Source organism: Solanum dulcamara, chromosome 8, assembly GCF_947179165.1.
Source record: "Solanum dulcamara chromosome 8, daSolDulc1.2, whole genome shotgun sequence".
In the NCBI taxonomy this organism is placed as follows: Eukaryota; Viridiplantae; Streptophyta; class Magnoliopsida; order Solanales; family Solanaceae; genus Solanum; species Solanum dulcamara.
The window spans coordinates 70527510-70671688 of NC_077244.1; the positions used below are offsets into that span (position 1 = coordinate 70527510).

At 32.7% G+C, this 144179-nt stretch overlaps 12 protein-coding genes, 1 long non-coding RNA gene and 1 pseudogene across 16 annotated transcripts; 6 read left to right on the forward strand and 8 right to left on the reverse strand.

The window, feature by feature from the left end:
• Positions 1–1448: 1448 nt before the first annotated feature.
• Positions 1449–2887, reverse strand: LOC129900336 (NAC domain-containing protein 87). The gene is made up of 3 exons (XM_055975298.1): positions 2606–2887; positions 2245–2513; positions 1449–2147 (listed from the first exon to the last, which is right to left on the reverse strand). The coding sequence occupies exons 1-3, from the start codon at positions 2781–2783 to the stop codon at positions 1608–1610; spliced, it is 987 nt and encodes a 328-aa protein (XP_055831273.1). The 5' UTR covers positions 2784–2887; the 3' UTR covers positions 1449–1607.
• Positions 2888–10107: 7220 nt separating this feature from the next.
• On the reverse strand, positions 10108–11078 carry LOC129901488 (non-specific lipid transfer protein GPI-anchored 14-like). The gene is made up of 2 exons (XM_055976684.1): positions 10740–11078; positions 10108–10440 (listed from the first exon to the last, which is right to left on the reverse strand). The coding sequence occupies exons 1-2, from the start codon at positions 11053–11055 to the stop codon at positions 10214–10216; spliced, it is 543 nt and encodes a 180-aa protein (XP_055832659.1). The 5' UTR covers positions 11056–11078; the 3' UTR covers positions 10108–10213.
• Positions 11079–14758: 3680 nt separating this feature from the next.
• On the forward strand, positions 14759–17382 carry LOC129900138 (uncharacterized). Its single transcript, XM_055975085.1, has 5 exons — positions 14759–14782; positions 15614–15716; positions 15870–16089; positions 16201–16267; positions 16643–17382. Exons 1-5 carry the CDS (start codon positions 14759–14761, stop codon positions 16940–16942), a joined length of 714 nt encoding a protein of 237 aa, XP_055831060.1. The 3' UTR covers positions 16943–17382.
• A 2755-nt stretch (positions 17383–20137) lies between these two features.
• On the reverse strand, positions 20138–29152 carry LOC129901411 (kinesin-like protein KIN-14C). The gene is made up of 23 exons (XM_055976569.1): positions 28917–29152; positions 27840–27979; positions 27583–27740; positions 27384–27494; positions 26941–27169; positions 26432–26559; positions 26250–26333; positions 26069–26146; positions 25823–25915; positions 25690–25719; positions 24940–25281; positions 24775–24856; positions 24563–24658; positions 24297–24476; positions 24079–24185; positions 23817–23995; positions 23431–23595; positions 23074–23327; positions 22412–22575; positions 21576–21700; positions 21186–21320; positions 20641–20711; positions 20138–20564 (listed from the first exon to the last, which is right to left on the reverse strand). Exons 2-23 carry the CDS (start codon positions 27940–27942, stop codon positions 20503–20505), a joined length of 2976 nt encoding a protein of 991 aa, XP_055832544.1. The 5' UTR covers positions 27943–27979; positions 28917–29152; the 3' UTR covers positions 20138–20502.
• Positions 29153–29859: 707 nt separating this feature from the next.
• LOC129900139 (ribosomal RNA small subunit methyltransferase NEP1-like) lies at positions 29860–34645 on the reverse strand (annotated as a pseudogene).
• An 11055-nt stretch (positions 34646–45700) lies between these two features.
• LOC129900670 (uncharacterized) lies at positions 45701–46797 on the forward strand. Its single transcript, XM_055975685.1, has one exon. The coding sequence runs from the start codon at positions 45794–45796 to the stop codon at positions 46529–46531; it is 738 nt and encodes a 245-aa protein (XP_055831660.1). The 5' UTR covers positions 45701–45793; the 3' UTR covers positions 46532–46797.
• Positions 46798–50570: 3773 nt separating this feature from the next.
• LOC129900468 (uncharacterized) lies at positions 50571–52884 on the forward strand. Its single transcript, XM_055975451.1, has 2 exons — positions 50571–51034; positions 52432–52884. The coding sequence occupies exons 1-2, from the start codon at positions 50651–50653 to the stop codon at positions 52603–52605; spliced, it is 558 nt and encodes a 185-aa protein (XP_055831426.1). The 5' UTR covers positions 50571–50650; the 3' UTR covers positions 52606–52884.
• Positions 52885–54490: 1606 nt separating this feature from the next.
• Positions 54491–62642, forward strand: LOC129900779 (serine/threonine-protein phosphatase 2A 65 kDa regulatory subunit A beta isoform-like). Its single transcript, XM_055975823.1, has 13 exons — positions 54491–54623; positions 55251–55666; positions 56270–56516; positions 57658–57770; positions 58436–58515; positions 58792–58933; positions 59109–59189; positions 59634–59738; positions 59882–60064; positions 60781–60873; positions 61203–61342; positions 61421–61487; positions 62316–62642. Exons 2-13 carry the CDS (start codon positions 55274–55276, stop codon positions 62415–62417), a joined length of 1746 nt encoding a protein of 581 aa, XP_055831798.1. The 5' UTR covers positions 54491–54623; positions 55251–55273; the 3' UTR covers positions 62418–62642.
• Positions 62643–63692: 1050 nt separating this feature from the next.
• LOC129900780 (aspartyl protease APCB1) lies at positions 63693–68307 on the reverse strand. The gene is made up of 9 exons (XM_055975824.1): positions 67559–68307; positions 66768–66885; positions 65823–66052; positions 65510–65746; positions 64936–65083; positions 64754–64839; positions 64328–64442; positions 64151–64223; positions 63693–63947 (listed from the first exon to the last, which is right to left on the reverse strand). The coding sequence occupies exons 1-9, from the start codon at positions 68143–68145 to the stop codon at positions 63835–63837; spliced, it is 1707 nt and encodes a 568-aa protein (XP_055831799.1). The 5' UTR covers positions 68146–68307; the 3' UTR covers positions 63693–63834.
• A 2771-nt stretch (positions 68308–71078) lies between these two features.
• On the forward strand, positions 71079–87032 carry LOC129898845 (protein CASP). Of its 2 annotated transcripts, none has more exons than XM_055973546.1 (19): positions 71079–71359; positions 72915–73025; positions 73132–73310; positions 74516–74665; positions 75777–75865; positions 77640–77749; positions 77981–78075; positions 78330–78385; positions 78965–79130; positions 80372–80464; positions 80784–80912; positions 81308–81427; positions 81700–81780; positions 84317–84424; positions 84553–84696; positions 84777–84878; positions 85224–85378; positions 86504–86596; positions 86714–87032. In XM_055973546.1, the coding sequence occupies exons 1-19, from the start codon at positions 71269–71271 to the stop codon at positions 86769–86771; spliced, it is 2130 nt and encodes a 709-aa protein (XP_055829521.1). In that variant the 5' UTR covers positions 71079–71268; the 3' UTR covers positions 86772–87032. The 2 variants fall into 2 exon arrangements, with proteins under 2 accessions (XP_055829521.1, XP_055829522.1); XM_055973547.1 differs by having other exon boundaries at positions 71082–71359; positions 85299–85378.
• A 1627-nt stretch (positions 87033–88659) lies between these two features.
• LOC129899583 (protein ASPARTIC PROTEASE IN GUARD CELL 1-like) lies at positions 88660–90291 on the reverse strand. The gene has a single exon (XM_055974588.1). The coding sequence runs from the start codon at positions 90256–90258 to the stop codon at positions 88762–88764; it is 1497 nt and encodes a 498-aa protein (XP_055830563.1). The 5' UTR covers positions 90259–90291; the 3' UTR covers positions 88660–88761.
• Positions 90292–92365: 2074 nt separating this feature from the next.
• On the reverse strand, positions 92366–101542 carry LOC129900602 (DNA mismatch repair protein MSH2). 2 transcript variants are annotated; one of them, XM_055975612.1, is made up of 13 exons: positions 101415–101542; positions 101150–101199; positions 100981–101013; positions 99058–100131; positions 98339–98893; positions 98141–98251; positions 97960–98049; positions 97804–97875; positions 97410–97520; positions 96172–96298; positions 94098–94294; positions 93336–93485; positions 92366–92780 (listed from the first exon to the last, which is right to left on the reverse strand). In XM_055975612.1, exons 1-13 carry the CDS (start codon positions 101461–101463, stop codon positions 92568–92570), a joined length of 2832 nt encoding a protein of 943 aa, XP_055831587.1. In that variant the 5' UTR covers positions 101464–101542; the 3' UTR covers positions 92366–92567. The 2 variants fall into 2 exon arrangements, with proteins under 2 accessions (XP_055831587.1, XP_055831588.1); XM_055975613.1 differs by having other exon boundaries at positions 92643–92780; positions 93336–93439.
• A 13122-nt stretch (positions 101543–114664) lies between these two features.
• LOC129899690 (transcription factor CYCLOIDEA-like) lies at positions 114665–116754 on the forward strand. Its single transcript, XM_055974717.1, has 3 exons — positions 114665–115019; positions 115135–116339; positions 116491–116754. The coding sequence occupies exons 2-3, from the start codon at positions 115248–115250 to the stop codon at positions 116539–116541; spliced, it is 1143 nt and encodes a 380-aa protein (XP_055830692.1). The 5' UTR covers positions 114665–115019; positions 115135–115247; the 3' UTR covers positions 116542–116754.
• Positions 116755–136199: 19445 nt separating this feature from the next.
• On the reverse strand, positions 136200–138808 carry LOC129900436 (uncharacterized). 2 transcript variants are annotated; one of them, XR_008769612.1, is made up of 6 exons: positions 138635–138808; positions 138370–138419; positions 138201–138233; positions 137847–138014; positions 137076–137225; positions 136200–136617 (listed from the first exon to the last, which is right to left on the reverse strand). It is a non-coding gene; the product is annotated as an uncharacterized LOC129900436 (long non-coding RNA). The 2 variants fall into 2 exon arrangements; XR_008769611.1 differs by lacking the exon at positions 137076–137225.
• Between the last annotated feature and the right edge of the window lie 5371 nt (positions 138809–144179).

Genomic DNA, 144179 nt, shown 5'->3' on the forward strand with positions numbered 1-144179 from the left:
AATGAAAATCTTATAAGAAATGTTAGACGTCTAAAATTTTGAAAGTTATTGTAGATGTTAGTCTAATTACTTTTTAGTAAATAATTACTGATTTTAGTAATACTTTTTATTTATTATATAGCAATACTATGATAAATCTGCACTTATATTAAAAGTGAATTATAAGTGTATTAAAGTGTGTAATAAATGTATTATCTATCAATAAAACTTGTAGTAAATGTGTTTTATAAATTGTTCATGTAATATTTATTATAAATGTATTATAAGTGATAAGTAAATATTTTCTTAATTTAATTGGAAAAATTACGCGAATAAACAAATATATACTAGTTAATTAGTTAACATAGTTATAGTTTAGCTAATTTACATTTCGCCACTAACATTTAACGTTAATTACGGTTCGAGTTTGTATAATTCAAAATTTTATAATATAATTTGTATAACTTTTGTATAATGTAACTTTGTATAATATAATTTGTATAACTGTATAAAGTTCAGATATTTGTATTTGTATAAATTTATTATTTCGAGTTTATACAAAAATAACTCAATTACCGCGAATGATACTAACCCACGAATTATACAAATAAGGCATCTTAAACTATAACTACAGCCCGTAAATACGTAAACTTTAGCTAAAAAGCCTAATTAAATTTATTATAGTAGTTATTTGCGAAATTTAACATATCTTAAGTTCCCAAAAGAGTATTAGCGGAAATCAGGCCAGCTTTGAGCCTTTGATAGGGCCTCTATGACTCAAAACTAAGGAACTAGAGAAATCATTATACATTTGAACGGTTTCTCCATGTTATATCAACTTAGAAGAAGATTTGTATTCCAATTAGTTGCTACGGGATATAAAAAGTTTAGTCACGACTTTACTAACCAAACACTCATTTCAATTATACGTTTGCGACTATTGGTCAACCATAAATATGTTTAAATGTGTTAAGTCGAGTACCCATAAAAAATACTTATAATCTTTAGCAGACAAATGGTAGTCAATATTAGTTCTTATGCATGTTTATGTTAAACTCCCTCCGTTTCATTTTGGTTGTCATGATTTTCTTTTTGAGAGTCAAACTATATGAACTTTGACTAACATTTTAAGATATATTTTTTTATCATATTGTTATGAAAAAAATGTAAGTTATAGTACTTTTCGTATAGTTTTTGAATATCTAATTTTTTACTTTATAATATTGAGTTAATTAAAGTAATATAATTTAACTTTGAAAATTAGTCAAATTGACTTTCGAAAAACGCAACATGACAACTAAAATGGGACGGAGGGAGTATATACTAGTTCATAATTGTAATCATGATTAACACTTAGTTTATCAATTATATATAAAAGTCATAAAGGATTTTAGCAAAAGTAGCTAATCTTTTTGGGTATCTGTCCAAGTTAAATAATCAACATATATGTTTAAAAGAACAAAAGCATGTGACCGAAGTTAGTTATTATTTCATACAAATGCAAATGTGGAGCTAACTTGAATAAATGATACGTACAATAGACTAGGGATTTTCCCAGGTCAATCGATCATTATATAAGAAATGTAACATTTTTGTATGACAGAAGATTGTTGTGTGTAATCTGAAACTTACTCCCAAATATTAGAGTTCAATTTGTATGATTGCTCCGCCTGAGGCTGAAGAGGATCAAACACCATAGAGGAAGAAGGCGCCTCCAGTGGATTAACATCAATTCCAAAATGAGACTGAATATTAAAGGGGTAATTAGAATTAGCAATTGTGGTAGGTTGATCATCTCTTGACTGATGATTATAATAATTGCCCCCAAGTTGCAATGCCCTAAAAAGCACATTGTTATTGATTGAGCTTAGCAAGCTAGAAGACCAATGAGCTGCTGGCAATAATGGAAGAGTACTAGTGCTTGCCAAGTTCATGATGTTCTCATGACTATTGGTGTAATTTTGTAAAGAAATATTGGCAAATGTGTCGCTGTCAATTGATGGAGTGGCTAGGTTGAAATTTGGTAGGTCAATATCCCCAAACTCATTTGTACTTAATGTATTATAAGTGTCACAAAGAGACTCATCGGATTGTTGGGATGAAGTTGTTGGCTGTGATTTCTTTGCGGTTGAGTTCTTATGAAACACCCTACAAACTACCCATTCCTCCTGCAAAGAAGAAAAAACATACTATATTAATGCCTCAACAATCTTTACATTACTTAAATCCTTGGTATTTAATTTCCTAAAAATGAATATTAATTACCTTAGAGGCTTTGAAACCAAACTTGGTTTCTAGCCTATATTCATGCATAACCCAATTAGTTTTTTGACCCTTAGGAGCTCTCCCTCTGTAGAAAACAAGTGTTTTCTTCATCCCGACAAGCTGGACTCCACCGCGAAAAATCTCCTTATCCTTCCCTGTTGTTTTCCAATAGCCAGCTTCTGTAGCTCTGTTACTGCGAAGCCCCGTTGGGTACTTGCGATCTTTTACGCTAAAGAAGTACCATTCCTTTTCTCCCATTGACGCTTTCGCTGCAACACAATATTATTATTCATTATCTTCATATATATATATATATATATATAGAATACCATATAATAAAATTAGGCATATATAGGGTTACCAGGGAGGTCCCAAGGCTCAGACTTGTTAAGATCAACATCAGCAATGGCTCTAGCTGTAAAGCTGGAATCAGAAACTTTGTTAGTCAGATAATATGTTATAAGTTCTTCATCACTTGGATGGAACCTAAACCCTGGAGGCAGATTTTTTTCATCCATTATATATATTGGTCTAATCATTTTTGTGGAGGGCCAGCCTATATATATATAAAGGTGCGGTATTTTCTATGCACATATCAAAACTTCAGAAAGAAGCAGCCATTCTTAATTTTTGTCTTCATTTTCACAGCTACCATATTGACATTGATAGATGCATCTATCCACATTTTAGATTTTCTTATGTCACTATTTTTATTATTATTATAATGCCACTATGACATGACTTACTATGTTATTTGACATTTATATGTATGTACTTTTTATGTCATTATTTTCAGCATTCTACTCAACTACACATATATAATTTATGAATTTAGGTTCTAAGCAATTATGCATGAACAAATTTACATACAGACCCTCTTTTGGTGTGTGGAAAATGATCTTAATAAGATGAAAATTGAAGTGAACTCCATGCTACTGGTGAATTGGTTATATAATAAGAAAAAAAATTAGGATATATACTAGTTATTAAATGTGTATAGATTAAATTGCATAGTTTTAAAAATATTTAATTGAATTATGATTTACGATTTGTCTCCATTTGGAACAAACCTGTACTTCTCAAAAGAGTAGAATAAGGTTTAAAACTACTTTATGCTCTCTAACATATTGTGTGTAATATATACTATAAATAATTAAATTAAAATAAATAAATTATTAGAGATATTCTTTAATAACCAGTAGTATGTCCAACTACCTTCACCCATTTCTACCCACCCTATGAATTAGTCTAAATCCTCAAACTGGTCCGGTCCAATCAGAAATTAAACTCCCTAATTATATATCTTCAATACTCTATTAATTATTACTCCCTCCTTGCACTCACTTTTACTTTATTACTTTAGACTTTATACATTTTTAAAGAAATAATAATTGACATAAGTATTTTATCATAATAATCATATTAATTCATTGATTTTTTAGTATTAAGTTTTGAAAAATATTTTGAAAAATAAGTAATTCACGTTAAGGGTAAAACATGAAAAAAAAATCTTGTTCTTGATATGTTAAAAGTGATAAGTAAGGTGAAGATCTCTTTTTGAAATAGTGGATAAGTAAAAATGAATGAAGAGAGTAAATAAATAAATACGATATAAGTTTTGGACGTTTTATACACTTATTGTATAAGTATGTATTCATGGTATTAATATTTAGTTTAAATTTTAACCTAATATAGCCTGCTATTTTACAACTATTAAATAAAAGGCAGAATCCATTGATGACCCCCTAAAGTTGACATTACCTTTTACTTAGACACTTTAACTAAGCTTTGTTCATTTTAGACACTTTATATCGGATCCTGCTGTGTCATTTTGACACTTTTTGCTTATATGGCATAGTGAGAGTAATAAACTCGTTGACCGTGCGTGAAAGACCTATTTAATCCATTTTTAAATTTTTTTCCCTTCTTCTTCCCCATTTTCAACCACCATTTTTGCTAACTTAAATTCCTTCAATGGTAAATGAAGTAGGAACAGCAAAATGATGGAAATTAATGAAAAATATCTTAGAATTTTAGAAATAGATCCATTTCAAAATTTAAATATTCATGAAATTCTTTCTTGAAAGAATCATCTACCTACAGGAGGAGAAAATATTTTTGATGAATTCTAAAGCTGCATATTAGGCTAAAAGAAAACAAGAAACTGATATTGAATATATTGTAAACAAAAGAAAACATTATGTGTGCGCGCAGATATTTATGCCAAAAGGATAGGATATTTGGAGAAGACAATTAGAAAGGCGGGGATGGGGTGCCGGGGTGTGGGTAGGGATATTTGGATTTTGGAGAAGACAAGGAGGGGGGCCGAGGGGTGCATTTTTTTATAGGTTTAAATCTTTCTTTTTTTTTTTCAAAAAATATCATGTGTTATTTATTCATTGGTTACTTTTTATTTTTACTCAAAATTCATTATTTAAGAATTATTTTTGACACAAATAACAAATATCATTTAATTCGTCAATTTACACCTTATTCATGAGTGTAACACACACACCATAAATTTTGACTGATTGTAAAAAAAGTGTCAAAATGACGCAGCAAAATCCGACCTGAAGTGTCTAAAATGAACAAAGTTTAGTTGAGTTGTCTAAATGAAAGTTAATGTCAACTTTAAAGGTCCACCAATGGATTCGGCCCAAATAAAATTACGAATGATGGATCATCTTTTGAATGATCACAATACTAATTACACTGTTAATGCATATATTTAAAGTCATCTCTAAATAAATGAAAAACCCTTTAATTAGCCCAGGACGTCTTATATGTGCTTTGGAGGATATATATGGTGAACGTAACAATATATATATAATAGGAGCAGTAATAGCTCTTCCTATAATATATTAATATATATAATCATTAGTTAACGAACTAAGAGTGGATAATATAAATCTATTGAGATAGTTAAGAATTGAGATAAATGCCAGCCTTCATGTCTTTTCCTATAGTTTTTAGGCAAGAAAATGTCACTTTGGGTTTAACCAGGTATGAATTTATTGATTTGGACAAATGATTACTTGCCTAATTAGTGGTTAAATTGATCACCAACCACAAGACTCCACATCTAGCTAGCTCCTTTATTCCGAGTCTTTCATGGTTTTGAACTCGGTGTTTGGTATCCAAAATTGAAAATCGATTGAATTCGAATTTATAAATTGCAGGGCTTTTTTGAGGAACGCATTTTCAATAAGATTTTTTTTTCATTCTTATGGACTAGAACCCAAAATTAAGGATATAGAAATCTCAACCATCCTATCAGTGGCGTAGTCACAAGTAACAAAAAGTGACCAATTAAACACCCTTCGTCGAAAAGTTATAATATGTATATCTAAAATAATAGAAAGTATATAAATCAAAATTTATTTTTCATGCATATATATATATTAAATCTTAAACATTTTAAACAAAATTTCTAAATTAGCCTCTGCGTCCAACCACAATGCATAGATTAAAATTTACACTGTTGGAGCTGCCATTTTTTCAATCCTAACACAGAAGTTTTTGTACTTGACTCTAGAATTAAAGGCACCCGCAATCCTGTAATGCTACCACACGTGCTCATCAAAAGCACACAGAATTAAAAATTCTTTAAAACCAAATTAAAACCTCCTTTGGGGATTTATACTCCCTCCATTTTTATTTACTTGTCAAAAAAATTTTAATTTAATTTCTCTTTTTACTTGTCAATTTGGACAAATCAAGAAATGATAATTTTTTCTTTCTATTATACCCTCAGTTTATTAACATTGAGTTAATGTCTTTGAAAAATGTAATGAGTAAATATGTTTAAAACTCTATCAATTAAAAGGATAAAATGGTAAACTCACTATACCAATCATTGTTTTCTTAATAGGTATGTCAAAATTAAAATTTGAGAAATAAAAAGAAACGGAGGGAGTATGTATTACTATCAACTGATATCTCTTACCTACTAGTAATTAATTAAATATCATACTCCAGTATTAGTAGTTATGACCCTTTATGCAGGTGCCTAATTATTAACATTATATTATAATTTATATCCATCTAAATTGATAAATTTCCCTTTTGCCCAAAAAATGGGCTCTGTGCGTGTGTGTCTGCCTTTGGATGGACTTGTAAATGATTTGCCAATACTCAATAGTGACTTCATGGTCCGATTTTTCTTCAAACTATTATACCCATTATTATTATTATATATATATAGCCAATTTGATTATTTTAATTTGTTCTGTCTGATTTTATTTTGGCATAGAATTTAAAAAATTAAAGAAGAATATTGAATTTTATGGTCTTGAATATAACTAAAGATATGTAAAAATTTTAATTTTATGATTTTAAATATGTTAGTTGAAGAATTAGAATTAAAAAGAATTACGTTTAAACAAAATAAAAAATAAATAAGACAAACTGATTGAGAAAGGGGGACCGCGAATACTGCTTAATATACAGAATCCATGGAATTACGTGGGTAGCTAGAAAGCTTATATCACAAAATCCATATATAGCTTCACCCACCCCTACCCACTCCTCTCCCCAAACCAAGGGGTCAAATGTGTCGGCAGTAATACAAGCAGTAAGCCTTTTTTTGTGTGTGTGTTTGAATTTCGAGTAATTCAGATTCGCATTGTGTAGAGCTCATTCTAGGGATGAGTTTTCTATCAAAGACTTTTTTATACGAGAACCCAAAATTCAGAGCTTGATTAAGAGAGAAACAACTCTATTCATTACACCATATTTCTTAATGTTTAAATATTAATTAATCTATAACCCTCTTAGATGCAATGTAGTATCTAGAATAAATTATAATTAGAGATACATGTATCTATTCCCTCAGATACATGTAAGTAGAACAATATTTTTCTGGCAAGAAATATTATTTAGAAAACTATTGTTTCAACATAATTAGCACCTATAATATAATAATGTGAATTAGAAACGAGGCTATTCGGGACAAGGTAGGAATGGCCTCGGTGGAAGACAAGATGCGAAAAATGCGACTGAGATGTTTTGGGCATGTGAAGAGGAGAGACACAGATGCCCCATTGCGGAGGTGTGAGAAGTTGGCCATGGATGGTTTCAGAAGAGGTAGGGTTAGGCCGAAGAAATATTGGGGAGAGGTGATTAGACAGGACATGGCGCAGCTACAACTTACCGAGAACATGACCTTAGATAGGAGGGTGTGGAGGACTCACATTAGGGTAGAAGGCTAGTACATAGTCTCGGTATTCTCCCTTATTAGTAGGCGCATTAGCGCACTATAATTTCTTGTGCTCTGATTTCTGTTATTATCTATTACTTTCTGTACTTTGATTACTCTATTTTATCTGTGTCGCTCTCATTATTTGCTTTCCCATATCGCTTTGAACTTCTTAGCCTTATCTAACCTCTTTTTATGCTTTTATTGAGCCGATGGTCTTTCGGAAACAACCGTCCTACTTTGGTAGGAGTAAGGTCTGCTACATTTTACCCTTTTCAGACACCACATTGTGAAATTTCACTGGGTTGTTGTTGTTGTGTTGTTTCCTCAATTTGAATTCTGTTGATTTAGTTGTATTAAACAGTTTTGTCAACATATTTATTTATTTTTAAGAGAAAATGACAAATTAGCAAATATATATTAGTTTATTAATATACATAGCTATAGTTTAAGTTAATTCTCACTCGCAATAAAACCTTTTCCATTAATTAATATACATAGTTATAGTTATCTAGAATTTGTATAATTAAGCTCCCAATTGTATAAATTCAGAATTTTCTAATTGAATAAATCTAGATTTTGTATATGCTTACCCTATCATGTATATAATTATATTATTGATACATTTGATTTGTATAAGTTTCAAAAAAAATCTAAAATATGTAAATACAAAATTTGTATATACTTACCCTGTTTGTATATTGCCAGCAACTTATACAAACGAATTTGTATATTCACAACGAATTATACAAACGGGTATACGAATTATACAAATAACTATTATAGTTATAATTACAGAATGTAATTACCTAAACTGTAGCTATTTTGGCTATTAAAATTTTTATAATAGTTATTTGAAAAATTTTCAGTTTTTTTTAAAAGGGGGAAAGGTCCAAGACCTCAAAAGGCTAGTTGGTCTTATTTCACAATTGATATAGTAAGCCCAATACAACTTAAGACAACCCATGTCTTTAAATTTTGGGTCAAATATAGGAGTGACAAAATCAAATTCAATTCAACCTAATCCGTTTAAGTTTGGGTTGGTTATTGACCCGCTTATTTATTAGCTCAATCCATTTCAACCAAACTCATTTCAAGCTATTAAAAATTGGGTTGATATGTAACTCAAATTGGCTAATGAGAAATCTTGTTAAAATATTTTTAAAAATCTTTTTTTTTTCAATTTGATATGTTATATATAGCCATAATAAAGAAATTTTTTTTTTATTAAGTACTAAAGTAGTTTAAAAGAACAAATAAAATAATTAAGCATAGTAAAAATTGGGTTGAATTGAGTTTTGACCCGTTACATAACTCATTACCTAACCCATTTTGAACCAAACTAATTTGAATTGAGTTGGATTAGGTCTTGACCCAATTATTGTTTCAACCCATTATGATCCGCCCAAACTTGACTAACCCGCTCAATTGCCATCCCTAGTCACATGCGATCCCAAATCTTGTTAAATGACTTGAAGATTTTCCCATATCTTTCTTAGTCATAAATAAGAGATTCATACATTTATGAGCTGAATTAATCGATTTAATTTAAAGTCTAAACGATATGAACAAAAAAATTTTCAAGAAATAACCACTCCTTTGCAAAACTGACTTAAATTATAAGTTAATTTGTGAGTTGAATTAGTGTAATCATTTTAAGGGCTAAATGAACAAAACCACTTTCAAAACTATCATTTTTCACAAACAATTAGTTATACCTCTTTTAGCCAAAAAATGTTCAAATCCATTGGTAATCACATTTGCAGATTTCCTTGGGGAATCATCAGAACCCTTATTCTTTCTATGGTTTTCAAAATAAGGATAATTTGATACCTTTCAAATATGGTTTCCTAATTCCGCAATAAAATTACATAACAGCTCCATAATTTACACAAATAGCCAAGTAATGGAACATTTTTAACTAAAGTTTGAAAATAGATCGTAACAATTATTCGTGGATATATTCTACACATTCAAAAGATCTTTCCAAAGTAGTAATTGATTTGTAAAACATTGTTTTGCGCATGACCAACTTCAAAGTTAATTTTGGTAAACATAGTTTGAGAATTCTTTTCTTTAAAGAATTCTGATTTGATTCGTGATTTCCTTACTTGCCAAGACCTTCGAATTAATTGATTTTCTTTTTTTTATGAAATTACTAATATGGAGATAGAGATGTTGTTTTGGAAAGATCCCCGATTTAAGTAATACACATCAAAGCAATTAAAAGAAAGGCATAATACATAAATATGTTTTTTAACTTGATTTCAACTGACATCCATGTCCTCTAATTTTGGATGTGCTCTGAACAAGTAGACACACATGTCTTATGTGACACAACACACGTAAGCCGCCACATAGGACACAAAATTTCCATGTAGGACGAATGTGTCTATTTATTCAAGTTTTGGATAATTAAAGTGTTTGTTTGTGCACTAGTAAAATTAGAGGTAATAGTTACCAACTGAAGCAAATTAAGGATATTATGCCTAAAAGAAAATACAAAATAAAAAGAACATAACAAATAGAGTAATAGAGAAAGCAAAACACAACATTGGATAAAAATTAGCATTCAGAGAAGAAGAGCAATAACAAAATTTATTAACTTTCATTGGATAAAAATCAAGCAGTAGCCCAAGAAATAGCTGATATTTTATTATTTTTATTTGGGACCTAAGAGGGAAACAAGTTAAAACAACAAACCAAACTAACAATAGAAGTAGTGATGATCCCTAGTTAAGTTGCCACAAATAATTAGCCTTTAGTCAAATTCTAAATGAAGATCAGTGCAATTGCTGTGAGTGCCATAGTTAGTATGATGTTGGTGCTCTGCTTTGCAACCCCACTGGTGCTTGTAGGAGTAGTACTCTTGGTATCAGAAGTAGTACTCTTTGTGTCTGAACTAGTAGAAGCAGGGGATGATGAGCTTGTGCTAGAAGCTGAATCAGCTATTTTAAAAATCTTTGCATCTGGTGAATCTGCTGGGATCTTCAGTAATGCTGCAATTAAAACACAAATTACATATTTCAGTTTGCTTTAAAACAGAAAACTGAAGCTTCCAAAGGTGCTTATTTTCTTTAAAAAGTATATATTATTTAGGACTCATGACTTATAAGCGTTAGTCATAAGTTATAAGTTTATCCAAATAAACTCTTGTAGAAACATTTTTCAAAAGCTTGGCCAACAATATTAATTGTTTCTCAAATGTATTTTAAAATTTAACGACTAAACACAAACTGCTTCTTACTAAAAGAATGCAATGCATGCTTTTGTTGGAAAAAGAAAGAAGATTAATTACATGGGCAATCAGAGACTTTGGCATCAATTTTGCAAGCAGAGGGCATTTGAAGAGCCAAAGTAGTGTTGATAGGTAGGCCTAAGGATGGATCAGTGCTCTCTTTAATGAGAACACAAAGGCATTTAGGCTTAGCAGCTTTTAATTTCTGAGTGTCCTCACAGCATTCAGGTGTAGGCATTTTTGCTGTGCCACTCACAAATGGTATGCATGCTGCCAAATCCCCAAGTTGATCTGCACAATCTTTTACATCATCTTCCATACTACCCATTCCTAATGTCACCAACACTAACATGCACAACACTAATAACTTGTTCATCTTCACTAATATTTTCTACTCTTTTGCTAATTAATTTTGTGTTTTCTAAAAGGTGTAGTGAATTGTTTTGCTTATAGCCCAGTGGTTTATATAGTGTTATTCTAAGATTAAAGGTATTTATTTATTTATTTCTTGCTTGCTTCCCATTGATAGCAAAATTTATGAGGCTTGGAGAAATGTAATTCCGCTTTCCAAGAAAAGACATATTTGAACTTAAATGTCATGGGATTTGGATTCCCAAGAATTCACCATTTAATCCTCAGGGTTAATTGGTCTCTCTGCAAGTTCATGTTCAAGTGTTGGATAATCAAATGCTCTTTAATGTCCCTGCATTCCGCACTCCCATGATAATAAGAAAGGAAAATTTTGCAAATAACCAATATAATAATAGTTTGCATATTTATGGGTTGTAGTTATAGTTTAAGTTTATTTGTTTATAATTTAAAAGTTTATATAATTCGGAGATAATTGAGCTATTTTTGTATAAACTCGAAATAACAAATTTATAGAAACACAAACATCTAAACTTTAAACAATTATACAAATTATATTATATAAAATTACATTAAACAGAAGTTATACAAATTATATTATACAAATTTTGAATTATACAAACATATGAATTATACAAACTCGAACTGTAATTAACGCTAAATATTAGTGGCGAATTGTAAATTAATTAAAATATTGCTATATTAACTAATTAACTAATATATGTTTCGCCCAATTTTCTCTAATAGTGGAGAACCAAGGTAAAGTAGATAAGAGTGGTTCCTAGGCTGATCATAGATAATCTGTGGAGTATTATTTTTACTTACTCAGTATATTAAAATTGATGTTCATGTTTATTTATTTTAGTTTTAGAAATTACTATTCAAAAACGACTATAGTTAATAATAAGAATAAATTAGGAAATATATGATCAATTTTGTTTTGATTTTCCAAACGAAATAAGTAAACATGAACATCTATTTTTAGTATAGTGAATAAGTAAAAGTGGACAAAAGGAGTACTTTCCAAAATAAGTGTCGCCACTTTAAGAATTCACGATAAAAAATTGTGTAATTATTTCTAATTATATTCTTATAATATCAAAGAATTATTTCTTCTTAATAGTGTTTAATTTTTTTAGAAAAACATGTAGCTCCTCTGTTTACTTTTTCTTGTCCAATATTTCACAAATACTTATATGATTTTTTATTTTCAAAGTTTGAAGAATTTACATTTGAATTCACCCTAAAAAATTAAGTTGGTTCCACAAACTGAGAAGCTGAAAGCTATTTAACTATAAGAAGTGAAGTTTCAATTCTTAAAATTTGAAAATCATAATGCGCTATTGCACGTGCTAAAAAATGTGTAGAATGAAGTCAAATAAAATAAAGTTGAGGGAAAAATAACTTAGGAAGGTTGAACCATTAAACTACGGTAGATGGCTAAGCGCGTCTCATTAACCTTTTTTTATTCCTGTCGGAACCCGAATTTCGATGAAGAATTGTAAAAATATAAAGAAATTAAATAGCGTAGAAATCAAGAAGTGTCAATATTATATATATATATATATATTTATCTAGCTATACAGGTTAATTTTCTAACGAAAGGACACCCTTCAAATATAGTGGCTTCGCCCCTGGCTATGAAAGAAGCAAGTATGCTTTTTTATATATATATAAATATATGGTCATGAAATTGCAATTATTTTTATTTTTTAGGTTTCTATCTTGTACTAATATTAATATCCGATTAAATATAAATTTACATTAAAAAACTCATATTAGAGCCGTAAAGCACTAAAATTGGAGCCGAATAAATTATAATTGTTAATTAACTCTATATTTGATAATGTTTCACTGATACGGAGCTTTTTGTTCTAATTTGCGGTGACGTATATCATCTTAGCTAATGATAGATGAAATATAAAAGTGGTGTCATAAATTTAGTTTAATAAGGAAAACACACATCAAATTTAAGTTTCAAATAATTTAGTTTCTTGAACTAATTAAAGTTGAAAAAGTGCATAAAGTATATTTTTTATCAAATATTTTTAAAACGTCTTAAAACGACTACAGGTCATATAAACTGGAACAAAAGAAATAATTATAATGCGGACTAATTTCTGCTTAGCAAAAAAGGGACCCAATTTTCCTATTCATGTAGTGTATATATCCACCGTTTAAATTTATGTGATATTTTTTTTGTTTTTAAGGAGTCAATTTATTTAATTTTTAAAGATAAATAAAATTATATGTACTCAATATTTTAAAATTAAAATATTAAAAATTTATATAAAAAATGTTATACGTTACAATTCTTTCATGTTAATATAATGATGAAATACATTTTAAACTAATGGTCAAAGATTACATAATTTAAATCTCAATAAATAAAAAGTATTATATTAATTGTGACAGAAAGAAATATTAATTATCACCCTAATGAATAATGTTGACACTTTGCATTAGCCAATATTTCCTGTTATATCGTCTGTTGAATCTTCGTAAATTTGAACACTAGCTTTGACTATACTAGATTACTAGAACTTTTGACTGAAAATAATTGTCTTCTTCTGTGTTTTTCTAATCACCTTTCAATTATGTTGTTTCATTTGTTAATTAGTAGTAATATTTTCATATCTTATTCTTGTCGCATCTGTATAATCAGATAAATATGATTGACAATCTTTTACCATATCTTATTTTTGTTGCATCTATATAATCTGTTTTATCAAATTTCTCAAATTAACTTATTTTAAAAAATAATTTTAATGAAAAGCAATTGGTATCTGACCAATAAATTCAATGAATATTTTTGAGCATTAATTAATAATTTTAAATGTACTTTTCTCAATTATTTTTTTTATAAAAAGTGCTTTTAGAAAAAATCTATATTTTCTAGTTTCTGAAAAATAATTTTTGCTTACTCCCAGTAAACAATTATTTTATCTTCAAAAATTCAGTCAAACATCTTCTTTTTTTTTTTTTAAAATACTTTTAGAAGCCGTTTGTATTGACTTATAAGCTTTTTTTGAGTGTTTGATTGATCAACTTAAAATCATTTTGTGCTTAAAATAAGCCTCAATAAATAATTGAGTTTATTTGGATGAACTTATTTTAAACAGTTTATAAGTTGAAAACAGCTTATAAGTCAAAAAAAAAGTTGGTCTGCACCTATTTTATTTTTTAAACTTATAAATAATTTTAAACTTATAAGCTACTTAAAAATAAATCAATCCAAACAGGCTATTAGACTTTCATCAAAAGCTTGGCCAAGGCTATTAGTTGTTTCATTATTTATTTATACTTAAAGTAAATATACTATTCTCAACATTTGATAATAAAAAAGAAACCTCTATGTATGAGGGAGAGCTAGGCTTTAAATTTTGAATTTTATATCAAATACATAACATATACAATTTTTATATTATTAAACGACTATAATATTACAAGTACTTTGGTGACTCTCTAATGAAAAAAATAGAGTAAGAATTAAAATGATTCGTATGAAATGATATATCTTTAGATTTAGGTACGCGCCTATGGAATCGTTTCAAATTATTTTCAAAATGAAAATTTAAGTGAGAATTTCAGATTAATAAACTTTAATATGTAAAGGGTACCGAATAAAACATCCAAAAATTAAAATAAAGTTTGTGTACAGCACACGTGTTATGCATACTGATATACCTACATGGAGTGAGTGTGAGTAAATGCACCAACAACTTGTTTGGATGGTATGTATTGGTCATTATTTTAAATATAATATTTTTTTTATAATATCATTAAATTTATCATTACACAATGATATGAAAAATTTATTTTATGTAGCAGTTGGGTTGGTCTAATCGCTTGTTACTTATTTTTTTTCTTCTCCTTTTATTTTTGTTTGTAATGACTCAATCCTATAGTTTACTATTTCGGTTTTAGATTTGTCGTTTAAATTATTATTGAGTAATATTACATAATGACAAAAAATAATATAATTTATTTAAATATTATATTTATCGAAATAATATAGTAATAGCCATAATATTAATATAATATATTATAAAATGATCCGTAACAATCATTCATACAAAGTGTAAAAAATATAATTCATAAATATGTCTTTTAATTTGGTTTTAGTTGATAATTATGTCCTCCAATTTTGAGTATACACAAATATACAGTTAAACTTTTACAAAATTGAATAAATAGACACACATATCATAAATGATATTTCACAGGAGATTTATGTATCAATACATAAATATCAACCAAAAAATATAAAATAATCCCTCCGTTCTTTTTTTGTTATTAGAATTTTCTTTTTTAAGTCAAATGATATGAATCTTGACTAATATTTTAAGATGTATTTTATATTATATTAATATAAAAAAAATATAATTTATATTATTTTTCATATAATTTTTAATTATCTAAATTTTTATGTTAAAATATCAAATTAATATAATTTAATTAATTTTAAAAATTAATTAAATTAATTCCCGAAAACCATAACATCAAAACAAAAAGAAAAGAAGTAAGAGAGTAATTAGTTTCTCTCTCTTCTCTCCTATGAATAGTCTGCCCCAATCCCAAATCTCTTCTCTCTTTTCTCTCCGCCTCACTCTCCCCACAAATCTCTCTCTCTCGCCTCCCACAGGCATCCATTTGTTAACCCACCAGGTACCCCCACCCCTATCCTTCTTCCTCCTCTGTCCATCTCTTTTTCTTCTATGTTTATATATAGTAATTTCAATTTTATCTATATTTGTATATAAATTTGTGGATATGGAGGTAGAGATCTTAAAGTTTTGTAAACATTTTCTTGATTTTCAGGCTTTGGATCTGTTGTGAACGTTTTAAAAAAGAAGATAAATATGTATGCTTATCAACAGAAGGCCTTGGTGGGTTGTGTTGGAGTTGGAGAAACAGGGAGAGCAGACATTTCTGTGTCTAACGGCGTCGTTTGTCCCAAGCCCCGTAAGCTTGGGTTCTTCAATTCTTCCTCTGTTAACGTTGAAGAACCCATCAGACCTTATCCATTGCTGCAAATTAGGTATGCCCTTTTCTTCTCAACATTCAATTTATCTCATTTTTTTGTTGCTTTTTCTTCTCTCTATTCTCTTGTTTCTTATTTGGTGTTTTTTTTTTCCTTTTGGGTTTTTAGAAATCAAGAAATGGAGGCTTGTGAGTTGAAAGCCGGAGCTGAGCTGCTGGATATCATCCTCACCAAGGTGACTTTTTTTTATCATTAAAAAGAAAAATCTAACCTTTTTCCTCCTTTTGGAAGTGGGATTTAAGTAGATCTGCTTAATTTTAACTCATTTGGCTGAAAAAGAGGTATCATGTAGGTGGTCACTGAATCCCTCTTTGTTGTTGCACCTTTTCTTTTGTGGGAATTTCTAGTTAGTAAACAGTGTTGCACAGACTCTTCACTTTTGATGGGACACGTTTGGAGAATCCCACCCACACCGGTTGACATTTTCGAAGAGAACGAGCAAGATAGATTAAAAAAAAAAACTTAGTTGATTTGTTTCTGGATGATCTAGTTTGTTAACAACTTATTCACTTACTGGTAGCTGACAAGTTCTGATTTTTTCTGTTAACAGGGGAATTATGAAGTTGATAGAGCCAATTTTGAGGTGGATTCATCTCCACCGTTCTTTTATGGATCTCCGCCCACTAGGGCTGGGAATCCCCTGATCCAAGATGCCCAATTTGGCAACCACAATTTTGTTCCCATACTGTCAATCCCAGAAAGAGTAGCGGTACCCTCACCACCGCCACCCTCCTCCACCATCATGAGCGGAGGAGGCTGTGTTCGAGTGAAGTTTGGGAACAAGCCAGCTCCTGTGAGGATTGAAGGCTTCAATTGTCGCGGCAACTGCAGCATCTCAGCTGTAGCTTAGGTAAATCCATTGACACAGAGATGTTGAAAAACCAACATCATAAAAGAATAGATAAAAAGAAGAGATTTTTGGGGAAAGAGGCAAGAAAACCTACACCAAATTCGTTTAGCATTGTATATATAGAGTGACAGAAAGAAGGTTTATTCCAATTTGCTGATGAGTTTTGTTCTCTAATCATTCAAATCCAGTAATGTGTATATTGTGAGACAAGGTGATGAATGAGTGTTTTATGTCCAAAAGAATAAAACTGTAATAGTAGCCCCAAAGAAAGAGATAAGATAAAAGTTTGCTATCTTTTCTTTGGGAGTGACTAGGTTTCCTTTATAGCATTTAGAACAAGATATGAGTTGAGAGTAGTACTTATTGTAGCATGAAGACTCAAAGAGGGAGTTCTTCCTTCATTGTAATATTAATCTGAAGGAAAAAGGTGTTCTTACAAATTCATTTGTCCTGTATTCTACTAAGTACTAATTTTCTATTCTTGGCCTGCTACTGCTTTGTCAATGAAAGCTGCAGTACCGATGGGGCGAAGCACGTATTAAGGAGTATTTTCAACTTTGATAATGAATCATGTGATTATTCAATGTTCAGTAGCATGATTATCGCCACTACTATGTGATTATGTTCACAGATTTTTGGTGTTAAAAATAGTTAGGAAGGGAATATTTTGTGATGGGGAAACGTTGGAAACTACGTGGATTGATTTGTTTTCTTATAATATATGGTTATTTGATCTAGTTGGTTGAGTTGTCCAATTGATCCTCCTTGAGATTTAACGAAGAAAATTAGAGGCGTGAGGTGCTATGTTTAGCAATTTGTCACGTGCATTTAAAGAAAAAGTTTGATTGCTGACTAGGTTGGCTCTGCTGATTGTTGCCCACCTCTTTGCTATACAACACAATAAAACATGCCAAGTTATCTCTTTTTTATTTCTTCAGCGGCTCCTCTACTTCCCAAGTAGAGTTTCACTCTTGACTAGAAATGCATCTTATAGTAGTCCTGTGTTTGGTCAATTTGCGATTATTTCTCAATACATAGAATATATGAGAAAAAATGACCCTTTTTTGTTGCTTGTGTTGAGGTTTCAACCTGATCTTTTATGTTTTTTTAATCAATTTTATTGACTGTAGGAATGGCAAGGGGTGGGGCGAGTTGAGCTCAACTAACAAATTTTGTAAACTACCCCTCCCCATATAGACCTGCCCCTCATAAATTTTTATGTTTTTTTCTTTTTTAATTGAGTTTAATATGAAAAATAAAATTCATAATTTTTTTTTCATTTTTCGCTAATTAACATTTCAATTACTAATTAATTGTTTTTAGTTAACATTTCAATAATTGTTTCTTAATCTCTAATTAGCATTTGTGTAGTTTAAATTTTTTTAATAAGAAGTTAAAACTAAAGTCAAAGTTCAATATAAAAAGTTTATATCTTTGATTTTTACTAATTACAAAGATTTAATTTTCTTCGGGTTTTTATTTGATACTTTAAATCCGTATAAATCTGCAACAATCCGCAACCTGCCTTGCCCCACATTAATTTTGATAACAATTATTTCAATCCACATCGCATAACTCTAAACCCGCCCCACCCCATCCAATTGCCGTCCCTAATTGACCAGAAAACGACACCTCTGCCTGTTAATCTGTTTGGTATGTGTTTGGTGCTTTGTGGTTGTGGATGATTATTTATTTTAAAAAGAAGAAGATGCTCTTAACTTAGGTACAAGTCTTATCGTTGTCACGATGGCCCCCATGTCTATACAACATGGAGAACCAATCCAACTTGTGAATGATATCTCAGACTTTAATTTTTTGGTCCCCCATTATGTTATACCTTTTGTTTACAAGTATCTTTTTGGTGGATATGGCAGAATAGAGCCTGCTTTGCTTTTCACTTTTGAGTTTTGTTTATACATAGTCTCTACATGGATTGAACAACTTTTTTTTTCCAATTTTTTTATTCCTTTTGCAAATATTAACATATACGTACTAAAATAATAAAAAAACTAATAATGGTCCAATGTAGTTCCCAAAAAGAAGCGCCTCATTGTTACTTTGCTTATAGGGACGAATGCTTCAAAAGGCAAAATTAATAAGACTCGGATTGAGTAGTCTCTTTATGCCCTAAGACTACTATAGGAGGCTAAAGTCTCAGAGTAAAAAGAGTTAAAATCGAATCAGAATTTGAATTTTATGGGTTTTAAATTTACAATAATGATTTTAATTGTTAGTAATTGAATGCTTGACAAACAAGAAGATTTTTGATGAGCAGAGAGCGGTGAAGTAAAAAGTTGGAAGATGAAGCCAGACACGTAACTACAAGACACGTAGCTAAAGTGGAGCACTAAAAAGACTAAAACACCCTCAAATTTGAATTAAAAGACACGAAACAGACATGTTGAAACAAGCCTTTTCTAATATAGTAGAAAAAATATCCTTAGTTAAAACGAAAAAAAAATAAAAAAAATCTACCTTTTCTTTGGGATGTTTCTTCTTGGTAAGGAATTGGTGGGATTAAATACACCATACACCAAATGGATATTTTTCTTTAAATTGAATGTAGAATTAGATGGTGAAACTTACGAAAATTCACTAATCAAACACAGGATATATGCATCGCCAGACATTTTTCCATTTACAAGATTTGCTTTTCCTATGTAAGCAGTTCTTCACCAAAAGTCAACTTCTACTTATTTTTTAAAAATCAACCAGAAGTTAATAAGTTGATTCAACCTGGAGATTTTTTTGTTACAAAAAATATTTTGGCGACTTTGGTTCAAGAAAGTAAAAGTTTAATCATCATTCGTGAAATAGAACCTTTGCTTATATGCATCATCTTCATTGAAAATGTTGAAAGACTAAGCGAGAAGTCGAGAACGGTAAAGAGTGCACAGACAAAGAATGTAGTTCTGTGCCTTGATGCTCACATATAACTCATTCAATTCTTGAACAACATATCTGCATAAAAACACTTTTTTCCTTCAAAAGAAAAAAGAATATATCACACTTTCTCTCTTGGTTCTTTTCTATCCAAAGGAAAGAAAGCCTCTTTGATTGTGACATGTGAATTTTTCCAAACTAAGATAGTCCTCTTTCAAGTTTCTGGAATAACATGGTACATTTTATGTGTTTCAAACTGAATTGCACTCGAAAGGCTGCTAGAGGTATCTCCATCAAAACAAGATGCAGAAGTATATGCAGAATAAGAGTAACAAAATAAATTGATGATAAAACCAACACTTGTATGTTACAGCTCAACAGACTTTATACAAGCGTTACTCATCTGAATTCCTTATAAAAAAAAATGAAACCTAAGAAAAAGAATTGAGTGTAGTATATCACAACTCGGCCCTCCCCCCCTGCATTTACATATAAAAAGAGAGAAAAAAAATAGCAAAAGGTCATGTATAGTCCTAGACTCTAAAAGGGACTGCCTGGTCAATGAAAAGAATCTGTACAGTTAAGAAGAGTAGGGAAAACTTCATGCAAGTGCAAAAGCCGATCAAGGGGCTACACAAGAAAGAAGGAATTTCGATATGCACAGCTGCTACATCATATTACTGCCACCTTTTGGTAGATTTAGCCAACATATTGGCTGCACTGGTCGACTTTCGCAGACCTGAAACATATTGAAGAAGTTCCAATTACACCACTTATCTTTAGCCAAGGGGTATTTCTTTGAACATGTAACATACCATTTGAGGCTTTTGGAGAATCCCTCTCTGATTTTTGTGGAGGTCTAGGAATCTTATATGCAGTTTTGTATCTGCAAAAGGCCGTGTAGGATGATAGTTAAGCAATTAGGTAAAGTTAAGCAGCAAAAACTCACTTGTTGAATACTCTTGGTCCGGATGTTGGAATAACTTAACTCAGAGGAGTGATGTTAAGTCTACGAACTTCCTGGATCTTTTAGTTTCATCATAAGCAGCAAGTATTATTTAAATTCTTGATCAACGTGCTTTATTTTTTCCCATATCCTAGTTAGTAACAACATTTTCAGTGACTGTTAAGTCCCTATATGAACTCTTGACCTACTTGTTTTACCTTTTCAATGTAGTTAATAACAACATTTCAGATGGCAGCTTAGTTTCTATATAAAATTTCTACATTAACCAATTAGGGTACCTGGATTTACTTGAATAAAAAATAATAAAGTTCTAGGATCTTTATTTTCTTATGTTCCATAAAGAAATTAACGTTCTGTAGACAGCACAAGCATGCCGAGATGATGTTTACTTACTTATTTGTGTTCTCTGGTGGTTTATATCCTTCAGGGAAAGGATTGGCGCTTTCAGCACATCCATCAGTTTCTGTGCCCACAGAAAGACCACTATCAGATAGCATATCACTTAGTGTTTCCTCATTATCTGCATTGCTGAACACAAATATATCAGCATCTGCAGAAATATTCTGACTTAAATCTGAGACTGCTGGAGATACCTTTTCGTCTCCAAACTCATCAGTCATCACTATAATTCTTGAAACTAGCTAAATAATTCTGATCACTAATCTTTGAGCCCTTACCAGATGCTGCTTTCTCACTAAGTCTGGAGTCTCACCTACCAGAGAATTTCAAGCTACATGCTAAGTCCCACGAAATAAATGTTTGACTGGAGATGATGAGCCATACCTGAATGAGTTTGGACCACTCTTCTCACCACTGGCTTCTGGAGAAACATTCTTTTGAACTTTAAGTAGCTGTAGTTGCTCAATCTCCTCATCTTTCTTAGCTATTGTATCCTTGAGAGATGCGACCTGGAAGATTAAAAGTTAACAATGGACAATATTTCACAAGCTTCAGCAGGAAATTGGAAGTCAGGCAGCAATATCATCTATCAAAGAAAAAGGAAAAACACCAGCGAGATAATAGAATGAAGCTGAATTAATGGAAAAAGCCCTTTCTGAAGAAATCCAGGTTATAGAAACCCAGCAGTCAAACTACACTTCTCCTATGATATTTATTAGTCTCTAATCAAGATTATGTGCTCTAACCTCAATGGAAAATGTAACCTATTTCCTTTTATTCTGAAGAAAGGAACAAGAAAAGAAAAGTCAAATCAAATAGATAAAGTCAGGTTAAAAATACATATCTAGATTGAGAAAAAGAAAAAAGAACTCAGTTGATCATGAGTAGTTCTACTGGTATCCTGCCTAAAACTCTTACCAAACTTGTAGCATTAGATTTTGGTGTTATAAATATGTAGGTATAGCTTTGAACATCTTGTTTATGATCCCCTTTAACCGATCGCCAACTAATATCATTGCCAAGACCATAGGGTCACCTTATCATTGGCCAACTTGAACAACTAAATCCTCTTCTTTGCTCCATTAGTTATTTACTTGAGAGGGATAAATCAGGCCAACGTTTACAAGTAATTGGACTATCGAAAAAGATATTGCGTCATCAACGCTGGTACAGAAATTACGAAGTTCTAAGCTAGTAGAATTAGAAAGTTGATAGAGCACCTGCTCCATCAATTCTCTGATATCCCTGCCATCTTTGCTACTTCGAGCAGCACCTAGCTCTACTCCAGATGCTCTTTCAGCAAACTTTAATGTGCTCATGGTTTCTGAATATGAAGCAATTTCAGGGTTAAGCTGCACAAACATAAGTGTCTTTGCGTGACCACCTGTACAACAAAATAGAATTATAAATTACAGCAAAAGACCACCTATTAATGAGAAAAGAGATTAATAAAAGTTTATTGGGGCATCGTGATGCTATGGTTGTTTCCATAAGCAAGTAGAAAACAAATAAAATGTAATACCTATAGGATTAAAATAAGAATGGCTGGTGCTACCACCTATCAAATTACATATATACGTGCTCAAAACTATACACTTCGTTAATCAGTCTAATAAATACTCAGTTCTCCAGAAAATCCATGTCATGAATAATAAATCATCCAAAATGGCACCTAAGATGTAGGAGATAACATTGCAGATAAGAAGCAAGCTCCTGACACATTCAATTCTTTTAATAACACCGAAGCTACAAATGATCTCAACCATGTCAATCATTTGTTTTCATTAGAAACCTCGCATAATTGCTTATACGACATAAGTATTAGGTCTACCGTTGGACAAGGAACTGAAAGTAAAACCTTTTTGTATAGAAAGAGAATCACCTAATGAAGCCTGAAGGACTTGAGTGAGCTTGCTGTTTCTGTATGGAATGTGAGCATTCTTTTGTGCCAAAGCAGATATGACATCTCCTAAAGAGGACAATGACTTATTTATATGTTGTGCCTCTTTTAATCTATCTCCTGTCACCTCGGAGCGATCTACCCTTTCACTTCCAGCAAGATCCACCAAATGAAGACTACTATGCATTGATGAGCCACTCTTTATATCCTTCCCTTGGACATGGATAGTTACAATACTGGACATATATTGCAATATGTTTATTTATCTAACCTATCAAATTTAAAAGGAAAAACAGGTATTTTAAATATTGAAATTCAGAGATGAATAGTTGTTTGAACCTGTGTGATCGACTACTCCTTTCATTCATGGCAGTGGAACCTTTTGCTCGATTTCTCAATCCCGTATCCATTAAATCTAATACATCAGCGGTTCCATTGACAGGGAACATACTTGCTTCTGGGACCGCTAAACCATTGGGTTGAGAGGTAGATAGAATCCCAAGTGTGTGCAAATCAAGGAAAACAGCCGCAGATGCATGATATATATTGCAAACATAATATTGATCTTTTTTTATTCTTTGAAATTGTAGGAAATGCAGCATGGGAGAAAAAGGAAGGGACAACTAAAAATTTTGGTACTCTATTTTTGAATCGACAATTTATTTAATGTAGAAAATGGAGATAATTCCAAGAAAGGTAAAAAGATTGAAATTTAGAAAGGATATCTTTTTTGAGAACCATCACTTGACAATAAGTCACGAACTTGTTCATTATATATTTCCATCATTTGAACTTTGATTTCATACTTGAAAGTGCTCTCTCTCATTTGGGAAATTCTGAAAAGATCATTCAAAGCTCGATAATTGACTCCCCAATCCTCCTCGCTCGCTCCATCGGGACCAGTCTGGAGGTTAATTTAACTTGCTTCAGCAATGTTAAACAGTGTGTAAACATATTTAACAAATTTATATAGGATGGCATTCTTACCATGGTGTACGTTTTCCCTGAGCCAGTTTGACCATAGGCAAATATACATACATTATAACCATCCAGCACAGACTGTACCAAGGGCTGAATATCTGAATACACTTGAGCTGCAGAGATTGAAATTGCGAAATTCCTTTTATTATTTATTGCATGAACTTAAATTTACAGAATATGCATAGAATAATTTTATCTGGCATGGTTCGGAGGAATCTGAAAACCTTGTGCTGAAGCTGGACTGTAGACCGTATTGAACTTGAAAGATCTACGACCTTCTTTCCCTTGTTTGGAAGGATTTACAACAACTAGCTCCCCATTTTCTCCGATATACTCTATCACTGTCTGTTTCTCCTTTTGTCCACGAAGGAATGGCCTTATCCGACAATACACTCTAATATTTCCTAATTTGAAAAAGATTCATAAGCAACAGTAAAAGGAGAGAAATCTTCCATCCTCTTGATGCTAAAATTTCGTAATATAACAACACCTTTTAACTCCTGGACCTCATTGTGTAGTTTGCGATTCTCAGCAAGAACGACAGAGTAGTTTGCAGCTGCATGGTCTAGTGCTCCAAATTTTGCACCTGTCATAGAAATTTAACTTCGTTAGAAAAATCCAACACAATTACTTAACAGTAAAATCTATTTTGACATCTTCCGCCTATATGCTTCTAGCAACTGTTATTCATACAGCACTAACCTAATTGATTGAATTCCTCAGCATAGCTCCTTTGTGTTTTCACTACTTGTTGCTTTATTGACTGAGAAGCAAACTTCAGTTCCTGAAGTTTATGGAGATCCAGATCAGATGTGATAAATAACGAAATACACTAGAACAAATTAAGAGAATAAGATCAAAGCATACACGTAGTGCACCAAGCTGGAATTCTGTGAATATTTGGTACACATTCTCCTTCTTGCTCCACTTCAGTGATTTTGATTCAGAAAATGTCTCGAGTTCTTTTGCTCTGTATTTTGATTCTTTTAAAAGGCTCTCAACGTCTTTCAACCTCTCCTCAAGCTTTTGTTGAGTATTTCTGGCGTCTTTTTCCATTTCTAGGCAGCATTCTTCATGTGCTTTCTTAGCTTTTTCTAGTTCTTGCTTCAAAGCTGCAATCTCTTGACTATAGTCATCCTTCTCTTTCATCAACCTAACCACATCCTGATCCTCATTTCTCTTTTCCGCATCCATTTTGATTTTTACACTCTGTAATATGATTTCAATTCAAAAAGCGATACTAAACTTTTAAAATTGTGGGGAAGAATCATAATCAGCTTGAAATATTCTTGCAGAAACGAGTCTCATCGGATCCTTTTCAATCAATAGCAAATTTCATTTAACTACGCAGAATAGATGCAAAACACTAGAGAAGATGATGTTTGATGTAAATATGTAATGATTGCTGCACTCGTAGTGCTCACTTCAAGCGAGCAAAACCCTCAGATGGGAGAAAGTAGAGGTAACTTATCTTCAAGATATCAGATAGATAAATCACATATTAAGTGTTAATACATACAAAATTACAGAAAATGAAACTATAGAATGCATATGTACCACTAAATACACTGATAATTGCCCTAACAATGTGGCAGAGGAAGAGAGGTGGTGAACTACCTTAATCTGCTGAAGCTGGTTCATGACAATCTGAAATAAAAGATTATGTGGGTAAAGGATGCATAAACCCTTGAAGAAGTAAGATTTTCCAGACTTCAAAAACTTTTTCACAGAAAGCGCAGTTCTACACTACCTGTGTCTCTTCACTAGTCCCAGTTGCAAGGGCTTCCAGGACTCGGATCCGTGACTGGTATTTCTCCTCACGAGTCTTGAATAGATTGTTTTGCTACAGACAGAGTAAATTTCATGAGCAAGGTTCATTATCAAGAGAAAAGGCAGCTCGGTGCACTAAAGCTCCCGCTATGCGCGGGGTCCAGGGAAGGGCCTGAAGGTTCATTATCAAGAGAATTTGGGAGAAAACATCTAAGGTGTATTATACCGTTCTAAGATGTTCAGCTTGAGTAGAGATTCGCCTCTCAATTTCTTGCACTACTTTTCTCAACAAGCATGCTACACGCTGACAGAGTTAAACAACTAAATGATGTTAGGCCATGATTTTTTTGATTTATTCGTGTAGAAAAGAACATAATCATGAATATATTTATCTCTTATGTGCGCACATGAGGTATCTCTCCATTCTTCCGCTCAATGCTTTCATCAAGAATCTCATTCACAACACTTAAAAGTGACTGCGTTGGGGCAATCTGGGTGCAAAATAAATCAGTTGGAATAAGTATGAAATCAATATTTCAGATGTAAAATTTAGTCAAGCTTCATTGACAAAAAAGGACATGTTACTAACATCCAAGCTGTTAGATTTCATCATTTCAGAAATCTTTGAGGGGGTAAGATCAGCATAGCCCCCTTGTTTAAGCTGAAATACTTCATGGAATTTATGTCCAACGTGATGTAGTAACGCAGCTGATGGCTCTATATAAAGTTCAAAAGACAGAAGTCAACAATCTAAGAAAAACGAAATCATGAGTGAAGTTTGGGAAAGTAGTTAGAACATAAAGATCTAAAACTATTTCACCAATAGTTTAATTCTTCAGCTAAAAAGACCAGAAGAAGATTGACAGTTCCAATACAAATGTGAAATAGAACTCTAGATGAATAATGACATTGAAGGGAGGCCTTGCCATGTTACACCTATTGCATTTTCTGTTAGTGAATCTTTCAAATAAAACAATTCATGAGAGGAACCCAAATCTCCATCTTTCCCACATGGAAAAGAATCCTGGGCTTAACTTTTTTCTTTCTTTGGGATTGGGGAGGGACGTGGGTCAAGGGATGTGATCTAAAAAATCGGACCTGCCATCACGGGACTTCTCAAAGCACGCTGGAATTTTGAATCTGATCCTATCTTTCGTCTCCCTTCAGCTGAGGATGGGGAAGAATGGGTACTTGACAGTTCCTGTCTGTGAACTACATCAGCACCAGATTTGCGAGATAATGGTGTGGTAGAACCATATCCTCCAATATCCGGCATAAATTCTGCTCGAAGTGTCAAAAGGCACTCTAAAACAATTTTCATGGATCCCTGGATAATGTATCAGAGTGAATATATCAAAAGCAGAAAAATGGCGTGTAATTGTATCTAAAGGAACAGAAAGTTACACTTCTCTGCATATTATAACATATACAACTCAATGGCCTATGAATGAACATATTCAACCATTTATATAATGATAAGGAGACATAAAATGATGAACATATATCAGAACACAAGAGGACAACTTTATATTCGTGCTAACCTTTTCTAAATCTGATGCTTGAAACCTGGGCAAGCCTATTTTGTCCATAGCTGACAAAAACCGTTTTACATTTTCTGAGCCTAACGACAAAGAATGACCTGAACCACCAAACTAGAATGAAACATGTAGTAAGTCAGAACATCAAAACAAAACCACCCCTAGCTTCTGATTACTGTAAAATCCGATATATTACTACTACCTCTGGTATAAAACCTGGTTTCAACTTGTTCAACAATTGACACAAGATAGTACCATCAACCAAGTATGCTCGTAACTCCTCATCAGAAGCATTTACTGGCAAACTTAAGGAAGGAAGAAGACCGTTTATCCACTCTACCAAAGTTGTCCGTTGCTTAGCTGCAGACATAATAAAGTGCAGTCCAAGAGAAAATCAGTCCAAGCAAGAGTTTGTTCAGCAAATACATGGTATTAAATGTTTTGCACCTTCAGCCTCACCATTACTACTTGACGAAGGCTCAAAGATGTCCCCATTAGTGGATGGACTTGAGCTATTCCGTCTACCACAGTCTTTAGCTACACGATTCAGGATTGAATCCATGATGGAACTAGAGTATGGGCTTCAATTCAGAGAACATCTGAATCACATAGAAAACAGATATTATGAAATCAATATATCCTTGACCTCCATAAATCATAAAAAGGGCAAAACATTTCATCCAAAAGGCTGTCTCAACAACGGAAGCAGTTTGCAAGTTCACTATACACAATTATCTGACAGTTTGCGAGTTCACTATACACAATTATCAGACATTTTGCGAGTTACACTACACAGAATTATCAGACGCTTTTCAGGTTCACTACACGCAATTATCAGACAGTTTGCAGGTTCACTATACACAATTATCTGACAGTTTCCAAGTCAATATACAATTATCAGACAGCTTATCTCTTGGTTATTCAAACCAGCTCAACCATAATCTAACGAATTCCAAATTCATCATAAGAACTCAAAAAAGAGTTGTCATTCATTTTTTTTTCATATGCACTCCAAACTACATGCAACATTGAAGTTGCATCGTATACTAATACGGTCTCTGGTCCTAAAAGTTACTATTAGCTTCAATCTACAACATAAATTGATCAAAACAATGTATAAAGCATTACATAATTTCAAAGATAGAAAAAGGATATGAGAAAAATAACAAAATAAAAATTATAAGAAGCAACTACATGGAAAAGCAACGTAATCAATAATGAAATATAATCACCAAATTAAGAATATGAAATGCACACGCTACAGAGTAAGGTGGCAATTAATTAAGCATGCAAATGTCATAATCAACAATTCTAATACAACATCAGAGAAGAATTTGCCAAAAATTTCATGAAAAAACAAAGAACCCTTTGTTCAATTTTTCAAGCTCTAAAATTAACCAAGACTCGATCTTGAAATCAAGAAATCAACTCTAATAATGATCACATGCAAATGAAAATCCAAGAACAGAGAAACCCAGAATACATTAAACACCATAATGAAGAATACATTTTTAAAAAAGGGAGAGAGACACATACCCATTGACGACAAAATTTTGGTCAAAAAGAAAAAAGGACTGAATTTTTGAAGGGATGTTGAAAAAGAAGAGAAAGAACATAGATATGGAAAGGCATGAATATGCACGTTCTCTAGAGAAGACCAAAGGCAATGATTAATTAATAATTTGTCATTATTATCAACAATGAATATGGAAAGTTTTTTTCTATGTCTCTCAAGGAATTTGGGTATTCGGTTGGTCTCCCATTTTCCGTGTATCGTTAGTCTCCTGAGGCAGGTTGATAACCTGACCGCCTACCGTTAATTTAGGACAACTCTTTTAGCTCACCTTTTCTATTTTCTCTTTCTATATTTGCATTGAAAAATAAAAAATAAAAAAATTCCAAAGTCTTTGGAAAAACTTCCCTATTCTTTTTCTATTATATATAATTGTATATTGTTTACCATTTAGAAAGAGAATTTAGGTGGAGCTAGAATTTTAGAAAAAATAGAATGTATTATTTACATTTAGTAAGTAGTTTTTTTTAATACAATAAAAAAAATTATGCCATAATTATTGAGTTCCGTCGAATTTAGTAGAACAACAACTCTACTTTTGAGAATGAATGTTTATCATTTTCTTGTACTGCTTGATTGACCAACAAGAAAGAACCTCCTAAGATTTGAAAAACAGATCATTGATTGATAAGAAAAAGTTTCATAGGAATCGAAATAGTACTTTTGCAAGTATAGTAACCCTTTTCTCTACTGGTATATGGGTGAACAAAAAGTAAGTCAAATATTTTTGTTTGATTACATATTTGAAATATTTCTGAATTATTCTTTTGTCATGGAAATTTGATTAGGGAATTTATAGTACCTTTTTGTAGTTTTTAAAGATGGTTTAATTTTTTTTTAAATTGACATGTAAATTCACACCATAGATAATAATAATAATAAGAAGAAGAATATTTGAATGTGTTTGAAGAATTACTTTTAAATTAAGATGTACAAATCGTTTTCCAGATCAAGATATTTGTCAGTCATTCGAAACTTCTAATACTTGGAATGTGTCAACCTTATTTTTCCCAATTAAAAAAAAGTGCAAATCATTCTACTTGTTTTCATACACCTAGTATAATGCTGCAACCTTTGAAAATGACCAGCCAATTGAAAGAAGAGTCAAATATCACGTTCTTAATCTTTCAAGAAAAGGACAACTCCACTAAATTATTGACCGGAGAAAGTTGGATTACCAACTAATCCCTCATTGCATTGATATGAAATTTAATGACTTAAGAAAAAAGGCAGAAACAAGATAACGAGTAAGAGGACAACATTCTAGAAATTAAATGTAGCAACAAAAAACCAGGGTAAGGAACAAGTCTACAAAATTTTACATTTGCGCTCCACAGCATTCGTGATCATGGATATGCAGTAGGCAGCACTCAATGGGTAATCGGAAACTTCAACATACATTAGATGATTAATTAGACAAGGTTCAACTCCAGAAAAGATGCAAAACTTCCATGATGATGGTACTCCTTTAGAGACAATAGCATGGACCTAGTTTAGCATTTAGTAGAATATGCATGCGTAGCTCGCCTCTAAAAGAAGTTATAATCGTATTAAAGAGGATAGAAATAAGGTTCCTAGACTAGAACTCGTCAAAACTTATCAGTAAAAGCGGGCTATGGTATATGGCAATTGAAATTGGCGGTCAGAAGCATCATGTTAAGGTGCAGTGTGGAACCCCTAATGTTACTGAATACTGAACCAAACAACACATAGAGAGAAGAATCTCTAACGTGTTTAAGATTCGAATTTTCTAACCTATTTGCCAGTCATAAATGGCACTTAATTAGTACTTCTAGCATTCAACAAGATCAATAATATCCGTGTCACCAATTGAACATACGAAGACACAAGTCACAGATGTTGACATTCCTAAGCATTAAAGACCAGACATGTACAGTTTTTTATAACAGTAAAATTCCCGAGGCCAATGGCACAGGGTTCGAAACTCAGCGTATAATGGGCCAGTCCCTCTACCTTTCTCCACTTTAATACTAGACAAAAGTCTGCAGCATGGTTTGAACCCCTAACAGTGTGCCTAACCCACATATCAATTGTCGCAATCTTACAACTAGACCAAAGCCCAGCCATGTAAATTGAAGACAATGGAATAGAAAACAAACTATAGAACTCTAATTAATATTCGACAAAAAATTAGCTTGCTTGATAGATAATCGTCGACATAATCTTTATCAATTTTCCCATGGGCCATTGCCCCAACCTGCATATGTCAGATATCAACTTATCAAGTAAGCTATAACTTCCCACAAATCGAAGTTGTCCATAAAAAATTACACTAGAACCGTTGAACATACCACAAAAACAAGGTTCATGTCATTGCTAATTCCATTAACATAGTCCTGAATATCCACCAGTTTCTCAGAACTATGAGAAAAGCCTGAAGCTTAAGAGAAGTGAATGTATTAGTCAATCGCCAAGGACATCCAATTAGAGAAGGGAGGTACTAAAATAGAAATTCACCTATCTTCCGGCAGTCAATGAGTAGGTACTGTGAAACAGGGTTTTTTTATAGCACAACAGTTTTTCTCGTTTACCAACAGCAGTTATGCTCAGCTTTTGTAGCAGCTGCACTGAATTTGAAGCAACATCAGAAAACAGCAGAATTTGACAAAACAAAGAGGGAATGAAAGCATGAAAACAGATGGGGAAGAAAAGAATTTCAAGGTAATAACTTACACATGATACCAGAGAATCGCTTAAATGTCCTAGGGATACGAACATGAGGTTTTACTTCAAAGAGGACACCTTTCTCAGTCTTCACATACAATGCTTTTAATCGCCCAGCTTTGTTTACTCGGCTATCTAAAATGGTAAGCATTGCCTATGGAAGGAAAGAAGAAATCATAAATTGAGAAATGGGAAGTGTATTATAATATGGCATCAAGGAGGTGATATCAAAAACATTACAAGTTACCAACAGAATATCCTTCCTATTCTCAAAGGGATTCTACGAGTTCTATCACTGCTTCAGAATCATTTACAAAATTCTATTTACACCAAAAATGAAACAAAAGTAAATAGTTCATCTTAATCTTGTGAATCGAGTTTTCTTTATGTTCAAAACACCTAGCGCTTCACTCCCTCCAAACTGAACACCATATACAATATGGAATGGTTGACCACCCAATTCCTTTCATAGGAATTTTTGCCTATGATGCTCCAGCATTTCAGTAGCTCACAAGTACACCCTGGCATGCTCCATTTTAGTCCCACCATATTAAGAAAGAGTTCCATAGGTGGTCCGTAAGATGATAGTGCAAAAATAAATGATAACATCTCCAAAGATTCCTTTGCTGCCCACCAGAATTCAGCTGAAGTAACATGACTTTACCGTGAAGTTGCCCTTACTATGAATCTTCCAAATAAGCTTGTAAAAGTTGTTATTGTCCTGACCTTGAAAAGACTCTAATAAACCCAAAAATTCAGCAAGCCTTCCCAATTCCCAGTCATTATAGAGTCTTGGCCAATCATCAATTAGGGAGTGACATGTGGCAAAAAATAATCAAGTCCTAAATTTTGCAAAGAAGGTGCAGGCTACAACTAAAAGAAAAAAAGAGAAAGAAGCTTTTATAGACATTATTTAATTCCATTTCCAAGAAAGGTGCTTGCACTTGCCATTTTGGGAAAGCACCATACACAACTAATGTACGAAAGGACACAATTATTATTCTTAACGAGGATGCTTTGGTCATATCCTACAAGCCCCGAGATAGGATCAAGAAAATAAGCTGCATATGCTCTTCTTCTTGCTTTCTCCCTTCCGCTAGAAGAAGGATCAACTATGAGTTGATGAGTGGCAAAAAGAATATCTGTTCCTATTTTCTATTAAATTTTTAGAAACTGTCGGAATCAAGCTTTAGTCATATTGGTATGTTTCTTTGGGTCCAATGTGCTGTATGAGCCTTTTAGACTTGCGAGAGATTTATATGCTAGTAGAAGTGTAAAATACTTCTAGTGCTAGAAAATTTTCTTTATAGATATTGGATGGATGAAGGTTTAAATGGAGCGACATGGATAGTGAGGATTCACTTAGTCAAACCCCACTAGACTGGGACCAAGGGGTAGCTGTTGCTTATAGGTTTTCTCTTCTTTTCGGGAAGGAGATGGGAGGGGAGGAGAGAATTTTGCACAGAACGGGAGGGTGGTGGATGGAGAATGTATCTGACTTTTCATATTAGTTTCTCTTTTTCTTATTTGGCCCGTGGGACACTTAATCGTTGAATGTAGGTTGAACAACTAAGTGGAGAAAAAAAACTAGCGATTAATCTGAAATAGCCCCACTATAAAATTGAATGTATTATCGTAATTAAATAAATATTTAACAAAAGAGTTGAGAAGATGACTACTTGGTGATTTCATGGCCAACTACCAGATATCTCTATCCCTAACATCTCTCTTTCTTGGCAATTCCAATAATGAATAATCCCAGTTACTCAGACTCTACTTGAACTTGGATCAACATGAATCATTTGAGATGACTTTAATACTCTTCCAATCCCAATTTGTTTGACACTACTCCCTTTCTTTTCTGTCCAAAAAGATTGTCACCTTTATATATTTTAAAACGAATTTTTACACTCCCATTCCCTTTTTCCTACATCTTTTACTATTCCGTTCGTCCCATTGACATGATTTTTTATGAGTCCACTAGACACATAAACAGATACTTTTATACCAAGGAAAGGCTTGGTACTTTATACATATTTAGCTTATGTCTCAAAACTCTACCTTTCTTTTTAAATCCTGTCCAGTCAAATACCATCAAATTGAACAGAGGAAGTATGTTTAGTATCAACAAATTGAGCTCCAGGAAAATTCATGCACATTCAGTACAAAGCTAAATTGTGTTCCAGCCTGCTTGTTTTAGCTTTGGCAGGCCACTCTACCAGACGTCTCCACAAAAAAGTTTACAAAACATTGGACATCAACTTTTGCTGGTTACCATTACGAAGCGTCACAACCTATGGCCCACATCTAATATTGCCTCAAAGAACAAAGTTTAATCTGAACTCTACAGGACAGTCATAGTGTTTAAACTATGATGAGTATTAAAGAACAAAATTGGGCCAATAAATTCGAAGTCTACTAACCTGATGAGCAATATCAGTCCGATAATCAGAAGGATTCCGATTATTATTCTTCAGAAAGTTGGAATGTTAATCTGAGTTCAGAAGTTGGTATGTCTGCATGCCCAAGAGGTGATATCATTAAACCTCGGCTAACTTCCTCTATTGAGCAGTATACGTGATACTAAAAACAATTTAAAAGATGATCTCATGAGCAGTTGGGTAAAAAACCATAAAGCAGTGAATAAGCTAAGCAATTCTTTTAAAGAAGACATACAAAAGACAATCGAAGAAACAATATGTGAATGAAAATTGAAAAATGGCATTGCACAAACAGACCTTTCCAATTTTAGCAATTTCCAGGGAAGCTCTCTCGATGATGAAATAACACCAGGTTTACTGTTTTGATTGGTAGAAACAACCGGTATGCCAGCTAGCAAATCTACAAATCTTTCAGCTGCCTCAGTGTCTGAGGCAGTGTATTCTGTTTTCACTCTTTTTGCTGATCCTGTTGACTTGTCGTCCAGAGATTCCTCTATTTCTTCTTTATCATGATTCTCTTCTTTCTTTTTTATCTTTTCCCCTTTTACTTTATAAGGCCGCACCATTTGTTCTCACTACTAAAAGTAGCTCAGTACTTCAATGAAGGAATAAGATTGTCAAACATACATATTCACACATAATCTGCTATACATATGTTGTTGCATTATGCGTGGATAGCAGAGACAAAACCAAGTACAGTTCCACGTTTTCTTATTTTTCCTACTTGTCAAAATCCAATTGTGAATGCGGAAAAAATAGAAAGGTAAAGCTTTGTTATAGCACCAGAGAGGGAAGGAAAAGACATACTTACGTATGGAAGAGGGTCGCCCACTCTGAGTCGCTGACGCCGTCACTGAGAGCCGTCGTCCGTCGCCGGACGAAGTTCACGTAACACAAAAAGGCTGCCGGTAGTTTTTTGACGGGTGAGTTTTTTAAGCCTTGATTTTATTTATTTTCACGAACAATATAGATTTCTCTAGTTTATAGTTTATAGTTTAATTATACTAGGGGTCGTTTAGTTTAGGTACAAGTTATGCTGGAATAATTTTTAAAAATAAGTTGTTTGTTTATAAAAATACCCTCCGTCTTATTTAACTAATTTTTTTTTATATTTTCGTTGCAAACTTTAGTTATTCACTCCTAAAAATAAAATTTCATCTAATTTAACTTAAATATTTTAATTTATGCATTTCCATAACTGTGCCACATGTTTTGAAAATTAAACTTTCATTTTATTTAACTTAAAAATAAAACTTTTATCTTATTTAGCTTTAAATAAAATTCTCCTTCTTATTTAACTTAAATATAAAACTTTCCTCTTATTTAGCTTAAAAATAAAATTTATCTGTTTAGCTTAAAAATAAAACTTTCATTTTAAGTTTATTAAAGTAAAAGAAATTTTGTTATTAAAATTATCTATATTTTAAAGTTATCTACATTTTAATTTATATATAAAATATAATTTTTAAGATAATAATAAACTATTTAATTAAAAATATGTAATTTAATAGTGGAGTGAACATTTTAAGAGAAATTAAAATATAAGAATTATACAAATAAATTCAACTTATAATATATTCATAAATAGAAATTGTATTTATAAAATATAATTTTTTAATAGAAAAATATATTATCATAAAAACAATAATTAATTAAAGTTATGAATGTTATTATAAATGTATTTAAATATTATATAAATATACATGAATGTAAAAGTGATGTATAAAAGAGAGTTTAAGAGGATATTTTTGTTATTTTACATCTTTATCCCAGGATAAGTTATCCTGGGATTAGTATTCCACCCAGGGAGGGATAACTTATTCCAGCACTAATTGTTAATCCTGGGATAAATTATCCCGGCCTTTGCAACCAAGCAAGGGATTAAAGGCCACTTAAAAATTATCCCAAAATTAATTTCTCTTATCCATCTCATCAAACGACCCATTTGTTTATAGTTTAAGTATTATTATTTTGTTTTGTATGTTATTGAAACCGAAAGGGGCTGAATACACTACTATAATATTAGAAACCAGTGAATATGTCCACGCTTAACGCGATTAAAAAGAAAAATCAAAATATTATTAAAAATTTCTATTACATGATATGGTGACCGTAACATTCTTTTTCTCTTAACGATGTAAGTTGATCGGTAATAATAATATAACTAATTAAGAAATTTAATCAATAAAAGTTCAAATTTTAAATTCCTAATCTTAAAATAGCACATACAATGAAAATTGCTAAAAATGCAATACACATGAATTTAGAACTCGTGTGATATAAGTATACTTGATATTACAATTTTTAGATAGCATTTTAAAAATTCATTGTAAAAGTACAACTTCTTAATAATTTAAAAATAAGAAAAATTAATTTACATTAATTCCTATAAAGAAAATTGAATATATATATCCAACATTTTCTCTCTCGCTCCTATAAATAAAACGGAAAAGGGTCTAAAATGTCATCGAACTATTGAAAATGGTACAAAAATGCCCCTCATCCATCTATTGGGCCTAAAATGCCCTTAACATCCACCTTTAGGGCAAAAAATGACCTTTTCTTTAACGGAAAAGGGCATGAGGGACATTTTTGTACCATTTCCAATAGTTCAAGGGCATTTTAGGCCATTTTCTGTAATTAAAATTAAGTTAAAAAAATTGATTTATAATTAATTTTAAATAATTAAATTGTAACCAATAGATGGCCGTCGCGTGTTTAAAAAAATTATTCAAATTATTTAATTAAAATTATGTTGAAGAAATTTTGATTTATAATTAATCTTAAATAATTAAATTGTAACCAATAGATGACCGCCACGTGTTTAAAAAAATCATTCAAATTATTTAATTAAAATTATGTTAAAGAAATTTTGATTTATAATTAATCTTAAATAATTAAATTGTAACCAATAGATGACCGCCACGTGTTTAAAAAAATTATTCAAATTATTTAATTAAAATTATGTTAAAGAAAAGTTTTGAACCGAGGGTCTCTCGGAAACAACTGTCCTACCTTGGTAGGAGTAAGGTCTGCGTACATTTTACCCTCCCTAGACTCCATGTTGTGGAATTTCACTGGGTTGTTGTATGTTAAAGAAAATGTTATTTATGGAACTAAAAGTGGATGATTATCATATAAAATTATGAAAATTAATGCCTTTGCTATCCACCTTTAGGTCCAAAAATGACATTTTCTTTAAAATAATTTTAATTAAATAATTTGAATAATTTTTTTAAACACGTAACGGTCATCTATTAGTTACAATTTAATTATTTAAAATTAATTATAAATCAAAATTTATTTAATAGAATTATAATTAAATAATTTTAATATTTTTTAAGCAAGAGGCAGTTATCTATTGGTTACAATTTAATTATTTAAAATTAATTATAAATAAAAATTTATTTAACATAATTTTAATTACGAAAAAGGGCCTAAAATATCTTCGAACTATTGTAATGGTACAAAAATGCCTTTCATGCCCTTTTCCGTTTAAAAAAATGTCATTTTTGAACCTAAAGGTGGATATCAAGGGCATTTTAGACCCAATAAATGGATAAGGGCATTTTTATACCATTTCCAATAATTCGAAGGTATTTTAGACCTTTTTCCGTAAATAAAATAAAGGAATAAAGGATACTGAGAAAAAAAATAAAAACTAAAAAAGGTTCATACTTATTTGTTAAATAAATAGGAGTCTACGGTGCAAAGTCAAACGTCATTTCGGTAAGAAGTATATTAATTTAAACTTCTAAAAAATAATTAATTTAGCAAGATATATTTATATAAAATATGAGGCGGAAATTTAAAAAATTAAATGACATTGATTTAGGTCATTGATAATACAACATAGACACTTTTAACTTTTATCTCTTTTTGTCATCTTATCTTTTTAGTTTTTCTAAACTCAAAAAATAATTATCACATAATAGTCAAACGGGAACTTAATAAAATTGATCAATATGAAAAGACAAAATAAGATAATATAGAACAAAACATTAAAAAGGTATAGCAAGTTAGAATACTTGTAAAAGATGAAAATTTAAGTCAACGGTTCTCTGACTTTTTAATTTTAAGGATTTGTTTGGTTATGAAAATTGTGAAATTTGTAAAAAGTATTTTCTTTTTTTTTTTAAAACTGAAAAAATAATATTTGAAATTTGAAGTTATGTTTGATCATGAATACAAATTGATGTTATTTTTTGATTTTTTGTGAATTTTGATTTGGAGTGAAAAAGATTAAAATTAATTTTTTGAATTTGCAAATTACAGAAATTTTCAAAATTTTACCAAAATGATTTTTTGAATTCAACTCCAAAAAAAAATATTGATGGTTAAACAACCATTAATGTATAATCTCTTGAATAAATCAATAAAAATTATAATGATCTTCATATAAAGTCTATACTTTCGATGCCTGGAAAAATATTTGGTATTATGAAAATTCCAAATTTTTATTTTTTTCGGATCATATGGAAAATTTAATCATTTTCTTTGTTTCAAAGAACGAAAACCATAAAGATATAAAAATAAAAAGCACCTTAACTCATGGAGCTTTTTGTTTTTAAACACAATCTTTGCAATGCCGAGAAATGAAGCTTTGTCTTTCGTCTTTCGTTTTCATAGGGATGGATAGTCTTCAGTCTTTATAGGAATGAATAGCCGAAAAACTTGAAAAAAGCGACTTCATCTGTCTTGTAAATAATCCTCTACGTAAACGATTGGCTCAATATTATTACAAAATATTGATATATAATTTAACATCTTCAAATACTTAAAATATAATAACTCAAATTCAAGGAATTCAACACACCAGCCAATTGACTAACAACGACAAACCTTAAATATTCTAAGTATTTCTAGTTGAAAAAGATCTCAAATGCATGTCAAAAATACAAAATCTACCCAAAATAAAGAAAGCAAGAAAAGAAAGAATGCAGAACGTTAATCATTTAGAAGCAAATTGGAATGATTTAAGAAAAAAGAGGAAGGGAATATCCATAACATTACTGGAAGAGGAGAAGGCATTACTCTTAATAGAGGATTTATTGGATTTGAAGGATTAATATGTGTCCGTTATAAAGGACATTTAAGTGTAATTATTTATGAATTTATGAGATGAATAATTAAAAGAATGTAATTGAGTTTTTTTTTAAAAATAATTTCTAATATGTTACATAAGAAAAAATTAAGAAAAATATCAAAAATTTGAGAAAAAAGATAAATGTCATTCTTGGCTTTAGAGGCATGCCACATCACCTCCTCTACATCTAGCTTTATTATATATATAGATGGTTTAATTATACTTTGAGTTAGATATACCTTTTCTATTATACTTTGACACATATATATCCTTATAATTACTACAGTGACAAGTGAAGGACTAGGATTAAACTCCACTAGTTCTTGCTTGAAAGGAAACTTGAGAGATAAAAAACTTGATTTCGGGACTTGTGTGTGTAAGAGAGGGTTTAGGTCTCTAAGAATCTCCTAAACCCACATAAAATAGTTCAAAACAACGTAATATAGAAATGACTTCTAAGGTTTGATTTACGAGTCCCAATTACGATCCGTAAAATTATCTATGATCCATAAACACAGTTCATCCTATTCAGATGAAAAATCAATTTTTTGAAGATAATCTACGACTCATAAAAGAGTTTACGAGCCGTAAATCCAACTCATAAATCTCAAACTTAAATTCTTGTTTTTGAGGTCTCATCTAAGGATCCCTACTTACGGCTCGTAGTTTCATTTATGATCCATAGATAGGGTTTGTAAAATTCAAATTCTGCATACTTCAGCTTTTCTGAATTGTTTAAGACCTAATCCGTACTTAGAGATTTCTGAGGTATTACAATATATATAGTATATTAAGCTACTTTCTTCACTTTAAAATAGATTTGAATAATTTGAATTCGTATGAAAATATTTTAATTTTTTATTTAGTGATAAAAAATTGAGATCACTAGATGATGAAAATTTTTAAAAATATTATCTTAATCAACTTGTTTGAAAATATATTAGTTATTCTGATATTGATGGTTTAGATTTATTTTTTGAATTGAAATTATGAAAAGAAATAATATAAGTAGAAGATAATGGTCTAAGGGAAATACTCAATCAAATAAAAAAAAAAAAAAATTTAAATACAGATTTTGCTTATAGAATAATGTTAAAAGTTCATATAACTATTGTCTAGATCAAAAAAGAAGCTTTTCAAAACTAAAATTAATAAAATCTTATCTAAGATCAATGATATCTCAAAGAGATTGAATAAATTAGCTAGATTATCAATTGAAAAGAAATATTAAAACCAATCGCTATAAACAGTAATTAATGAGTTCGCATATAAAAAAGCTAAACAAATAATTTTTAATTAAGAATGTATATGACAATCTTTTCTGAAATAAATAAATATAAAGGCCTCTTTTAAAATTTTGATTTTAAGCCACAAATTTAATTAAGTTGTTTTCAGTCATATCGTATCATGCACATAAATTTAAGTTTTTTGTTGACAAGTCTCCTAAATAAACAAAATTAAAATTTCAACAAAAAAAACTCATTGACCTAAAAGTATGTCCCATTAAATAGAAAAAAAAAATCGTTTGTCGATATGGTATCAAAATAATTTCATATATTTTTTGATAATTAATGGAACTTACTTCCAAGTTGATGAGTTTTTGATTGATCACGAGTTGAACGAATATCTAATTTTTGTTGTCATATTTGTATCATAACTTGCCATCAATCTGAGCTCGTACACTCAGTGTTCAATCTTTAATCGATTTTTAGGACCTAAAACTTTTTCTATGTATATAATTAGCCATTCATTTATGTATATATTTCATATTTTTTAAATATAAAAAGTCATTATATTTTATTATATAATGAGAAAAATTCTTTCAAATTAATAAATGATGCCCATTTGTTGTAATACAGTACATTGATTCGTGCTTTTAAAAATCTTATTGATACATAATAATTTTTAAATAATTCAATTTAAAGTACTAAAATATCAAACAAAGTTTTATTATCACTCAACTAAAAAATTAAAATTTTAATAAAAAAATTACTTCGTTTTTAATGTTATGCCTTTATAAGTAAGTAATGAGTTGTTTTAAATATTGATTGTAATACATATATAGTAGTATCATTTAGTGGTTATAATAAGATTTTTGTTGAAAAGATTACAATTGTATTTTTCTAGTGATTATAAGAAGACTTTGTTGAAAAAAATAAAAACTAATTGCAATTTGATATATTGAAGTTAAAAGTTGATCATACGAAAAAAAAAAAGAAGATTACATGCATTCTTATTTCACCATACACTAAAGTTATAAAATTTATACTAAAAAGTGTAGGAAGTAATATTTGATTGTATATAATTTCTTCAATTATCATTTTTAAAAGATTTTTCAAAATTTTAATTTGAGTTGTTCAAATAAGTGAGCAAACTAAGTTATTATCTTTCAGCTTTCTCTATTCATTTTAATTGTCACTTTATTTTCATGCATTAAAATACAATTATCACCTTTCATCTCTCTGTTCTTTTAAAACATAAATCAATAAAAAGAGATCGCTATTTCCCAACTCAGCATTAGACCAGGCATATGCTGGCGTGGGCTAATGCTAACTAGCTGGTATGTTTAAATACACTAAATTAATTCATATATATTGTATCTAAATTAGTTTAGATATATTATCCAAAAATAATTGGATACATACTATTTATAATTTTTATATATATTATTTCGTATCGACTTAGAAAAAAATAGAAAATAAATCTTTATCTCTCTCTATATATATATAAAGTTAACATCGTAGCACATTTATATAAATTATGACATGAACTTGTAGCATAAGAAATACATAACTAACAAATACATACACATATACATGGAAGAATCAGCAAATATATGAACATATATACATAACAGGTACATCGCATGTACGAATACATGAAGTGTATTAGATATATAAAATGTGTATTAATTTTATAAACTATGACATGAATTTGTATCGTAACACATACATTATTGTCAAGATACATAATAGATATATATGGCATAATCAACAAATACATGAGCTTAGGTACATAACAGATACACCACACGCACAAATACATGAAAAGAGTATGAAATCAAATACATGACTTAACGGATAAAATCAAAATAGTATATAACCGACTTTGTATGATATATAAGTATGTATCAAAATGTATATTTATTCATATACATTATTTATACATTATAACAGTTTATTTTTCTTAACTAGTTGATTTTATTTTTTTCAAATTTCGATCAACTCAAATTTATTCAAAACAATTCAAAATTTTAGATATGAACTTCTCTTGTATTTCGAATCTAAAACTATTTATGTTTGTAACAGGTAAAAATGTCATATAACTTCTTTTTTTGTTGTTGATATTTTGTAATTCCATTTTTAATTTTTGAAGGTTCCCATTTTAGTTATATTATAGTATAGAATAAATATAGATTATCCAATGCAGTAACACTTTCAGAAATCATTGATGAAATACAATTATATAATAAATATTACATTATTGTGTTTAATTACCAAAGAAATATTATATATAATGTAATATATATATATATCGCGTACGAAATTTACTATCCCTATTTCATTTTAAACGATTTTTTTAAAAAAAGAAATAGAAAAATTATTAATTTGGAATGAAAGTAGTATACTTATCAATAATATTTTTTAGATGGTGTATTACATTAGAAAATAATTATAAATATTATAGACTCATTTAATAGTCTTGTATAATATAAATAGTATTAAAAGAATTTTAAATTACATATTTAAAGTGACAATTTTTTTATTAAAAAAATAAAATAGAAAAATTATTAATTCAGAATGAAAATAATATATTTGTCAATAATATATTTTTAAATGTTATATTACATTTAGAAAATAACTAAAAATAGTAAATATATAATTAATAAATTTACATAATAGAAATAATATTAAAATAATTAAAAAGTGAAATAGAGAGTATGAATAATAATTCTTCAAATTTAGAGAACTATTATTCACCTCTCTATAAATAAAAAATAGAAAGTGAAATGAAAAGGAATTGAAGAGCCTATTTTTTTATTTTATTCTCTAAATATAAAAAATAGAAATTAAAATAGAAATGGATTGAAGATAGACTAAATGCAATGCCCGTTTCGATTATCAATGAAGAACATCGAAAAGGTGCGGGCGGATCAGTTCTATGGGCGGCGGCTCTTGTGTAGGCTACGCTACGTGGTGATATGTGCGTAGACGTGGCGTCGTGCATGGACGCAAATGCTCACCTGATTCCACACCTCCTTTTTTCTTATTCCTCATTCTTATATTCTATTTATATATCGTTATTACTAAAAATAAACGATTCTTAAAACTTTTTTGTTTATTTTTATTTATCAAATTTTAACTTTAATATATTTATTAAAAAATAATAATTGATATATATAAATTTATCATTTTACATCTATTAATTAATAGAATCTTAAACATATTTATTTACTATATTTTTTAAAGACATTAACTCTATATTAATAAATTGATGAGATAATAAAAAGAAAAAAATTGTCTTTCATTGATTTGTCAAAAATGATAAGTAAAAAGGGAAATTAAATTATAAAATATTTGATAAGTAAATAGAAATGTAGGAAGTATTTGTCATTTTATAAAATTAATAAATAAATGACACTATTTTTTCTATTTTACCTTGTGAGTTATTAGTCTTGAAAAATATATATTTGACTAACATAGAAAAATTAAGTAAATAATTTATATCTATTAGTTATATTAATTAATCAAAATAATTAATTTATATTTATTAACTGAAAATTTGACTTCAAAATAATATCATATAACAATAGAATAGTAAACTTAATTTCTTAATACACGTTAAATCTATAATAGTGACATACAAATAGGAAAGGAGAGAACAATAAAAAATTTCTAGAACGCCATGCCGCCCACGAATTCGGCTGAATTGTTTCATCACACCGTCCGAGAGTCAGCCCATACTTTGACAAACTAAATTAAACCGAAGTATGGAATGGAGAAATGAAAAAGAGATTATAAAATGGAGAATTGATTTTTCGCTACGTGAAATTTTAAATAGTTAATTAATTGAGGTATTAATTTTTTTTTCAATTTTAAGTATTTGACATTTGAAACAAAAATTTTCAAAATAAAAAAGATAGTTGAAGTTATCTTGCTTTAGTTAATAAATTGTTAGTTAAATACTCCTTTTATTTTAATTTAAATATCTTAATTTAATTATACACAAAACTTTAAAATTGTTCTAGTAAAATATTACGTACTTAAATTAAAGATACATGTAATAATCAAATATCCTATTAATTTTACGATTTAAATATATTATGTAAAAATATATAAATTAGAAATTTTAATTTACTAAGAGTCTGTTTGAATTGACTCATTTTAAGTGTTTTTAAGCAAAGATAATTTTTAAGTAGGAGTGTGTATCGGTTGGTTTGGTTCGATTTTAAGTATTATCGGTTTGGTTTATCGGTTTTCGATTTCTAAATACGCTAAATCGATAAACAAACTAATAAGATATTTGTTATTGATTTTTGGTTTATCGGTTTTTGGTATTTAACAGTTCAATTTTTGATTTAACTAATAAGAAAATACTTTTAAAACGAATATATAATTTCTGAAGCCACTGTCACAGCAACTTTTAAACCCTTGCTATCGAACCTAAGGCGGTAATGTCTAAAGGGTAAATACTAAAATACTAAATACTAAATAGTATGCTATAGTGATTAACTGATTATATATTTATATTAATATTTTTTGCTTGATATTTGTGTATGAATAAAAAACTAAATTAAATTAGTAAATTATTATAGTTTTAATGGATTATCGGTTTACCCAATAACCCAATATTATAAAATTAATACCGAACAAACAACCCAATAATTATTTTTTATAAAATCAATAAATAACCATTAATCCAATAAGCCAATAACAATAAACCAATAATACTTTTTCGATTCAACTTATCGATCCGTTCGATTTCTTGCACACCTCTATTTTTAAGCACTTTTAAAATATTTGAATAAATTTTAAAAATACTTATAAATATTTAATTTTAAAATAAAATATTAAAAATAAGCTAAAAGTCGTTAGAATTTCCAACAAAAGTTATAAGTGAACAACAAAAGTCAATCTAAACCGGCTCCAAATATAATAAAAACCGGAGATTTTTAAGCGGGCGGCCCTTGTTTGAGAATCCATTCACCCATCAAAAAATATGAAGGGGAAATATCAATGATGAAGCTATTGTGAACCACTATAATCCAAGATTTGACATCAGGGCCCACCTCTTGAAACGGCATCCAATCGAGAAAAAGGTAAGGATAGACAATACAATAGGACAATTGAAAACGTCATTGTAGAGGGAAGCATTCAAGTTGAACCACCCAAATACAGTCCCCCTCACATCCTCCTAATTTCCCGCCCATCATTTCCTCTTAAAATATCATCACCGAAATAATCCCCCTATTCACTTTCTCTCCATTATATAAATTCTGAAACTCATCCCTTTCCTCCATCAAACATCCCAACTTTTTACTCTCTACACTTTATAATATTTATCCTCAACTAATTCATCTTCATTCCTAACGCACACACAAACAAAAGACCTTTTGATCTATTAGACAATGGAAGAGTACATACCTGGAAAAAACGCTAACAAGCGATCCCGAGAGAACTCGGGTTTGGACTCAGGTGAGTCGAAGCGTGTCCACATTGAGACAAATGCAGGTTCCAGTTTGGTTCAGTTGAATCGAGTTGAACTGGAATTAGCGATGAATAATCATCATGACTCGTCCGAGTCGAATCAGTATGGTCATGTCACCTCGTCGGAGCTTGATGCATATGATGAAGACGTGGACGTAGACTCGCCGGAGGCTAAGCAGATTAGAGAAGACATTCTGGACATACTTGATGAGCCAGAAACAGTGACAGATGGTGTTACTGAAACTCAGGACCTTGACTCTGTAATCAAGAGTTTTGAAGAAGAGATTCTTCATCCTTCAACTCTGCCACCTCGCCAGACCTTCATTGACCTAACGTTATCAGATTCCGGCAAATCCCAATCGGACCTCGGCTACCTTCTAGAAGCTTCGGACGATGAGCTTGGCCTCCCGCCAACCGTTTCTCCTGAAAACCATATTGATGCCGAATCGCGATTGGGAAATACGATTGGATTTGAAAACGAGTTACTAAGATATGACTCATTCGACTTAGGGATGCTTGCCGGAATCATGCACGGAGATGATTACGGCGGTGAAAATAATGGCGGTGATTTTGTGACGGTCGGTGGATTATTCGATTATCCAGATCCGTCAAATTTTTCGGAGTTGTCACGTCTGCCGGAATTTCTACCGGCTTTGTAAACATATAAGTGTCTTTTAGGTGGCCTGTTTCACCGGTCCGGTCGAAATCTAATAGCTTAGGAGTAGTAGATTGCTGTTTGTACATCTTAAAAAGATTGAAAAAGAAAAAACGGAGGCTAAAAACTAGCATGTAGAGTTCCCCCTTTCTTTTTCAATACAAAGTCATTACACGACGTTGTTTGTGCTAGATCAAATATCGATGAATATAATAGATTTCTAAAGCGAGAAGAAAGCTTTTGGAAACTCAAATGAGAGTTTCAACGGTTAAATGAGGAACATATAGAGTCCGTTTGGATTGATTTTAAGTTGGTCAAAATTAACTTAAATCTTTTTTTAGCTTTTGGACGTGTTTGTCTAATGCTAATTTTAAGCCATAAAGTTCTTAAAATTAGTTAAAAATGAAAAGTTAGGATTTCTAACTCTTTTTTTCTAAATGCTTAAAGCCATTTTGTTTGACCATGAAAATTATTTTTATATTCCTTATATTTTAACTAAATTTCCAAACTATCTTTTTTATTCTTTTAACCCTAAAATTCAAACACTTATTTTCAACATAAGCACTTTTATTCAAACACTCAACTGCTTATTTACAAAAATAACTTTTAGCACTTCAAAATTCCAAAAGCACTTCATACATAAAAGTTATTTTTTTTAAGTCCATCCAAACGGGCTCATAATTAATACAAAACAAATCACATAACAATCATAAATTGTAGAAAGAAAATAAAATTGTTAGCTTAAAAGATTATGTAAGCAACTGAATTCATGAACAGGGATCAACCGATTGTATATATCTTTTTCCTTCTTCGAAAATTTCTATACTAAACAACATTGAACAATAACAATAAAGTTGTGACTTTTCGAAAGGTTGTGACTTTTCCAAAAAAATAAAATAATTATGATTTTTTTGAAGAGTTGCGACTTTTCTGAAACATCGTGACTTTAGTGAAGGGTTGTAACTTTTTCGATAAGCCACAATAAGCACTTATTCACACTACCTTTGTTGTCTATAAATAGAGGATTTTCCTCTTATTTTTAAATATTGACTTTCTCCCTTTTCTGCATATATTTTCTTACAAACAAAATTGAGTCTTTGTGTGATTTTGTTGATGGCTTTTGAGTTTTGCTGAAATTATTGAAGTTTGAGGTACCACTACTTCTTTAGTAATTTATCCGTTTTATCTTAGGAGGAAATAATCCATAACCTCGGGTACAGCGAGGGGATTAAATTCCTTAAGGACACACAGTGAATTTTGTGGATTCGAATACTATTTTTTTTATTTTCATTTTTATAGTTTATGGTTTACTAATCTTAATACATGAGGATTAACATTAACATGCTCAACTTAGTTTTACGGGCGAATATTTGAGAGGGTAGAGTATATATAGATTTTATTTTTACTTTATAAATATAGAGAGACTATTTTTGAAAGACTCTTGATTTAAGTAATGCATATCAAAGCTAGTAGAAAAGAAAAATATATAATCAAAGAGGACATTGTAAATAATAAGGAAAGCATAACAAGCACTTAGAGAAAGAAATAGTAACAACAATCAAATAACGCGACAATCAAAGCACAAGAAATAATAGATAGAAACATAAATCAGAGGACATTGAACTATGAGAATAATGCTACTTTCTACCGGTAAGAAAGGAGAAACGTGTATAGTGTACCAAACGTCTAATGGCAGGAAGCGAGACAACGTGCAATTACTTATTAAGTTTTTACCCTAATCTTCTCATAAGCCGAAGATTCACTATGTCATGTCTAATCAAATTTCTCTAATATTTCTTATACGGAAAAGAGCATAAAATGTCCTCGAACTATTGAAAATAGTACAAAAATGGCTCTCATCCATCTATTGGGCTTAAAATGCCCTTGACATCTAGCTTTAGATCAAAAAATGTCCTTTTATTTAACGGAAAAAGGACATTTTAGGCTCAATATATGAATGAGGAGCATTTTTATACCATTTTTAATAGTTCAAGGGCATTTTAGGTTATTTTCTGTAATTAAAATTTTGTTAAATAAATTTTGATATATAATTAATTTTAAATAATTAAATTATAACCAATAGATGATCGCTACGTGTTCAAAACAATTATTCAAATTATTTAATTAAAATTATATTAAATAAATTTTAATTTATAATTAATTTTAAATAATTAAATTGTAACCAATAGATGTCCGCCACATATTTTTAAAAAAATTATTCAATTTATTTAATTAAAATTTTGTTAAATAAATTTTGATTTATAATTAATTTTAAATAATTAAATTATAACCAATAGATGGCCGCCACGTGTTTGAATAATTTTTTTAAACACGTGGCGACCATCTATTGGTTATAATTTAATTATTTAAAATTAATTATAAATTCAAAATTTATTTAACAGAATTTTAATTACGGAAAAAGGGCCTAAAATGCCTTCGAACTATTGGAAATGGTACAAAAATGTCCCTCATCCTTATATTGGGCCTAAAATGCCCTTATTCATTAAAGAAAGGACCTAAAGGTGGATGTCAAGGGCATTTTAGGGCCAATAGATGGATGAGAGACATTTTTGTATCATTTTCAATAGTTCGAGGACATTTTAGGCCCTTTTCCGTTTCTTATATTTACCTAGTTAGCTCTACCTCTCCCTGCACATCCATAGTCATCCTCTCTCACCACCTCACTGATACATTTGCGCATCTCTTCTTTATATGTTCGAACCATCTCAGCCTAACTTCTTTCATCTCGTCAACAATGAAGGAGACTCTCACTTTCTTCAAGATATATATCTTCATTCCTAGTATTATCTCTTCTAATATACCAACACATCTACTTCAGTATAGCTCAAAAGGATTATATGATATGGATTTGACAAATACTAGTATGATTAGTCTTGGTGAACATTCCAACTTGATTGTCAGGTTACAATGTTTCTATTGTTCCCCTTATAATATGAACAAACATATTCTAAAGAAATAATCAATACGTTGCAATATGGAAACGATTATTACTCCCATTTGACTAATGGTTGCAATTTGCAAGTGCTTGTTGCAAAAGCTGAGCCAACCTTCACTAACACATTCGTTCAAGAAGCACATACAGTGGTGGATGGCCTTAGCATGGATTTTTATGAAAAGTTAATGCTATATCATGTTGTAAAGTCTTCTTTTGTTGTTTATATTTTTATATCAATAATTGCATGAGGTCTGATTGTATCATAGTTCTGATTGTGTCAAAGTATAAGAAAAATCAAAATATATAAGTATATCTAGTTCACCCCTAGGGAAAAAAATAGAAATGCTTCACGAATCTCCTATTAGCCCCCCACTGGCCTGTAATCAAACTAATGGACCCAATATGAGTGATAAGTCCAGCCCATGTTTGAGCTTCTTCGCTTATTCAATGGGCCAATAGCAAAATAACACAAATTTCACTAGTTTAGTGCTTAATTACATGCCTTTTCATAATTTTTTGAAATTATCATTCGTGCTAGATTTTGCGATACATGTATCTGCTTATCTGGTGCGTCTAGATACATGAGGTCAAAATTAAATGTAATTTATTCTCAAACACTGTATCCAAGTGAACTCACGTGTATCTGACTCTTTTGCTCGCCTATCTCTTTATATATATGTATTTTAGAATGTATATGATATCCCAGTTACATGTATTCAGCGTGATTCACATTTATCTGGGATGCACTGACTTTCTCGCTCGCCTTCCTCCGTATGTATCTGTATTTCAGAGTGCATATGACAACAAAAATACATGTATTTAAGTGTATTTGACTTGAAATTCTGATATGAAATTATTAATTAGTGAAACAATATGTAATTGTTTCGAACTATAACAAGAATTAGTAAATATGATAGAAATATTTGTGTAATTAGGTAGTTTTTCATTTAATACTACTATTTGTTACAAAGTTGTTGAAAAGTTAATACTTTAGTATATTATACCTAATTATCTTTAGGTGATTTCAAACTCAAATATTACAGAAAAATGAACAGAAATATCCTATCTGAATCGGATCTTAACGACCAGTGAACCGGATCGCATTTTCGGATCCGAAAGTAGTTTATCATCCGAGTCTCGTCCACACACTTCTTATCAGCCACAACAATGGCTCTCACAGGAAATCGAATCCTCTGCAACAGCTCATCAACAAAAATACCGTTTACTCAATTCCCTCTTCGCCGTCCCTTCTTACTTCCGTCTCAGGGGAGAAGAAGTCAATTCACTGTATTAGCTGCAAAGAAGTTCATTTCAGGGAAGAACAAGAGAAGTTCAATTTCAACGAAAGTGCCAGTAAAAGAAGAGGAAGAAGAATTTCAGAAGATCAATATTAGCATTGGTAGTGAAAACGGGGGTGCAACTACAACAATTGGTGATGGTTTTGTGATGCCGAAGCTTCCTGGAGAGGAAACTGACTTTTGGGAAGGACCTCAATGGGATGGATTTGGATTCTTTGTTCAGTATATGTGGGCTTTTGGCGTTCTTTTTTCGGTACTTCCTCAACCCTTTTGCTAATTTATTTTAGTATAGATTTATTTGTGTTGAATACGTGTGAATTAGGTGGAGCCAGGTTTTGAAGTTAGCTAATACATGTTTAATGAATTTCCTAATACAAATACACGTCTAAGCAAAAGCTATTGTGTTCATTCGAACACATACCAAATAAACTCTAGCTCCGCCGTGTGTGTGAGATAGGTATTTGATTTGTACTCTTCACAACATATAGGATATGAGACCTGGCCTAACTCAATCCAAAAGCTATATGAGCCTAACTCAACCCAAAAACTAGCTCAAAGAGGGGAGGATTATCCAATCAATATGAGACTTTTTACCCACCCTAACACCCTTTTCACACCCAGGCTGAATTGGAGCATGGATCGGGAGCTTAAACAGGGATGGACTTGACTCTGATATCATATAAAGATACGACACCTGAGCCTATCTCAATCCTAAAAGCTAGCTCATGAGGGAGGATTACCCGAGTCCATATAAGGAAACCACAAGTCCACTCTAACAGTTTGTATTCTTCATAACATACTGGAAATTAGAGAAAATATTATAGTCGAGTTCATGTGAATAGCTTATAACAGAGCAAATGACTATAATGAACAACTTTTCATGTTCAAAATTTCTTTCCCCACATTTCGGTATTCAGATGTTCCAAAATATTGTTTACACTCACTACCAACAGTGCATAAGATACCAGTCACCGGACCTAGGATGCTTTGTGCACTGGGCTGCCATTTTAACTTTTATGAAAGGCTAGGATTAAGACTAAATGGTCTTCTTTCTATTGTCATATATGCAAAAAAATGATATTTTCCTTACACTTCTCAAGATGGACAATATTATGAGATGAAAGGGAATAATTGAAAGCTGAAAAATTACATTGACCATGTGAAACTACCATTGGTTGATTCTTGATTGCGTAGTTACCTTATACAACTTTATTGGGGGTATTTAATGATTGGTGCACTACCCATAATGACTTGGTGTTGTCCATGAAAGTTATGAATAAGTCTGTTGTTTCTTCTTGGGGCTACTTTTGACTTGTTTGGATTACCAGCAACAGTTGTTTCTCTCTGTCAAAAGAAGAAAATCAAAATTCCGAGCCATGTCAGAAATTAGGATGGATTTTGGTAGTAATCTCATCTAGAGGATGCCTATGCCTGTTTTCCATAATGGTTATGTTTGGGTATCATAACCAGGGAAATGGGAAAATGGAACAACTCGAGACACCTTTAGCAGTATGTTATGTATCGAGAAGTAATGCAATTTAAGATTGAGGGAAAACTTAGTATTTGTTTTCTATGTGTGCGTCCTTCATTTTATCTAATGTGGTCTTTTAAATATCCTCGAGATGGTTCTTACTAGTTTGAGTTTGGCAGCTAATTGCATGTGGTATTGCTGTGGCCACATATAATGATGGAGCTACAGATTTCAAGGCTACTCCTGTGTATAAGGAAGCAATTCAATCACAAGAACTTCTTGAAGAACCAGAGGCTTCTGACTCGGATGTGTTCGAGTCAAATCCAACTGAAGATGCACCTAGTTTGGAATAGATAAGTTTGCTAAGTTCACTTCTAATGAAGAATTCCGTGTCTTCATATTGTGATAATTATGGGTAAAACAGAAGTTCCAGCTAAGAGTGCCGGCCCAACTCAGATTTGAAGTTACTCTTACAAGTTGGAATGTAGACGTTTTTATACTTTGTAACCATGTGTCATTGAAGTGCAAAATATATTGATGAAAATATGGAAGTCTACTCTCTATTTTCAACTACAAGTCAAAAGAATGTTCAGAGAGTGGTTCTAATGCAATTTTTGTTTCATCTTATACAATATTGTGTTAGTTTTAAGACTTTTGTCGCATGGATGAGCTGGATCATGTATATTACTGCAAAATTTACTGAATTTGACGAGACAAGAACCTGAAGCACCTTATTTCCAGGAGGGAAAATGTATTTGCAATTCATATATTTCAAAGAAAATTTGTAATCACCATGGTGCTTTAAGAATTGAGTTCTATTACACTTGTTGCTTTTGAGCTAACAACGATTGATGATTTGGAGTAATTGCTTCTCTGGAGCCCTTCATTGTCTATAGAATATTAATGGAGGAAAGGGATAGATTTCACTTGCAGTATATCATGTTTAACACTATGGTCAATTCTTTGGCTTGCTTTTTCTTTCTGCTACCTTTTGAGATTATAATGTGTCTGAAACCAGCAACTCGATATGCATTTACACTTTTAAATATCACTAACCATGATAAATTAATCAATAGACAATAATCCTGAAAGATAAAAGGAAATGTGATGATAGTCCTTTGCGTCGATAAATCACTCAATTTTACCCAAGTATCATAAAAAATCATTATTAGGAAACAAAAGAGACAATTTATATATTACTTAGGCAAAGTTGAAAGCTTCTTGGCTACAAAAATAAAATGTTCAGTGACTTTTGTGATACTCTACTCAACAATTGTTAATAACAAAGTTCACTGATTTTTGTTAAAACAATAATATGTTGACTTCTCATTTTAAAGCAAAATCTAGTGACTTTTTGATTGATTTTTTTTTATTGATATTTATGCAATAAAATAAAAGTTTAGTGACGTTCATGAAATTAATGCTTGTACTGCCGTTAATGACGATTATAATTTATAAAATTATTACTATTTTGCTGCCGTTTTTTTTTTAATTTTTGGTTGCTCTCTTGGGTTTCTCCATATTATTTTAGATAAATTAATGTCGTTTTCAAATCAACAATAAAGAAATGTGCAAAAAAGTGAAGATACTCGAATAAAACGATGTTCTTTGCTCATATTCATTAATTGATCGTGGAAGTTTGATGCAATTTACGGTAATTAAATATAGTTGTATTCAATTAACTTAAAGAGTGTTCTTCGTTAAAAGATACTTTTCCTGTCTATTTTTATTTATTATCTAACATACTAAAAATAAATTATTTTATTTTAATTGTTTAATTTTAAAAAATAAAAGATAATTTATCATTTAATTCTTAATTTATATTATAATTATTTTTTAAAGTATTATTTTTATTATATTCAAAGAGTGAATAACAACAACTTGTACAATCAATTTTAGTTTTTTCTCATAAATATAGATAAAAGAAGAAACAAATTTATGCTTACTAATAATGTACTACTCTATATGTTAATTGGGAATGACTCGAAATATATTGCATGACTTGGTTCGTTGCGTTGGTAAAATATTTATCCACATGATATGTTTATAATAAATTTATTATAACTAATAGTTTAATGAGGTGAAAATCTATACTCCATTAATGTGAGTTTTTCTTTTTCGTTTTCTTTATTTGGGTCATTAGTAATTTAGTAAAAAAGGTTTTCGGTATCAGGAAGTTAACAGTATTAAATAATTAAATTAAAATATATATACATATAAATTTAGAGTCCCAAAAATGCCAATAAAAGGAAAGAAAAAAAGAAGAAGAAGCCAAAAGCACCGGAATTAGCAGATCCTTCCCATCTTCTCCAGCGATAGATCAGTCTTCTGATCAATTTCTGCTACTTTCATTCCGTCCATTGCTTCCCAGGTATGAATCTCTATCTCTCTTTCACACACACAGAGAATACAGTTTAGATGCCTCGGCTTTGATATCTCAGTTTTCTAGAACCTTCTTTCCCTATTATTTTCTGTATCTTAAGGTTCAAGATTTCACTCAACCTATAAACTAGACACAGACATAGTCGCTTAAAATATATTGAATTTTGATGTACGCTATGGAAAGTCAGTTTTCATTTATATGAAAAACTGCTTCATAAATATGAGCAGCACTAATTACAAGTTACTTTTATGCTTCCGATCACTAATGTTAAGTGAAATATGCGAAAGATCAGTAATTTGGCCGATTTCTGTTTGAGTAGTTAATTTCTATTAGCGGTTAGTTATTTTGATCAGATCACTTCATTATGAGAGAGATTTGTTATACTGATGGCAATATTGTTTAATGTAGAATAGTGCCAGGTATCAGTTAAATTTTATTCTTTTATCTCTTTCTTTTGCAATTTACTCCTTACTGATTGATGTGAATGAATATTTTTCAGATATTTACTAATTGTCTTCTATTAATATTAAAAGAATGAAATCCCAGCTATTGATTTTTCAAAATATCTACTGTTCTTGTACAATAATTCGAGTTTTCATGATTATATATGGACAGATATTTTCACATTGCGAGAAACCATGTCGGGTATTGATGAGCCGTTGTATCCTATTGCGGTTTTGATTGATGAGTTGAAGAATGAAGACATCCAGCTTAGATTGAATTCAATCCGGCGATTGTCTACCATCGCCCGTGCTCTTGGTGAGGAGAGAACTCGGAAAGAGTTGATTCCATTTCTAAGTGAGAACAACGATGACGATGACGAAGTTCTTCTTGCAATGGCCGAAGAGTTGGGCATGTTTATTCCATATGTTGGAGGGGTTGAACATGCGCGTGTATTGCTTCCACCCTTGGAAGGTCTTGGTAGTGTTGAAGAGACTTGTGTTAGGGAAAAGGCAGTTGAGTCACTATGCAGAATTGGGTCTCAAATGAAGGAATCGGACTTGGTGGAGTCATTTATTCCGCTTGTGAAGGTTTGTCTGTTGTCCTAATATCTCGGAAATGCTGCTAGACTCTATTTCTATGTATGTTATAATTTATATAGCTCTAGCAACTCTTTAAGATTGGAAACTCCTATATTCTAGAGTATCTGTATAGGCCAGCCTGCTGTAAAAAGTAAAATAGTGTTATTCCTTCCCCCCCCCCCCCTTTTTTTTTTTGGTTGGTATTGTGTGCTTTTGAGACCTTAGATTAAGGCTGCTGCAACTTCAATATGCTAGCTTCTGATTTCACTTAGTTTAATAAAGAATACATACCTTACCTTTTTCAAAAAATCAGAAGCTGATGAAAGGTCTCATCTTGGCTTATATCAAAAAGAAATTGGCTTATACCAAAATGAAAGGTCACATAAAACAAGAGCTTATGTATTTTCGGAAGATATCACCTACGTATAGATGGGGTGTGTGTGTGTGTGTGTTGGCTAGAGTATTACTGCTTGTGTTTAATTTGATTGTTCCTTCATTGATTGGTGAATTTATTGTGCAAGTTACTAGACCAATACTCGTATCAAATATATGATCCTTCAAGATTGATCTTTTGAGATGTAGTGTAACATCTCCATGGTTTCTTGTAACCAGAGACTGGCTGCTGGAGAGTGGTTTACTGCTCGAGTTTCCTCCTGTGGATTGTTTCACATTGCCTATCCTAGTGCTCCAGAGCCATTAAAGAATGAACTTAGAACCATCTATAGCCAACTTTGCCAAGATGATATGCCTATGGTGAGGAGATCAGCTGCTACAAATCTTGGAAAGTTTGCTGCAACTATTGAACAACCCCATTTGAAGACTGACATCATGTCAATGTTTGAGACACTGACACAGGATGGTATGGTGTTTTCATTTCGTGCTCTTTGTATTTTATCATTTCTTTGGAGTGACGCAATTTGCTCTATGAAAGTGGTCTCTGTGTATAGCAAAAACCTTTGGAGTCAATTGAACTCTTGTTAATTCTGTTTGGCTCTTAATGGTTCTCTTTAGTCTTTAGGTTAACATAGTGTCTGGGGATAACTACTACAATTTTTGAGAATTATTTTGGAATGAGGATTTCCAAGTTGCCTCTGCTTTCGTGTGAGGATTGGTTCTAGCAATTGGGCTATTCAATAAAGGGCAGCCCGGTGCACTAAAGCTCCCGCTATGCGCAGGGTCCGGGGAAGGGCCCGACCATAAGGGTCTATTGTACGCAGCCTTACCTTGCATTTCTGCCAAAGGCTGTTTCTGCTGTGTAAATAACAGTTCAGAATTATTTTACTTTATCATTTCTGTTGACTCTAGTAACTTATCTCATAATAGTGTCTAGGTATGAGAGAAGTATTGGAAAGAATGGTAAGATATTAGTGTTGATACACCCATTTTTGTTCAACAGGTCAATGAGCATGTAAAAAGACGAAATTCATTGAAATATAGCACGCGTTTGGTGCTGTTTTTTTTTCTTAATAAAATATACCTTACTTTTCTCAAAAAGTTCTATGACTGAGGTTTTTTTAAATTTGTGTGCATATTCTAGGTACATCTTCAAGGGTCCTTTCTTGTTCCTTAGATTTGAGTGCATACACTCATCTGAGATAGAGGAACAATTATCATACTCTTTTTTTCTTTGACTGTTTCATTTTGTCTTAAATCAGTTCATGAGTGTGGGCGATACTTCAGAATGCACTAAAGCTTGCTAAAGGTTGAAGCTATCCATAATCAAATCATGTCTAAAGGTTGTTGTGCGCAAACCATTTGAAGTTGTGGAAGCTTCAACAATATCTTCTTTTTTATCCCTTCCCTTTTCATTGAAAAAATTCCAAAGCCTGATCAATTTCTATTTGTCAAGGACTAGCCTGTATGTGTCTTATTTAAGAATTGTTTGCTTTTTGTTGACCATACTAATATTCTATTAGTGCTTTATAGTTGGTGTCTTTGTTGAGCTCTATTTGGTTTACTTAATTTGTCTGTCTGACTAAGATGGAATTGGTTCTATTCAGATCAAGATTCTGTCCGTTTATTGGCTGTTGAGGATTGTGCTGCTTTGGGGAAGCTGCTCGAGCCTAAAGACTGTGTAGCACAAATTCTGCCCGTCATAGTTAATTTTGCGCAGGTTGGCCCACCAAGCTTTACATAAATATTTTTACCTGCATGCAAATGTAGTTTTATGAAGATTTCTGCCATGTGGCCTTTCTGGATATCTTATAGTAATATCGGTACAGTAGTTCTTTTGTCACTTATGACTGTAGCTTTGCTCAGTCTTGACACTTTAAGCTTGACGAAGTATTAGGCGATTGTCTGGGAGTTCTTTTATTATTTCACAAATGAAGTTAAATTTTTTTAGCAATTAGCATTAGCTGAAAGTATATGCATATTGATGCATAGGCTGAAAAAATCCCAATAAATTCTTTTTTATCCGTTTATGAGAGGTAGTTCGAGAGGATGCAAAATGTTTCAGGCCTTGAGGTTGTAGAAAAGGATTAAGTGTTGAATTAAATTTTTCCCTTTTGCCGTTCTTTTCCCTGACATAATCGCGAATGGGGGGGGGGGGGTAGTTCTCATTTTGTTCTCAATCACATGTGAATTCCAACGAATGACGTTGATGATATAACCCCTATGTTAATTTCTTTTTCCTTTCTGGAATTTGGTTGTTTTGCTTATTTGTATGATCAACTAATGTGGTATATTCATGCAACCAAACAGTGCTGCTTTGTCAGTTCATAGTGGCATACTGACTGTAATTACTGATGTTTATTACCTCTTTATCCATTTGAACAGGATAAGTCTTGGCGTGTTCGTTACATGGTTGCAAATCAACTTTATGAACTTTGTGAGGCAGTTGGACCAGAGGCTACCAGGTAGATATTTGCGATACGGTGCATTTCTCATGTTCTGTAATCTGTGTTACAATTTACACCTTTGATAATTCAACCTTGCCAGGCAAATGAAGTATGTGTTTTCCATTCCTGAATCTTCTGTTCTTTCTTTTTCATGCTCGAAACTGAACATGATGTGAATATCAATATCGCACAAATTTTTCTCACTACAAGGATTTCTTTTTCTTTTTCTATTTTTGGTTTGCTATCAAGTTCTCTCCATTATGACTAACTTGTGACCACCATAAAATTCATCAGAACGGATTTGGTCCCTGCCTATGTTCGGCTACTTCGTGATAATGAGGCTGAAGTGCGTATAGCTGCTGCTGGCAAGGTGACTAAGTTCTGCCGTATTTTGAGTCCTGAGCTTGCTATCCAGCATATCCTTCCTTGTGTGAAGGTAGAAACTTTATGAAGTTCCTTTTCTATTTTACTGTCCCGTATTCCAATCTTTTGATTTCTACGGATAATGTCTCCTTGTGTGATTCCTTCTCTTAGTACATCTAAAGATCAATCATCAAATGATCCTTAATGAATTTTTGTAAGTTTAACTAAAGGTACATTATTTTTCATAGGAACTATCATCAGATTCATCCCAGCATGTTCGTTCTGCTTTGGCTTCAGTTATCATGGGAATGGCTCCTATTTTAGGAAAGGTATAAATACGTCTGTGCACCAAAATATTGAATTTGCTATCTCATTATGGTCTATATTGGTACAGTAAAGTTCAGGTTCTGTCCATTTTGCTTCTGATTGTTGTCCTAGTATAACTTGCTCATTCCCTTGTTCTTCTGTCTGCTTAATCCTTCTTTAACTTTTCTTACCTTTTCTTGAGTCCCAAGTTTGTTATGGATTACTGTGTAAGCACATGATTAGCAGCTTATCCTGAAGAATTTTTTCTGAGTCTTACAGCCAGTATGGTGTTTATTATGTTTTTTTTACTTTGATGATGTCATTTACAATATCGTTCTCAATTTAGTTTTTGAACCCAAAATAATACCTTATCCTGGAATACGCTTGACTTTCGTTGTGGCGTTGTCCGATTTTTGGTCAATGATATCTCTAACAGGAGTTTAATGTTTCCGTACTGGTTATTGTAGGATGCAACTATCGAGCAGCTTCTCCCGATTTTTCTCTCTCTTCTGAAGGATGAGTTTCCTGATGTTCGTTTGAATATCATCAGTAAGCTTGATCAAGTAAACCAGGTTAGCTATAATTCCTTATTATAATTCTGTACGTGAAGTTACTTTGCCTTATTTGAGGCTTGGTGGCTTCTGAATCTACCTACCTATATCATGTTTGTCAATTGTCATGTTCTCCTATTTTAAACTAAATCAATTTATTGCAGGTAATTGGAATTGATTTGCTCTCCCAATCACTGCTGCCAGCTATTGTTGAACTTGCAGAGGATAGACACTGGAGGGTTCGGCTTGCAATAATTGAGTACATACCTCTATTGGCAAGTCAGCTGGGGGTTGGCTTTTTTGATGACAAGCTTGGTGCTCTATGCATGCAATGGCTAAAAGATAAGGTTTGTATGAAGCTTTCTGTTACTTGTTTATGTCTGCTGATTCTTTAGAGAGAAAGAACTGTGAATATTCTGGTTTATGTCTGGATAAAGTGATTGTAACCAGTTGCCTGTTCTGTGAACTGTGGTATAAAGGCATAAAAAAGTCACTATGGTCTGTGTTTTCTGGGGAGCAGCATTTGTTCTGGAAGAAAGAAAGTCAGCATGTCACTGGGAATTGGTCACATATAGGCATATCGTGACAATGAGAGACACATTAATGGCGTAAAGTTACAAGGAGCAATATTACATGACTTTTTCTTTTTAAGAAGTTACTATTGAGACTGCCTCTGGAAAGCCATTATCTGATAGGATGTCACATGATATGAATTATGAAGTCATACCATTTCTTTGTCCTGATGGAGGATTAAATTTTGTTCAGTCAAGATACAGGGAACTTGCTTACTCAGGAAGGATCCATATTTTAGGTCACTGGCGTACTCTGATGGAATAGTTCTGCTGTCCTGATTCTTTGGTCTCAATTCCCCCCCTTTGAGATCATATCTGATGCTTCTTCTTGTTATGGTCACTTAGTATCTTGAATATTACTTGTGCATCCGTCCTTACTTCTCTCAGGAGATATACTCAAAATGAAAAAATTCCATCACGTTATGCAACTCTTTGTAATGTTCTTGTGTTCCTTTTTTATGTCTTTCTTATTATCATTCGTCAACTTGCAGGTTTACTCTATTAGAGATGCAGCAGCAAACAATGTTAAGCGCCTTGCTGAGGAATTTGGTCCAACATGGGCAATGGAGCATATAATTCCACAGGTTTTCCATTGCCTTTAATAAACTGGTTGATAGTTGGTGATGTGATAATTTTAGCAGTTTCTTCTTCAAGATAAAAGTATTTAATGCTATTGTTCTCGATTTTATACATTGTTTATCACTGATTATGAAGAGAATCATTTCTTGGTCTGTTCTTTGATGAGTCATGATATGTCGAATATCTTGTCCAGAATCAATACATTGCTGTACGATGTTGCAGATTAATAATTTTTAGTAGACATTATCTGAATTCAAATTCAACTATTAGAACCTTTCACATTTCTGGTCTTAGATTTTTCCTCTTTAAATAATTTGACTGATTCATTTTTCAGGTGTTGGATATGATTAGTGACCCACACTATCTTTACCGAATGACCATCCTTCATGCAATTTCTCTTCTTGCCCCTGTCATGGGCTCAGAAATTACTTGCTCCAAACTTCTTCCGGTTATAATTACTGCATCAAAAGACAGGTTATTCTTCAGTGTATTTATGATTTACCATTTTGTTGGCTAATTGTTAACTTACAGGTCTATACTTGCATGTTCCAGGGTACCGAATATCAAGTTCAATGTGGCTAAGGTGTTGCAGTCTGTTATTCCAATAGTTGAACAATCTGTAAGCATCAATTTCTTCTCATTGGTTTAAACGCTGACGTGTGTGTATTTGTGTATTTCATGCATTTGCTATATTATTTGTAAACTAGACTGTCTAGTGAGCAACTCCACCTATGGTAATAGCCTATTTGAACTCCGCATAACTAGTCCCAGGTCCCGACAAAGTAGAAGAGTTGTAGGTTGAAGGTAAGTATAAAAATAGGCAAATTATGACGGTTGTTTGTATTAATGAATGCATTTGGTTGCACTCCGCTAGGCACGAGTTACATCAGCATCCAGGTATAACAATAAATGAACAAAATGGACTTGAGAATAGAGCAGAATCTAAAATAAGGATTTATCTAATCCAACCATTTTGGGATGATGCATAATTGATTGATAGACTGTCTACTGAGCCTTGGTAAAAATGTAATGACTAATATATTCATGGAAGTTAAAAGTGAAGATTCGACTTGAAATGCTTTGATAGGGGACATTTCTTTTATCATCTCATGAATTATGTGAGAAGAGTTTTTATTGCTGGAAGTGTGAAAAGAAAAGAAATCTGAGTGACGACTTGCCAGTCAAATAGTTTCACCATATTCTCTGTCAAATTCTAATCTGGTATGATAATCTTGGTAGTGTCCAATTAACTTCTAAACACTGGAATTTTTTTTTATTTTTATTTTTTTTTGGGGGGGGGAGGGAGGGGGACGGGGTTGCAGGAGTAAGGTAGTAGAGGAATTCTCCTAGTTTTGTGTGTCTTTTTCGGCGATCTCAATGTATTTCAGATTCTTTGGATTTCTAACATATGAGTCTGCCACTATTAACCATGAGTCTTTATGTGCAGGTTGTGGAGAACACAATTCGACCATGTTTGGTTGAACTCAGCGAGGACCCAGATGTTGATGTTAGGTTTTTCGCCAACCAAGCCCTACAAGCAACCAAGTGATAATGTCGTCTAGGTTAAAGGAAATTGAATAGTTCAAATGTAATTTTCTCCTTGTGTATTGTCAAGTGTGAACAAAGATGTACTAGAGCTTTTGTCGTCTTTAGATATCACATATCATTCTTGTCAAGCATATTTGGACATCGTCTAAGAAAAGTTACTTCAAGGTATGACAGCATTTTTGTTTCAACCCACCATAAAAGTAAATACAATAGAACTTGAGTACAAGGTTTTATGTTGTGTTGGTGGTTTCTCAAGGAAATTGCTCATGAATTTGAATTAGATTCTTCAATTGGAAATTCGATGTGGAAATTCCAACGAGGGCGGGGTAAACCAGACTCTACAAATTAAAACTTCAAATTAAACCACATTGACAATATTGTGCTCTTATGATGCTCCTGGTCTCCTCTTTTTTTTTTAATCTTCGGGAAGCTCGTCTCAGTTTAAACATTGTGGACATCTCTCGTATCTTCTTTATCTTGCTGATTATTCCTGTTTGTTTGAACCGTGCATATTGGGGTGATCGTTGCATCTTGGGGCTACTGATTTGCAGTTCTAGCAGGATGGAAATTTTTTGACACCTTCCTAAAGAATTATTAGGTATTGTGGAATCTGGAGAAAGAGCCACGAATATATTGATTGGAGTTGCTGAGCACCGACTTCACTGGGAAAATGACAAGGCCAACAGAGGTGTGTTGATAGATATGTTTTCCCTGACTTGCACACAAAGTTGACTGAAGGACATTAGCACCTCAATTTTTCTATTCGGCTTACACACATCTCAATTAGGATATATCTTTAACAATCCACTGACAATAGTACTAAGTAATTTTGTCACCAAGGTGTTATTATGTAAACCATTAGTAAGAAATCCCCTACTTTTTTTTGTTTCGATTAGAATTTAAATCATGATTTTTGTCCACTTCATTGACGCGCTCTTGGATGCTTACAATCTTCGCTAATTTTGCCACAAAGTTGATTGAAGTTTCAAGCACATTACCACGTCCTACTACCCCCCCTCCCCAAGCCCAAAAATGGAAGATAACATTATATCCACTTTCCTCTAATGGGCAGTCGTATTATTAACGCGGTTGATTAAATTGGAGAAATAGGATTACCTCTTTTACATGAATAACCTGCTTTTGAATGGTGTACAATTAGTGGGATAACAAAATAGACAGTGCAAACATTTTGTTAAGTGTTCAATTTTTGTACTAGGAATGGTCACGATTTTATTAACATTGCATCAAATAGAAGAAAAAATGAAGCTTGAAAGCGTGGTACAAAAAATTGGATATGCACATTATGACCATACCTACATCAGAAAGTAGAACAAATATATACAGTCTCTTCCCAAACATATAGATAGGAAGAATAACAGTGTGCGATGACTGTAGAAATGTTGTTATAGTGTTCTCTATCAAAAAAATGGAAGACTCGGAAGTTTCTCTGGCCGTTCACAATTTGATCTAATCCACCCAATCTTCTGGTTAACGTTGTCATACACGAACAACTGACCACGTAGTGAAATATCTGCAAGGGAGCACATGTAGTATTTTAATGGACTATTATGGATTTGAGCCATTTAAGAGTTATGATGGAAGCTTTTAATATATATACACATATATCAAAATCTAAGAAAAGCTCCAAGTCCTACTGACTAACAAGTTGCTCCTGAACATCTATTCAGCTTAAATAAGTATATAATGACATTCTGTCAATTTAGGAAACAATACCTCCAAGTATTATAGCAGAACCATCATGAACGTTGCTTCCATTAAGTATACCTAAGCACACATTTCCCTTTTCCTGCAGTACAACAGTTTTCCGTTGTTGGTTGAGAAAGGAAGCAAAAGAAGAGGGGGAGGGGACGACAAAGCACCAATGACCAAGAAAAGTAAGAGATTACTCACACTTAAAGTCAAATACCCTTCAGCAGTAATCAAGAGCTTAGTGGACACGATACGCCACTTGCTTCCGAATTGAAGGTTTAGAGGTTTGAAGAATTGTCCAACCTCTGCAATAGATCTGCATGCAAAATAACAAAAAGGAATAATTATACTAGCAAGGAGTCATCAGCTGGCTTGTAAATGTAACTCTGGCTTTAAGCAGAAATTATTTTCATTTAGAGCTGGCGTCAAAAGTTACATCACAAAGTCAAGCAAAAAGTTTCGTGCTGATTTGATGATCTCTCAATTGATATTATTTCCTGTATCTCTGTGCTAGCTCTAGAAGAAAAATTTCTCGAAAACACTAATAGTACCATAAAACTTCCGAATTTAACTGTCAACTCCTGCAACGGTGCAACCAATCATTAATTAACTTTATTGGTGTTCTACCTTACTGGAAATTTAGCTCGCCAGCAAATGGGTAATGTCGTATCTGATGTATCCTTGATAAGATCTTCACTGGAAATCTCTTCAAGCTGCAATCATCATGAAAAAAGGTGCAAATAGTTGGTGAATAATCATCAGAGAAGTTTGTGATCTTCTGAAGGAATGGATTGCTCAGTCTGACTAACCATGGACATTAAAGCTTTGTATGCCTGATCTGTAAAATATGTATAAGTGCTGCCACTGTCAAACACTACAGTACCTTGTCCATCTCTGCCTAATCGAAGCTCTTTGCCTCCATAATTCATTTTCATCAATTGTGCTTGATAAAGATTACTAAACATGAAAGGATGAGGGTTAATAAAGACCTGAGAATATACCATAAGTCAGGACACTGGGCCGAAGTAATCAGCACTTACAGAAACTGAAAAGAAGATAACTCAGACAAGTAAAAATGATATGGAAATATTTCTGTCATTCTTTTGTTTAGCTTTATAGTTTGGACATTTGTCAGCATCTCTTCTTAAGTAGCATCAGAGGATGACGAAAACCATCAACAGAGAAAGCAGTTTGCAACCTTCAAAGCTTATGTGAAGAAGAACCAGCCATATAAATTGGGGATCTTATTATAACCTAAAGAAAGCAAGAAATGGAACAAAAAAGGCAACTCAAAGAGACCTTAATTGTAAGCAAAGCCAAAGGAGGAGTAAATATACTAGTACTAAAAAGGAAACGGGGCAACCGCCAAAATACTATACTCACGGAAAAGGGGTATTCAGCATAGGGACCCATGACATCCGCCACTGTGGGACAAAGTCATTGCCTAAGAACAAGTAGCCCCCATTTGTATCAGTGCGAAGACAATGTCCAATAACATTGTTGATTAACCCATGACTCGCTAGCTGAGAAGGCAAACTGATTGGAGCTCTGCTAAGTCCAAGGATCCCATCAGTGCTTGCTAAAGTGTTGAGAAGTGTGCCTTGCTGATCATATGCACAGCTGACAAACACAAACCAAAACTTACAACCTTATAAAGTAGTATGGCCACAAAGTGAAGGAATGGATTAACATTTACCCGAAAACAACATTTGGCTTGGTTCCTGTCCCATTTGCAAGCACCAATTGAAGCTCATCCTTTGCAAGAACCCCAACAGAAGAGCTGCGGTCAGCGTATTCTATCTCATAATCACATTGATGGCAATTATCACAATACTTGGATCTCAGATTCTCTTGAACCTCAACACAATAGGGGTTTTTGAGAGGTATCATATTGACATTTCTGGGCTTGTACAATGGGTGGGCTCCCTGGGAAAGCTTTAAGTTAGAAACTAGTATAGGATCACAAGTTTGAAAATAAAGAGCAGACTTTCTAATTATGCTTGGGCAACTCAAGTGGTGGAGAAAGTGTGATTGGAGAGGCCCAGCACCTCATCCACCACTACCTGGGTGGTGCAATAATAAGTGCATAAGGCATGCCACACTAATCAACCCCTTTCAAAGGGCCCACAAGTAAGACATAGACAGATGATTTCTGAACAGGAGCACTTCACCGCAATGGGAGGACTAGACCCCAGAAAAAGGAAGGGCGAGCATAAGATGGGGACTCCAAGTTCAATGCCAATAACAGAACAACACACTTTTATCACATCATCATCCTTCATGATGAGTTTTGTTTCTGAACCAATAAAGACGACATCAACAAGAAGTATTAAACTACGAAAACATTAGACCATTTCTCACTTGAATTAGAATATCTTAAAACTTTGACCAAAACTCATCGGGTTATTTGGAGAAAGGACGTGTCGTCTTTAGAGCAATAACAATTTGCAGTGTGTCTGATTAATGCCATGGTACAAGGAACTACATGTCATTTATTAACTAAAAACATCTTTTTCAATCTTGTTTCCCACATCTCCCTATCAAATAGTAGTATTCATAGCTAGCACCTTCTGCTATGCTAGTGATAATAGTAGAACTAGAAGAAGAAGCTAGTAACAACAAAGCAAGGTCTAGGCATCACCTTAGCACAACTAGTGCATGGAGCATCACATTGGATCCACATCAAGTCACTTCCCGTATCAATATCAAGAAAATAAGGCTTAGGAGGATTCCCAACAAGCATATATGTGTAGTACAACCTATACAGGAAATAATGTTAAAATCAACTTTGTACTCAAGTTGAACAATTCATGACCCAATTGCACCTTATAGCAACAAATATATCACTTAGAGTGCACGGGAAATTTTAAAGATGAAGAGTACGGAGAATTATCAATCAAATAGGTTATTCAATTAGAGTTACCCGACATCCTGAGATTAAAATTCTAAAGGCACTTTGGAGAGTCAAGTTATCAATCCCGTTCTCCTTGGCAGGCAACAATTGAGCAAGTTGAAAATGGTTTAGACTTAGACTGAGAAGAAAATGTCACAATAGGATGATAAGGAAAATGTGGGAACCTCTCTCTCATGAATTTGAAAGAATAACTGGACAGCTTATATGATTGCTTTGTCAACTAATGAGATTCCTATCACCAGGTTCTACAAGTCCGAGTTCGACTACAATAATTTGACTTTGGTCATTATACAGATGCCCTGACATAATTCTGCCAGTAAAGGGTATTTAACTCTTTTAACTTGTTTACACGTAGAATACTGGCAACCAACTAAAAACAGTCAATATTTGTGAAAAGCCTCCAAATATGTAAAGGACCTTCATGGAACAGGCACCAAATAGTCAACGACTTCAGAAATGATCATGAAATCAAATATACAAAAGGAAATTCAGTTGGAAAATAGTTCAACCAAACGTACCCTTCCGAATGAATATTACCCCTAACAGGAAAATTAACAGAAGAGTCCAACTTAGTTGCAGCAGAAACAGACTTGACAATCTTTTCTTGATTCATGACCCGCTCCGTAACGATATCCGGTTTGAAATCCACAAACCTCCCAAGTTTGAATTCAACATCCGTTCTTGAATTCCAGGTACCACCACGCTTAGGATACAAAGGAAGAATAAACGAACTGATGGAACTACTACGATCGCGTTCCACATCACGTAATTCGAAAAGGGTCTCTTGGGTGAGTGAAGACCAGAAAGATAAGGCAATCAGAGAGATACCCAGAAGTCCAAGAACGATTTTTAGGCGGAAAAAGAACGATCTTTCTAAAGAAACATGAAGAAAGCCGGTATTTGGATCTTGGTGCGGAACTGAATTTTGTTCTTCTTGGTTATGCGGTTGGCTTTGATGTGGTGGTTCTCGTTGTTGCTGCTGATGTGGCGGTGAATCGGAGAGTGTAAATGCAGTTATGGTTTTGCCTAAAGAAGGGTTGTCAGGAGGTGGTAGTGTGATTATCACTACCCCTTGTAGTGGAGAAGAGTCTTTTGTCTCCTCCATTACTGTATTGCTCTGAATTGGCTGAAGATGAAGAAAAGTGTCCTTTAATTCTACCTGCTCCAGTCTGCTGCTGGAACGCGAAGTCAATGAAAATGAATAGAATAATGGATGATGACTGAAACAATTTGAAAATTGGAATATACCAAGCACTTTCTGGGAATGTTGTTGTTGTTTCTGGGAATGTGAGGCCACATGCCATTCAAAATCAAATCGAAATTCATAATCTAATTTCTTATTGATTTAGTAATTTTAGTAATAATTTTAGTTTTATTATTGAGTTGTTTTTTTAATATATTAATCGATAATCAGATAGTAAATTAATAAATTATATTTTTATCATTTGATATATAAAGTTCTTAAATCCGTACTTTTATTTTTGGGTAACTCAAACTCTCAATTATTCAACGATGTGTCACTGTCTACTTTTGAACAAGATGTAATTTGTCAATTCATGTGTATGATTTATTTGATTTGTCACATTTTAAAGTGATTTTCAATGATTTTTCTTTGTGTGTGACAAATCTTAACGATTAAACAGACAACGATCAATAATCAATAAAATAATAATCGATAAGCAATATATTAATGATTCTATAACGATTTAGCATGACTACAAACCGATAACCGATAAATTGAATAAAAACTTTAAAATTATACTAAACCAATCGATACTCAAACCTACTATTATACCCTCTTCGTCCCAAAGTAAGCATCCATACCAAAAATTAAGTCTATTAAAAAATTAATAATTATAATATATAATTTATTGAATTGCTATTCTTTAATAAACGCCTCTGGCAAATTGAACATTGTTGAAAAAATATAATTGTAAACATTAAAATTATATTAGATTTAAATCCGTAAATTAATTGGGACTATATTAAATTCAAGAAAATAGTTCAAATGATGTGGCAATTCAAATCAAATAAATGATCCACTAAAAGCACACCAATGTGTCAAAATTATGTGGCAATCCAAATCAAATTAAAGGAGCCACTAAAATCACACCACGTGTCAGAGTTATATGGCAATCTACGTCAAATTAAATGAGCCATTAGAATCATGCCATGTGCCAAAATTATGTGGTAATCGAAGTTAAATTAAATAAGCTACTAAAATCATGCCACATGTCGAAATTATGTGGCAATTTAAGTCAAATTAAATGAGTCACTAGAATAATACCACTTGTGACATGTTCTGACCAATTAAATTAAAGTTCTTCACCAAAAAATTTAATTGATCAGTTCAAACCAACCAATCAAATCATACCTTCATACCACTCCCTACAACTATAAATATGGGAGGACGGTGGGGGAAAAGAACAAGAAGCAAGAAGAGAGCTCATAGATCAAAGATCACAAATTTTCTACAAAGTTCAAGCAATCAAATTCAAGCTCAAGCTCAAGTTCAAGATCAAGAACGAAGGAAAATATCAAGAAGTTTGAGATCAAGTTACTTGTTCATATTTGTTATTCGTCATAACCATACAAGTGTTCGTGACGAACAATTCAAATCCAAATTTGAAGACGAAGATTCAAGATCAAGCTATTCAAGCCCTTGACTCTAAATCAAATTCAAGTTCAACATATTCCATATTATTTGAAGAATCAGAGGATTATTATAGAGATTGTAAGACGCACTACATTTTGAAATCAAATATTATACCTTGTTACTCCAATTTTTTGGTCTTGATTATTTATTTTTCTCGACTCAAAAATTTGTTGTTTACAACGGTATAAGGGCATAATTGAAAAATAATATAAATTTAAACACTATTAAAAAGATTGAGTATAAGGATATAGTTGAGAAAATATATATTTGCTAATTTTTATCTTGAGTTTCTAAGATAAAACTTTTTTTGAGATAAAAAAAAATTATATTTATTTTGAGGCGGAGGAAATATGTGTCTTTATAGTTGTTGACTTTTAGCCTAACATTATTCTTTATTTAGATCTATTTTGATCCATCAAATATAGTTTTGAGTATTTTCAATTTTTTAATATGTTGAATTGTAGTAACTTTGATCTAACTATCAGAATGAACATAAAATTAACGATGGCATAAAAAAACATTGCAAAAATTGACCGAAAAAATTTATTAACTTTCGAATTAATAGTACAATTGATTACTTGGTTGGTTTGATCCTAATTATTTTTTAATTAAATAAGCTCGAATATTTTTTGTGCTAAAAATTGAGAGAATAAATTGACCGAGCTCACTCAATTCTTCGATCATTTATTTTTAAAAAATTATCAGAGTTATGACCACAAAATGGATTGAGCTCTGTCAAGTTCTCAAAATATTTCTTAAATAAAATTGATCGAGCCTAGTTGATTATACTAAAAATATTTTTCGTGAAATATTTTAAACGACATTGCTCAGTCATTTTTTTATATTATATATTTTTTTGTGTAAAATAATTGTCCGATCTCAGCCTTTTTTTATGGAGCTTGATTGAATTCATTAACAATTTTTTTTAGATCAAATTGATCGAGTTGGGTAGTTCAAAAATTGATTTATCTTTTCAATCAATTTTTTCCCGTATTTTTTAATATTCATAATTAATTTTTAAATCTATTTGTTAGTTGAACCAAAAGTGTATCACTTTAGCAAATTTAAAAGATCAAATAATACTCAAAATTATATTTGAAGACCCAAACCAGTACAATATACTTCTTTATTTTCAATTCATTCGTCATACCTTTTATTTTAGTCCGATTAAAAAAAAATTAAATAACTTTTTTAATTTTAATTTTTCACATATAGTATATTTGATATATTACTCATCTTCCGGGAAGAACACTTTTTATCAAAAGAAAGAAAAAAAGATAATTATCATTTTCTGGTAATTATCTTTTAATTTTGTAATTATTCAATGTTTTAATTCCCAAAATTTTAATGTACGAAACAAAGGCTGTCAAAAGACCCGATGAGTGACCCGGACCTGTTTCTCCATCGAACTCCCGTCTCCCTTTCATCATATACCGCAACAGAATTAATTCTGAAGGAACCACAAAGTTCGAGATCTGTGACCATTTCGTAACATTTTCTTCGCATTGAGAGAGTGATAGAAAGATTGGAGTTTTTGTTTAGAGAAAAAGCTGAATCTGTGGTGGATCAGCAATGGATTCCCCGCGAGGAGGACCGGAGAGAGACAAGGCGAACTCAACTTCTTCTTCTACTCCCCTCGCTGCCATCGCCAGCTTCTGGAAAGGTATATTTCCGGCTGCAATTATCAAGTCCTAATCTTACTTCTTCTGCGAATTGCATATCTCCGGTTGTCTTTTTTTGCTGCTGATTATATCAAGAGTAATATTAGGAAATTTATCACTTCACTATGTCTCGAACGGAAGTTCGTTCGTTTCTAGTATTCGTTTGATTTAATCAGATTTTTAGGTTCCGGTTACTCATTTTCCCCTGCAATATACAAAATGAAATGTCTTAGGAAAAAGGAATAGTATGATCAAGTTATTAACACATGAATCTAGCAGTGTGGAGATTAGTTACTTTATGATTTCTCACTTTAGCATTTGAGAAGTCAATGCGAGGAACTTCATTTATGATCGCAACATAGTAAGTTAATACGATGACTAATAACATGCTCCATTTAACAGTATTCTCTTTGTGATATTTCACTTTAGTATTTGAAAGTGCCAATACGAGAACCATTGGGAGGTCTTTGATTAATGATTACAACCAGGACTGTTAGTTTCTGTGTACTAATTTATATAAAGAATAGTAATTCCTTCCTGCATCTGGTGGACAGTTTGGAAGGAAAGGAATGGACGGTGCTTTAAGGACAGATTTAACTCCATGCAGAAGATGGAGAATTGTTTGCAAACTTTCATTTTTGGTGTAAAGAAGGAAAGATAGATGATGTAATTCAGTTGGTAGATTTCCTAGGATCCTTGTAATTAGTTTGAGTTTCCTAGGCTCATTGTTGATAATTTTTTGGAGGTGGCTAGTATAGCCCTTAATGCTGAGGAATACAAATTACCAATTTTCAAAAAAATAAAAATAAAGTAGCATATAGTTTGAGATACAATACAAAAAGCAGACCACAAAACTTAACTAATTTCGTAATTACAGTAGTGTTACAGAAATACTTGAGCCTGAAATATGTTAGTTACTTCCATTGCCAATATGATCATAAACCTTTCAGCAAACTACTTGAATAAGGGAATATAATCAGTGGCCAGAAATTGGTAACAAGATGTAGTTGTAGGCATTTTTCTTTTTGGAATATCATATCTGAGCAAATTCTAATAAAATGAAAACTCTCCCAATCTTGTCAGACACTTAGTATCAGCGAACTAGTTGGCTCCTTTTCAGATATAGAAGCTTTAGAATGCAAGGAAACTGCATGGCTGTGTTCACAATGTCTTCATTTTGCTGGTTGGCTTTGCTAATATGTGTTTTGAAGTCCTGTTGGACTGATTGATCATGAGTAACACCTGTCTCTGATAGAATCCCTCACTGATTTATTCCTATTCAATTGACTAATTATCTAGATATTTTCCTTTTGGACAAGATGAAGTAAAACTGTGGGTATATGGAGAACACAGCTCAATCTACTTTACATGCTTCGTTATGAATTTTTACTTTTGACACATTTTTCATGAATTCTTGTTGAGTTAGTCCTTAGCCTAGAACATTGTTTAAAAAGCTTGGTTTGCGTATAATTTTATTCTTCCCGTGATATCTTTTGTCTTGTCTAAAAAAATCAATTTTTCTCACATTTAAAGTGTATATGATTTTTTTCCTTCCAGACTTTGATTTGGAGAAAGAAAGGAGTATACTAGATGAGCAAGGACTTAGGATAGCTGAAAATCAGGAGAACAGTCAGAAGAACCGACGAAAACTTGCAGAGAGCACGCGAGGTGCGAGATGCACCTTTCCTTCTGCTGCTGTTTAACAGTAATCGTAAATATTACTTTGACTTCTATTTAACATTTTGTTTAAGCTATATCTATCACCTGTTGACAGACTTTAAAAAAGCTTCAACTGAAGACAAGTTGAGCTTGTTCAACTCTTTGCTCAAGGGGTACCAAGAAGAGGTTGACAATCTTACCAAGAGAGCTAAGTATGGGGAAAATGCTTTCCTTAACATTTATCAAAAATTGTATGAGGCACCAGATCCTTATCCAGTCATTGCTTCAATTGCTGTAAGTTCTACTTTCGTCTTTCATATGATCACCTTTCTTACAGAGTTGTGGAGTAACTGCATTGGTGGCTGATGAATGGTTTCATCATGCATGTTAACTACTACTAGTGTAATTAGTTTTGAGTTAAGAATAATGGTGACTTCAAAGAAGATATGCAATTATCTACACCACATGAACTTTGGGATATGGTGTCAGATTGTGGTTTACATGGACTGGAAATGCTCAAGTCTGGCTGATTAACCGTAGAAAGCTTCACATTCAGATTATGTTGACATGACTTGTAAATTTTAAGGGAAAAGAGGTAGTGATTCAGTTTAAGAATAACGGTGACTTCAAAAAGCTGTATTCCACAATAAGATGGTCAGGGAAAGAGAGCAATTTCAGATGGTTCGGAGGTTCGCTCCATGTTATCATTTCTTTCTTAGGATTTTAACTATTGTGGCTCACACAGCCAAGTAGGAGTGTTTGCAATTTACATTTGCACTCACTGCAATTGCAATTTGTGAGGCAGATGAACCACCTGGAAGAAATATGCTCTTTCTCATAGGTTAACTTTGATATATCATGCATGATAGCTGCTTCCACCTAAAATCTTCATGGCATGTTGGTATCGAGGCTTATCCAGCCAGATATTGCACAATTGTAATATGCCAAGTAAAATGGAATTGGACAAGTAATAAAGAGTGGGAAAAAACTAGGTGTTTTTGAATATCTTGTACCTGATAAACTTGTTTCTTTGAATTTGTTATTGCTGACATAATGGAAGTGGATGTAAATGTCCATCTATAAACATACATGGAGCGGCAGCTATGGGTGGTTAAGGTTTTGAACGTGAAGATCACATTTCTGAATTACTTTCACCTCATATGTAAATATCCATCGAGAAACGTACATGGACTGTTGTATATTGGATAAGATCTTTCATGACTCATATGAAGCTTGTGACAAAATATCATCAGATATAAAAGGGGGTTGCGGGTTTATCTGATGAGAAACTATTTCAATATAAAGAATTTTCAAGATGGTGTTCCTTATATAAAAAAAAGGAATTTTCAGGATGTTGTGTTCAAAGCCTATATGTGAGGTTCCGCTAGAGCTCTGGAATTGGATTTCAACTCAAAAACATGTCTAGGATATTAAGTTTATCGTTTTCCTTTTACTTTTAAGTTCATTTTCCATATCTGATTGTTCATGTCACTTTACAGGAAAAGGATTCAAAACTATCAGAATTAGAGTCTGAGAACCGAAAAATGAAGGTTGAACTTGAAGAATTTCGCATGGAAGCAACTCATCTGAAAAATCAACAGGCGACAATAAGAAGACTTGAAGAGCGGTGCCGCCAGTTAGAGCAACAGGCTAGTATATATTTAATTCCATCTATATATCAGTGTGTGTGCACATCAAGTGTATTCCCTTTAAAGAATGATCTGAGAGAACTTTGTTGAATCTTCTGCTGTCCCACATCACTATTTCGGTGTTTAAATGTGATGTGTGAAATTGTTAGATTCTCTCTGTTTCAATACTCTGTAAAAGTCACATTAAAGGTCAGGTTGTACTACATGAGTGAAACCAGGGTGAGCAGAACCAATGCCAGCCCTGGCTCATACTGGATTTGGAAACAAAATGAAAAGATCAAGCTTGGTATTGCTGCAGGCATTACAATTTTCTAAACCACAAATGTTCACAAGGGAATGGAAAATTTCACCAGATCTGACAACTGAACATCCTTCTTTTCTGTTTCAAAATTCTAAAACAAATAGTCTTAAACCGTCATTGATATCAGAAGCTAGAGACTTCTAATAGTCTCAAGATATTTTTTCCCCTTAATTGACTTAGGAGCATTTGTCGAAGGTGTTTTAGTGGTGGTTGTGGCAGGTGGTGGTAGGGATAGAAGAAATAGCTGTGCAAACCAGCTTGAATTAGAAGGGAGACGGGTCTTCACAAAACTAAAAAGAGAGTTACTGATGATGGCAAGGCATAAAAAGAGGCTCATTTTGTGTGCCTTCTAGGTTTTGCGAATGCGTACTGATGTGCAACAGAGCTAAGCAGTTACTTTATTATATGTCACTACTGGACAAACACAGATGCCACTTTAGAATCTGACGAAGAGTTGGGTATTCATTTGCTTGAGCTTGGCTCATATTTTGGTTAAGCTTGACTCAAGCTTAAGCAAAAACTTAGCTATGTCAAGCTGGTGTAGCTCAGGAATTAGTTTCTCTTGTGGTCACCCCTTTGATAAGTGGTTTTTAACTTTGAGCCAATGATCAAATTCCTCATCCTGTCCATGCTTTCTTTTTCTTACAATTATTTCTGGGAAGGGTGGCGATGCATTTGAACTCTCATATGAGCTTCTCCAAGCACTCACTTATGGAGAAAAGTGCATTTTATGTTACGTTGGAAGTTTAAAACAGATTGTTGGCAGGTTCATTTGGTTTCTCCTCTAATGTTTCTTCTTTTGTGGTTTAGATGGAGGAAAAAGTCAAGGAAATTGTTGAAATCAAGCAACGCAGTTTGGCAGAAGAGAACCAGAAAACCCTTGAGGTTTTAAAAGAAAGGTATTTTACGTTCTATTGATTTAGAAAGGGTCAAATTGGTTAAACTAAAGTTTATTCCAGAATATTTTTGAGAAAGGTAGCAATTTTATATAAATTTTTGGGAAAAGGCACAAGTATCCCCCCCTAATTTTATTTTTTTTTTCAATTTTTTTTTAAAATAAATTATAACCAAATTTCCATTTACACACATCATCTTTGCAGGGGACCTATTAGGCTATTACCTCTCTGAATTACTTTAAAATGGAAGAAATACGCCCTTAGGTGTTGAGGTGGCATAGAGAGTGTGCGCACTCTCTTGGAGGCATGTGATAGGCGAAAAATAAGTCTAGTTAATATGGACACATGTCATCTTTTAGTTGGACACGCACAATTAATTAGTACACATAATTACTTAAAGTTAAAAGTTAAGTTGATATCTTTTTAATTATTTTCCTTTTTTCCTTTGTGAAATTGAGTCAAATTTTATTAGTTTTTCCTTTTCTTTAGAATTACAAATAATTTCTCTGATGAAAATTTCATTAGCAACAACTGGCAAAACAATCAAAAAACACCTTCAGATCCTTCATAAATCCATTTCCTCTTCACCCTTCTATCACCTTCTTCACAATCCACTGTAGAAAATCATCACAAAATCACTAAAACACCTTCGCCGTTTGATTCACACAGGCTAGATTTCCTTCTTTTCCGCTGCTGAACCCATTGCTGTCATTGCTAGTCTGCCGCCAGAAGTCAATATCACTCTGCATCAATGGTGGTGTGCGCCGATGATGTAGCTTCTCTCCTTAAGAAAAAAAGTGGGATAAAATATGAAAAAAAGTAAAAGAAAACTTAACAAATAAAGTAAAGAAAAACATGAAAGAAGAAAGGGGTCGTTTGAAATTTGTTTAACACCAGAAAGCAGCGGCTAGAAGAAACCAAACGAAACGAAAACAAAGAGAAAAAGAAAGAAAAAGAAAAACATAAAAATAAAATATACACTTGGTAGTCGCGTGTTTTTCAAAAAATATAAAAATGAAATATACACTTGGTAGTCGCGTGTTTTTCACTACTTTGACATAAAACTAATTATGACTTTTCAGGGGGTATTTATTGTGTTTTTAAAAAGTTCAGGAGGGTTATAGGTCCCCCGTAAAGATAACGTGTGTAATTAGAAATTCGGCTATAGTTCAAGGGGGTATTTTTGCTTTTTCCCTAATTATTTAGCACAAAAGGTGTGGCAAGGGCCATCTTTAGTTCTTTACAACTTACAAAATTCAACCAAAACCCCAGAAGTAAATCTTTGTTCCCTTTTTTTTTTTTGATAAGGAAAAGTAAATCTTTGTTCTACTTGCAAAGATGCTATAATGCGAAGCAGAGATTCTGTGTCACTTAAAAAAAATCCCCTTTTCACCAAAAATATACGACTCCTTCAAGACATCTTGAGTCCCTTCCCTTCCAAATAATCCACCATATGCACCCACATATGTTTTTCCACTATCTTTCCTGATTTACAACTCCTCCATTGAACTCCCAACAAGCTAGTAAGTCTCCAGATGTCTTTGCCTCTTAGGCATGATCCATTTTAAGCCTTTGATATCAAGAAACAAATTCCACAAAATCTGTCTCTGTCATTTTACAATGAACAAAAGAATGGTTATTTTTCTCTGATTCCTTCCCACAAAATAACATTTAGAACAAAGTTGCATCCCTCTTTATTCTAGAATATGTTTGTGGTGTAATATGTGTCCTGCTGGAATTGGCATATCATGATTTGCAGTGCTTCTTTTTGATGCAGGGAACAATTACTGCAGGATCAATTACGCCAAGCTCAAGAAAGTGTTTCTACCATGCAAAAGTTGCATGAACTTGCACAAAGCCAGTTGTTTGAAGTTCGTGCGCAATCAGGTGATATATTAATCTGGACTTATACTGTTGTTTGTTGATGTGTTATGTTTCTAGAGTAAGTCTGCAGCTTTAAATAAAAATTGCTAAAAACTTTTCTCTTTGCCTTTTCTTTAAACTTCTCATAAACATATTGATCTTCTTACTTGATTACTGTTGTGACTTCTTAACTCATATGATCTTCTAGACTTCTGTTCATGGAAACACTTTTTGCCCTTTTTATTTGTAATTTAGAGGAAGAGAGAGCCGCAAAGCAATCAGAATTCAATCTCCTAATGGATGAAGTTGAACGGGCTCAAGGTCGCCTTCTTAGTCTTGAAAGAGAAAAGGTAGGCGGATTAAATTAGCCTTTACCTTCCATTTTTTAAATATAGTCCTCACCTTCTGTATTCCCCAATGTCTCACTTTTAGCCTCCACGGAGAACGTTTTAGCTGTAGGTACTTTTTGGACACGGTTGTGCTCTAGGCTAAACCCCGTGCCAACCAAAAAGAGGATCTTAAACTTGGGATTTATATGGAAAAATGATTGTGGATTAAAAAGCTTGTTTAATGTATTAATAATCTTTAGCTTTGGCTTATGCAGGGATTGTTGCGCTCACAATTACAGACTGCACACGAAGATAATGATCACAAGAACAGGTGTCTTCTCTAGTTTGATAAGTTGATCTTATTCCAACTGACCTCTTAAGTATGTATATATGCACCTATACATCTTGTGATGGTCATCTGAGTTCATTCCTACTGACCAATGATCTCTAATAGTCAAGCTTGGACATCTTTAGCATTAAGTGGAGGCTGGGGAAAAAGATGTTCTTGGTTTGCCATATAGATTCCTTAGAAGTTTATACAAGATGTTAGTTAAGGAAAAAGAATCTTGTTTCACATAATTGAGTACAGTTATGCTCTTATTGAAAAGAAAAATAGAGTACTGTGATGCAGTTCAATCTGACGATCATGCCAAGCAGAAGGCAATGGAAGTGTGAGATTCTGTGTAGAGCAAATGAGCTTGTGATGGAGAGTAGCTAAATACTTCACTAGCTGAAAAGTCAAGTCCTATTGGAATATTTTTTCATAGTTGCATGCAGTATGATGACAATGACGTACTTCTATATTGTTCATCATGTATCTCTGTTATTCTTTTACCCTTTTGAAATCTGTCGTATATTGTTTGTGCATGGGTTTAGATATCTCGTCCAAGTCTAAACCATTTGCTTTCAGTGATAATTTGGATGCAGATAGTGCTCTTGAGAATTCTCTGTATGCCAAAGAGAAGATAATCTCTGAACTAAATGTGGAACTTCATAAGTTGGAGAACACCTTATCAAATGAGCGAGAAGAACACATTAATGAGATAAAGAAGTTGAATTCTCTGCTTAATGAAAAGGTATATTCTCTCAATATTCATCAACTGATAGCATAGAGGATGCACGAAAACATTCTCATACTCTCTTTAACCATATAGATACATCTTTGTTGTCATAATGATCTGTTAAATAGTACCCAAAGGGTGTAGCCTAGTGGTCAATGACTTGTATTGAGATCCATGAGGTCTCGGGTTCATATTCCAGTGGAGGCAAAAACAGTACATGATTTTTTTCTAACTGTCCAAGCCTTGGTGGACGGAGTTACCCGGTATCTGTACTAGTGGGAGGTAGCAAGTAGCCCGTAGAATTAGTCGAGGTGTGTGCAAGCTGGCTCGGCACCACGGCTATGAAAATAATAAAAAAATAATGATCTATTGAATGAAAGTGGAGACAGGTTTTTCTTGGTTAGATATTGGTATAACATGCTTATGCTTTCTTTCTTATGTGTGAGAATTTCATCCTTCGTTGATTTTACCTATCAAAAGGTATACTTGTGTTGTCTTTAACTAATGACTGTTGGACTACTTTCTTCTTGCCTTCAATTCCTTAAAAAAGGATATCTGCCGTACCAAAAGAATATGGAATGCCCCTTAATTAATATATCTTGTGTTGAAGTGTGTAACCATCTCATCTAAAAGCTTCACACACTTCAACATGGTACTAAAGCAGGCACAGGTCTAGGGGTCCAATCTCACCATCACCCATCATCAATAAAAATTTCCACGTGCTTAGGCCATGAAAAAAAATCAGGTCCATACGTGATGGGGCGTGTTGAAAATATAATTAAATAATAAACTGTGCTCTCTCTAATAGTTTAAACTTTTAGATGAGAGGGATACACTTCAACATCCCAAATTTTGTTTTCTCAAAAAATAGTACTCCTTACTGTTGTTTTATTCCCTCTATATCTATCAGTATGTTTATATTCACCAAAACGATATTTTTGTCAATAATCTAGAAGACAACAACTACATACCCAGTGAAATCCCACAAAGTGGGGTAATCTAGAATGCTCTGAAATATTTTTTCAACATTTCTTCTATCAAGTAATACTAACTTCCCTATGTAGTTATGCCTCAAGTTGAACTCAGAATTTCTAAGAGCCTTTATGCTGAGATTTATACTGGTGATACTTAAAATCTGGTGACATTTCTGGTTCAAGTCCATAATTTTGCAATCGACAATCTAGTTGTGTTCTTTGTTGGGATCCCTTCAAGGTCTTTCTTCCTTCTAATTTTTCTAGCTTATTTACATACCTCAGGAGGTTGCTCTTGAAGAACTAAATAAGGAGCTTCAAACACGGCCTACAAAAAAGCTGATAGATGATTTGCGGAAGAAAGTAAAGATCTTACAGGTATGTTCTCTCTCCCTGTGTGCTTATTCCTAGATTCAATGCTGGCCCTACAGTTATTTGTTAATCTTCTATTGTCTAACTTCTCGAAAATAGCAAAGAAAGCTTTAAAACTGATTTTGGAAGTTCTAAGATCCTCGGGTCCTTCCCCCTTTTTTCCTTTTCTGTATTATGCCAATTGCCTCCAATTAATCTGACTCCTTTTGCTTCTTCCCTCCCTTCTTCATGAGGTTCTTTTTTTTTTTGTCCCTCCATGATTCACAATGTATGTCAAGAGTGTTTCTGGTGTGTCTTCATTTAGTTCTTTTTTTGCTTTACGTAGGCTGTGGGTTATAATTCAATTGAAGCTGAAGATTGGGAAGTTGCTACCAGTGGGCAAGAGATGAGCAAACTTGAGTCATTACTTCTTGACAAGAATCGAAAAGTGGAGCATGAGCTAACACAATTGAAGGTAATTAGTAATTATTAGTTGTGTCATAATCAGGGGCGGACCTACCTTGTGCCGAGGGGGTTCATCCGAACCCCCTTCGGCGGAAAATTATACTATTTATACATGGTTAAAATAATTTTTTATGTATATAAAATAGATGTCGAACCCCCTTCGACTAGCTCATGTGTCTACTTATTTAGATTTTGAACCCCCTTATTTAAAATCCTGGGTCCGCCACTGGTCATAATTATATGTCTGTTGTCATTTATATTTCATGGAAAAAATCTGAAGGTACTCGGCTGATCGTTGATAAATAGAGTTGTGATTCAAATTCATCATATCAGAGAAGTTTTACAGAATATGCTCGAATAAATCCATTATTGCTATTATTTGTTATACCATTTCATGGCTTTCAGGTCCAACTTTCTGAGAGGACTTCTTTGCTGGAATCGGCCGAAGCAAAGGTTGTAGAGCTGACTGCCAAGGTTAATGAACAACAAAGGTTAATACAGAAGCTAGAGGATGATATTCTTAAGGTATGTTCAAAATCTCTCTCTCTTGTTTGCTGGAACATCTCTCTGCATGTAGTCATTATATGTTTTTGTAGTGTTATCTAGTGCATAAAATAGTTATATTTCTCTGATGGTAATTGAATATGAAGTGCCTGAAACAAGATAAATGTATATTTGAACTTGCCTAAGTAAAGTCTCTTTGCTTTTTTTGAAAAGGTGGATCTTATGGTGCAGTTTATTTCTAAATTAGTTTCACTTTAACTTTTTTCAGACTAGTTTTCTTGTTTCTAACACAGGGATATAGTTCTAAAGATAGAAAAAGTACTCGATTTGATGATTGGGATCTATCAGAGTCTAATGTAACAGAGCCTTTGGAGGTGAGTGCTCTTCCTTTCTTGCTTCCTTATGTTTCTGCCTCCTCCTTATAACAAGGTTGTTGATTTGGATTGTTGGAAGTGAGTCCTTGCTCCTGCATATTGCTGATCTTCCGTCAGAACATCTTTGCCCTTCATTGCTGAAGTTTCCAATCTTTCAAATATTGTAAGCGGTAGAAAATTACAGTTCCGCAGATGGTGCTTCTCCATGTTATCCTTCAGCCTAGGGAATTGTTACCATATCCCTGCCAGTGGAACAATTGAAAGAGGAAGCAATGATTTCATAAAATGCTGAATTTTGGATCAACATTTTTTATCTAACATTATCTGAAGTCTAACTTTTGTGATTGAACGAAATCACTTCTTTTCCATCATTCAAGGAGAGAGACTCACATATAAGTAGTTGGCAGACCTTCAGTCGTACAGATTCAATGGTAGTTGAGTGGATCACGACAAACCATGGTAAATTGCTGAAGATGGTAATAAAACCCTTTATGGGATTGCCATTACAACAGAGTACTCGAGCTAAATCACTTTTAAAAAAAGAATTATAACATGAGAGAATGACAAGGCAAACTACTAGAAGATCCGAAAGGAATAAAACAAAATTCGCTTACGTGGGATTTAGCTCAATATCAGTAGCTCATACAAATCATCAATATGTGGGTGTCGGCATATCTTTGCAGTGTACCTAAGAACGTGGGATGCCATAACTTGCCTATTTCTATTCATCATGTCTGCTAGTGTTAGAGCACATAGCCTCTTTTCTAATATATTGACAGTTGATATTTACATTAAGAAGTTAACTTCAAATTAAAGCATCCCCAACACATTGCTACAAAATGCAGGGATTCTGAGAAATATGGTTTCTGATAGAAATCTTAAAATTCGACAGTCCTTATCATTGCACCTGCTATGTCTTGTGGATAGACTCCTTTGTGGATTTTTTTTTTTTTTTTTTTAGGATAAAGATAACCACTTGTGTTAATAGTAAAACTCAACACCAAAAAGATGTTGAGATGAGAACTTGACAAATCAAAAAAGTACAGAATCCTACACAAAACTATACACTTACAATTTGCCAATTAAATCTACCAATTCTCCTATGTCCCCCCACCTGTTTTGTTTACACCAAAAAAAAAAAAAAGACAGACAATTCATCCTAATTTTCTGGATGGTGTTGCTAGTGTCTTCAATTCATCCTAGACTCCTTTGTGGAGTTAGGCAATAACTCTCCTATTTTGGGGCAAAATTTGATTTTGCTCCAACAGATTTTGCATAATATTTAATAAATTTTTAAAATTATCCCAAAAACTTTAATGATTGGGAGGTTAATTGTATTAATTCCCTATTGGCCAACGGCATTAAGTGTTGACAGAATTCTGGATTCCCTAATCTGGATAGGCCAAAATATCACTCTTACACAGTGAAATCTCATTACTCAATATGATGGAATGCAGAAGCAATATCATCTGTTTCTGAGGGGGAAGCTATATGAAAAACTTGCTCCTTCAGCAAGTTTCTTTCTTTGGCTGGTCAGCAACCTTGGGAGAGACTCTACCCTGGAAAGAGTTCAGAAAGAGGCATGAATTTATGAAAAGAGACAAATGGAAAAGATGCTTTGTGTGCTATGAGAAGGAAGAAACTACAAATCACCTCATTCTATACGTGAATGGCTTTTAAGTTATGGACCAAGTTCCTAAACCTTATAGGATTATGCTGGACTATGCTTTGTAGCATAGTTGATTCTTCTGTTCACTGGACACAGTATGGAATGAGAGGAAGATTTTCTGAAAATAAGGAAACAACTGCTCATATTCGGAAATCTCTGTTTTTGGAGCATATAGCATGATGTAACTTGTGCAGAAGAGTTTCCTGTGTTTTGAGCTCCTTAGTGCTGTGATGGTAAATTTGTCGGAAAAGATGTATAATGAATATTTCCGTTGGGGTAAAATTCTTTTTATCAGTACATGATGACTTTTTTTAAAAGGAAATAAAAAGAAACTGTTCCATCATCTCAGAAGTCTCCTGGTGTAGAAGGTAAGTCATGGAATAACTGCTCTAAACCATTAATGGTGCTTGTTTTAACAAATAATATTGGTTAGGAAAGCATATTGGATACAGATAATTTAGACTGAAATACAAGTGCTCAAATATACTAGCTTTTTGGTTTGAAAAATGTGTATGAAGGGAGTGCTCTGATAGATTTTGTAATTCACTTCTAGAATAGTCTGCACTTAATGATAGATTTGTAGTCATAAGCACGGTCTTGGTGTTGGGACTAGATTTTATCAATAATTTCTTTTATAAACCTTCCCCCCCCCCCCCCCCTCTCTCCCCCAGAGTTTAAAAAAAAAAAGGAATAACAGATTTAATAGATTAGACCAGCATCTGTTGATAAGTAATCATTGCATTTTGTATTGACTTTTCAGTAGATCAGTGCATCCAGTTAGTATATTTGAAGTTCCAGAAACATTTTCGTATCTCCTGTGATCTTTTTGAATGTGAGTTTTCTAATGGGAGATATCCTTTGAAATAGAATGAAGAGCAGAGGCATGTTTCCTCAGACCAAGATCAAAGCTCGATGCTTAAGGTGATCTGCAACCAAAGAGACCGTTTCCGTACCCGTTTGCGGGAGACTGAAGAGGTTTATCCATTGAACTGTTTGAAATGGTTTCTCTATATTTCTGCCTACCCTCAGTTAGACTTAGACCTTATTTTGCACGTCATTTTACTGACAAGAGTACACGATTCTTGAATTGTTGATCTCTCTAGGAAATCAGACAGCTGAAGGAGAAGATAGGATCACTGACCTCAGAACTTGATAAAACAAAAGCAGATAATGTCAAACTTTATGGGAAGATCCGTTATGTTCAGGATTATAATTCTGAAAGAGTGATTTCAAGAGGATCAAAAAAGGTTGGTCTATCATGCTCAGTTGTTGATTAAATATTTGCTCACTTTTTATTTGTTCTCAAACACCACCCTCTGGCTCTCAGTATGTAGAAGATTTAGAAGGTGGTTTCAACTCTGACGTGGAATCCAAATACAAGAAGATGTATGAGGATGATATAAATCCATTTGCGGCGTTCTCGAAGAAGGTTTTAGCTCCTTTGGCACATCCTTAATTAAATTTCTTCTTAGTCGTTTACTTCGACAATGGGATTAGATATCGACATATGCTTCTCCGCGGTTCTTCCAGGCTATTCCGGCCTTCAAAATTTCTATTTCAGAATCATTAAATGTGCTAAGAGGAAAAGCTATGCATGTTCTTTTTACTACCTTAAACTCGAAAATTTTACAGACATCTAACTTCAGTCTAAATTATTTCAATATGTTTTCATCTCCCTTTGTTTTCCCTATATTTTCATTTTTAATCTGGATCGATAGCTTTCCCCTGTTGTTTTCTGTGTTACTTTTGTTTTGATTTCTGAATATGTACACAGGCCTGCCCGTGTCTATTGATATTGTTAGATGTCGTGGATCCTCATTTTACCAAATCTTTTTGCCCCCTGCAACAGGAAAGAGATCAAAGATACAAGGAATTAGGTTTGAGAGACAAGATTACTCTCAGTAGTGGCCGTTTTCTTCTTGGTAACAAGTAAGCTTCATTATCATGGTTTCTTTTTCAACTTGACATTATTTATCTATTCAGGCTGGAATTGTGTTACTTCTGTTCCATGATAATTCAAGACTAATCTCACTGATGCAATGCTTTGTCTAGTCATCTTTATTTCCTTTAGCAATCATGCTGATCATCAACTTGTTCTATGAATAGCTTGTTTTGCTGAGGATTAGAGGAATTTCGTGACTTACGTGCAAGGCCATCTTTAGTCCCTTTTCACATAGGTCCATACATCGTATGTAGAAACTTAGCTACTGTTACTTAATAGCTAGTACAAGGAAAAAGAAGAAGAGAATTTACTGCTTAAAACAATGATATCAGACGGATGTACCAGCTTTGATCTTGGTTCTTAATCTGGACCTCTTAACACCTTAGAAATTGCATTTCTGTATCTGATTAAACCAATGAATAACATAAAGTGTAGTGCTAATTAAGCCTGGAGATGAAGACAGTCAAATTGCATTTTCTTTGATAGAGATGATCAAACTATATCTCAACTGAGGTAGATAGGATGGTTTCATCTGTTTAGATCTTGTGTTTCTTGCAGTTAATTGTTTCTCTGCATAGATTCATGAGTTGTGAGCATATTTTCTATTATTTCTTTCTGCCATATCCTTAATAGCAAGTTGGTTACACCTACAACCGAAATGGAAACCGAGCGTTTTCTGGTTCAAAAATGCCGAATCTCATCTGAATCGTCATTTAGCCCCATGCATTTCACGTCTTTAAAACATCAGCTAGTTCCAGTGTGCTGCGATCAGTAGATATTGCGATAAATATTTTCATTGTAGATGCTGCTTTTTGTCCAGCACAGTAGGATTAAGCATTTGAAGTGTCTTGCTTATAAAAAACTATAAGTGAGGGGGTCCTCAGGTTTAGCAGAAATATGATGTACAATATATACCTTGAAATAACAATTACTCCTTAAAACCAAAATTTATATGAGCCTGTCAACTACTCTTTTGATTGGCCGTCTTGAACTTCGTTCCCTTCATGGGTTTTAAAACTGCTATGACCAATATTTTCTATACTTGAAATGTCATATGGTCTTCAATCAATCCCACTATATGAAATAAACTGAAGTGATACTTGATGTTGCAGATATGCTCGGACATTTGTATTCTTCTACACCATTGGATTGCACATTTTAGTATTCACCTGCCTATACAGGATGTCGGCATTGAGCTACCTCAGGTACAATCTCTCATAAAGCCCCCTCCCCCTCCATCTGAAGTGAATTTATGTTGTACCGGTGATCTAGTTGACAATATATGAGATGGTTGTTTACTAGCTTGAGTGAATTTTCTGCAGCCATGGCGAAGAATCTATTGTCGCTGATAAGAATCTCAATCTTCCTCATGCACTATAGACTCCTTCATTGTCTAAGATTTTGCTAATCACAAGGGAACAACTAAACTCTCCATATGATGTAAATAGTTGGAAAAAAATGCATTGGTTGTTTCAATTATTTGATAGTGCGAAGAAAATGATAAAAACTATATTTACCACAGGGTTTCTTTCCTTATTTTTACTATTTTGCCCCTTGCTCCGCTGGTGGGTATCCCAGTTTATGTGCAATATACAATTGAAAGAGTAATGAGAAGTCTGAGATATAGACATTTTCTTTGAATTTCAAGAAGTCTGACATACTTGTTTCTCATTTCCTCTTTCTCTGTATTTATCTTATTATTATTTCAATCCCATCGCGAATGTTCATCTTTATTTCCATTATGTGTTTCATGTTATAGAGAAGTCAGTTTAAAATAACAGATACTCCAATTGCGATATCAAGCAAGTCGATTTTTTTTTGCATTTCCGCATTCCATTCTAGTAGAATACTTCCTTAGAGCTTATATTTTTAAGCCTGATATTAAATTGAAATAATAGTTATATTTTTGGGTTCAACTCACAAAATTAGTAACTTGTCAAAAGGATTCTATAAAATTACTTATTTGTAAACTTACGGTTTCTGAAAACCGTCCGTATTTTTTGACATAAGCAAGCTCCCCCATGTTTAAATTTCGTGATCTTTAAGTCTTAATATTCGTCAATCATCCTTTATTTGGAAGCTGAAAATTAGAGAACAAAACTGAATGTTAACAAATGAATAACTACAAATGCTTGTATAGTTAAAACATGAGCTTTCTTTTGTTTAGCTTCGACTATAAAGTCGATCTCAATTATTTAAATAAACTCTTATTGATAAATAGATTTTAGAATGCTAATTATTATTATTGAAGAAACATGTGGATATTAAGCTTAAAACTGATTTCTGGGGTAAGAACTAAATATAGATCCTGAAATAATGAGATTGATCTAATTTAATTTTTCCTCTTAAAACATATCTATAATCCAAAGCCAAAAGTAATTCAAGCCTTCGTTAAGTAATTTTTTTTTTTTGGACAATTTCAAATATATACCATAAATTAATTAATTTACAACAAAATAGTCATGCTTTATTTACATAAAAAAAAAATAGCCAAAATCATAGGAAATACACAGTAACTATACAATATAGCTTGTCAAAAGTCATAGAAAGTATACACTGACTATATAATATAGATTACTTATACATGAGTTATACATTATGATACACTCAAAAACTGAATATAACTTGACTATATATGAAATATACATTGATTATACATGTCTATACAGCGAATGACCATTTTTTTGGTAATTAATTTGACTGAATGGCCATGTACTATAATTATCCCATTTTTCCCCCTAGAAGAATGAGCAACAACAACAACATACCCAGTGAATTTTACAAAATGAGATACGGAAAAGATAGAGTGGACGTTGATCTTTAACCCAGTGTTGAGAGACTGTCTCTCTGAAAGTATCAATGAAAGCAGATATGTTCAGGCATTTAGCTCTCTCCTAATCTGAAGTTTATTCAATCATGACTACCTTTGAAGAAAAGACCTAATTAGTCTTTGAGTCATCCGAATAAAATTCATGCAGATAATGCTCTTGATATGCCTTCAATAAGTTATTAACATAAGAGTTTACTATTTTGCTCTATTACGGTTTCTGAAATAAGGTCTAGTATCAACAGAACTGCTTTAACTTCACGAGTATAATAATTGTCATTTTCAATATTGAGGATTTTGAAAATGTAGAAGTTATATAGAGTTTTGGTGTTGTTGTATGAAGGATATAATTCTTTAACAGCAGTATCGACAAGCAGGTAGTTGTCGTATAGTGGTAAGTAAAGTTCATCACAGTATCACACCATTCAGATGATAAGAACATTATCGAACACCAAATATTTTATTGGATCAGTTCTTTGTCTCTTTTCCTTTTTTAGTATAAAGTCTTTTTTAATTTAATGCAGCTATAAATTGACAATACTACTAACATTTATCACGACTAAATCCAACAAGGTTATTAGTCAGGTCATAACTGACACGCGTCCCCTGCTGCTGAACATTCCCGATTATCGACAGTGATTCATCCGTCGGAGCAAACGCTAAGCAATACTTCCCCGACGAGTCTATCGGAACCAGAGTATTCTGTGCATGCAACGGCAGCGTTTTACCACCAGAAAAATGAAACGCCACCGTCGGAACACTCGCCCTTCTCATAGACGACAGATCAAAGCATGTATCAAACAACTCGAATCTATCAGATGACGGCAAATTCTGAGCATATTTCACGAATGTGTCACGTAAAGCATCGTAAACTCTGCTCTGCAAACGAGTCACCGCTGTTCCAGAATCCACGATAATTCCTCCCCTCCCATTATCGTCCACCTGAAAAATACTCGCCGGAACCTGTAACATCTCGCCGCCGACGCTGATTCCTTCGAGACCGATGTAGAAAAAAGTGTCTCTCTTCGAGTTACGTAGCAATGGTGCAAACACCGAGTCATTTGGTCCGGCGGAATTGAACTCCAACGTCGATGAAGAATCAGAATCACTGTCTACCAGGCAGTAGGAAAACGACGTCGCTTTTACTTGAGATGGAAGAGATAATGAGCCGCCGCCGAGACCTAACAACCCAGCTGACCCGGTAAATAGCCCTTCATTATCATGGCCACAGCCTATAACAACATTAGAGAACGATCCAGAGTTACCAAACGACACCGTTTCAGTTGCTAATTCTCCTTCTGTGTACGACCCATCTCCATAGGAGACTTGATACATACACGTATCGACATAACAACTCGAGGCATCAAGTGCCGAGCACTCCGGTGAGTCGCAAGAAACCGGATTGTATGTGGAGGAATCAGACGGGTTGAAAATCGGATCCGTTTGTTGGTAACATTCGGAACAGGGTTCACATTGAAGCCAATTGATATCGCTGCCAGTATCAATAGCCATGTAAAATTCCTTGGCAGGTTCTCCAACTCCTAGACGAGCAAAATACTCGCCACTGCCTTCACTTGATCCAGATGTAACAGGGGTCTGAAATTCTTCAGGTCCCGACATGGTTCGAACCGATTTGAGATCAGAATAAGTAAAATTAGTGGGAGAAAGTTGAAGCATAGCAGTGAGTGAGGAAACTCGGGCCGTGTCACGAGCTAGTCGGGAGAGAGTAAGAGATGTATAGTCTCTGTGTTGGGGTTTCACAAGAGAAGAACGAGGATAGATTGATACAGAGAATGCAGAGGAAGACGACGAAGAATAAAGAGGTTGCTGTTGTTGTTTTATTGCTTCTTGTTGTTGGAGAGATTTCAAATTGGGAGAGAGAACTTGAAGGGTGTTTTGAATGGATTTTGAGACATCGAGGATTTGGGAATGTGGAAGTGAAGAAACTAGTGAGCGACATAGAGAACAAGGAAGGAAAGAAACAAAGACGATGATCGTGAGAATAAAGAAGGAAATTAAATTAGAAAGTGATATGGCCATTGTTGTTAAGTGTAAAGAGAAACGATGAATGGAAAAATTGAAGATGGGAGTGGATATAAATAGCAGGAGGAGGAGAAGGAAAAGGCGAAAGGTGAGAAAACAGAGAAAGAGAAGGAGATCACCTATAAAGTTTGAATAACAAACAATGCATTAATGGAGGGAAACAAGCTTTCATACATAGCACTCACCAGTAAACAACTTACTTGCGATAACTATTTATTCTATTCATCAATTCTCTTTTACTTAGTCCAATTTGTATTTTACAATCCCTTTAAAAAGATATCAATAAATATTTATTTTATTCAATTATCCTTATTAGTAGTAGTTTGATTGTTTGTAATAGCCAGTAATGATTACTTAATGACAAGGGTAAATTATCCTATTTATTAGATGTTTTTTTGAGAATAAAACAGTATTAAAAAATAACTATTTTTTAATTAAAAAATTGTTAAGTGAAAGGAAACAGAGGGAGTTGTTGATACCAGTGGTTTTTCCCCTTGGTATCATTATCAGTATTTCTCTAGTTATCACTCATCTGTGTAAATTCTTTTATCCATATTGGTGTGAAAATATTAATATCTAATTAGATTTATTAAGAATAAATACAGATAAGTGTATATTATTAACATTTGTTTGTAAGGGGGAAAAATGATGAATACTCTTTTAAAGCTGGTCAAAATTACACCAAATAATTATATCTGAAATCATCTGCTCTAAATATTGAGGAAAGAATTGACATTCTGGTCTTGATCTTTCTTCATTCTTTATTATTTTGACAAAGGAACAAAATGCTAAAACAAATTTTAATTCTTTGCTTTGACACCCGTTATATTCAGTACTCCACTTTCTTTAAAATTAGTTTCTTATTAGTATATTAAAAAGAACGGTAGGTTCATATATTTATCCTAATAAGAAATATTTTTAGTCACATAAATCTAATGGCGTATTTAAAATTATAAATTTTAAAAGCTTTTAGTCACAAAAATATTATGATATATTTAAGAAAATAAATTTTAAATTTTCACTTTTCTTCAATGTTTATTTGGTCTGGCTCTATCAATGCTTCATTACAAGATAATCTATCAATTTCCTACCTAATTTTCAACAAGGAATATCTGATTTAATGCCCCCGATGACCTTTTCCTGTCATTGTCACAGACAGACATTTTCTTCTAGCATTTAATTGCATTATTAAATAATCCATAAATTTTTTGTTCTCCTTTTACTTTTCCTATCTTCTTTCTCGTCCACTATCTTTTCATTTTAAAAAAAGCATTTCTTGAGTTTAAGAAAAGATACCTTTTTTTCCTCCCCTGTGTTTACTCTTCGTTCAACACATGCCTCCTTTATCTAGATTTGTTGTATTCGAGCTGAGGATTTTTACGAAACAGACTTTTTACTGAGGTAATGGAAAGATCTATGCATATATTTTCTTCTTCATACCTCATCAAACCTCACTTGTGGAATTTCACTTAGGTATGTTGAAGGTTAGTTATTGAAAAAAAGGACTTCAGACATAGAGTACTATATAATTCTTTGGTTAGTTGCAAAATTAATTGCAAGCCTATTTATGGTATTGTTGGATAGTTTAGAGCAATAAAGTTGAGCTGCACTTGATTAAATACCGGAGTAACAGTTCCAGGTGCAAGAAAGACTTAACTACACTAGAAAACTGACATATTTTTTTTCGTAAGTGTTTATTTATCCATTTATTTAACTACCAGTCCAATATATCTCCACTGGTGCTCTCTCTGTAAATATTGCAGAGAGGGGTTGGTTTCCAAGTTCTCAGTTATGCTTAATTTTTTGTGCAAATAAGAACGGAGAAAAAAGGGGAATTTCAAAGTCTCGACATTAAATTGAATATATCACCGTTTTGCACACTCCTAAGCTGGCATTTCAAAGGCTCTCTCTTCCTCTCTGCTCCACAATACTGAATTTTGGGCTGTCGTGTTTGTAGGTCTTCTCTAACTGTTCCTATAATTCATGCTTATAATATGGACATTAACATTGTGTAGAACAAACAGGGAAGGTTTTGACCATTTCTCGTTTTGCCTTTGGTGTTTTGGGGGAAAGGAAGGTTGTATAGTCGTTTGCGAAGGAGCAATTAAATAGAGTACTGCCCAAGTTAGTCTGTTAGAAGATCATAACATAACGTTTACTATAAACACAGGATGCATACAAAAATATACAGAGGATCATGTTCACCGTAAGGATTTAAATGAAACTTCAAAACTTGGCATACGTTATATCCACAAAACCAACAGTATCATTTTCCCACCCCAGGCTTCACAGAGTAGAAGATAGTTCTAATCTGAAGAACTAAAGAATTGCTGAAGCCACTGACTGTCAACTGCATTCTTCTCAAGGTCGGTCTTCATTTTGCTCAACTCTTGCAAGGCCTGCTTTAAATCCATCTTATCCAGTGGCAACTGAGTAAAATCCCGTAAGAATTGACGAGCTCGGGCAGTACCTCTAGACACGTCATGTGGGTCAAATTCCCTCTTCCGCTTTGAGACTGCCTGGAAGAACAAAGACAAATTTATACATTCACAATAACAAAAAACTTGAGGGTAGTACTCTCGAATGTTATTTGAGCTGAAATCTGGTTTACATGTCCCCTGCCTCAAAGAAGACATGGGAAGCCAATATCAAGTAGGGTCAAAACAACGGGAAAACAAAGTTACATGTGATAGTGCCACTATTGTTTTCCAAGAGGACACTACAGCATGCAAGTGCATAAGTGCACCCTAATACACACAGAAAAGCAATAAGCAACAGAGCAGAGCAAGATGTCATAAGAAGTTTTACTATATGACACCATTGATCATTCAAAAGCATCAAATGAGATCTGAAAGATTAACCAAAAGCTTAAATAACAGAATGACCATTTTTACATTATCACCTATAGCTAGACCCATTTAGCAATCTTGCATATGATTTTGAAACAAAGGAGATTTGAGAATGCCTCTACACAGGGTTGCCAACAGCCAAACATGATCCTAAATTTAAAACGAAAGGACGCAAAAGTATTATGATATTTGTGATGAGCATAGGGAAGTAACCAAAGGAAATACCTCTTTACAGTCATTTGGCATCATAGCATTAGGAGAGAAATCCTCCAACTCAGATGCCTTTTCTCTGGCCAGGGCCACAACACTTCGTGGAAAATTGGCAAACTCTGCAACGTGAATACCAAAACTTTGATCACAAGCACCAGGTTGAACCTGGAAGGGTACAACGATTAGATGCTGAGCAACTGCTCAAATTCTAAAAAGCGCATGAAACTAGTTTTTCAGTCCATGTTTACAGGAGTTCAACAATAGAACTTGTGAAATCAACTACTTCAAGTGACGTTTTGACTGTTTGGTGCGGTCACCAAATAAACTTCAGATTGCATGTGCAGCCATAACTCAGATATAAAACAGATTCTGACATAAATAGGGTACCGAGATATACAAAGCAATTGATGGAAAGTGCTCACTGATCACCATAAGCTGAATTCAATGAGCTATTAAGCAATGTTGTGAAACCACATGTTTATAAAACGTAACAAGTGCGCTCTTTTTATCTTTTTTCTGATCAGTGAGTAAGATCTTTCTGATATCCATATTAGCTGCCACTCCACTTATGTGACACAAAAGTTCCCTTACATATATTAAAACCATCCTAAATAAAGATCAAACTTTCTCAAACCTGGCAGTTACAAGTTAATCAGGAAAGAAACTTTTTTCTTAATTAAATTTATCTGGAAATAAGCTACTCATAGCACTTCAAAATTACTGGGACAAGACGAGAATGAGTCAGAAGTAGCCAGAAAGAGAGGAAGATAAACATACCTTGTAAAGCATAGTTAGCTTGCGACTAGAAGAGTCAATGTGAGCACTGACATGAAAATTTGCCACACCAGCAATTTGCTTATGCCCATTCTTTCCATTCTCATTGGCCAATGCAGTCAGCTCATGAAAGTGAGTTGCAAACAATGTTGGTGCTTTAATTTCTTCAACAATGTGCTCACAAATAGCCCAAGCTAAACCTAATAATGTGAATAAAATACAGGAAACGGTTATGAAGTAGTGGCGAAACAACCTGATGACTTAACAAAGTTGCCAAGGAAATAACCCTAGTTCAGCAATGTTCACGCTCGGAAAAAGAACCCCCAAAAGGAGAAAAGGACAAACATTATTCAGTGCCTGTGAATATTTCATGATGCAAATAAGGAGGGGTTTAGATTAGATATGGTTCCAAGTTGATTGTATAATATTTGAAACCCTAATCTCCTACAGTGGACAAAATGGGAGAGAACTAACAATATTGATTGAAAGGCTTTGATCAACAATTTTTATCACCACTTGGGTCAACATTTGCCTAGCCCAGTTTTCCTTCATTAAGCTCAAGTAGTTTGCCAAGACACTGAGTTAAATCTTTTTTACAAGCCTGTGTGGGCCTAGGTTATGGAAGAATAGGTCAGGAAAATTATCATCATGCTTTATCATTAATTTTATTGAATCTCGTTGCTAGTATAGAATAAAATAGTTAATTCATACGCCATGAAATGATACAATAAGCATGCCAACCGAAATAAACCCATTCTATTTCATTTTGAAAGATAGAAAGGTAATCTTATATCTAATATAAATTGTGAGTTGAATGCCTTAATGGTCACACAACTTGTAGTAATGGTGAGTTGAATGCCTTAAAGGTCACACAACTTGTAGTAATTGGCCACCAAAGTCATTCAACTTTGCCTAGTAAGCTATTGATTTTAATTTAAATACGGGTTGGGTCCTAAATAAATCTGCATAGTGATTTTCATTTTTAAAATACTTTTTCCTAAAAATTAAGAGCTTCCATGTCATTAAATAGGTACTGAAAATTGTATTTCTCGCTAAAATGACCATGGAAGCTAACTAGGCAAAGTTGGATGACTTTAGAAGATAAAACCAAGTAGAGTGACTTTGGTGGCCAATTACTATAAGTTGAGTGACCATTCAAGCACTCAACTCTATAAATGGCAGACTCATGTGAGAGGCAGCATGGAATGGTTCATTACCAGGAACATGGGAAAGAAACATAGTTATGAAGCCACTTTCAGAGCAAAACTCGCTTGCAGAACCAGAGACTGAAATTAATCATATATGAAGAAAAACAGAACGGCATGAACCCCAAAGAATAAAAATGAAGGCGAACACATGAGGTCTTCATTGCTCATCAGCTCATGCCTTCAATTTTTTTGCATTATCAAATCTCTGAGCCTTTACAAACATACCTTGCAGAAACACATATACTAGAATAAGGTAAAACTCCGGCACTTGGCCCCATTGGAGTTTGATTCCTACTTAGTTTAGATGTTTGCAAGACAATAAAGAGCAGAGCCATATTCCTTCAAGAGTTTATGACAATTGGCAGTTAATTTCATGTTATACTCTCTCCACAACCAGTAAATGTCAAATTTCCAATAAGTAGTCTCTCCAATGTAATCCTACTATTTCAAATGTTTGCCTGCATTGCCTTTGCTAACACGCACGGTGCATCAGGTAGCCCAAAATCACATTTTAGTATAACTCACTTTAAACTTCATTAAATCACCAAATTATAGATTTCTCGCAGAAAGATTATCAGTAATCCCATTATTCCATGACAAGAATATTTACCAGAAAGCATATATGGAGATGACACATACAATGGTTTTTACTCTGCTTGTGTTTTCTTTCCTACATGGAAAATGATGTTTGGGCAAACAATCTCATACCAATCAAATTAAAGTGGAAGCTTTACATAGGTTACATGATAGGTCCTGCACATCTATATCATGTAATGATGCAATACAAGAGAGCAAACCAAGTCGAGTAAATACAAGTGTTGAAATTTTAAGAAATGATGTTTATATAAATTCACAAATCAGAAACTCACCAAAGCCATCATAAGTCGACGTCCCACGGCCCAACTCATCAATTATAATCAATGATCTATTAGTAGCTCCTTTCAAGATTGATGCAGTCTCAAGCATCTCTTGCATAAAAGTAGAAACCCCCTTCAGCTGATTCAAAGAGGAAGAAGGAAAAACACAAGCCTCTTAGTTCCTTTAGTTATTAAGGAAACCAACAAAACAAAATAGTGACAACTAATAAATAAAAGAACATCATATAAAAGAATACAATTAATTTTGGGCAAATGGCAGATTATGAATTACTAGCTATTTCTAACCTAAATATCCAGTCCGGGATACTTCGGGTATGAAGAGGCAGGGGAAGACATTGGTCATTCTACAACATCAGAAAGTAGGACAAATGTGGTGAAATTCAATGCTTTGTTGTCCAATTGGTGTGGCAGGTAGGATCGACACTATACCTGATGCACCGATGTCTAATGTGTTTAGCATGATTGAGCTATGCAACAGGCAGTGGAAGAGGAGCTTTGCACTGTTGCAGCAAGTAGTCAGAAGGCTTAGGTGTGGACTTAACAACACATTGATAATTCCCCGCATGCATAGTATGGGAATATTTGGATGGCAGAGGATGTCAAACTTTAAAGAAGTAGAACAAATTGAAGTTCTCCATTCCCTTCGAGTACATAGGAGAGCCAGGAGCGCATTTGATGAGATTGTGGAATCAAGTACTTACTGAAGGCAAGGCCGTACACAAGGTTTCCCTTTTTTTTTTTGGAGATTAAGATCATTCACTTCATAAGGGAAGGCATGATTGTGTTGAGCAGTAACACTGAATGCAATTCAACTTTATGTGCAAAGACTTCTGATAAAGAAAAAAGGAACTATGCAGAGACAACTTCAGCTCCATAATCAAGCACAACCTTCCCACTTAAAAGGCATAATACCAAAAGAGAAGTGGAAAACATCTAGAACACAATGAAGAAGCCCAGTTAGATGAAACTTATTTAAGCTAATTTGACATGTAGATCAACTATTTTTTGGAAAATGAGATACTTAATCAGAATTACAACGGGGTGGACTTTTAAGACAGCAGCATATAGTTGCTTCTTAGGATGGATTGATCAATTATGCCTCAATGACAAACTATTTGGATGAACTCCAAAAAGTTATGAAGGGCTAGCATGTTCTGTTTCAACAGGCACCATATTGAGCAAGTAGATACTTTAGTTTCTAGATATTCAACAAGGATATGTTCTCTCACCTGGCAATCTCCAGCGCCAACACGAGCAAAAATGCAATCGCGAATAGAAATGGTAGCATTGTCGCATGGAACAAATGAGCCAACTTGGGCCATCAGGACATTCACACCAACCTGTTAGTGAAAATTTGCCAAATAATTTAGATTCTTTTTATAGAGACAGTTTTAATATAGGAATAATCTGTGAATACTGAATACAGAAAAATGCTGGAATACAAATAGAATCAGATCTTCAAGCAACTGATTATAAATTCTGTGAATGCCTCACAAGCAGGAATAGCCAAAAAGCAATTCCTAGTTACATTAACATTTATTTGATGGACAACTTGTCCCTCACATACCTAGTGAGATTGTAAATAAGGCAAAACGAACTTTCAGCAAAATACTGAACTCACACCTGACGAATGTAGGTCGACTTTCCACCCATGTTAGGGCCTGTGATAATCTGAAACCAACTTTCTCCCCTAACCTGGGAAGACCAAAGAAGTATGTTATAATGCTGTCCAGACAAAATATCAGAGACCAGAACATTTCAATACTCTAGCACACATACTAGTTTACAGTCATTAGGGATGAAGTTGACCCAGTCTTGAGCTTCCACACAAGGATGTCTACACCCTTCAAGTATAATGTCTCCCGTATCCTATATGGCAACATCACCACATTAGCTGTATATAATTTATTTAACATGGCATCAGTATCATCTTACACAGGAAGAGAAAAAATGTCCTTACTGGTGGACTGATACTTGGTCTTGAGTAGGCAGTTGGGCAACTGGAAGCCAAATCAGCAAAACTCAGTAGCACATCCAACTCAGAAAGTGACCCAGCTATACCTTCAAACACCTGGAAAGCCAATACTTGGTAAACTCAAATAAATGGGCTGGGAAAGAAGAGGAGGTTCAACAAAAATATATCATATAATATACATACCTCGGAGAAACTCGCAACTGTTTGAACAACCCGAGCTACCAGTTCTTTCTGACAGCTCTTATACTCATCTAAGATCTTCTGGTACCGATCTCCTAGTTTTTTGAGTTTTGTATTGGTGAACTTTACCCCATCCTTACGTGTTTCAAGAACAATGTAGTGAGAATTTAGCTGCCTCCTGACTTTTGGTTCTTCTTTCTTGGTAATTCTGAAGACATGTCCAAATTGTGTTCCTTTATCTAGTTTAAGAGACTTATCAATAGGTAGATCAAGATCATTGGCAGTTTGTTTGTGCAAATTATGAATCTGTTGCTCCAATGACTCTTGCTCATCCTTCAGAGCAGATAAACTTGGGTCATATGCAGAAGAAATCATGTACTCTCCATTCTCAAGTTGATCAAGGTCAACAGCAGTTTCCACAAGAGCAATGAACTTACTCAGGTGATTATCATCACTCCATTTCTCAAGAGAATCAATATACCTTTCCCTGATTAGTGTTGCAAATTGCCCATCATAACGTTCCAAAACACTTTTGATATATGGTATTCTGATGCCTGACTGCACATGAAGAGAAGAAAAAGTTAAGCCAGGACCAGTGCATTATTTAGCTAATAAAAGAGGGTATTAAAGCCATTTGTACTTCTCAATGTTTAGTTAATTGAAATCTACGGAGTTAGGCAAACAAGAAAGGGAGATGGAGAAAAGGAGTAAAGAAAAAGAACCTGATAGAGTTTTACAACGTGCAGTAAACTGGCTCTTTTCCTCTCAAGATTGTGTGTCAGCCGCTCAATATCTGAAATTCTTTTCAGATGCTGCCTCAAATCTTGGCGAAGTGCAGCATCCTCCACAAATGCTTGAACTAAATCCAGTCTACAGTTAATCTCATCTACATCTAGTAACGGCTGTTTCAGCCACATGTGCAATAACCTTTTACCCATTCCAGCAGTACAGGTTCTATTCATGAGACCAAACAAGCTAAAATTTTTATTAGCATCTGATTTGCTCTCCATAACATTCAGTGCTCTCATAGCAGCAGAATCTAATCTCATGTAACTATTGAGGTTGTACTGTTTGACTGTGTAGTTTCCATAGTTGCTCTCATCCGCAAGTAGTTCTGCATAGGAAAGTATGCACCCCAAAGCGCCTGCTGCACATTCAAAACTAGAGACTAAATCTCTAACAGGTTCTACTGAACCCTTGACGAGCCTACCAAGATCTTGTACCAAATCCCTCCCTTTAAATTCAGTTTTCTTTCTTTCAGTTACCATCACCCCGCATCTCGATATCGCATCATACAGAGGCCTGCTGTCACTGGATTTCCCAGTCTCTGTTGGTACAAGACATTCTCTGCAACCAAGAGCAACCAAAGCAGACTCCAAATTGGTGAAGTGGCTATCATCTAGAAATTCTGCTAAACCAAGGACTCTCTTAGTAATATCAACATAGCCTAACCCAACTGTACATCCATTCTGATCAAATTTTGGCGCAAGAGCAACAATAGCCGGAGAATCTTGCATTTCATTATTAGCAAACAGAATATCCTCAAAACTTCCAAAATTTCCTGGGGTGCCACTTTTGACCAATCTCCAGTTTGAACCACTGCCCTCATACAATTCAAGAGTACGATCCATCCGCTCCAACAGAATGTCACGAGCTATTGTTTCAAACATGTTTCTACTCACACTAACACTGGAAAGAGCACCAACTCCATTACCCAACTGTCGCAAAGCAGTTGTGGTATGGTAATATGTCTTTGCAATGAAAGTTGCATCATCTCCATGAGCAGTATAATAGTCCTAAAAGGTGAGGATACATTTAATATTTTACAAAAGAAGAAAATGTACACTGGTACCAAAACAAAAAAGGGTTTCTGGTCAAACCATGAAAGGACCAAAGATCACAAATACATGAAGGTTTAGACTTCAGAGAACAAATTTCAAACTAATAACATCCAATTACCAGACAAAAAACAAGACACAGTAACAGAAAGAAGTTTTAACAGGCTATTCAACCAGCCAACAAAAACTATAGGTGCCAGGAAAGACAGAGAGTCTGGTAATGCTGCTGCACCACCTTAAAGGCAAAGTATGGCAAGCATAAAAAAAAGGGAAATAACTATCAAGTAATGAACTTAAGAAAGAAAAGTGAGACCTACCTAATTCAGATGGAACTACAAGCTTAAACAAAAAACATACTATGACAAGCATAAAAGAATGTAGTCACTTATTCAAGTCTCTCAAATAGCACTAGAATGAAAAGGAAATAACTATCACAAAATGTAGCTTCAAAGACAAATAATAATGGCAAGCGCAAAGGCACCCAAGATTGCCCAAACGGTTTTTCCCAAAAGGCTTCACAGCACTAAAAGTATCCAACACCTTGTTAGTAGGCAGTAGCTTACTTTTCTTTTCAGCAACCAAAGTGGGACTTTGTTCACACAAATCTAATAAAATTGTGTCCTAGTTGGAACAAAACACCACGAGAGACCAGGGTTAGAATTGCAATAGAACCAAAAAATCTTACGCATTTCTTTCCATCTACCTAAATATTGGTGGGCAGCAAAGTAACACCAGAACCATGGAGGTGCAAGTTGGTTCAGACACCAAAAAGGAAAAAATAAAGCAGAGCTATGAAAGAAAGCTCACCCGACGATCAAAGAGACGAACTGCCCTAAGGTCCTGCAAAAAAGAAATTAAGAGTTCTCCATTAAGCAAACCCTCTCAACAATTTTCTCTATAAGTGTTGGTACGCAATAACTATTTGAGCAGAATAATTTTTGTTTTGCTAAGGTAGAAATAATGAATAAATGTTTACCTTGGGTAGGGTTTTGAAGAATGAGAGAAACCCTTGAGCTTGCCTAGCATCTAAAACCAAACCATTCACAGTAACACATATCAATCAAACTAAAATTATAACCCAAAATCAATAGTGCTGCTAATATGAATCCTCAATATCCCTTTAATAAACACATATTATGAAGAGAATTTTTTAAAAAAGTAATAAAATTAGAGCTAGAGAAAGAGTTATATGAACAAACTTCTTAGAATATAATGGAAGATTTAAGAGATTAGGGTTTTACCAAGTTTAAGCTCGGGAAGCTTGCCCTGTTCCTCAAATTTTTCATCCATTTTTTCTTTAACTTGCACTTCACAGAGTAACGGGGGATATGGAGAAATGTGAATTGGCGGGAAATAAAATGGCGGGTATCCAGATTCTAGACATCCTTATAGTAGCTGAGATTCTTGATTCTTGAGCTAGGTATATATGGGCCTCTAATATTATGGGCCAATATTCTATCGAAGAGTAATATATTATGCGGATAGCAAAAACACCCACAAAATAATAAGTTGGACTGGACTTCCCTTTTCTCTCATCACCATTTAGTAAGTAAAAATTTTGAGGGATGATTATGGATCTAAACATTGGTCAACTAGTTTAAAAAATATATACGTAAGTGTATAAGTTGTGTATACTTTATATTAAATATGCATATAATATACACAACATATATATATCAGTGCGTGTTGATGATTTGGCCTTGTTAATGCACTAGTTACTCGAACAGTATATTCGTAACTTTCCAAATTTATAAGTATGTTCACTTTGAATTAATTTTAGATATATGGTGTATGAAATTAGTATTGACAAAGCACAACTTTAGATAAAATGTCTAAAATTTTGTATGATTGGAGTTCAAGCACCTATAGTCGAAGTTCTGTTATTTTTGCAAGAACTTTATTTACATTTAGTTAGAGTTTCGTTAATTTTTTCCTAAACCTCAGACATGCATGGCTGCTTTTAATTTATTTTGTTTGAACTTCAGATACATATGGTTGAAGTTTAACCATTTTTGTTTGATCTTGTTCCATGTTTGTTCAATTATATGAAACTTCAAATACTGCACATTTAAAGTTATTTCAAAATGAATAAATGTGGAATGAAAAAAAAATTATTAATACATACAAAATAACGATGTCCAAATAAAATAAAATTTCCGTGCATTTGGATGGGATTTTAGTTGAATTTGAAAGCACTGATAATTGGAACATCTTTCTTTTTTGAGTAAACAGTGATTATATGAATAGTAATACTGTATACGGTGAAATTTTGTAGGACTTTACAAGACTAATTATATTTTAATTAGGGTTTTTGGAGACTATTTTATTCTAAATTCTAATTCATGCTTATATAAAAGGTATTATATTCCCTTGAAAAAGCATCTCAAAAATTCCACAAATTCATGGAATATTTATAAAGAGTTCAAAATATGTCAAACTTTTCTTGATAAACAAATACTTCAAGAAGATCCACAAATCTTGAAGATCAAGTTCAAATTATCCTAGCTATTTCGAGAAATACTCCACTAACGGCCATCCCTCAAATCAAGGAAAAATCCAAAGAGAAGAATCAAAGGAACAAATAGATTTATACCACACTATTTATCAATAAAATTATGTTTCTTTATATTTTATTTGTGATTGTAATTTATTTTTCATCACTTTAAAATTTATTGCAAGGAAATACATTCATTTTTTTGTAAATTTATTTAGTGTTTATGGAATATTCACCAGATTTTATTGAGTTTCTTTCGGGGTGAGGTAGCCGCAATGGTAATTACAGATTGATAGAAGTCTATAACTTTAGCTTAAATTTTGTATTTATATTTAAAAAATTAATGTAATATGCATAAATAACCTATTTAGAATCAATAAAAAAAGAGTTGTAGTTCAAAACTTATAAATTAAAATTTTTGACTCCGTCCACTTCTATTATTATTAATAAACGTATATTTTAAAAATTATACATGAAGCACACATCACAGAGAAGAAGAAAGCTGACATGAAATTTAGGAGGTATGTCAAATACATCATTTTTTTTTTGGGCAAGACAAAGAAAAAACTCCACTGAAAAGTCAATAAAATCGGGTGAATATATTCCATAAACACTAAATAAAAATACAATTGAACTTTTCGATTGAATGACAATTCGAAACAGGTCACATTAAAAGAACTATTAGCTAGATTTATAATGCTTAATTTACTTCTTGTCAGTTGTCATTATGCTGCAAATTAAACTATTATTGATATAGATTTAAAAGAGGGGAAAAAAACAAGGAAAATATAATCATTCTTGATCAAGATGGTTGTTAGCAAAAGGTCTATTTTTCTAAAGTACCATAGCACTATAAAACAAAGGAAAAGGCTGTTAGAAAATGAGCAACTTCTTTCCTGTATATAGAGTAGTGGTCAATTTGTTGGGCAGACAAACTAATCCTTTTTTATTTTTCAAAATGAGGTAGGAGTAAGTTTTACGTACTCACTATTCTTTTTAGATCTCATTTTCTTTTTAGATTTTATTTGTGGGATTATATTGGATATATTGCTGTGCAGTAACAAGATAATTTAGATGGATAAATTTAAAATTACTCTTTATATCTCAATTTATGTGGCATGCTTTGAATTTTTGAAATTCAATTTACTTTTCACTTGCAAATATTTTATGAGCTTACTCTAACTATCTCAATTTCTATGACATAGTTCAGATTTTGAAAAATAATCTATTTTTCACTTACATATATTTAATAATTTGTCCACTGTACATCGATTTAAAGTTGATAATTGAGATCTCTATATACCAGGGGAAATCATTTTATTTTCCCCAACTATGCTTTTAAAATTAAACACTCCCCAAGCTTTGAATTAGTCAAAGTTGATGGCCAACTTCTAATTAACTCTACTCAACTAATTATATTTTAGGAATTCATCTTTCTTTTTTATTTCAATATTTTTTTAAATAAAATAATAATAACTTTCTGAAATAATAATTTAGTTGGAATGAACTCTATATACCAATAACAACTTGTTAATTATATTTATGTTGAGGCCCTCTCCGTTTTCTCTTTGTGCTCCTTATATATTGGTATGATTAATCTTATAAGAGTCTGTTTGGATAAGTTTTTTAAAGTTATTTTTTCCATTTTTTCATTTTAAACTTTTTAAAAATTATTTTGTCTTAAAATAAGCGTTCAGAAAAACTTTCTTCATTTTAATCAAACACCATAAAAAAATTAAAAATTATTTTAACTTAAAAAATATTTAAAATAAATGTATCCAAACAGACTCTAAATTGAGCCAACTCAACTATTTTTACAGCACTGCAGCAACAACATACGTTTGAAACATTGGCCAGTGCTGTAAAACAATAATACAAGGTATTCTGGCTGAAGAAAATTTTACGTGTGAAAAAGAAGGATATATAAATAAATTAATTCTAGACAATATTAAGCTGACAAAGAAAGATTATTATTAAAAACACACTTACCATTTATTATATGTTACTATAATGCATTAGAATATGAGCACTCTAATTTTGTTTAGAGAGGGAATGACAGAGTATCAAAAGCTCATATTCTCTTTCTACTAATTTATGTGGTAATATTTATTTTTTTTAGTCAGTAAAAAAAAGAGATATTATTATATTTAGTAATCATTTAATTTTAAATTTTATACTTACATAAATTTCTATCACTTATTTTAAATCATACATTTAAAAAATCTTTTCTTTTTCTCTTTAATTCCATGGCGATCAAAACCTTAATATGAATTGGAACGATAAAAATATTAGCAATGAGCTATTTAGCAACAAGTTAACGATGAATTTCACATCAAAAGGGTAGGACATAAATTAAAGACAAAACTAGAGCCGTAGACGTATGTTTCAAAGCAGGTACTGATTCTGCACCAATCCATATTGGCTTTTGGTAGAATCTAAGAGCAAAAGAAAGGTACTACAGTAAATTTAAAAGAATAACGCTATCTTTTGTTTCTTTCTTTATCCATGGAAATGAAAGCACTCAAGGAGTACTCTCTTTGGTGGTTGGTTATAGTTATATAGGTATATTATTAATAATGCGCAGAATAGTTATGGAGGAATTTGTTAGGCAAAGCTAATTAGTGATTTCATTTTTTATCCGACATAAAATAATAATACATATATAGATTAGTTATATATATGTGGGATTTTAAATAGCTGACCAAATACTATATTTGGTGTGTTGATTGATTTTATACATAGCAGAAAAATATTTAGAATTTAATACATAAATAAATTATCTCCTGACTAACAACCAAGCAACCTCCCAATGTACATATATAGGGTTCATAGGCTCTCATTGTCAAGTCAGTCTGCAGCTTAAATGGTGCATTTCATCTTCCTCACTTTTTTTGTTCATAGTTATCTCAATTTCTGAACAACAACCCCACATTTCCTGTGGTCCTATAACTGCTGATCGATACGTATTGTACAAACTATAAAATTGTACAAATAAAACCCCCTCTCCTGGTCTGCCCTATTTTGGAGTTGTGAAAAGTTGTAGCAGCATTTACAAATGTGGCTACACTTGTTGAAAGTAGAGTTAATCCGTGCTAAGCGGATTATTACACTTGTGGAAAAGGACTTTCACCATTTGAGAAAAGAGGCTCATTGGTTAGGGTTTTCAAAGGACTTCCTGTGAACATCTTTGACAAGTACAATTATTGGGAATAGTCATTGATTTTTTTTTTTCAATTAAAATATTTATGAGAATAGCTACTAAATATTTTTCAATGACATGGCCAAATGTCTACTAATAAAGACGAACAAAAAGGTAATCTAGGCAGAGATGTATTGTTAGGTTGCCGATCTAGAGAATTGAATATGAATGTTGTGAATTCTAATAAGTATATTTATATATTTGTTTCTCACGAATTAAACTGCAAATAAGGGCGTAAGAACAATAGAAATCGCGAGTTTCGATTAAATTTAGTACTCCCTCCGTCCCATTTCATTTCACTTAATATTGTGTTTAAGAAAAAAAAACTTTTGAAATTTATAGTCTAAATTTATCCATAGATATTTGTATGATTGAAAATCATTTCATGAATGATAAAAAAAAAAAAAAACTATTTTTAATTATAGTAAAATGATATTTTTTTTGGAGACAAACTAAAAAAAAAAAAAGTATCACATAAAATAGAATAGAGATAGTAACTTTTGTTTTTATAGTTTCAAAATTAATAATATTTTAAATTTATAAAATTCAAATACTAAATTTACTAATTAAAGGTGGGCAGGATTGGGGAATATTTAGTATACTGTATATCTAAAAGCTACTTCACAATAGCATATAGACTTGGGCCAAAGTTGTCATGTAGTTGATGGAAAGAGATTGTACGGAGGAATGGAGAAAAAGGTAGGTGCGTGAGTGGGGGAAGAGATAGGGTTCTCTTTTTAGTGAAAGCGACATGAATTGGAACATAAGACTATCTTCAACTCACCCTCTATTTTAATCTCAAAATATAAAGAATAGAAAGCAATTCTAATCCAATTCTTTATTTTACTCTTTAAAAAAAAATCTCAGTATTATATTATTATTATTATTTTATTTTTATTTTCTTATTTCATAATATAAATTCTTTCTTCCTTTTTAAATAATCACCTTATATAATCTTCGAGAAATATAAAATTTTGTTCTTTTAAAATTCTTGATTTCATATATATTTAATTTTATTCTAAATTTCTAAATAACATAAATTGCCAGCAAATATTATATATTATACATATTAATGAATAATTCAAATAAAAGTGAAATCATTGATGAAATACAATTACATAATAAATATTATATCATCACAAAATTTATTTCGTGTACTAAAATTTACTATCCCTATTTCATTTTGAACAAAATTTTTTAAAAAAAGTAGAAAAATTATTAATTAGGAATGAAAGTAGTATACTTGTCAATAATTATATTTTTAGATGTTTTATTAAATTAGAAAATAATTACAATTAATAAAGACTTATTTAATGGTCTTATATAATAAAAATAATATTAAAATAATTTTAAATTACATATTTAAAGTGACGATTTTTTAAAAAAGAAATAAAGTAAAAAAATTATTAATTCAGGATGAAAGTAATATACTTGTCAATAATATATTTTTAAATATTACATTAGATTTGAAAAATAATTACAAATAGTAAATAATTAATTAATGGTCTTACATAATAAAAATAATGAAAAAGTGAAATAGAAAGTATGAATATTGTTCTCCAAAATGGAGAACTACTATTCGCCTCTCTATAATTGGAGAATAGAGAGTGAAATGAAAGGGGAGGGGGCGGGGGTGGAAAGCCCATTCTCTATTTTGCTCTCCAAATATAGAGAATAGAGAGTAAAATAGAGATGGTTGAAGCTGGTCAAAGGTCAAAAGTTACATTCTCCTCTACATTTCAATTCAACCCTTTCATCACTCCCCTATAGATATAGATATAATAGATATAAAAGATATGGGTGTGCAAAAATCGAACCGAAAAAAGTGTTATTAGCTTATTGCTATTAAATTATTGGATTAACGATTATTTAATGATTTCATAAAAAAAATTAGGTTATCGATTCGGTATTGATTTTTTAATATTGGATTATTAAATAAATCGATAATCCATTAAGATTATAATAATTTAATATTTTAATTTTTACTCATACATAAATATCAAAATAGCAAACAAGGGATATTAATATAATCACTTTATCAGATTATCAATAGCCAACACAATTTACAGTTCACACTATATTTACCATTTAGGCTTTAGTAACACTTTAGGTTCACAATGTCAAAATCTAAAGAACTAAGAACGACGGCGGCTACGGTTTACAACGACAATGGCAAGGGTTAGGCGATGACTAAGGTTGTGAATTGTGAGTATTCATAATAAGAACATCTGATTTGCTTGTTTCGTTGTATGCCTGTATCCCGTTAAATTATTTGAGAAGTTGTATATTTATTTTGAAAGCATCTGTTATTGGTTAGATCAAAAATTGAACCGTTAAATATCAAAATTCGATAAACTAAAAATTGATAATAAATATCTTATTGGTTTGATTATCGATTAAGCGTATTTAAAAATTAAAAATTGATAAATCGAACCGATAATACTTCAAATCGAATCAAATTGATCGATACACACCCCTAATGCGAGGGTTTCATTTAAATTTATGTGATACTTTTTAAGTTTTGATCTCACATTATGTGTGTGATATATTGTTTTTAGTCGATGTTAAAAAGAATTGATATCTTTTAAGTCCTTATTGGTATGATCGATTTATAACCATGTATATATATATGATTTGTTTTAGACCATATGTTTCAAAAGTCCTATTCCTATTTAGAAGAATGTTTAACTTCTATTTTTGTTCTGTTGGAGGTCAGACATTAATAGAAACATAAGTTTTTTTCATCATGAATTAATGAAAAATTTATATTTTAAAACATTATTTTCTCATCCTATTCCCATCGAACTAGCTAGTTCACTGAAAAAATGCATAATGAAAATAGACCCTCATTAAAATATTGAAAAATAATCACTGAACATTTTTTCCTTTTTCATTAATTGAATCAAAATATACTTGGGAATATCCACTAATTATTTTTTAGTGGAAAATTTGTGTGAAAAAATAATGATTTTTTTAGTAGTGAGGTACATGTTCCAATCCCCTCCTCCTTGTAATATTTTACCATATATTTTTTGGAGGTCAAGCTCAAAACCTCATGCTCCATCCATATAATGTCTTTTTTGGGTTTTTTACTCGTGTTCAGAGCCTATGAAGCCCTTTTTAAATTTGAATCGCGCACTGTAGGGTTTATTTAAAGGTGACGGTACCAATAAGATTTTTTCTATACTCAAAATTCAAACTCAAGACCTTTAGTTAAAGTGAAACGATTTCACTACTGCATTACAATCCATGTTGATCATCAATATAGTTTGGGTGACAATTTTCTAGAAAAAAAATTGTGTAAAATCAAATATCATAAATTGAGATGTAGAAATTAAACATTGAATTTTCTTAATAAAAAAAATCCTAGCTCCTCTAATGTATTATTAGTATACTTGTAGGGTTTATGATATCTCCTCAACTTAAATAAAAAATAATTGTCGTTTTATAGGTAGACAAAGGCACGTGTAGTTTCAAACGCAGCAGCCATTATTCTCCTCTCCTTTACAGGTGAGATTCAAGGGCAAAAAGGTACCATGCAAGCTGTTATTTAATTTACTGATTGATTACGATCGACGACTTTCACAAGAAAATGATGATGATTCAATTTTGTGACCTAGCCTTTCTTTTTTCTTTTCATTTGTTGAGTTTAAAATTAAGTCGATATGAAACAACAAATAAGTTACAGTCTCAAGTTTTATATCCGCAAAATAGATTCAATTGTTATCCTTAATATACTCATGGTCTAAACTATTTATCTTCTAACTCTATTTATTCTTTTTAATTTCGCGAATAACGTTAGCATCACTGCTATGAAATAATTCACTGTGATACCCTATCGATATATTAGTACCATATCAGTATCATATAAGATTGAACTTAATTCTCTGTGATAATCCATCGGTATATTAATGCCCTATCAGTATCATATAGGATCACTACTATAAAATGTGAAAAAACGACGCAAAAAAGCGACGGACTGCGTCGCTCTTTTGCTCGACGCTTTTTAAAAAGTGATGGACTGCGTCGCTCCTAAATTTTTTTAATTAAAAAAACATAAATAAAAAGAGACGGACTCCGTCGTTTTATTTTTTAAAAAAAGTAATTATTTAATATAAAGCGACGGTCTGTGTTATTTTCTTTTTAAATTTTTTCAGAAAAACAACGGATTAATGGTCTCCGTCCGTCGCTTTTTAATCTTGGTGTTCTTAAAATTTTCCAGAAAAGTGATGGACGTAGGGTCTCTGTCCGTCGCTTTTATGGAAAAAAAAATTAAAAAATCCAAAAAAGCGACGGACTAAAGGACCCTGTCCGTCGCTTTTCTGCAACGTTTTTGATAGCAGAAACCTGCAGTTTCTGTTGCCCCAACTGCAATCAAAATTTAATTCAGTCCATAACAATTTAGCCCATTCAAACACAACTAACAACAAATAAAATACGCAAAATACATAATAACAAATATAATTAAACGCTTAAAATGAAAAAAATCATTATTTAGAACGATTTAAAGTATTTCAAAGTTAACAAAAAAAATTGAAACATTCATAAACTAACATAGGTTACTTAAGAACTATTTTTTATGTATTCATCCGGAGTGGACCTCTTGAATAACGGGGCGGAGGCTGACGGGCGAGGTTGAACAATTGTTCTTTCATTTGCTCAACTTGTTCATTCATATTTTTTTGCTCCTCAACCCTTCTTGCCTCAGATTCTGCCAATGCGCGTGTAAGTTGTGCAATTTGCTGAGACATAGCAGTTATCTGAACTCCGTCAACGGCCTCGGCTTGACGCGATGATCCAATACCTTTTAAATCTGATTGGAGTCGTCGTACATCATTTCTAAAGCCCATTCCATATATTCGGCCTTTGTGGCTACCTCCAATCACTTTTTCTATCCAAATTTGAGTGGACTATTTAGGCGTTAGTTGGATCGAATCTCCCATATCACGTATGTGCCGCTCATAATCTTGTTGCATATTAAAAAATAAAGGTTATAATCAATATATATATATATATATATATATATATATATATATATATATATATATATATATATATATATATATATATATATATATATATATATATATATATATATATATATATATATGTGTGTGTATGTATGTGTATGTATTAAAAATAAAAGTTAGAATCAAAATATATTATACATTATGTTAAATAATTTACATAGGCTCGTTTGGCCCTTTCCTCCACCCACTCATCCGGATCCGACGCATTAGTCTTTTTCTTTACATGAGTCTTTTTAAAGACTTCATGACGATAGAAAATGTGTCCCAATTCTTTATCCTATAAATAAAAATACAATTAATGAAATAATATTTTTTCAAATAATTTATTTAAGAAACTAAATTTAAACTTAAAATTTAGAAACCTTACCATCTCCCTCTAAATCAGACCAACACTCTTTGCATCTCCGGTGTGAAACGAGCCACCCTTTAGGCTGACTCTAGCTTTTTTTCCTTGATCGGATAAAACTTTGAATTTTTCGGTATCCCAATGCGGCATAATTCTTCAAATATATGAGGCAGCATCCAAGTCGAAGGTGCTCGATATTCCCTAGCTTTTTTAGCCAACTAGACAGTCTGACACTCGCTTTTCTTTCAAAAGTGGTCGCAATGACCATATTGTACCTTGGCTCTGAGGTACATAAAGTCTGAAAAAATGAATAACGTCAAATAATTAGTTAAGTAAAACATTATTGACCATTTCATGAACTCTATCATGTTGAAATGTATCATGTAGAACCCTATCATGTTCAACCTTAATTTGACCATGTGGTGCAAGCATATTATATTCATCCACGGGTAGCAAATTAAAAAATATATTATTCAATCCATCTATTTCTCCATGATCAAACCATACAAAATATCTAGGTTTAAATCCATTACCATAAGAATGAACCATAACTTTATCTGGATTAAAAAATTCAAGCACCTACATCCACGACAAGGACATCTAACCAATCTATTTCTCTTAAAAATATCAAGTGCCATTGTATGATCGATAAAACTTCTTACACCGTCAATAAATTCAGATTTCAAACCACCACCAACTTCATAATGCATGTTATACATCCACAAACGATAATCCATCTACAAAATTATATATATTCAAACTTAATTAGTTCATAAAGACTACAATTCATCGAGACTATAACTGTTATTAATTCAAGTTATAATTAATTAATTTATATAATAATTAAAATTCAAATTATAATTAATTCAAGTTATAATTAATTAATTCATATAATAATTAATTCAAGTTATAATTAAGTTCAAGTCCTAATTAATTCAAGTTTTAATTAAGTTCATGTTCTAATTAATTCTCGTTATAATTAAGTTCATATTCTAATTAATTCTACTTATAATTAAGTTCACATTCTAATTAATTCAAGTAAAAATTAAGTTTCAAACCTCATGACATTCAAATTGAAGTTCTAAATTAAAATATCCTAAAATTCAAGTATCTAAGTTATTCAAATTAGCTATAAAGTCTAAAGAGTTCAAAATTTATACACACTTAAAAAATTTCTAAGTTTAACTTCAAAAGTCCTAAAGTTCAACTTAATGACTTTAAATATCTAACTTTACTTAGCTTAATTAATTCTAAAGTCTAAAGATTTCAAAAATTAAACAAATCTAAAGTTTAAAATTAGTATCTAAGTTATTTTAATTATAAGTTCTAAATTAAAATACTATAATTCAAATATCCAATTTTCAATATTTTTCTAAGTTTCAAACTTCAAAATTTCCTATATTCAAGTATCTAAGTTATTCTAAAGTTCAACATTAGCTTAATTAGTTCAAAAGGAAGCTTAACTTCAACAAGATTTCTAAAGTTAACAAAAAATTCAATTTCAAAGTTCTAATTATGTTCAACTTCTAAATTTAAGTATCCTAAACTAAAGTCCTAAAACTCAAGCCTCTAATTAAGTTCCAATATTTTTCTCTAAGTTTCAAACTTCAAAACTTCCTAAGTGACAATCCAATATACAAATAAACTACAACAAACTACATGGAATAAACTAGTTAAGTAGCTACTAAATCACAAATTACTATCCAATTTACAATCTAATACAAAATCTCAAATCTAACTTAAAGCTTAAAATCAAAACTATAATTAGATTCACTAATTTTACAATCCAATATACAAATAAACTACAACAAACTAAATGGCATAAACTAATTAACTAACTAACATCACAAATTACTAAAAAATTTATAATCTAATTCAACAACCCAAATCTAACTTAAGCCCTAAAATCAAAACTATAACTACATTCACTAATTTCACAATCCAATATACAAATGAACTACAACAAACTAAATGTAATTAACTAATTAACAAACTAACAAATGACAAATAAAAGAAAATTATTTTTTTTTTATAAGGTTTAAGCTCTAACCTCTTAAAGATGAATAAATACTCCTAAAGCACAATAGGACGGAGGCGGCGCAGCGGCGGAGGCGGGGGAAAGCAATGAGGGTGGAGGGACGTCGGTGGGAGGCGGGGCGGCGACGGAGGTGGTGGATTTGTAGAGAGAAGGGAGAGAGAAGAGAGAGTTTAGAGAGAGACAAAACAGAAAAAATACGTTCTGTTTGCCACATATTTTAATAAAAGCGACGGACAACGTCTCTAAGTCCGTCGCTTTTTAAAAAATATTTGACTTCCATTTTGACCAAATAGCGACGGACAAAGCGATCCAGTCCGTCGCTATTTTAAATTTGTTGACCAAATCTTTTGATCAATGTCGACGGACTTAGCGACCCTGTCCATCAATATGTTAAAAAAATAATTAATAAATAAAAAATAAATACTTACGACGGACGGCGTCGTAATATTTAATTTATAAATAATTATTTTTTAATAAAATATATAAAATATTTATTCAAAAATAATATTTATTTTTAGCGCAAAAAATCGTCAAAATAAGCGACGAACTAGGTGTCTCTGTCCGTCGCTTTTAATTAAAAAAAATGATGGATAACGTCATTTTATCCATCACAGTTTATTTGCGATGCTGTCCGTCACTTTTTGTTCTGTCGCTTTATGGACTCTTTTTAGTAGTGAATTGAACTCTTTTTTTAAGAAATAAAAATAAAACAATTAAGAGAAAATTATTAAAAGCACAGTCTTATTTATTAAACTCTAAATTGGTAGAAAATATATTCTTTGTGATGCTGATTCGTGTATATTGATACCATATCGATATCATATATGATTAAACTTAATCCTTTGTGACAATTCGTCGGTGTATTGATACTCTATCAGTAGTATGTAGGGTGAGCATTGACGTCAGCATTACGTTAGCACGCGAATTTTAAAATAAACTTATGTCATTTTAAAATAAAAAGGAAGATGAAAGTAATGAGACATTCAAGGATAGATACTTTCCCTTTTTGGGTATAAGTGTTATTTTCCCTTCTTTTTTTTCCCACTCTATGTGTATTTATATTGGAGCCTCGATTAAACTCAGATCACGCATTACAGGGCCCATTTGAATTTGGCCGATGCTATCAACATAATTTTCTCTATACTAATTATGTCATTGAGATACCACATTCTTTACACTATTGATGTATGTACGTTTGGGGGGGGGGGGGTAGGGGTAGGGGTGGGGTGGGTTTTGGGGGAAAGGGTCTAGCTAGGGTTGTGGAAAGGAGGTTGGAGGGAGAGTGGCTTTTCTGTGTGTCACGTGATATCACGTGAAGAGGCACGATAGCAAGTCGTTTGAAACCATTCACTTCCAAGAATACCGCTACGAACCACTTGCAGCTTCATTCCTATCTCCATCTTTTTGTCAAATTTCCTTTCCCTTTCCAATTACTTTTTCTTTAATAGAGATGGAGGGAATTGTTGTTTCCTTTCCCGTTCACCCATATTCTCCCTTTAACTCTCTTCTACAACAATAGCACCATGCCTGCCCTCCTCAAGCTCCAATTGTAGCTAGAGGGGCGCTCTCTCTCTCACACACAGCAAGAATATAATATTATTGCATAGATCATATATCAAAAACCACACATACATTTGTATCAAGCGCTGTCGTCTCAAGCGTGAAAAAAAAAAAGAAGAAAAAAGATATACTAGTATTACTGTTTTCATCAACATTTTGGTCAATCCATATAGTTCAAAGTACTGATTGCTTCCTCTCTCAATTTACTGTATATTAGAGCCACAAGTACATTGAACTAGCTAGGGGGAAAATAAATTACTAACTTTAATTCGTTTATTTTTCTTCTTATTGCAGCTAGCTTGCTTAATTAGCAGACAAATCAAAAGAGGTTTTAGCTGTGTTTATACTGTCTTTCTCAAGATCTAGACCCACCACATAGACCGCCTCAAGCTACAGCTAGTGCGAATATGTATCCTCCAAGCAATAATAACTGCAACTTCAGCCCAATTTTGTCTTCTTTAATATACCAAAATATTCCAGCTTCTCCTTATATGCAATATGAACACGAACTATTTTTTCAAAGTTGTTATCATTATGACCAATATAATTACCTCCAACAACAGCAACATGTTCCTTTGATAGATGAATTGAGTGTTCACATCTTAGCTGACAGCTGCACCGAGACTGCTACTAAACCTTCAAATTGCGCTGATAATGTTATCATCAGCAATCAAGTATTAGAAGGAATGGAAGAAGGAGGTGGAGAAGTTCGAGGAGGAAACAAAGGAGAGGACGTGATGAGTAGCAGAATTAGTATTGATAGTGGACGGATCTCCAAAAAAAATAAGAGATCTTCCAATAAAGATCGACACAGCAAGATCAATACTGCTCGTGGTCCTAGAGATCGAAGGATGAGGCTTTCACTTGATGCTGCTCGCAAGTTTTTCCGTTTGCAGGACTTATTGGGATTCGATAAGGCCAGCAAAACTGTAGAATGGTTGCTTACTAAATCGGATTCCGCAATCGAAGGGCTCGTGGCCAAAGGCAATGATGCTCAGGTTACTCACATTAATAAGCAAACTAGCTGCAACACCACCACTACTACTACTGGAATTGGTGCAATTTGTGCATCTAATTCTATTTCCGAGTCATGTGAAGTTATATCAGGAACTGATGAAACTTCCTCTAATGACAAAAACAAGGAAACTGCTAAAGACGAGAAGAAGAAAAAGAAGAAGAAGTTTAACACAGCTCGTAGAGCTGCGTTTGAACCTCTTACAAAGGAATTGAGGGATCAAGCAAGAGCCAGGGCTAGAGAGAGAACAAAAACAAAGAAAATGAGCCAAATTGGCAAATCGAAAGCCTCGGCTCAGGATTTGAACCCTTCCGGATCTGGGAAGCCCGCTAATAAAACTTGTGAAGAACCTGGAACACATGAACAACTCACCTTTCATCATGAGAAGAATAGTGTTGATGACTGTAATTTGGTGGTTAATGGAAATTGGAACCCATTTAGCATCTTCAACTATCATGAGCAAAATGCTGGAATTTCCAATGAGGTAGGGGTTTCAGACTTTGTTTATTAGGGGTTCAATATTAAATCCACGACAATTTAAAGATTTATTAAACACTCGTAGATGATTTCAATTTATATATTTTCTCACCAGCTTCTGAATTTATTTTTCTAAAAAAATATTATTTCTATTGTAGCATCAATTAGTTACAGACTTCCAATTTTATGGAAAGCTGTGGGAAGGCTAGGGCAAGGAAATTGGAAGCGGACGAAGTTCCTTCTTCATTTTGTGCTACTCGGCCAGAGCAGAAGAACGTTAACGGCCTGTTTCTGTTGGTAAATGTAACATAGATTACTTTTAATTGTGTGTTTCTTTTGTGTAAAAACTTCTGCGCATATAGCCTATCTCTTTTTCTTTTTTTTGAATAAAATTTTGGCGGAGTTCATTAAATAACATATCAATATACAAAAACATTGGGGTAAATAGGCTAAAATCTCAATGGGTCAAATTTAGCAGAAATGAGAGTCTCAATTCTTTTTACATTTTTTTCAAAAAAATTCCCAGTGGGTATAATATTTCATACCAAAAAGTTTAATTACAGTACGAAAAAAAAAAAGAAGAGGAGGAGCTTACATAAAAAAAAATTATTGCCTAACTAACAGAAAAATAGCCTTGTCAAATTTTGACCTTATACTAGGAACTTCTCTTGCCCATGGGAAAGGGTCCTTCAGCATCACTAGGAAGTTGTTGAGCCAATAGATATGTGTTGTTAGTCGAAAAGTTCATTGCCAGTTTTACTAAGCAAGCAATTTGTCAGTTGGCTGGCTTTCCTATAGCAATAAGTAATCCTGATATTAGCATGATTGAGCAGATCAAAGTGTCCTAAACTTAAATCCATCAAAGATCCCTAGTTGAGTAATTGATTTCATTTTTCTTGGGGGACTAATAATTTTGATAACCTTTTCTGTTGATCAGCTAATTAAGAGTTCAAATGCAAGTCTTGGCACATCTTATCTTTTATCTTTTTGTTTCTTTGTCCTCTAATCTTGTCAAACAACCATATTCATCTTAGGATATTATACGAATTATTTTCATTCGAAAAAGAGTCTAAACACTGTTTTCATTGAACGATCATCTTCAACCCTATAGCCATATATATCTTGGTAAGTATAAAAGGTGGCAATGATCCGTTTATTAATCTCCGTTTGTTTAGTTTTCTGTCTAAGAAAGGCTTCAACTATGTTTTTTCACTTCACCTTCCTCCTCGGCAGGGGCACATGTACGCTTAATTAACAGTTATTTGGCAGATTCAATAGTTTTGACTCATATTTTATATTTGTGATTGTTGAAGAAGTCTCATATCGATCAATTATGAGATGAGTGATCTCTTTATAGAACTTAGACAATCTTAATTTCTTGAACTAACTTTTGAAGTAGAATTAGACTCAAAATTCATTTATTTATTATGTTAAGAAATTATATATACATAATTAAATTTAGTACTCAATCCTTAACTAGCGGTACTTGAGGTTTAAATTTAGAATTCATAGAGTTCAAACCTCAAAATCTATCATGTGTTCTCCCAATGCTCCCACCATATTCCAACCCAGCCAGTTAAAATCTTTATATAGATGGAAAACATCCACTCATATCACAAGTAAACCACCAATAGGTTTGAAGCGCTCCAGTACACGTTCAATGTACTTCTTTTGTGACAGATAAATCTTCCTTTTATCTCTGAGATGAGTAATTCTCTTGCCCAAAATTTTCTTAGCATGACCCAAGTTTTCGTGGAAAAAGACTTACACAACTCTTTCTTCAGCTCGTCAATCTTGGAAGTATTCCTACCCACAATCAACATATCATCCACCTATAGCAAGAGGATGATAAAATCATCGTCAGAATTTTTTTGTACAAATACACAATAATCTGAAGAAGTCTTCTTGTAGTCTTTCACCCCCATAACAGATTCAAACTTCTTATACCACTGTTTAGGAACTTGTTTTAGCCCATAGAGACTTTTTTTGAGTTTACACACTTTTTTTTTACCATTTACCTTGAAGCCCTCATGTTGTTCCATATAAATCTCCTCTTCTTGGTCACCATGAAGAAAAGTCGTATTCACATCTGTCTGCTCAATCTCTAAATTAAGATGAGTAGCCAAACCAAGAACTATACAAAATGTAGGACATTTTCACAACAGGAGAAAATATTTCATCAAAGTCAATACCCTTCCTTTGACCAAATCCATAAACAATCAATCTAGCTTTGTACCTGGGCTTCAAGCTATGTTCTTCAACTTTAACTTTGAACACCCTCTTATTTTTCAAAGCTTTCATGCCCTTAGGCAATTTCACAAACTCATAAGTGTGATTCTCATTCAAAGATTCCATCTCACCTTGCATGGCTTCAAACCATTTATCCTTATGCTCATCTTCCATGGCCATTTCATAATACCCATGTTCACCCCCATAAGTGAGTAGCACATAATCATTAGGTGAATAGCGAGAGGAAGGAATACACTGTCTTGTAAACCTCCTCAGAGGATTATTTGATTCTTCCACAACTTCATGAGCAAGAGCATTATCAATTACAACATCATTGTTATCATCAGCATCAACATGTTGATCTGGACTTGATTCTGAGCATCACCATGATCATCAATCCTACCAACATCATGCACATTTGTATGAGGAACTTGATTAAGATAGATTACGCCATCAGAAGTTGAAGATTCTAGCTTCTGCGCTTTGTCAATATCTTCAATGGTTTGATTCTCCATGAAAACGATATCGCGGCTTCTTACAAGCTTCTTCTCGATTGGATCATATAGCCTGTAACCAAATTCATTAAGGCTATATCCAACAAAGATGCACTGCCTTATCTTGGCATCTAACTTTGACCTATAATCTTTTGGCATATGTACGAAAGCTTTGCAATCAAATACTCTCAAATGGTCATAGGAAACATCCTTTCCATACCAAAATTTATTTGGAACATCACTTTCCAAAGTAACCGTATGAGATAAGTTAATAACATGTGCAACAGTCAATAAGGCCTTACTCCAAAAAGAGTTCGGCAACTTTGCTTCAGAAAGCAAATATCTAACTCTTTCCATCAAGGTCTTGTTCATCCTCTCAGCCAATCTATTAAGCTGAGGAGTCTTAGGAGGAGTCTTTTGGTGTCTAGTACCTTGATACTTGCAGTATTCATGAAATGGTCCACAATATTCACCACCATTATCAATACGAATACATTTTAGTTTCCTTCCAGTTTCTCTTTTAACTGAAGCCTAAAATTGCTTAAAGACACCCAACACTTGGTCTTTAGTCTTAAAGATATAGACCCAAAGCTTTCTTGAGCAGTCATCAATGAAACTAGCAAAGTAGAGTGCACCAGCTAGAGTCCTTGTCTTCATTGGACCGCATAAATCAGAGTGCACCAATTCAAGCAACTCTGTCTTTTTTGAAGGAGGATTAGATTAAAGGAAACTCTATTTTATTTTTCAATCAAGCAGTGCTCACACTTTTCTAATTTAGCACTTTGAAAACCTGACAACAATTTCTTCTTGGCTAGAACATTAAGTCCCTTCTCACTGATGTGGCTAAGCCTCTTGTGCATAATGTTGAGGAGTTATTAATCTCAACTGTATTCACCATATTGGCACAAGTAGAAGATGTAGTCCAGTATAGACCATAACGTTTGTTGCCACGAGTCACAATCAACGAACCCTTGATGAGTTTCTACTTTTCACCGCCATTGGAACTAACATATCCTTTATCATCTAGAACACCAACAAAAATTAGGTGCAGACGAACATCAGGTGCATGTTTTACATTGTTCAAAACTAGTTTAGTTCCAGTACTAGTTTCCAAACAAATTATACTAACACCAACCAACCTAGATACAGTCTCATTACCCATACTCAAGGTTCTAAAGTCACCAGGAGTATAGGAAGAGAAAAAATTCATCCTTTGATGTCACAAGAGATGCGGTACCAGTGTCCACAATCCAGCTTGATTCATCACAAGCAATATTTATCAGATTTGCATCAAGAACTGTAACAAGATCTTCGGTGGAGATGGTGGCTAGGTAATTTTCATTGTCATCTTCTTTATTTTCCTCTTTTTCTTTGTTCTCCTTTTTTAATTTCTGGCAGAACCTCTTTGTGTGCCCTTTCATGCCACAATGATAACACTCGATATCCCTAAGTCTACCTATGGATTTGCTCCTACTATGTTCTCTATTCTGAGAACCACGATTTTATTTTCTCCTTGGAGCCAGTTACCAGAATATTCGATGAAGAAGAAGACTATTGAGATTTTCTTCTCATCTCTTTGTTCAAGACACTACTCTTGGCGGAATTCATAGAAATCATACGATTCGGAGCAAAATTTGACAATGAAGTTTTAAATTTTTCCCAAGAGTCTGGTAGGGAACCAAATAGAAGCAAACCTTGAATTTCTTTATCAAATTTAATACCCATAACAGATAACTAGTTCATGATTCTCTGAAAATTATTTAGGTGATTTGTCATCGGAGAACCATCATGATATTTTAAACTTAACATCTATTTTATTAAGAATATTTTATTATTCTCAGTCTTTCGAGCTACAAACTTTCAAGATGCTCCTATAAGGTACATTCATGTGTCTCTCCAGAAATATTGTTCAACACATTATCATCAACTCATTGCCTAATAAATCCACAAACCTGCCTATGCAACATATTTCACTCTTCATTTGTTTTATTTTCAGGCTGTATAGTGGTAAAAACTGGTTGATAAATATTCTTGATATAAAGCAAATCTTTCTTTTTTCCCTTCCAAATGACATAATTAACACCATTCAAAGTAACCATTCTACTAGTGTTGATTTCCATCGTCCCCCCAACCCAAAAAAAATATATATTTATATTTATATATAGCAAAGAACCAGTTTGGATTTATGCTGGGACGTTCAACTACAGAAGCCATCCATCTTATGAGGAGACTGGTAGAGCAACATAGGTTTTTTTTTTTAAAATAATATAAAAATAATATATATTTATATTTATATATAGCAAAGAACCAGTTTAGATTTATGCTGGAACGCTCAACTATAAAAGCCATCCATCTTATAAGGAGATTGGTGGAGCAACATAGGGAGAGGAAGAAAGACTTGCATATGGTATTCATCGACCTAGAAAAGGCTTATGATAAAGTCCCAAGAGAAATACTATGGACATGTTTGGAGGCTAAAGGTGTACCTGTGACATATATTAGGGTGATCAAGGACATGTGCAAGGGAGCCAAAACTAGGATAAGGACAGTAGGAGAAGACTCAGAGCACTTCCCAATGGTGATGGGTTTTCATCAAGGATCAACTCTTAGTCCTTTTTTATTTGCCTTGGTGATAGATGGATTAACGCGATAAATTCAAGGTGAGATGCCATGGTGTATGCTTTTTGCGGATGACATAGTCTTGATCGATGACACTCGCAGCGGAGTTAATGCTAAGCTGGAGGATTGGAGACATACCTTGGAGTCTAAAGGGTTTAAGTTGAGTAGGACCAAGACAGAGTACTTAGAGTGCAAGTTCAGTGAGAGACCTCAGGAGGTTGGCGTAGAAGTTAGGCTTGGTGCCCAGGCCATCCAAAAGAGAAGTAGTTGCAAGTATCTTGGGTTTATCATGCAAGGCAGCGAGAAGATTGACGATGATGTCACACATCGTATTGGGGTAGGATAGATGAAATAGAGGCTCGCTTCTGGAGTGCTATGTGATAAGAAGGTGCTACCAAAACTTAAGGGCAAGTTCTACAAAGTGGTGGTTAGACCGGCTATATTTTATGGAGTGGAGTGTTGGCCAGTTAAGACTTCTCACATTCAAAAGATGAAAGTTGCCGAGATGAGAATGCTGAGATGGATGTGTGGGCACACCAAGAGCGATCGAATTAGAAATGAGGCTATTCAGGACAAGGTAGGAGTGGCCTCGGTGAAAGACAAGATGCGGGAAATGCGACTAAGATGGTTTGGACATGTGAAGAGGAGAGACGCAGATGCTCCAGTGCGGAGGTGTGAGAGGCTGGCCATGGATGGTTACAGAAAAGGTAGGGGTAGGCCGAAGAAGTATTGGGGAGAGGTGATTAGACAAGACATGGCGCAGTTATAGCTTACGGAGGACATGACCTTAGATAGGAGGGTGTGGAGAACCCACATTAGGGTAGAAGGCTAGTTCATAGTCTCGTTATTCTTCTCTATCCGTAGGCGTAGTAGTGCATTACGATCTCTTGCGCTTTGATTTCTGATTTCTGTTATTATTTATTACTTTCTATGCTTTGATTACTCTATTTTATTTGTGATGCTTTTATTATTTATTTATTCGTTATTTGTTATTTGTTATTTGTATTTATTTATTTATATTTATTTGTTATCTATTCGTTATTTGTTTATTGTTTTTCTCATAAAGCTTTTAATTTTCTATTCTTATCTAACATTTTTTTTATGCGTTTATGCTTTTATTGAGCTGAGGGTCTCCAGGAAACAGCCGTCCTATCTTGATAGGAGTAAAGTCTGCGTACATTCTACCCTCCACAGACCCCATGTTGTGGGATTTCACTGGGTTGTTGTTGTTGTTGTATATTTATATATAGCAAGTCAAAGTAAATATTTATTTCAAAGTAAATAATGAAATAAAATAGGAAAATAATGACATCAAAAATTTACATGGAAATCCTTTTAAATAAGGGAAAAACCATGGGCTAAGAGGAGCAATTGATATTACTATAATAAGAAATTTTTACACCGTATAGTCACAAGTATAATACTAAAAATGACTACCACACACTCAAAAAGAAATAACACTCTTTTGATCTCCCACCTTATTAAAAATATCATTCATATTCTATTTTTTTCACAGACTATTTTCTTATAGTCTATGATATATCTCACAGCTCAAATATTTTTTCTCTCTGTCTGAAAATGGATGTTGTAAAATGAGTAGCTGAAGAGCACCTTTTATAGGAACTTTCGCCTACGCTTTTTGATAAAAAAAAGTGGAGAAGCAGTCAAGCAGCCTTGCAATTTGCAATTGCAAATTGCTAAGCACCAATCCACAAATACTACCCATAACCACCATCATCAGTGAACCCATCCCAAAATTGGCACATACAAACCATCATTAGTCATTACTATCATTAATTGCCTATAAAAATTTTAAAATATTTTATTGATATAATATTAGATTAATTCAGAAGAAATTAAGAAGAAAAAGAGAGTAAGAGAAAGAAAGAGGAGCAGAAGATGAAATGTATCTGTATATATTTTTCATTGCCAGAAACTGATAATTTATAGAGTGCTGCATCATTAAAAATTTTGCTAGAAAAATTCAGTGGGACAAAACCTACACTAAAGAAAAAAGAGTACAACGCGTATTATACTCCTCCTGATGAATACACCATCTAATATCTCGAAGATGACGCAATTCAATTTTGTATCTCAATTTGTCAAAGGTTGAAGTTGGCAATGCCTTGATGAACATGTCTGCTAAATTATCACTTGAACGAACTTGTTGAACATCTATTTCACCTTTCTGTTGAAGATCATGAGTTAAAAAGAATTTTGGTGAAATATGTTTTGTTCTATCTCCATTGATGTACCTTCTCTTTAATTGAGTTATACATGCAGCATTATCTTCATACAATATTGTTGGAGCGTCTCTTATCAAAGAAAGGCCACATATTTTTTGAACGTGTTGAGTTATTAATCTTAACCAAACGTATTCTCCACTTGCTTTATGAATGACTATTATAGCTATAACACCACATATAAATAAATAGCCCGTCTGCGATCGACGTTTATGGGGATCAGACAAATATCCTGCATTTGCATAATCAATCAATTCTGCCGTGGATTTATTTGTAGGGCTGAACATAAAATACCGAAAATTGAATTACTGAATCGAACCGGCTATTTCGGTATTTTGATATTCGGTACTGAAATATAAAATTTGGTATTTTGGTTTTGGTATTCGGGAAATACCGAATATCGATTTTTTTATTTTTTTTATTAATACAAAAAAACTGGAAAAAAAAGAAGAAAAATTATCAAAAAGAGAAGAGTTTAGTAAGAGAAAGTTATCCCATTTTTTCATTTCTCTTACCATTTTCATTTCAATTTTTCCACATTTACAGCATACCATATGCACACTTTCAAACACGTACATTATAGATAACTGCTAAAATTTAAATTCACGTACATGTAAAAATTATAAATTCTAATTTCAAATTTATATACATGTAAAAATTATAAATTCTAATTTCAAATTTATATAATTGGTTAAGAATTCTAATTTTAACTTTGCATGATTCACCACGTCAGTTATCTACATAAATTGTTTGGTAGTTACATTGAAAATGAAAGATTTCAATTCTTTCATATCTTTGCAGGAACTAATTAATAATTAGTGCAATGATGTAGAGTTTTTGAATAATTCAAAGAAAAACATATGTATAAAAATTATGTGTGATATATTAAAGATTTTTGTTTTCACTCTTTTTCATTTTTTTTATTACATGATAATATTTTTTTTATTCTGTATCTATTCATAAATTATTTTCTCTTTATTTATGATGTATCATTTCTCCTCCGTAGAATGTGGCTTTAGAGCAATTTCGATTTCGATATTTGATAAGTTAAAATGCATATATTTCTTAATTATGGTGTAGTAATAAAAATGTAAGTTAAGATATTTATTTTTTAGATTAATGTAAATATTAAATGAGGATAAATTTTTATTGTACATTAACTATTAAAAAAATATGATATTACCGAATACCGTATCGAACCGAAGTTTGATTTACCTATTATCGAATTACCGAATCGAAGTTTGAAAGTTTGGTATTTAATATAAACTTTGAATTATCGATTACCGAACCCAAAATTTGAAAATATCGAATCGAATACCGAATGCCCAGCCTTATTTATTTGTGTAAAGCAATCCCATATATGTGGTCCCTCGGAGGTAGCTGAATATATGTTTAATTCATTCCAGTATCTTCGTGTTGGGAAGAACTAAATCTTGCTAACAAGTTTACTGAGAAAACTATATCTGATCTATAATTGTTGGCAAGATAAATTAATGCATCAATTGCACTAAGGTATGGTATTTAAACACCAATAAGTTCTTCATCATTTTCATGAGGTCGAAATGAATCTTTATTAATATCAAGAGGTCTCACAATTATTTGGGTACTCAATAGGCGTGTTTTATCCATGTAAAATCTCCTTAAAATATTTTTTGTATATATTGATTGATGGACAAATATCTCATTTGCAAAATGTTCAATTTGTAGATCAAGACAAAATTTTGTCTTTTCGAGATCTTTCATTTCGATTTTTTTTAGATATTTTATTGCCTTTGAAAGTTCTTTAGAAGTTCCGATGATATTTAAATCATCAACATATACGGCTATTATGACAAATTTAGATCCAAACCTTTTTATAAAGACACAAGGGCAAATTGGATCATTTTTATATCCTTTTTTCAACAAATATTCGCTAAGACGATTGTACCACATTTTCCCTGATTGTTTCAGCCCATATAAAGATTTTTTAAGTTTTATTGAACAAGTTTATCGGAAATCTTTATATATTTCAGGCATTTTAAATTCTTTAGTAATTTTCATAAAAATATCGTTATCCAGAGAACCATATAAATAGGCTGTCACGACATCCATCATATGCATGTCAAATTTTTCATGAACTCTCAGATTTATAAGATATCTGAAAGTGATTGCATCCATCACAAGAGAATATGTTTCCATATAATCAATGCCGGATCTTTGCGAAAATATTTGTGCCACTAGTCATGCTTTATATCTTATAACTTCATTTTTCTTATTTCCTTTTTGCACAAAGACCCATTTGTACCCCACTAGTTTTATACCTTCAAGTGTTCGGACTATCGGTCCGAAAACTTCACGTTTTTCAAGCGAAGCTAATTCAACTTGAATTGCATCTTTCTATTTTGGCCAATCATTCCAATGTCTACATTCATCAACAGATTTTGGTTCAAGATCCCCATTTTATTGCATTATTTCAATAGCAACATTATAAGCAAAACTTTTGTCGACAATTACATTATATCGGTTTCATATTTTTTCTGATGAGATATACTTTATTGAATTTTTTTTATCATTTTGAGGCGTCTTAATCTCTTCCAAAGACTTATCAATTGTTATGTCTCCTCGCTCTTCTTGAGCAGGTTCTTTCATATCATGACCATCTTGATTGTTTGCTCCTTTTTTGAGGATTTTTATCTTTGGAATCGATCGGTTTATCATGTTTTAAATATGGTTTAGACTCATTTGCATTAATTAATTATCCTTATTGGGACATCAACTCGAATAAGAGCATTAGCAGCTGGAATATGAGATTTTGTAACTCTTAATAGGTCAGTGAATGCACCTGACAGTTGATTCACAATATTTTGCAAATAAATTATCTTTAGAACTTTAAGTTCACATTTATTTGTACGAGGATGTAAATGAGATAGTGATAATGCATTCCAATCTATTTCGTTTTTCAATTGCTTATTTTCTCCCCCTAATGCTGGATATATTGATTCATTAAAATGACAATCAACAAATCTCGCAGTAAATAAATCTCCAGTCATAGGTTCCAAATATTTTATGATTGAAGGAGTTTCATACCTAACATATATCTACAATCTTCTTTGGGGTTCTATTTTTGTGCGTTGTGGTAGAGCAATTGGAACATATACTCCACATCCAAATATTCTAAAATGGAAAATGTTTGGCTCTTGACCAAAAGTCAATTGTAATGGGGAGACTTTATAATAACTTGTGGGTCTGTTCCGCACAAGACTTGTTGCATGCAAAATAGCATGACCCCATAATGAAATGGAAAGTTTTGTTCTCATAAGCATTGATCTAACAATTAATTGAAGACGTTTAATCAATGACTCCGCTAGATCATTTTGAGTATGAACATAAGCAACTGGATGTTAAACTGTTATCCCAATGGACAAACAATAATTATTAAATGCTTGAGTTGTGTACTCGTCGGCATTATCAAGACGAATTGTCTTTATTGCATAATCTAAAAATTATGTTCTTAACTTAATTATTTGAGCAAGTAATCTCGCAAATGCCATATTACGAGTTGATAATAAGTACGCACGTGACCATCTTGTAGATGTATCTATTAAAATCATACAATATTTAAATGATCCACATATATCATCCTGTAAACGTTCCAGAAATGCTGGGGATTCATTTCCCACTTTGATTACTGATGGTCTAGTAATCAATTTGCCTTGAGAACATACAGCACAAGAGAATTCTTTAAATTGAAGAATCTTTTGATTCTTTAAAGAGTGTCCATGTGAACTCTCAATTATTTTGCGCATCATATTAGAATCGAGATGGCTCAACCGGTCATGCTAAATAATAAAATTATTTGAGTTAGTAAACCTTTGGTTTACTATGTCATGTGTTTCAACCATGCTAATACTTGTGAAGTATAAGCCAGATGAAAGAGCGGGTAACTTTTTAAGTATAAACTTTTTGCCCGACGTCATTGTAGTAATGTAAAGATATTTATTTTTTCATTATTTGTACTCTCAATATGATAACCATTTTGACGAATGTCTTTGAAACTTAATAAGCTTCTTTGAGACTTACTAAAATATAATGCTTCATTAATTGTTAAATTTGTTCCTCCGACAAGTACAACTTTAGCTTTTCCAGATCCTTCAATTAATCTTGTATTACCAGATATTGTATTAACATTAGCTTCTTTCATAATCAAATAATAAAAATATTTCTTATTTCTTAAAATAGTGTGTGTTGTGGCACTATCAATAAGACATATATCATCATAATTGTTTTTTGTTCCAAGTGATGACTTGGGAATTTTCATATTTTTCATAAACAAAAAGATATATTATAAGAACGTGAAAAACTAATAACATAAGAAACTTTAAAAAATTGTACTGCCTTGTATTTCATTCCATAAAAGGTTTAGAGTACAACACAACTTTATTTAAATCCAACTATGTATTCCAGATTTACAAACAAATTTTTACGGAAAACATTTTCTTTACAACATTCTCCAAAGAAATATTTTTTTCTCCAAATGATCAAGTCTTCAAGTTCTTGCTTTTCAATAGGATTTCTTCACTATTTGCTTAGTGCAGAAATTCATAGGCTTGACATATCCACTAAAACTATTTGCATACAATCCCATAGCAATCTTGTGGAGGAGAGGAAGCAAATATCATTTTTTTAAAAGACTTTTGCACGTGTTTCGAGCCTACAATTTTGTGTTTTTTGTTCATATTATCAAACCTTCATCTTAGTGTTCTTCTTCGTATAAATTTGGGTCCTTGATATATATTTTCCAACAGGTTTTTGACCTATGAGTTTTCCCTCTAGGTTACTGTACGCAAACATGTTCAATGCTTTTCCTTTCTTCTTTTTTGTGGTAAAAATTAGGGAGTCTAATACTATTTCGGATCATTTGGTAGCTGGTTAAAATTATGTAGGTATATATTAGTAATACAGATATTGATTATGTATGTATTTGCCATACCATTTTCTACCCCGCATAAGTAATACACAAATTTCATCATAATTTGTGCATGATAATGCAGGTTTTTAAATTTCAAACCAAATGTTGTATTAATTTTATACATGACTAATTTACTTATCAAACATTATATAACTTATACGAAAATTAATACATGGGCAAATTACCTCTTTACTAGTAAGGGGTCGTTTTTTTCCCTGTAAAATGGGGGTTCGGCTTCGACCCATACCCTGTTATATTAATTGACAAATAATATATTGAAGACATAAACCATAACCTCAGGTAACAACAAAGTTATTCACAAAGATGTGCAAGCACATGGAAAGTATGGGAAGAGCTACTTTTACTACATAGGACATCAAAACAGTAGCTCTTCCAATTTAAATAGCTCGGGCGCAGAATTTCTGGTAAAACTTAAATTGTTTGACACTCGAACAACGAAAAGTGCCATATAAATTGAGACAGAGGAAGTATTAGTTTATGCGAGCATTAGTTATACATGTATTAATAACATAGATATCATCATAACTTATACATGTATTAGTTATGTGGATTTCTAAACTGCAAATCAAACACTGTATTGATACATACCCGATATCTTTTTCCCCCTGCAACAGGAAAGAGATCAAAGATTCAAGGAATTAGGTTTGAGAGACAAGATTACTCCCAGTAGTGGCCGTTTTCTTCTTGGTAATAAGTAAGCTTTGTTATCATAGTTTCCTTTTCAGCTTGACATTATTTATCTATTCAGGCTGGAATTGTGTTACTTCTGTTCCATTATAATTTAAGACTAATCTCATTGATGCAATGCTTTGTCTAGTCATCTTTATTTCCTTCAGCAATCATGCTGATCATCAACTTGTTCTATGAGTAGCTTGTTTTGCTGAGGATTAGAGGAATTTCGTGACTTACATGCAAGGCCATCTTTAGTCCCTTTTCACATAGGTCCATACATCGTATGCAGAAATTTAGCTACTGTTACTTAATAGCTAGTAGAGGAAAAAGAAGAAGAGAATTTACATTTACTGCCGAATCTCTCATCTGAATCATCATTTCACGTCTTTAAACAGTGACTAGTTTCAGTATACTGCGATCAATAGATGTTGTCATGGATGCTGGATCTGCTTCTGCCTCCATTGTTGGAGTTCAAACGGTTTAAGTACTTTTGGGCATGGCTAGCCACTTGGGATGGTGTTCTCGATATTACTATGTTCCTTAAAATGCCTCTCCAGTCACCTTTCCCGTGTGTCTCTAAGCCTAGCAAAAACAATTTAAATCGTGTCAAATCATTAGCTTACCGACAAGTTATTACTACTATGAAACTTGTTTTCCCTACCGTCACAACAAAATTCTTATTATTTTGAGGATTGGTTTGTGTTATAAAATACACTAATTTAACAATATTAGGAGGAAAGAGTAATTGAAAGGAAATCAAAATAGATGAGAGAAAGTTTTTATGTATCTGTCTATCTCTATTTACATTGTAAAACTACTCAATTTATAGGAAAGGAAAAAGGATACGTAGGGGGACAATGGAGGGTGGGAAGGAAAAGGAAAAATAAGTGAAAGAAAAAGTAGTGGATCATCCACTTCTTCCTAATACTCCCCCTTGGATGTCCACGTGTAATGTGCCTCAAAAATTATTTTATTCTTTACAAGAAACAATATACATATGTTGTTATTCTGAACCCCTATAGATGTTGTGCCTCGTTAAAATCTCACTAGGAAAAACCCAGTGGAAAAAAGCCTAGTGAAGGAAAAAGAGTACACACATCTGGTAATACGCCTTGAGTGTTGCCTCATTAAAAACCTTACCAGAGAAAATCCAGTGGGACAAAACCTTGGCTAAGGAAAAAAGAGTACAGCGCGTATTTTGCTCCCCCTAATGAAAACATTACTTAATATCTCGAAGACGACGCATTCCAATTTTGTATCTCATTTTCTCAAAGGTTAAAGTTGGCAATGCTTTGGTGAACATATCTGCCAAATTGTCACTTGAATGAATTTGTTGGACATCTATTTCACCCTTATTTTAAAGATCATGAGTGAAAAAGAATTTTGATGAAATATATTTTATTCTGTCTCCTTTGATGTATCCTCTCTTTAATTGGGCTATACATGCAGCATTGTCTTCATACAATATTGTTGGAGCGTCTTTTGTCAAAGAAAGGCCACATGTTTCTTGAATGTGATGAGTTATTGATCTTAACCAAACACATTCTCGACTTGCTTCATGAATGGCTATTATCCCTGCATGATTTGAGAAAGTGGCAATCATAGTTTGCTTTGTTGAACGCCATGATATAGCTGTACCACTACATATAAATAAATAGCCTGTCTACGATCGATCTTTATGGGGATCAGATAAATATTTCGCATCTGCGTAACCGATCAATTGTGACGTGGAATCATTTGAGTAAAACAATCCCATATCAATGGTACCTCGAAGGTATCTGAATATATGCTTAATTCCATTCCAGTGTCTTCGTGTTGGGGAAGAACTAAATCTTGCTAACAAGTTTACTGAAAAAGATATATCTGGTCTAGAATTATTGGCAAGATACATTAATGCACCAATTGTACTAAGGTATAGTATTTCAGCACCAATAAGTTCTTCATCATTTTCACGAGGTCGAAACGGATTTGTATTAATATCAACAGATCTCACAGCCATTCGGGTACTCAATGGATGTACTTTATCCATATAAAACCTCTTTAAAATATTTTCAGTATATGTTAACGGATGGACAAATATCCCATTTGTAAAATATTCAATTTGTAGACCAAGACAAAATTTTCTTTCCAAGGTCTTTTATTTCAAACTTCTTTTTCAGACATTTTATTGCCTTTGAAAGTTCTTCCGGAGTTTCAATAATATTCAAATCATCAACATATACTGCTATTATGACAAATTCAGATTCAGACCTTTTCATAAAGACACAAGGGCAAATTGGATCATTTTTATATCCTTCTTTTAGCAAATATTCGCTAAGACGATTGTACCACATTCGTCCTGATTGTTTCAACCCGTACAAATATTTCTGAAACTTTATTGAGCAATTTTCTCGAGAATCCTTGTATGCTTCACGCACTTTGAACCCTACGGGAATTTTCATAAAAATATCATGGTCCAATGAGCCATATAAATAGGCAGTGACCATGTCCATTAAGTGCATTTCAAGCTTTTCATGAACTGTCAAGTTCATTAGATACCTGAAGGTAATTGCATCCACCACAGGTGAATATGTTTTCATATAGTCAATGTCAGGTCTTTGCGAAAAACCTTGGGCTACAAGTCGTGCTTTATATTTTACGAGTTACGACTTCACTCTTTTCATTTCGTTTACGCACAAAAACCCATTTGTACCCTACTGGCTTGACACCTTCAGGTGTTTGGATTATTGATCCGAAAACTTTATGTTTTTCAAGTGAAGTTAACTCTGCTTGAATTGCATCCTTCCATTTTGGCCAATCATTTCTCTGTCTACATTCATCGACAGATTTTGGTTCAAGATCCTTATCTTGTTGCATTATTTCAATGACAACATTATAAGCAAAAATATTATCGACCACAGTATCATTTCGGTTCCACCATTTTCCTGTCGAGACATAACTTATTGAGATTTCTTCATTCTCATTATTTTCAAGTACTTGGACCTCCTTGGTGGTATCACCATTAGTTGTGTCTCTGGGCTCTTCTTGAGCACTTTTCTTCAAATTATAATCATCTTGATCATTTATTCTTTTCCTTTTTTGAGGATTTTTGTCTTTAGAACCAATTGGTCTTCCACATTTTAAGCGTGGCCTAGTCTCATTTGCCTGAACAAGTTGTTCTACCAAGACATCAACTCGAACTTGAGCATTAGCAGCTAGGATATGCGATTTAGTAACCCGTGGAAGGTTAGTAAATGTATCTGGCAGTTGATTTGCAATATTCTGCAAATAAATCATCTTTTGAACTTCTTGCTCACATTGATTTGTTCGAGGATATAAATGAGATAGTGACAATGAATTCTAATTTATCTCATTTTTCAACTGCTTATGTTCTCCCCTAATGTTGGATACACTGATTCATCAAAATGACAATCAGCAAATTTTGCCGTAAATAAATCTCCAGTCATAGATTCCAAATATTTTATAATAGAAAGAGATTCATACCCAACATATATTCTCAACCTTCTTTGGAGACCCATCTTTGTGCGGTGCGGTGGAGCAATTGGGACATATACCGCACATCCAAATATTCTAAGATGGGATATATTTGACTCCCTTGCAAAATCCAACTGTTATGAGGAAAATTCATGATAATTTGTTGGCCTTATGCGCACAAGTGCTACTGCATGCAAAATAGCATGCCCCCATACTGAAATAGAAAGCTTTGTCCTTATTAGCAATGGTCTAGCTATCAATTGGAGGCGTTTAATCAATGATTCTGCTAGACCATTTTGAGTATGGACATGAGCGATCGGATGCTCAATTTTTATTCCAACCGACATACAATAATCATTAAATGATTGAGATGTAAATTCACCAGCATTATCAAGACGAATTGTCTTTATTGCATAATCTGGAAATTGTGCTCTTAACCTTATAATTTGAGCTAACAATCTCGCAAAAGTCATGTTGCGAGTTGATAATAAGCACACATGTGACCATCTTGTAGATGCATCTATCAACACCATATAATATTTAAATAGTTCATATGAAGGGTGAATTGGCCCACATATATCACCTTGTATACGTTCCAAAACGCAGGGGATTCAATCCCAATCTTAGTTGCTGATGGTTTGATAATCAGTTTTCCTTGGGAACAAGCAACACAAGAGAATTCCTTAGATTGAAGAATTTTCTGATTCTTCAAAGTGTGTCTATGTGAATTCTCAATAATTCTGCGCATCATATTATAACCGGGATGGCCCAACCGGTCATGCCAAATGATAAAATCATTAGAATCAGTAAACTCTTTGTTTACAATGGCATGTGATTCAACAGTACCAATATTTGTATGGTACAACCCAGAAGAAAGTGCAGGTAATTTTTCGTGCACAATTTTCTTCTCCATATTTATTGTAGTAATATAAAGGTATTCAACCTTTCCTTCATTTGCAGTCTCAATACGATAGTCATTTTGACGAATAACCTTGAAACTTAAAAGGTTTCTTTGAGATTTACTACAATACAATGCATTATCAATTATCAATATCGTTCCTTCAGGTAGTAATAAGGCCGCTTTTTTAGAACCTTTAATCAATTTTGTACTACCAGATATTGTATTGACAAAGACCTTTTTCATAATTAAATGACAGAAATATTTCTTTTCTTTCAATATTGTATGAGTTGTGGCACTATCCAAAAGGCACATATCTCCATTACTCATCTTGGATCCAATTGAAGACTGAAGAACTTATTTATCTTAATAAAATAAAAATACATTATAAAAAATAAGTAATAAAAGCAATATGCACATAAGTTAATTTAAAAGGTATGATATATTAACATTTAGTAACATAATAAAATAGTGAAGTATGTGGTAATTTGTTTCAATGTTGCTTTTAGCAAAGTTTGAGTCAATATGTTAATGTGAATTAGGTGATTTAGTCACGCCAGTTATGCACTACTAGTCTTGTACTCATAATTTTATATAAATTAATAATTTACTAGTGAATTAGTTTAATGAACTTAGAATTCAAAATGTTTATGGCAAAATATACTTATTAACCTTAAATAAATATTATACATAAGTACTAAAAATAAATATAAAATAAATAAAATTATAAAACATTAATATAATATTATTCATCATGTATGGATAATTTATTTATTGGCAAAAATAATACAATCATTATATAATATTAATGTCTAAAATATTAACAAGAATAAATAATTAGTATAATGACATTAAATAAAACAAATATTATTTTTAGTAACAATATGATATTAAGATTAAATAATAGCACATCAATAGTAATTAATTACAATATTGTAATAAACAATATACAATTATCATAAAAATGTGGCCCTGATTTTATTTATTTCAAATACATAAACGTAAAAACACGATGATTCAAAGTACATAAAAATGACAACATATTGAAAAACATGAAATTAAACATCAATTAAGATCCTTAAAAAAATCTTCAACCTCCAAATGAGTAATATCATTGATGTCATTAAAATCATCATTCCTCAAGGCCAGATTTGCTTCAATATTATCATTATGCAAAGGCCTTGCCTCAACATTATTTTTGAACGCCAAGTGTGACTCTATCTGAGCATTAGAAGAAGAGACACCACCTCTATTTGCCTTTCTTTTGAAAGAATTTTGATAAAGTCTTACAAAATGCTCAGGCGTCCGACATTCATTTTTCCAGTGGCCTTTCATGCCACAATGATGACAGTTACTTCTTGAAGGGTCATTTTGAGAACTGATATTGTTCTCCCTTTTATGTTGACCATCACCACGACGATTATCAAATCGTCTTCTGCCATTGCCACGCCCACGCACATTATTGTGGCCATGATTTTTATTTTGTCTTCTTTCAAACTGGCCATGTGCTTTTACCATATTTGCTTTCGGTAACGGAGCAATTTCAGTGGGACGGGCTTCATGATTTTTCATTAAAAGGGCATTATGTTGCTCAGCCACCAGAAGGCATGAGATCAATTCAGAATATTTTTGAAAACCCTTTTCACGGTATTGCTGCTGTAATATCACATTAGAGGCATGAAAAATAGTTAGTGTCTTTTCTAAAATGTCCTCATCATTTATAGTTTCCCCACATAATTTTAATTGGAAAGTTATTCTAAATACAGCAGAATTATATTCAATTACAGTTTTAAAGTCTTGAAACTGTAAGTGCATCCACTCATAACGAGCCCTTGGCAAATACCGTTGCCCTGAGGTGGTCATACCTCCCTTTTAAGTCTTTCCACAATTCAAGTGGATCTTTCACTGTCAAGTATTCCATTTTCAGGCTTTCATCTAGATGATGACGAAGGAAAATCATAGCCTTTGCTTTATCCTGATTTGATGTTGTATTTCCTTCAATTATTGCATCACCAAGACCCTTAGCGGTAAGGTGAATTTCAGCATCAAGTATCCATGACAAATAATTTTTGCCAGAAATATCAAGTGCTACAAACTCCAATTTTGACAAGTTTGACATGATGAAAATTAAATTTTAAAATAACAAAGGCAACTGAAAATTAATTTTCTTCAGTAGATATACCTGATATAGAAGTTAATTTTTTGAAAATTAGAACTTCGTGCTGATAACGTATTATAAAATACGCTAATTTAACAATATTATACAGGGGATCATGTTCACCGTAAGGATTTAAATGAAAATTCAAAACTTGGCATAAGTTATATCCACAAAACCAACAGTATCATTTTCACACCCCAGGCTTCATAGAGTAGAAGATAGTTCTAATCTGAAGAAGTAAAGAACTGCTGAAGCCACTGACTGATTCTCAAGGTCGGTCTCCATTTTGCTCAACTGTTGCAAGGCCTGCTTTAGATCCATCTTATCCAGTGGCAACTGAGTGAAATCCCGTAAGAATTGACGAGCTCGGGCAGTACCTCTAGACACGTCATGTGGGTCAAATTCCCTCTTCCGCTTTGGGACTGCCTGGAAGAACAAGACAAATCTATACATCCACAATAACAAAAAACTTGAGGGTAGTACTCTCGAATGGTATTTGAGCTGAAATCTGGTTTACATGTCCCCTTGCCTGGAAGAAGAAGACATGGGAAGCCAAAATCAAGTAGGGTCAACACAAGGGGAAAACAAAGTTATATGTGATAGTGCCACTATATTGTTTTCCAACAGGAAACTACAGCATGTAAGTGCATAAGTGCACCGCAATACACACAGAAAAGCAATAAGCAAACAGAGCAGAGCAAGATGTCATAAGAAGTTTTACTAAATGACACCATTGACCATTCAAAAGCATCAAATGAGTTCTGAATGATTAACCAAAAGCTTATATAACAGAACGACCATTTTTACATCATCACCTATAGCTAGACACATTTAGCAATCTTGCATATGATTTTGAAACAAAGGAGATTTAAGAATGCCTCTAGGCGGGGTTGCAAACAGCCAAACATGATCCTAAATTTAAAATAAAAGGACGCAAAAGTATTATGATATTTGTGATGAGCATAGGGAAGTAACCAAAGGAAATACCTCTTTACAGTCATTTGGCATCATAGCATTAGGAGAGAAATCCTCCAACTAAGATGCCTTTTCTCTGGCCAGGACCACAACAATTTGTGGAAAATTGGCAAACTCTGCAACGTGAATACCAAAACTTTGATCACAAGCACCAGGTTGAACCTTGAAGGGTACAACGATTAGATGGTGAGCAACTGCTCAAATTCTAAAAAGCGCATGAAACTAGTTTTTCAGTCCATGTTTACAAGGGTTCAACATTAAAACTTGTGAAATCCACTACTTCAAGTGACGGTTTGACTGTTTGGTGAGGTCACCAAATAAACTTCAGATAGCATGTGAAGCCATAACTCATGTATAAAACAGATTCTGACATAAATAGGGTACCGAGATATACTAACTAAGCAATTAATGGAAAGTGCTCACTAATCACCATAAGCCGAATTCAATGAGCTGTTAGGCAATGTTGTGAAACCACATGTTTATAAAACGTAACAAGTGCTCTTTTTATCATTTTTCTGATCAGTGAGTAAGATTTTTCTGATATCCATATTAGCTACCACTCCACTTATATGAGTGACACAAAAGTTCCCTGATATATATATTTAAAATCATCCTAAATAAAGATCAAACTTTCTCAAACCTGGCAGTTCCAAGTTAATCAGGAAAGAAACTTTTTTCTTAATTAAGTTTATCTGGAAATACACTACTCATAGCACTTCAAAATTACTGGCACAAGATGAGAATGAGTCAGAAGTAGCCAGAAAGAGAGGAAGATAAACATACCTTGTAAAGCATAGTTAGCTTGAGACTAGAAGAGTCAATGTGCACTGACATGAAAATTTGCCACACCAGCAATTTGCTTATGCCCATTCTTTCCATTCTCATTGGCCAATGCAGTCAGCTCATGAAAGTGAGTTGCAAACAATGTTGGTGCTTTAATAAAATTGTGTCCTAGTTGGAACAAAACACCACGAGAGACCAGGGTTAGAATTGCAATAGAACCAAAAAATCTTACGCATTTCTTTCCATCTACCTAAATATTGGTGGGCAGCAAAGTAACACCAGAACCATGGAGGTGCAAGTTGGTTCAGACACCAAAAAGGAAAAAATAAAGCAGAGCTATGAAAGAAAGCTCACCCGACGATCAAAGAGACGAACTGCCCTAAGGTCCTGCAAAAAAGAAATTAAGAGTTCTCCATTAAGCAAACCCTCTCAACAATTTTCTCTATAAGTGTTGGTACGCAATAACTATTTGAGCAGAATAATTTTTGTTTTGCTAAGGTAGAAATAATGAATAAATGTTTACCTTGGGTAGGGTTTTGAAGAATGAGAGAAACCCTTGAGCTTGCCTAGCATCTAAAACCAAACCATTCACAGTAACACATATCAATCAAACTAAAATTATAACCCAAAATCAATAGTGCTGCTAATATGAATCCTCAATATCCCTTTAATAAACACATATTATGAAGAGAATTTTTTTAAAAAATAATAAAATTAGAGATAGAGAAAGAGTTATATGAACAAACTTCTTAGAATATAATGGAAGATTTAAGAGATTAGGGTTTTACCAAGTTTAAGCTCGGGAAGCTTGCCCTGTTCCTCAAATTTTTCATCCATTTTTTCTTTAACTTGCACTTCACAGGGTAATGGGGAAAATGGAGAAATGTGAATTGGCGGGAAAAAGAATGGCGGGTATCCAGATTCTATACATCCTCATAGTAGCTGAGATTCTTGATTCTTGAGCTAGGTATATATGGGCCTCTAATATTATGGGCCAATATTCTAGCGAAGAGTAATATACCATGCGGATTGCAAAAACACCGCCAAAATAATAGGGGAAACTTACATAAATATATTATATTAAGAAAATATTTACTGAAAAGACAGTTTGCTGCACTAAATCTTCCGCTATGCACGGGGTTCGGGGAAGAGCCTGACTACAAGGATCTATTGTACGCAGCCTTACCTTGCATTTCTGCCAGAGGCTGTTTCTAAGGCTTGAACTTGTGACCTCCTATTTATAATAATAATAAAAAAATACTGGACACTTATAATATATTTATAATACACTTTTAATACATATTACCGAAAATCATTTATAAAAACATGTAATACAAGTTTTATTTATAGATAATACATTTATCACACACTTTAATATACTTAAAATATATTGTGTCAATTTCTTATAAAACAAGCCAAATATATTTTAAAACACTTATAATACATTTATATTGCATGCATAATTCAATTTTAATACATATCAGATTTATCATAATATTGTTATATATTGCTATAGATGGAAAATATCGCTAAAATCAATACTTATTTATTAAAAAGTGTTAATCCAAGTAATATTTTCAAATAATAGGTTGGACTGGACTTTCCTTTTCACTCATCACCATTTAGTAAGTAAAAATTTGGGAATTTTACACAAATCTCATACTTTGAAGAGTTAATTACATCTATCCTTACTTTTTTCCAAACTATAAAAAATCGTTAAATTTGATGGAACCCGGATACATTCCAAAAATGTCCCGATTTCAGATACATTCCAAAAAGTCCCGATACATTGCGTTCGATTTTGGATACATCCCGATACGTCGTGTCTCGGTTTCGAACAAATCACTCAATGCCCCGATACATCGAGTAAAGTGATGTATCCAACCGATAGCTCGCTTAAAGTGATGTATCCAATAATAAGAGAGGGTAGGAATTTTTGTAATTTTTTCAAATGATAGGTAATTTTAGAGAATATGATAAAACAAGTTGTGTATTCAGGCAATTTTTCTTAAAAATTTTGAGGGATAATTATGGATCTAAACCTTGGTCAACTGGTTTAAAAAATATGTACAAAAGTGTATAAGTTGTGTATATTTTATATTAAATATGCATATAATATACATATATATACCCAACATATACATATCAGTGTGTGTTGATATTTAGGACTTGTTGATAAACTAGTTACTCGAACAATATATATCTGTAACTTTTCAAATTTATAAGTATGTTCACTTTGAATTAATTTTAGATAGATGGTGTATGAAATTAGTCTTGACAAAGAATGATTTTAGATAAAATGTCTAAAATTTCGTATGATTGAAGATCAAGAGCATATGGTTGAAGTTCACTTATTTTTTGCCTAAATTTCAGGTACATTTAGTTAGAGTTCAGTTAATCTGTTTTCGAACCTCAGTCATGCATGACTGATTTTAAATTATTATTTTTAACTCCAGACACGTAGGATTGAAGTTTAATTATTTTTATTTAGTTACATGTGTGGTCAATCATATATATGAAACTTCAAATACTGCACATTTAAAGTTATTTCGAATGAATAAATGCAGAATGAAAAAAATTATTAATATATATACAATAACAATGTCCAAATAAAAGACGAGCAAAAAATTTCCGTGCATTTGGATGGGATTTTAGTTGAATTTGAAAGCACTGATAATTGGAACATCTTTCATTTTTGAGGAAACAATGATTATATGAATAGTAATACATTCATTCATTATTTTTTTTGTAAATTTATTTAGTGTTTATGGAGTATTCACTAGATTTTATTTTCTTTCGGTATAATGGAGCCACAATGGTAATTATAGGTTGATAGAAGTCTATATAACTTTAACTTAGACTTTGTATTTGTGTTGAAAAAATTAATATAATACGCATAAATAACCTATTTATAATCAATAAAAAATTTGCAGTTCAAAACTTATAAATTAAATTTTTTGACTCCGATCCTTAAATATATTCATAGCTATTGTCAAACACTCAATAAACACCTGCTATCTCTCTGCCACAACACTCGTGAAAATATGTCATAAAATTGATGGGGCAAATTATACCAAAATGACGAGCTTGCTAAGTAGAGGAACTTCCGTTAAACTTCCAAGTCGAAAGAATCGATATTCATGGAGAACATACGAAAGCTTTCGAATATTATTTTCGTGCACTAGAACGAAACTCACTCTTATCGCAAGCTTTTAATAATATGACCGTTATCTGTCATTATGTGCGAATATCTCCATTATAAAAAGAAAAATCGAAAAATCTAATAAAGTTGAACTAAATAAGTTTTCTACATGTGCATCGTCTAAAACAATAATTTTTTTGAGCTGTAGCAAAAAAAAGAAATTTCATAGAAGTATCCGCTTCTGATTATTATTAATAAATGTATATTTTTAAAATTACACATGAAGCACACATTATAGAGAAGAAGACAGATGACATGAAATTTAGGAGGTGTGTCAAATATATCGATTTATTTTCGGGCAAGACAAAGAAAAAACTCCATTGAAAAGTCAATAAAATCAGGTAATTATATTCCATTATAAAAATACAATTGAACTTTTTCGATTGAATGATAATTCGAAACAAGTCACATTAAAAGAACTACTAGCTAGATTTATAATGCTTAACTTACTTCTTGTCAATTGTCATTATGCTGCAAATTAACTTATTATTGATATAGATTTAAAAGAGGGGAAAAAAAACAAAGGATAATATCATCATTCTTGATCAAGATGGTTGTTAGAAAAAGGTCTATTTTTCTAAAGTACCATAGCACTATAAAACAAAGGAAAAGGCTGTTAGAAAAATGAACAACTTCTTTCCTGTATATACAGCAGTGATCAATATGTTGGGCAGACAAACTAATCCATATTCCTTTTTATAGTCTTCTTTTTAAAAAAAAAAAATATAATAATAATAATAATAATAATAATAAATTCATTCTTTCTCCTGGCATAGTGGAATAATTAGAAATTCCTAAAATAAATTCTTCTTCTTTTTTTTTGGGTCGTAAAAAGTACATAGCAGAAATTTCAGGAAAGATCAAATGAGAAATTGGAGAACCTTATTAAATAGGCTAGCTAGTTATCTGTCCTTTTTTTTTGATACATTTTGTTACACTAATTTGTACGTGTGACTTATTGTTTGTTGGCTCCTTCAAATTTAGGCAGATAAATTTAAAATTATTCTTTATATCTCAATTGATGTGGCACAGTTTGAGATTTGAGAGTTAATCGACTTTTCACTTGCAAATATTTTATGAGCTTACTCTATCTGTCTCAATTTATATTACATAGTTCAGATTTTGAGAGGCAATCTGCTTTTCACTTGCATATATTTAATGATCTGTCAACTGTCCAGTTGATAATTGAGATCTCTATATAACAGGGGAAAGTCATTTTATTTCCCCAACTATGCTTTTAAAATTAAACACTCCCTAAGGCCTCAACTTTGTCTAATTCAAAGTTGATGGCCAGCTTCTAATTAACTCAACTAATTATATTTTAAGAAGTCATATTTCTTCTTGATTTCATCTTTTTTTTATAAATAAAATAGTAATGACTTTCTGAGATAACAATTTAGTTAGAAATCAACTCTATATACCAGCAACAGCTTGTTAATTATATTTATGTTGAGGCCATCTCCATTTTCTCTTTGTGCTCCACTGCTACTTATATATTGGTATGATTAGTCTTCTAAATTGAGCCAACTCAACTATTTTTACAGCACTGCAGCTACAATATGTTTGAATGCTCACAGAAACCAAGAAAAATGGACATTGGCCAGTGTTGTAAAACAATAATACAAGGTATTCTAGCTGAAGAAAATTTTACGTGTGAAAAAAGAAGGATATATATAAATAAATTAATTCTAGACAATATTAAGCTAACAAAGAAAGATTATTATTAAAAACACACTTACAATTTATTATATGTTACTATAAAGCATTAGAATATGAGTACTCTAATTTTGTTTAGAGAGGGAATGACGGAGTATCAAAAGCTCATATTCTCTTTGTACTAATTTATGTGTTACTAATTTTTTTTAGTCAGTAAAAAAAAAGAGATATTGTTATATTTAGTAATTATTTAATTTTAAATTTTATATTTACATAATTTTTTATCACCTATTTTAAATCATAAATTTAAAAAATCTTTACTTTTTCTCTTTAATTCCATATCGATCAAAACCTTAATATGAATTGGAACGATAAAAATATTAGCAATGAGCTATTTAGCAACAAGTTAATGATGAATTTCACATCAAAAGGGTAGGACATAAATTAAAGACAAAACTAGAGCCGTAGAGGTAAGTTTCAAAGCAGGTACTGATTCTACACCAATCCATATTGGCTTTTGGTAGAATCTAAGAGCAAAAGAAAGGTACTACAGTAAATTTAAAAGGATAAGGCTATCTTTTGTTTCTTTCTTTATCCATGGAAATGAAAGCACTCAAGGAGTACTCTCTTTGGTTGATGGTTATTGTTTCATAGGTATATTATTAATAATGCGCGGAATGGTTATGGGGTAATTTGTACATATATAGATTAGTTATATATATGCAGGATTTTAAATAGTTGACCCAATACTATATTTGGTGTGTTGATTAATTTTATACATATTAGCAGAAAAATATTTAGAATTTAATATATGAATAAATTATATCCTAACTAACAACCAAGCGACCTCCCAATGTACATATATAGGGTTCATAGGCTCTCATTGTCAAGTCAGTCTGCAGCTTAAATGGTGCATTTCATCTTCCTTACTTTTTTTGTTCATAGTTATCTCAATTTCTGAACAACAACCCCACATTTCCTGTGGTCCTATAACTGCTGATCGATACGTATTGTACAAACTATAAAATTGTACAAATAAAACCCCCTCTCCTGGTCTGCCCTATTTTGGAATTGTGAAAAGTTGTAGCAGCATTTACAAATGTGGCTACACTTGTTGAAAGTAGAGTTAATGCCGTGCTAAGCGGATTATTACACTTGTGGAAAAGGACTTTCACCATTTGACAAAAGAGGCTCATTGGTTAGGGTTTTCAAAGGACTTCTTGTGAACATCTTTGACAAGTACAATTATTGGGAATAGTCACTGTTTTTTTTTTTTCATTAAAATATTTATGAGAATGGCTACCAAATATTTTTCAGTGGCAAAATAGTGAGCACAAAGCAAATTCCATTCACTAAGGGCCCGTTTGGCCTGGCGATAAGAAATTATAATATAAAATTACGAGATGAAGTTAAAGTTTTGTTTGAACACATGATTTGATAAATTTGAAATTTCATCTAATGATATGAAATCATTA

Bases quoted from the DNA above. Each gene is read 5' to 3' on its own strand.
- LOC129900336 (XM_055975298.1), bottom strand. From the start codon at position 2,783: ATGATTAGACCAATATATATAATGGATGAAAAAAATCTGCCTCCAGGG. The intron at 2,514-2,605 runs GTAACCCTATAT...ATTGTGTTGCAG, and splicing joins TGAGCCTTGGGACCTCCCTG to CGAAAGCGTCAATGGGAGAA. The intron at 2,148-2,244 runs GTAATTAATATT...TCTTCTTTGCAG, and splicing joins TTGGTTTCAAAGCCTCTAAG to GAGGAATGGGTAGTTTGTAG.
- LOC129900780 (XM_055975824.1), bottom strand. From the start codon at position 68,145: ATGGAGGAGACAAAAGACTCTTCTCCACTACAAGGGGTAGTGATAATC. The intron at 64,840-64,935 runs GTTAGTCAGACT...TGATGATTGCAG, and splicing joins ACAAAGCTTTAATGTCCATG to CTTGAAGAGATTTCCAGTGA. The intron at 63,948-64,150 runs GTATTGTTTCCT...GCTCCCTTGCAG, and splicing joins TTCTGCTATAATACTTGGAG to ATATTTCACTACGTGGTCAG.
- LOC129900468 (XM_055975451.1), top strand. From the start codon at position 50,651: ATGGCTCTCACAGGAAATCGAATCCTCTGCAACAGCTCATCAACAAAA. The intron at 51,035-52,431 runs GTACTTCCTCAA...TGAGTTTGGCAG, and splicing joins CTTTTGGCGTTCTTTTTTCG to CTAATTGCATGTGGTATTGC.
- LOC129901411 (XM_055976569.1), bottom strand. From the start codon at position 27,942: ATGGATTCAATCCTGAATCGTGTAGCTAAAGACTGTGGTAGACGGAAT. The intron at 26,560-26,940 runs GTCCGATTTTTT...AACTTTATATAG, and splicing joins GAGAAGTCCCGTGATGGCAG to AGCCATCAGCTGCGTTACTA. The intron at 25,916-26,068 runs GTATAATACACC...CTCTGTCTGTAG, and splicing joins AAGCTGAACATCTTAGAACG to CAAAACAATCTATTCAAGAC.
- LOC129899690 (XM_055974717.1), top strand. From the start codon at position 115,248: ATGTATCCTCCAAGCAATAATAACTGCAACTTCAGCCCAATTTTGTCT. The intron at 116,340-116,490 runs GTAGGGGTTTCA...TTTCTATTGTAG, and splicing joins ATGCTGGAATTTCCAATGAG to CATCAATTAGTTACAGACTT.
- LOC129900670 (XM_055975685.1), top strand. From the start codon at position 45,794: ATGGAAGAGTACATACCTGGAAAAAACGCTAACAAGCGATCCCGAGAG.
- LOC129901488 (XM_055976684.1), bottom strand. From the start codon at position 11,055: ATGAACAAGTTATTAGTGTTGTGCATGTTAGTGTTGGTGACATTAGGA. The intron at 10,441-10,739 runs GTAATTAATCTT...TTTTAATTGCAG, and splicing joins CAAAGTCTCTGATTGCCCAT to CATTACTGAAGATCCCAGCA.
- LOC129900138 (XM_055975085.1), top strand. From the start codon at position 14,759: ATGCACCAACAACTTGTTTGGATG. The intron at 14,783-15,613 runs GTATGTATTGGT...TCCTATGAATAG, and splicing joins ACCAACAACTTGTTTGGATG to TCTGCCCCAATCCCAAATCT. The intron at 16,268-16,642 runs GTGACTTTTTTT...TTCTGTTAACAG, and splicing joins TGGATATCATCCTCACCAAG to GGGAATTATGAAGTTGATAG.
- LOC129900779 (XM_055975823.1), top strand. From the start codon at position 55,274: ATGTCGGGTATTGATGAGCCGTTGTATCCTATTGCGGTTTTGATTGAT. The intron at 55,667-56,269 runs GTTTGTCTGTTG...TCTTGTAACCAG, and splicing joins CATTTATTCCGCTTGTGAAG to AGACTGGCTGCTGGAGAGTG. The intron at 57,771-58,435 runs GTTGGCCCACCA...CCATTTGAACAG, and splicing joins TCATAGTTAATTTTGCGCAG to GATAAGTCTTGGCGTGTTCG.
- LOC129899583 (XM_055974588.1), bottom strand. From the start codon at position 90,258: ATGGCCATATCACTTTCTAATTTAATTTCCTTCTTTATTCTCACGATC.
- LOC129898845 (XM_055973546.1), top strand. From the start codon at position 71,269: ATGGATTCCCCGCGAGGAGGACCGGAGAGAGACAAGGCGAACTCAACT. The intron at 78,076-78,329 runs GTAGGCGGATTA...TGGCTTATGCAG, and splicing joins TTAGTCTTGAAAGAGAAAAG to GGATTGTTGCGCTCACAATT. The intron at 84,697-84,776 runs GTTGGTCTATCA...TCTGGCTCTCAG, and splicing joins TTTCAAGAGGATCAAAAAAG to TATGTAGAAGATTTAGAAGG.
- LOC129900602 (XM_055975612.1), bottom strand. From the start codon at position 101,463: ATGGATGAAAAATTTGAGGAACAGGGCAAGCTTCCCGAGCTTAAACTT. The intron at 97,876-97,959 runs GTATGTGTGCTA...TGGTCTTCCCAG, and splicing joins TCCCTAATGACTGTAAACTA to GTTAGGGGAGAAAGTTGGTT. The intron at 97,521-97,803 runs GTGTGAGTTCAG...TTTCACTAACAG, and splicing joins AGTCGACCTACATTCGTCAG to GTTGGTGTGAATGTCCTGAT.